This window comes from Podarcis liolepis (genome assembly GCF_965112155.1).
Source record: "Podarcis liolepis genome assembly, chromosome: 3".
Classification (NCBI taxonomy): Eukaryota; Metazoa; Chordata; class Lepidosauria; order Squamata; family Lacertidae; genus Podarcis; species Podarcis liolepis.
In genome coordinates this window covers 94,518,207-94,640,102 of record NC_139557.1, presented here as the reverse complement: position 1 = coordinate 94,640,102, position 121,896 = coordinate 94,518,207, and the positions used below count along the sequence as shown (strand labels likewise).

Sequence of the window (121,896 nt, the reverse complement as noted above, 5' to 3'; positions counted from 1 at the left end):
GGCCGTGGAAGACAGGAGTGCCTGGCGTGCTCTGGTCCATGGAGTCATGAAGAGTCGGACACGACTAAACAACAACAACAAAGGGTCTAGAGCAGGAACTGGGAAGCATTTTAAGCTTGAGGGCCACATTCCCTCCTGGGCAACTATTTGGGGGCCACATGGCAGTGGTGGGTGAGACAAGAGGCAATAGTGGGCAAAGTAACAAATGTTCTACACACACTCATGCACCCCTCTCTATCAATCTAGGCAAACAAGAAGCATCATCCCAGAGTTCAAGGGCACATTCCAGACTGGCAAAAAAACACTTGAGGTGTCAAGTAGGGCAGCTGAGGAGTGTGGCTGTGGAGTGTCAAGAGGGTCACATAGGCCCGAGATTCCTGAACTAAGGGCACCCTGTGGCTTAGAAGGACTTCGCCATAAATGGTTGAGAATTTTCCCCTAAAAGTTTTTTATTCAGTCCAATTTACATTTTCAGTTTTCCTCTAAAGTAACAAGAATTGTAAGCATACTCTGCTTTTACATAAAAGCTTACACACTAAAGTTGGTTCATAGGCAAGTTGTGGTCATTCATGGATGGTGACAGATTGACCACAATCGCCCATGCATAGGTGAGCTCAAGGTTGGATCACTGCATCGTGAGGACTACCTTTGGGCTTGGTTCAGAGGCTGCACCTGGTGTGTGGCTAACAATCTGCTACTCAGCCAAGTCCAAGGTGTTTGTACTAAAGTGTAAGTTAATTAGCTACTTGAGAAACCGCCTTGGCCCTTATATACCCTGTAGATCATTGCAGTTTGTGGGAGATTTTCTTCTGCAAATTCTGATGATCTCACAAGCCCGCTCCACAGTAACTCGGAAAAAGACTTTCATTGTCGCTGCCCTGTTCTGTGGAATAGCATTCCTGTCAAGATATGACAGGTACCCACTATCTGTGCTTTCCAGGGACTAAATTAAGATATTTTTCTTCTGATGGGCTTTCTTAGCTGAATAAATGGGTCTCTGCTACAAGTGTATATTCTGTAGTGTTTTGTTTTAAATGTATCATCTGTTTTTTGTGTGTGTGCTTGTAACTTTTCTTTGCTGCTTTTATTGCCTTGAGATGATTTTGTAGAAGGCGATTAGTAAATTGTGATTGTTAAGAATATAAAGATGGTAGCAAGTAAATATTTATTGCAACCATCAGGACACATGGCGTTTTGCAGAGTAGAAGACAGGCCTTTGCCCAGACAAAACTGCAGCCTGAAATTTGACCCAGGGAAAATGGAGAGGAGGGGTAAATGAAGAATATGTGATGGTTTCATTTTAACATGTGCTTAGGATGATTTGGGAAAGGGCCATCGCTCTATGGTACAGTATCTGCTCTGCATGCAGAGTGTCCCAATTTCAATCCCTGGAATCTCCAGGTAGGGTTGAGAAAAACCACTGCTTGAAACCTAGATAGGCACTGCCAGACATAGAACCATAGAGTTGGATGCCCCCCCCCCTGCTCCAGCATCACCTAGTCCAACCCGTTGGAATGCAGGAATCTCAGCTAAAGCATCCATGACAGATGGCCATCCAACCTCTGCTTCAAAAACCTCCAGAGAAAGAGAGACCTCAAGCTCCAGTCAATGTAATACTGAGGTTGATGAATCAATATTCTGATTCAGTATAAGGCAGTTTCCAGTGTTGTAATGAGCTGCAGATGCGAATGTGGGGATTCAACCAAAGGTGTCATGGAAAAGTGGGTTTTGACTATGGATGTGAAGGAAGAGGTGGCATCAAGCAGCTGTCTTGGGAGCCAGTTTCATGTGTTGGGCGGGTAGTTGTGGAGAGAGTGGATTTTGGGGGACATTAAAACATCTGAGAATGATGGAGCTTGGAGGAAAGAATGTAATAGGCAGGGATATATCTGGGTGTGGGTGGGAAGTGAAGTGGGGAGCAAAGCAAAGGCAGTCTTTGAAAGTAATAACAAATGACTGCTGGAGCTGGGAGTGAGCAGGAACCTATTGTAGGGAATTAAGGAAGGCTGCAGGGGGCAGGTAAGCCATGCCTCACATAATTGATCAGAAGTCACGTACACCATTTAAATGGCAATGCCCTTCAACTTGCAGAGAGACATCAAATATTTTACTGAGGGGGTCAAAAGGACCTTAGCTCCTAGGAGTTGGCTCCTATAAGGAAGGAAGAGCGTCATGTGGCCAGACTGAGGCTATTATTTTGGCAAAGTGCAGGATATACATGAGGTGACCAAGCTGAGACAAACAAGAGGAGAAGATTGGTCATCGCCCAGCTAGACCTGCAATCAAAAGAACTTAAGAGGCCAAAGATCATCAGACCAAAGATCCATATAGCTAAGCGTCTTCACATTGGCCAACCCAATGCCTTACAGGAAGCCTATAGTCTAAACCAGGCATGGCCAAACTTGGCCCTCCACCTGTTTTGGGACTACAACTCCCATCATCCCTAGCTAACAGGACCAGTGGTCAGGGATGATGGAAATTGTAGTCCCAAAACAGCTGGAGGGCCAAGTTTGGCCATGCCTGGTCTAAAGGGTCTATCTGATTCTGCCTCGGCTACATTCTTCCATGAGGTAGTACAGCTGTGAAGAGATTTATTGAGTGCTAGATGATCTATCTATGAATTTGATGCACAGGTTTGGTGATTTTCCTTTAGGGACTCTGCTGGCCAGTTGTGCCCTTTAATTATAATATATTTACAATGATAGATTCCCTTCCCAACCCCCAACCCCAAAAACCCATGTTGCTAAACCAAATTCAGCCTCAGAATTAATGTACTTTTTTCTCACATAAAGTATTAGAAACCAGTAGTGCAGAATAAAATGGGATTTGGGGGGTGGGGGAGAAAGATTAGATTCTTTATGACAGCTCCTGCTGGAGGAAAATGTATATAATTCCCAATATCTTAGTAATCAAAAGAACACTTCTAGTACAGCGCTCGGACAGTGAGGCATGGTAAAATTCTTAATTACTTGGGGAATTACTTTAGTAGCGACATCAAATGAAAACAAGATAAGCTTATTAATGAATTCCAACCAAAGAGCTACTGAACTAAAGATGAAATAGCATAAAATAGGAGGAGGAACTGATCATTTCATGTAACTGGTTTATGGATGTGTAGTGAAGTGTTTAGCGAAGATTAAGTACTGGAGGGTTTATATCATTAAACTAAAAAAAAAAATATGATCTCGCTTCTCTTGCAGAGGCAATATGCCTGCAAACCTAGACTCACTTTGGATTCAAAGTTTAGAATTCTGATCAATTTCTAGACCTGAATATGTTCAGAACCTACTTCTGGCTGTCCAGGTGAATGAGACAAGGTCGGGGGTAAAAATGGAGACAATGGGGGCCAGGCCATCACATGCATTATGTCAACTTGATTTCAAAGAATGCTTGTATAAGGCTTATGAATCATAAGAGCATAAGAAGAGCCTGCTGGATCAGGCCAATAGTCCATCTACAGCATCTCATAGTGGCCAAGAACATGCTTATGGGCAGCCTGAAAGCAGGACCTCACCACCACATCACTTGCCTCACTTGTGGTTCCTAGCAACCATATTCAGTCTGTCTACACTGACTGGCAGCAGTTATCCTGGATTTAAGGCGGGGGGGGGGGCGACGACGACACTCCAGCCCTACCTAGAGAGGTCACTGATTGAACCTGGGACCTGATCCTGTCCCACTGAGCTACAGCAAAACATTATATATACACACATTATACTATATATATATATATATATATATATATATATAGTTTTTTAACATATCATTTTCAACAGTAATTAAACATACTTTTACATCTTATTCAATTTTTTTGACTTCCATCAATCCTGTCTGAAAATTTTCCAATCTAATCTCTCAGTATGCATTTATTATCTTCCCTATTACATTTCAAACTCATAACCAATATCTCTATCTTTTTCTACTTTGTAACACTTCGTATATTTCTCCTTACAAAACTTCTTGTAGTCCTACTAGCGTAATTTGTTGATTACAGTTGCTCTTCAAGTAATTCATATACTTCTTCCAATCTTCTGTAAATCTCAAGTCCCGCAGGTTTTGAATCCTTCCTGTCATTTTGCCCAATTCTGCATTGTCCATTAATTTTGTCTGCCGTTCTTCTTTCGTCGGAATTTCTTCTTGTTTCCATTTCTGGGCTAACAATACTCTTGCTGCAGTTGTTGCATATAAAAACAATTTAACATCTTGCCTATTAATGTCCTGACCTATAATACCAAGCAAAAATGCTTATGGTTTTTTTAAACATCTTTTTCATCTCAAGGCCTCACACTTTATTGGGTCTGGAAGCGGAAGAGGGAAAGCAGAAGATGACAGGGAAAACTTTCCCAAATCAACTGTCCCATCAGCTTTATAAATTTCCGAAGAAGCCAATGGATCAAATACCCCGGGGAGGAACTTGCCCTTCTCCTGAGGCAGCACTTTTTCCTTTTGTTTTAAGAGTTCAGTCGCACACAACGCCATTGTTTTCCCTGCCTGAGCCTACCGATCACGGCTATTGTGCGTCGGTATGTGAAGTGCCTGGTGCAACAGGAAGCCCTGGAAATGGGTGTGTGTGTGTGTGTGTGTGTGTGTGTGTGTGTGTGTGTTGTCAACAGCGCCGTTTGGCACAGGATGTTGGACTTCTTGGATCAGCTGCCAGGCCTCGGGAAGCGGACTCTCCCCGCCCGCTGCCCTTTTGTGGGGACACAGGGAGGGCAGGCTGCGGCCTTGGCGCTGGCGCCGCCTATGCGAAAGTGTCCCTTGAGCGCCACCTGTTACTTCTCTCCCGCCGGCCCCGCGCGCGGATCTCCTGCTGCGCGCTCGGCTGAGGGAAGGGAGCAAAGGTGCCTCAGGCTCTTCGACTGCGCATTCTCCGCGGGGGCCACCTGCGGGCGCCATGACCGTCGGGGGGACCCGGAGAACCAACTACCCCCGGCGGGGGCCTGCGGAGGACGAAATCTCTATCCTGGAAAAGGACGAGGAAGAAGAGGAGGAGGAGGAGAGGAGGCAGACAGCCCCAAGCGGCCCCGCTGAGGAGGGGGAGTCCGGCTGCGCCTCCAAGAAAGTCGCCTTCGCCGTCCTCCCGGACAAGTACGAGCCTCTCGGCGGCGCGGGAGACGAGCAGCAGCCCAAAGCCGAGCGCAAGAGCAAGAAGCGCAGGAGGAAGCTCAAGAAATACGGCAAGGTAGGCGGCGAGGGCGGCGGGACGAGGGGCGGATCATCGCGCGCAGGTCCGTTATTCGGGGGTCGCTAGGCGAGGGTCTTGCCCAGCCTCAGCGCCCCGGCTATCGGATGGGATGAGGGAAGACTTCAGTCATATATAATAAAACAAATACAGTGGTACTTCGGGTTAAGTACTTAATTAGTTCCGGAGGTCTGTTCCTAACCTGAAACTGCTCTTAACCTGAAGCACCACTTTAGCTAATGGGGCCTCCTGCTGCTGCTGCCGCGCCGCCGTCGCACGATTTCTGTTCTCATCCTGAAGCAAAGTTCTTAACCCGAGGTACTATTTCTGGGTTAGCGGAGTCTGTAACCTGAAGCGTATGTAACCCGAGGTACCACTGTATTTAAAAAGAGCTGGGGGACTTCTGGACGCATCGGATTGTTGAACTGGCTTCACCACACTTCACTAGCACCTTGTTGTCAGAGCGGTAAAAAACTGGATCTCACCCAACCGCGACATAGGCACCTTGAGTTATGTTGTGGGAATGTGGGATACAGTGGTACCTCAGGTTACAGACGCTTCAGGTTACAGGCTCCGCTAACCCAGAAATAGTACCTCAGGTTAAGAACTTTGCTTCAGGATGAGAACAGGATGAGGAGGCGGTGCGGCAGCAGCAGGAGGCCCCATTAGCTAAAGTGGTGCTTCAGGTTAAGAACAGTTTCAGGTTAAGAACGGACCTCCGGAACGAATTAATTTCTTAACCCGAGGTACTGTACCTCTGTATTTGGTCTGAGTGGTGTGCAAGCAGAGCCGACCCATCCAGGAGGCTGGCTAAGTGAGGCAACCGCCTCAGGCACAGGAGCCAACTCCTAGGGGTGGAGGTCCCTTACCCCCTCAAAAAAATATTTGAGGGTGCCAGGGCCCCCTAAGTTGATGGACATTGCCATTCACATGGTGTGCATGTGCCATGTCATACGATCAATTATATGGGGCTGGACTTACCTGGGCTCCCCCAATATTTTATTCAAGTTGGTACCCCTGGCAGGATCCACAGGGTGGTGGCAGGATCCACAGGGGCAGCAGATCCTGATGCAGATCTCTATTCCTCCTTTGTTCCTGATGCAGATCTTCACTCACCCCTTCTTCCCGGGTGGGCTTGGGTGTGAAAGCCCTTGTTTTTAGGGGCTAACCAGGCTGGGATAGCAGGCTTGTGGGTTTTTGAATGTCTGATGTAGATTTTTTCAATTTTGTTGTTCTGTATGGGACAATGGCAATAAAGATTATCGTATCGTATCGTTTTCCTCAGGTCCCCAAATGTCTTGGGCTGGCCTTGTGCGCAAGGGTATATGCTTAACCTTTCTATTCAGATGACTCCTAGAGAACATGTAGAGGGTCTGGGATGGTGCTCAGTTCAGTTCTCTCAGCATTCGTAAGGTCTTCTGTACAATGATCCAAGACTGCCCTTTCTTACTTTCATAGCAACAGACCCAGTTGTTGACAACCTTGGGTGCATGTTCATTGCAAGTTTGAAGCCACCTGCTTTTGAAGGACTGTAGGATGTTGAAGTTGGACAGGATCTTGGAGGTCGTCTGGTTTGCTCAGTTCAGGGATTTAGACATAGCTGTCAACTTTCAGATTTGAAAATAAGTGATCAGCAGCCTCACCTGTCTCTGGGACAGTCTACAGGATATCTAACAATCTGGGATAGCAGCCGGAAATGGTGCTGGAATAAGGGAATTTCCCACAAAAAAAGGGAAGGTTGACAGCTATGGATTTGGGGAAGAATCATTCAAGAAACCACATGGTCAGAGTGGGGCTTTCCAGAGACAACAAGGGATCTGGGTCAGTTTTGCTGTCTATTGTTCTAATTAGGAAAGATAATCTTGTAGCAGCTGTGAAACACTGGTTTTATATGGTTTTATAAAAGGAAATAAAAGAATGGACTATGAAGAGACTTTTTGTGTTAAAATGAACACACAGAGAGGCCAGGTGTTTGTTTGTGGCTAAAAGATTTCCCAAACCCAGATTAAGTCATGCAAAATAACAGTCACTCTCTACGTTCGCTATCATAAAGTGAAGTGAAATTTCTTCCCTTGTCATGTTAAGGTTCCAGCACAACAGCCAGCCTGTGCAAATAAAAAAAATATTTTGACCTGAAGTCAAAAAGACAATAATGAAGGTGGTCAGAGGAGGGCATTTCATAAACTATGTACCTCAGTGGAAAAGACCATCTTTTCTATTATACTTCCATGGATGGAGGAGGGTCTCTGATGCTCACCTAAGAGCAAGGTCACGAGTGAGAGGGGGTTCTTAAGGTACTTTGTTGCTCTTCAGTAGTTACTGGATTCCAACTCTCATCAGCCCCAGCATGGCCAGTGGTCAGGGATGAAAGCAGTTGTAACCGAACCATATCAGCAGAGCCACAGGTTCCCTACCCATCTCTTAGGGCTTTGTAAGTTAAAACCAGCACTCCACAGTGGAGTTGGATGAGGACTAAGTTAAGAATCCCATAATGGTTAAAAGTATTGAAAGAGGCAAATCTTCATCCATATATAGATTTCATTGCGTTGTATACAAAAATACAAATATCCATTCAATATTAAACCAAATAATAAAAACTGAGGCAAAAAACAACAAAAACAAAAAACATATGAAGAAATAAACCAGAAACTTATTCAACTGGCAAAAACACTATGGTAGATTTTCAATGGCTTGGCAGATAAAATAACTGCTCTATTTTGCACACTTCCTTTCAGGATGAAAAAGAAAACCTGCAAAGTATACATGCTGTGGAAATTATTGAATCAAGTGCAACTCTATAAAATTGCCTTTGGCAAGTCACTGTGACGAGACTTTGTTACAAATCTGAATTGGGTGGTTGTAGGTACAAAAGAGATAACAAAAAACACAATGGTGTAGCAATTGTGTATCAATGAAAGATAGCCATAATTTCTCTTTGTTGGTGCTCCACTGAAAATCTGGCATGATGTATGACACAGTGGCATCCTGCATAAGAGCTGTTTTCAATGTTCTCTAAAAATGTGGATTTATTATTTTTTTATAAAAAATCATTTAGCTTATTTCATTTCAGGTTTTGATCATTGAAAGCTTAGCTCCTTACTTTTCAGATACCTGATTAATAAAGCTGAATTCTTGTCCTAATAATTAATAACAGTTAATTTTGTTATAATTAATGCAGCAGCTGGTCTTAGATAGTTGACAGCAACACTATTTAAAATGGTCATGGGGGGGATCTCTTTAAAGAAGAAAAGAGTCAAATAAATGCCTAAACCAAAATTCTTATGATAATAAAATTAATAGTAGTAATTTGATTCCTTACTTGCCCTTCATCAAATGGTCCCAGTGTGGGTTACAACAATATAAGAACACAATATTTAAATCCGTTAAAACAAATTACAATAAAAATAATAGGATGGATCCTATATATGCATGTGTGTATCAGGCGACAAAGTGGCAGGAGACAAGAATTTTCATTTTCCTTGTAACTGTGCTATCCTGAATGCAATCAGTTGTTTGAATTTGTACACTGAAAGTTTATCGTTTTAAATTCCATTTTGTTTTAGTTCTTTAGAAAATTTTATATCACTTCCTTCACTAAAAAGCAAACTCAAGTAGGGTCACATTCAGATAAAAACACAAAACTAGTCAATAAAACTATCTCAAGCCTGAATAGTAATATTTATTTATTTAATTATAAAATATGTACGCCTATTGTCAAAACCTCTAATTGGTTTACTTCTTTTTGGAGGAAAGGCGTGATTAGATAATTATGTTATAATTATCAATAAAAGCAGAAGTTAAAGACAAGCTGGCCTAAACAATCAAAGTATACATAAAACCAGTGGTTTGAAGTATACCTTTAAAAAAAGCCTATTAAAATGCATGACAACCTTACATATGTGGGTGGGATTGCCTAAGCAACAAATAATTCAGCAGGCAGTAAAAACAATACAATGAAGGCACCTGCCCAATATCAATAGGTAAGGAGTTTAAAAATGTAAGTACTGCTGAAAATTCAGTTCCCTATCAGTGCAGGATAAAAAGCGCTAGTTCCTCAAAGTGGTTGAATGGGCATATATGGGGTAAGGGGATCCCTCAAGTAAGCTCATTCTGTATCTGTACCAGGTGGCTCAATATCTCAAAACCCTTCTGATGAATTTGTTCACCTGGTGCCAATAGTTGAACCATGTTGATGCCAATCATGCCTCGAGGGAAGAACATGTCACATTCAAGGCGCCATCACCATGAAGGCCCTGTCTCAAGCTAAAGCACCTAAGGTTTTGCTTAGTGATAGAGTGACAAGAAGGACCTTCCTGACTAATCTTAAATGCCCAGGCAGGACAATGCCAAGGGAGGTGCTTCTTTAGATAACTGGGTCCTAACTCATTCAGGGAAGCATTCAAAACTTGATTTGGGCTTTGTAGCGTGTAGGCTGCCACTGCATACTCTTCAGAAGCGGCATTGCATGATTTCAAACAACTGAAGCATTTTGCACCAGCTGCTGGCTCCAAACCATCTTCAAAGCCACATTGAGTGCATTGCTGTAATCTAGCCTGGAGGTTACCAGAGCATGGATTACTTTGTTTAGGATAGTGCTGATAATCTTAACTGCCCTAGAGCACACCAGTCCTGGTTTGCTTGTTGTGACCACAGCTTCAGCTTTGCCACCTTCAAGTGAGTCTCCTGCTGCACATTCTCCTATGCTGCCCAGTATGGGTGATGGGTGAAATTTTCTCCTTGCTCCCCGACCATGTACATGGTGCCCCCCTCTCTCTCCCTCCCTCCCTCCCTCCCTCCCTCCCTCCCTCCCCTCTCTCTGTTGTCTGTCTGTCTGCCCCACCCCTTCACCACCCTCCTCAAAATCCAAGTCTTTCTACAAGGCTTAAAAATCTCTTAATCCATCTCCCTGTAGCAAAGTATTACGTGCGTAAACCTGCTTTTGCTCACACAAAAGCCCTAAACGGCCTCGGTCCAGTATACCTGAAGGAGCACCTCCACCCCCATCGTTCTGCCCAGACACTGAGGTCCAGCACCAAGGGCCTTCTGGCGGTTCCCTCACTGTGAGAAGCTAAGCTACAGGGAAGCAGGCAGAGGGCCTTCTCAGTAGTGGCGCCCGCCCTGTAGAACGCCCTCCCATCAGATGTCAAAGAGAAAAACAACTACCTGACATTTAGAAGACATCTGAAGGCAGCCCTGTTTAGGGAAGTTTTTAATGTGTGACATTTTAATGTATTTTTAATCTTTGTTGGAAGCTGCCCAGAGTGGCTGGGGAAACCCAGCCAAATGGGTGGGGTACAAATAATAAATTACTATTACTATTACTATTACTATTACTATTACTATTACTATTACATTTGCTTCTCTCTCTAAACCCCATTTTATCTCCCCTGTTGCCTATTTAGATTGCAAACGACTTGGTAAAAGGGATCTGACCCCCCCCCCCTTTATGGAACTTCATGTAGACAGATAGGTGAGGCATAATACATTCCTCTGTTTACAGTGCCCCGGTGTGAATGCTGTTGTTTCTGTAGGCAAAACAGCACACATTAAACAAGAGGGGGTATCAGTGACTCTGATGGCTGTGCTGTTACCTCCACTGGTGGAGGCAGCATACTTCTGAATGCTGGCAGCAGGGAAACAGCAGAAGATGGAGAGTGTTGTTGTGCCCAGGTGCTGCTTTCGGGCTTCCCGTGGGCATCTGGTTGTAAGAGCAGGATGCTGCACTAGGTGGGCGTGGGCCACTGGCCTGATCCAGAAGAGGCCTCTTACCCTCTTAGCAGGTTTGAGGAAGTTCATAACCAGGTTTGAGAATTAAGTCTCTATATATCCTTAGATAAAATGTGAAGGACACTCCTCCCTGCAAAGAACCTAGTGAGGACTGAGAGTGCTGCTCAGTGGCTACAGAATGCTGGTTGGTTGACTGTTGTCTGTTGGGAGGGGACAAGGGGAAATTGAGTGGTTGGAATCCTGAAAAAAAGAGTGCAGCATTTTGTTGCAGGCTCCACTTATAAGTACATAATAACAACTATACGTTCCTGCGATCTTCTTTGGATAATTCTTGTGGCAGAAGGCTGCTCTTGCAGCACAAACAGAACTGTCTTTGAAAAAACAAATAACAAGTTAAATCCAGTGAAGGAGCCTGTTGGATTTCACCTCCCCCCCTTTTCCCTTTCCCTTTTAAGAAGAAACCAGTCCTATCTGAGCTGAAGCCAGCATTCCTGTAGATCAAAAGAGAGACCTGCCATTTCAGTCTGTAAAATACTCTAAGCTTATCCACGTGACAGATGCTTTGCATCTCTTTGTGCGGCATTTCTTGGCTTGGCATCCTTACTTTGACAATGTTCCAATTAGCAAGAAGTGTGAGGCTCGTTTCCCACCCTCTGCAACAGAGACAAAGAGATAAAATAATAGACCTCTCTTCCGTTCTGTGTCCGACTGCATCAGCATTAACACTTTGCTGCTGGTTTGCTGCAATAGTTTTACCACTGAAAATACTACTCTTGCTGTTTATTAATTAATTAATTCATTATACGTATACCTGTCCTTTTAAGAACATAGGAAGCTGCCTTATACTGAATCAAACCATTGGTCCATCTTGCTCAGTCTACAATGACTATCAGGGGCTCTCCAGGGTTTCAGCACTACCTGGGGATTGAACCTGCGAACTTCTACATGCTCTGCCATTGGAATTACCAGTCTTTCCCCCATACCAACTCTTTTCTGCAAGGAGGTCAAACTGGCCAGTGTGGTGTAGTGGTTAGAATGTTGGACTAGGACCTGGGAAACCAGGGTTCAAATCCCCACTCAGCCAGGAAGCTCACTGGGTGACCTTTGGTCAGTCACTGTCTCCCAGCCTAATTTACCTCACAGGGTAAGGAGAGGTGGGGAGAGCCATGTATGTCACCTTGAACCCATTGGGATATAAATGACCCTTTCCCCTTTTATCCTTACAACAACCCTGTGAAGTAGGTTACTCTGGCCCAAATGACTGGTCCAAGGCCATTCAGTCAGGGACAATGGCCATAAGTTCCCTATCCCTGGATAAAATAGTAAGCATCAGGTTGTCTGTGGAAATTTCATATATTGTATGGGTCAACTGAAAGGATGATTAGCTCACATGTTGGTGCTGATAAGTCTTGTATATAAGATCCAACATACAGCAGTCATGTCACATTTAAAGCACATTTGAAACACATTATTTTCCTCAAAGAATTATGGGCATTGTAGTTTACCCCACAAAGAGTTACAATTCCAGTAACCTTAACAAAGTGCAGTGCCCAGAATTCTTTGAGGGGGCAAATGTGCTTTAAAGGTATAATGTGTGTACACAGGGAGTTTGATGGCCATGAGTTGTTGTCTGTGTCATTTGCTACAGGTTTCGGTGAGACTTTCACATCCCGCCTCTTAAATATTGCTTCATCGTGTATAGGAAATGAACACAAAGGTCATGCTGTATGTTTGTGTTGGAAAGTACCTTGAACTCTGCTGAAATCAGGGCTCCATTGTTTTGGCCAAGGTCCAAGCATTTTATGGCACAATCTCTGCCAGGCCCAATGAAACAAAAGAGGTAAAGTAATTTGGCCAAGGCTAGATAGAGGATGAGACAATGATGTCCTTTATGTGACCACCTCTGTTGGTGGCACTCCAGCTTCATCTTTCTCTTCCTTGAACAGGAATTTATTCTGATCTTGCACCAAGGACTTCACACAATTCTAAGCATTTGATAGGGAGTTGGCTGCACCAGTGCATTTTAAAGAGGTGTGATTGTGCGACTATTTGTAGGCCCTATCACAGAGATGGGGAACTCTGAACCTTCCAGATAATGTTGGATTACAACTCCCATCAGCCCAGTCAACATGGCCTGTGGTCAGGGATGATGGGATTTGTAGTCCAACAACTAGAGGGCCACAAGTTCAATCACTGCCCTGCCTTAAGCTTGCTGCTGCAGCAAGTTTTAGAATTAGTTTGGACCAAAGGGCCAAAATGTAGCCACTTCATAGAATTGAAGAGTTGGAAAGGACCCTGAGGGTCAACTATTTCAACCGCCTGCAATACAGGAATCTCAGCTAAAACATCCATGACAGATGGCCATCCAACCTCTTCTTAAAAACCTCCAAGGAAGGAGAGTCCACCACCTTCCAAGGGAGTCCATTCCACTGCCAAACAGCTCTTACCATCAGAAAGTTCTTCCCGATGTTTAGTTGGAATCTTATTGTTTATAACTTGAAGCCCTTGGTTTGGGTCCCACCCTCCAGAGAGAGAGAAAGCAAGCTTGCTCCATCTTGCATGTGACAGCCATTTAGATATTTGAAGATAGCTATTATATATATTTTTTTTATAAAATATTTATTGCAATTTTTAAACAACAAAGATAACATCAAACACATGACAAACAAAAAAGATCAAAGTAAGATTATAAGAAAAAGTAAGAATAAGAAAAGAGAATACAAATAAAGTAAAAATATTCATAAATCATATTTTCATAATCTTTGGACTTCCTCACATCACCCCTCCCTGCGTTCTCAATCAAATAGTTATATGCAGCAATTTGTTACCTTACTTCCAATCTTATTTTATAAATCTCAAATATTTAATTCCAACTTTAGAATGTTTTGGTCATAAATTAACCTACTAGGTTTGAACATAATGTTTCCTCAAGTTTCGCTATTTCCTCATACATCACCTATTCTCATATGTCTTACACTAAATTTACTGCTGCCGTGTTCCCCTCATTTGTGCATACTCCTAACATTCGTACAATTTGTAATGTTTTTGTAAATAGTCTTTACATTTTTTCCAATCCTCTTCCACCGTCTCTTCTCCCAGGTCTCGAATTCTGCCAGTCATTTCAGCCAGTTCCATGTAGTCTATCAGTTGCGTCTGCCATTCTTCCAAAGTGGGCAAATCCTGTGTCTTCCAGTGCTTTGCGATGAGTATTCTTGCTGCTGTTGTTGCGTACATAAAGAAAGTTCTATCCTTCTTTAACACCCCTTGGCCCACAATGCCCAGAAGGAAGGCCTCTGGTTTCTTAAGGAAGGTATACTTAAATACCTTTTTTAATTCATTATAAATCATTTCCCAGAAAGCCTTAACCCTTGGGCATGTCCACCAAAGGTGAAAGAATGTTCCTTCAGCTTCCTTACATTTCCAACATTTGTTATCAGGCGAGTGATATATTTTTGCCAGCTTGACTGGGGTCATGTACCACCTGTATATCATTTTCATAATGTTTTATTTCAAGGCATTACATGCCGTGAACCTCACTCCGGTGATCCATAACTTTTCCCAGTCAGCAAACATAATATTATGCCCAATGTCCTGTGCCCATTTTATCATAGCTGATTTGACAGTTTCATCCTGCGTATTCCATTTCAACAGCAAGTTATACATTTTTGAAAGTACCTTAGTCTTAGGTTCTAACAGTTCTGTTTCTAATTTCGATTTTTCCACTTGGAAACCTGTTTTTTTATCCAAATTAAAGACCTCCCTAATCTGAGCATAATGTAACCAATCTCGCACTTTATCCTTTAGTTTCTCAAGACTCTGCAGTCTCCAAGTATCACCTTCTTTTTCTATTATTTCCCAATATTTCGGCCAATTGGCCTCCATATTGAGTCTTGAAGATAGCTATTATATCTCCTCTCAGTCTCCTCGTATCCAGGCTAAACATATCCAACTCCAATTCCTCATAGGTGACCTTGATAATCTTGGTAGCCCTCCTCTGCACACGTTCCAGCTTGTCAATGTCCTTGTGGTGCCCAGAACTGGACACAGTTCCCCAGGAGTGGTATGCTCAAGGCAAAATGGAGCAGAACTATTACGTCCCTTGATGAGGACCCTATAGTTCTGTTTATGCAGCCTAGAATAGCATTAGCTTTTGATAATTAATGTGGTATCCTAGTGTTTTGAATGCATAGCGTAGATATGACCAAGTCTTTATTCAGACTCACTCAACAATCCACAACTTAAGTTTTTCCTGAGTATGAACTGATGAATGAGCCCATGGTGATAGATAGCTGGTGTTGTGTAATCTAGTACTTGAGGCAATCTCAGTCTAAAGGAAATAGCTTGAATTCCAGGGAGTCTCATACACTCCTCCAGCACCAAGTATTTGCTGCAAAAACAGCATAGCAGCCTCCTGCTTCCAGTGAGGTTTTGTTTCATTTGTCCCAGCATGAATCTGGGGGAGCTGCCTTTTGTTCTTTTTAATGTCTTTTCAACCCTCTATTCCTTAAGGCTTGTTATATTATAAAATTATTATGTTATAAAATAAAGGCAACAACCTTACCTATCTAAATAAAGGTTTTTTTTCAAAAAGGTGATAGTCATAGATTCACATAAAAAGAAAGTCTAAAGAGAGCAGTGCAACAACGATACCTAATAAAAAGTAGAACACAATTACAACAAATTACAAAAAAACAACCCGACAAAATTTAAGTGAACAGAAAGGTCACCAATATTCAAAAATATTGAATATTGCAAAGCTGATGACATTAGCTCCTAGCAAAACCAAACAAACCAAAGACCAGAAATTCCCCACTGATTTATTTTGGAAGCAGCTTCTGTAGGCAGTAACAGATGCCATGGTAGAGTGGTGGTACTCACCTGACCCCATGAGTTGTCAGGAGAAGGGGAGGAAGGTAGGGATGATAGCATAGTGCAAATGCACCAGTAGAGCCAATCTAGCACTCCTGCTGAAGGGTGGTGCAAGGCAGGTGGAAACAGTCATTCCCTGATGGCAAACATGGCCTCTCTCTCCCCTCACAGTTCTTCCTCTTCTCAGATTTTAATGGAGTTCTGAGGCGCTTGATGTGCCTTCCTAAAGGGGTGCAGGCAGTGTAAAGGAAGTGGTTTTGGTGAGAAGGAATTGGGGGTAGGTGGGGGGTTGCATTGTATATTTTCTGTTTGGGTTTACATTATTTGTAAGCTGTCTTGAGACCCCTTTGAGGTATAAGGCAGGAAAGGAATATCCATATGTGTGCATATATATGTACGTAGGTTGGTCAATGAAAGTGGTATCATATAGAGGAATTCCATGGAAAACAAAGCCTTGCATGATTGTGATAAATGCTGGCTCTCAAAAGTCACATTCAGATGAAATCAACATGGTATCCAGGACCAGCCCAAGACATTTTGGCACCTGAGGCAAATCACAAAATAATGCCCTGCTCCCCAGCAGAGTAGAATAGGTGAGTGGAGATCTGCATTGGAAACAAGGGGGAGGGGGATAAAAATCTATACCAGAACCTGCTGCTCCTGTGGATCCCTGCACTTGAGATGATCACCTCACCTTGTCTCACGTGTGAGCTGGCCTTTGTTACAAATGTATCCTGCTCCCTGCCCCAAGGAACTAAGGGGGCTGCACCTCATACCATTAACCAGTAACTCGGTGTGGTAGTGTAAGCTGAGAGATGGTGGCCAGCTCCACAGTGAGCTTCATGGCTAAGTAGGGATTCAAACCCCAGTCTCCCAGATCCAAGTACACCACTCTTTCTAGTACACTGCACTGGCTTTCCTATACCTTGTGACCAGAAAGCATTGTGAGAACAGAGCCTCACTCAAGTAATATTTTTTGAAGCTGAAAATAAATGTAAAAAAATCTGTGTGGTGTAATGGTTAGTGTTGGACCAGGACCTGGAAGACAGGGGTTCAAATTTCAACTCAGATATGAAGTTCACTGGGTGACCTTCGGCCAGTCACAATCTCTCAGCCTAACCTACCTTACAGGGTTGTTGTGAGATTAAAATGGAGAGGTGGGGAGACCCATGTATGCCACTTTGAGGAAACATGGGGTATATGTTGTCACTTTCTTGAGTATGTCCTGCTCTTCAGTAGTGTTCTCTGTTCTTTTCTTCTAGAATGTGGGCAAAGCACTGCAAAAAGGATGCCGTTATCTGGTACTTGGTCTGCAGGGATTAGCTAATGCCTACTCATCTCCTCTTGGAGTGGCTGTTTCAATAGCTACGGCGTTTCGTTAAGACTTGCAGCCTGCCACATTTGGGTTGAAGACAGAAGGAACGGTCGTTGAAGCACCTGGCCAAATTTCCCTTTCGCTGAAACTTCGTCTTCAGAAATGTCTCCCAACTCAGCACCAAGAAAGAAAAAATAGATCAGATTGAACATTCGGGATGGGTCATTTGCTGCTCTGGACTTGAGTAGTTCTCTGATAAGTGCTTTGATCAAAAGAATGAGTAAGGCCAAAAGAACAAAACGTTGATTAGCTGGGCTAGCTTTAGAAATATAGTAATTGTGTGTCAACCACCCACCAGCAGGATTGGCCCAAGACATTTGGCCGCCTGAGGCAAGGATGGCACCCCAACTCCCATTCCATGTGCAAAATCCTACTGGATTGTCAGCTGAATGAACACTGGTGGCAGGACAGTGTCCCCTGCGACACATGAGGCCTGAGAGGTATAGGGCAGACTATGCGACATGCACAACTCTGTCCTTCAACACCTCACCTCCATTCCTCACCCCTTGAGGCAGCCACCTTTGCCTAACAGTGGTGACTGGTCTCCACTGGGACTGCTGGCGTGTAAGGCAGGAGGCCAACAGTAGGTGGAGCCAGAGCCAATGACAGGCACAACCACGGTCAATGATAGGCAAAGTCAGTTAATTCTAATTTTGTCCCTAAACTCCTCCTTGCTGAGTTCTGCACAGGAAACACTGAAGCTAAGGAGGAGGAAGCTGAAAGCCAGTTACATCCTTTGGACCAATTATAATTGAAAAAAGGTAGGGAGATGGAGGTTGACTGAGGGTAAAATGAAGTTGGTGCGGTAGTGCCCCATTCAGCCCAATGGACCAGACTGTACTGCCGCCTATTAGTTGGGCTGGCCTTGACAAAGAAAAGGACAGCATGTAGGAGGAAATGGAGGTAGAGTGACAGGTAAGGGAGACACATGAAAGGAAAACAAAGAGAGGAAGTTTTCATAATTCTGGTCAGGCCTTAGTAAAGCTGCATGGTGGGCTGGTGTTCTACAAAGGCAGGAAAAGCTGCAACTGTGGAATGTCTACTATATCAGGGATTGGGAACTTCTGGATGTTGTTGGACTACAACTCTTATCATCCCTGACCACTGGCCATGCCGGCTGGGGTGGATGGGAATTGGAGTCCAACAGCATCTGCAGAGCCACAGGTTACCCATCCCTGGTCTACATGTTAGAGCACGCAGGAGCAAGAGCAGAAGCAGGCAAAGACCAGAAAAGATGGATGAAAAGGGGGAATTGGGAAGAGAAATTATTTGACAAAATAAGAGCTTGAGGACATTATTGCATTGGACCCATCACGTAGCCAAGCATCTTGCGATCAGTTCCAGATACCTTGGGAGTTCTGGTTCTTAGCTGGAGAATTGTGAGAGCCCTGTGGGTAGGGTTGCCAGGCCCTGGTAGTGCTTTTATCTCTCTTAAGGGAAGGGAACATTTCTGCAAGCCATGCCCGCTTTCACCAGCCTTGCCTCATGCCCACCATCACTGGCTGAAATGTGTTTTTGAGGGCAGATAATTAGTTTCATTTGCTTGGATAGAGGATAGAGGCAGGGGTGTGTGTATAAACTAGCCTGTGGTACAAAGGTAACATTTAAATTCATTGCTCTGCCTGCTTTTGCCTCTGGCCCTGCCTACCACTGTCATGCAGCCCCCAGAAGGCTGCCCAGAAGAGCTGAATAATCTTCCCCACCACTGTGCTAATTTCACACCATGCGTACTTTTATAAACCTCTATTAAAGGTGTGGGAAACCTTTGGCCCTTCAGATGTGGCAGAACTATGACTCCTATCAGCCTCAGCAAGCATGTCTCAATAGCTAAGAGTTTATGGGAGATGTAGATCAGCAGCATCAGGTTAGAACGTGAGACCATAAGATGATCCTGCGGGATCAGGCCATCCAGTTGTCACAGTGGCCAGCCAAGCTGCTTATGGGAAGCTCTCAAACAAGACCTGAGCCCAAGAGTACTCTCGTCTCCTGTGGTCTCCAGCACTGGTATTTGGAAGCATTACTGCCTCCAACTCTGGAGGTGGAGCACAGCTGCCATGGCTAGTATCCATCTATAGCCCTTTCATAGAATTAAGAATCTAATCCTCTTTCAAACCCATCTAAATTGGGACTATGCGAGCAAGTGCCATAGTTTATGTGTTTATTTTTAAAAATACATACTGAATTTTCCAACATTCAGCTTCATTGTATGTCCATGAATTCTAGCATTATAAAAGAGGTTCCCCACACCTGCTCTATTATGTCATTTCCCCACCACTACTCTGCGTTAGACTTTCATTCTTCTTCTGTATCACCTGCTTGACCTGTGACTGTAGGTCAGGGGTGAGGAATCTTCAGCCCACAGGCCGACTTAGACCTAGTTAGGCCTCCTCTCATGGCCCCAAGGCCATTTTGGCCCAGCCACACCCACCTGCCCTACCCTTGACTTCATATATGTCATCAGTTGTGGGGCAGATGAAGACCTGGCTCAGCTGAAAGGGGGTTTACAGGTACCACGGATGGGTGGTGCTTTTGAAGTCCTACTTGGGTCTTGTGAAGCACCTCACAAAATGATCCTGAAGACCCCTGCAGGCAAAAATGGGCCACCTGGTGCCATGATGTCAGGTGATTCGTAAGTGAGTGTCTCCCACCTGTCTGTCTGCAGAAGCTCCTAGGTTCACTCTCCAGCATCTCCAGGTGAGGCTGGGAAAGACTCCATGTCTGAAACTTTGGAGAGCTACTACTAGTCAGTGTAAATAAATAATACCAAGCTGGATGAGCAGTTGGTCCATTTCAGTATAAGGTGGCTCCTTATGATCTGATTGTCCTGGGACCATGTGGCTTCTGACAGCATTGCAAATGACAATTCTTGTTCTACTGGTGGTGCAGAGGGCCACCTTACATCCTCAATAGTCTAGGGCAGTTCATGTGGCACTCAAGGGCATTTTTGGCAGAGAAATCAGGGCAGGCATAGGAAGTAGCCCCAGCAATCTTGCTTTGCAGCTAGAATGCTACACCTAGGATTACAAAGCAGGTGGGAGTTGTGTAAAACATCTGTATGGCATGCAGAATTTTGCCCCATTTGTTGGGTACTAGATGTTGCCTTGGCAGTTCTCTGTTTATCCTGCTCCAGTCAAAGCAGCTGTAGACAATCAAGCAGCCTGTGTGTATAGGACAGAAGTATCTGTCATGGTGTTTAATAAAACTCATCTTCCTGGAATGCCCTAGGCACCAAGAGTAAGAGATCAGATGAATATCTCACTGGAAAAAGCATTAAGCTGGCTTGCTGGGTTTAACCTTACGGATGGAAATCTCTGAAAGCTGCCATTTAAAGAATTATCTTGTCCAGTGTTGACAGAAGAATCAAGCCTTTGCATTCCCGAAATGATATATTTCTACCTAGATAATAGTTAATTTTGATACGTTTTATATATACCTTCTGAGCTTTACAGAATTCATTCAAGAATACTTGCTTTTTTAAAAGAAATATGCTTTAAAGCTGGTTGTTATTTTGTTTTACTTAATATTAATGAACCTGCTAACAAGTAAGCTGGTGTACTAAGATAAATTAAATAGATTTAACCAGAGTGCAATTTGTGTGTAAACTGTTTTTGATTTTCCAAACATTCTCTACTATTAATCTTGTCTTGTGGACAAGACTGGACTTTACCTTCCAGGGGACCTTTACCTTTACCTTACCTACTATTCATTCAGGACTGGTGTGTGAATAGCCCATAAGGTAAGATCTCTGTAACAACTTCCTATAAAGTGGGTTGTCTTCTGTGAATCACAATTATTTGTTCATTAATTTAGAACATTTTCACCCAGTTCTCCAGCTGAAAAAGGGGACGGGGAGGAAGAGGAAAGCAAGCAAACTCAGATACCGATTCTAGAACTTACAAGCAAGATTCATACAATTATCAGCTTGAATGGAAACAGGTCTGAGGAAGCAAGGAGTCTCTTAGTAGAGCTGATGGAGAGACTTTGCTTCCCTCTCTGCTGTTGCTGGATGGCAGTCAAGAATGTAAATAGAGTGTGCTGGATGAGGCCAATGGACCATCTAGTCCAGCATCCTGTTCCCACAGTGGCCAGGTATAGGAAACCCTCAAGCATGGCCTGGGGGCAAGAGCATCCCCACCCACCCTCACCCCCTAGTATCAAGAAGCATTACTGCCTCCAGCTGTGACTTAATTAGTACAGTTCTGGACTAATTAGTATACGCAGTTCATGATTTATATAAAGCACCTAAAATCCTGGGTACTGGACAAAAGTGAGGAAGAAGGAGATTCTTTACACAGATAAGGTTGTATAGTTGCCTGATTTTTGCTCCAGAAAAATCTCGCCTTCCATCGTTTTTAAATAAAGCAGGGATAGGGAATCTGTGGCCCTCCAGGTGTTATTGGACTACAACTCAATCACCTTCTGTGAACTCCATGGGAATTGGAGTCCAGCGACTTATGGAGGGTCAGAATTAAAGACTGCATTTCCCCCCCCCCCCATGATGCTAAGGATATATTAGAAAACATGCTGTGTCTGTGTATGAATAGATGGTACACCCATGATCCAGAACATCTGTACCATTTAATATCATGGCTTAGTCCCAAAGAGAACAAGCAGCTTTTGCTTGATAAGGGTATCGAGAATCTTGTGTTGTAGATCCCTAGACCTCTTCACAGAACTGCATTTCCCAAAGTTAGCTATTAAGCCTATGGGTGTAGATACGCCAATGATATGGCACTGCTTATTTTATAGTTCTTGTGTTCTCTATCCCCTGCTGATTTCTGCAAGGTCCCAGGGCATTTCTATCAGAAGTCTTGGCACCTTCGTAGTCCATCTAAGTTCCCCCATTACTGTTTGTATGTGGGGCTCCAGCATTACATTATAGCCAGTGGGCAGCTGTCACACTGAAAGATGTTGATAGGAATAAATGGCAGGCTGTCAAAAATCTTAAAGGGAATCGATACAAGTAACACATTAAGGGGGGGGGACTGTTGACACTATAACTCTTTTTATTTATTTATTTATTTAAAGTTTGTAGATATAGTGGGAATAGTTTGGTTTCCTGGAGTTCTTCCCTGGTGAGAAAAAAACAAAACTATAATTGCAGTGAATACTTTCCTTGATGTGCCTGCTTTAAAATGTGCCTGCAAAAAAAAGGCATGATATAATGTGTAGTCATATCAGTCAGTACTAATCCTTTGCTAGTCAAAGTCCAAAGTCCGCTTTGAGAATGAGAAAGGTTTTAAGGATCACCATCCAGCTGCACTAAATTAAGAGCTTCAACACCAGTGTTTACACCAAAGAGAACACAGCATTTTTTTGTTATTATTTATAACTTATACTTTAATATACAAATTCCTTCATAATCTTTACCTGTTAGATCACATTTTGCAGAACACCAGTGCCTTGCAAGTTTCTCTTCATCATCAAATTGCATGCTATATAAAATCTATAGGCTCGGGTCCAAAGGCACAAGATGCAGCAACTTTGCTAAAGTTAATATTGATTTGGTCAGTGTCTGAATGGGAAAGAGAGAGACTGCCTGGGAATCCCATGCAAGCAATCCTTAATTCAGCGAAAGGAAGGTGGGACAGATGGTGGGTTAAGGCATTCAACTGCACTATTGTAAAGAAATTCTCTGTTTGTTTGCCCAATGTTTATTCTGTTTGCCTTACACAAAATGAAGACTCTTGTCCCATAGAAACTGCTAGCGGTTTATGCCACGCAGCCAGCCCACTATTTGGAAAGGCTTCCCTTAGTCATGCTGTGTTAGTCCAGTTTCTGCATGGGAGAATTGAGGAACCTAAAATGCACATTTAAAAATGGGAACTTAGAAAGCAATCTCTGAGCTATTTGGACTCATAATTCCACCTAACTGGAAACATATGTTACACATAAGAACCGTGTCCAGCTTGCATGCTTGGTCACAAAGGCACAGGCATTCCTATGAAAACTAGGATTCCTCCGTCGTAAGACTGTTCTTTAGTGCCCTCTACTGTGAAGAATTCAAATTCTCCTGAGAATAAGGAAAAGTTGTTTTTCAACAAGGCATTAAAAAGGAGATGCATTAGACACGCACTTTGGAGCTACCATTAGACGGAGTGAGGCAGCTGTATCAGGAGCTGGTTGGGATATTGTGAAAGGGTAGCAAACTGTTAGTGACTTTATTATTGTTGTACAGTCCTTTTGCCACCAGGGAGGAGAGGGGGGAGAGTGCTTATAGGCTGTTCTGCCTTTTGTGCCAAAATCTCCTCAGGTACTATGCATCTTTACTTGATGTGTTTGCCATTTGCTATTCTGGCTCAGGCAGCCAAATGTCTCAGACCAGCCCATATTTAATGGTCCTCTACATTAAAGGGACGCAGATGGCGCTGTGGGTAAAACCTCAGTGCCTAGGACTTGCTGATCGTATGGTTGGCGGTTCGAATCCCCGCGGCGGGGTGAGCTCCCGTCTCGGTCCCAGCTCCTGCCCACCTAGCAGTTCGAAAGCACCCCTAAGTGCAAGTAGATAAATAGGGACCGCTTTATAGCGGGAAGGTAAACGGTGTTTCCGTGTGCTGCGCTGGTGCTGGCTCGCCAGCTGCAGCTTCGTCATGCTGGCCACATGACCCGGAAGTGTCTTCGGACGGCGCCGGCTCACGGCCTCTGGAGCGAGATGAGCACGCAACCCCAGAGTCGGACACGACTGGCCTGTACGGGCAGGGGTACCTTTACCTTTACATTAAGTTTAATTTTTCGTTGGTGCATCTAACCCATTTTAGATCTCATGGCAACCAGGCGATGAACTTTTTTTGCAGTGGCACCCAACCTCTGAAATCTCTCTCTCTGTGTCACACACAGAGACGCACACACACACACGTGTGTGTAAGGCAGTTACCACCTGTGATGTTTCAGCATCTGTTAAAGGCTGCTTTGTTCATTTAAGCATTCTGCTGATTTTATTGCCAGCCTTGTTCTGATAATTTTTACTGAGGTTTATTGTACTTCTTTTATGTCTGCATTTTAATGTATTTGTTTTGTACTTTAGTAGTAGAAGAAGAAGAGTTTGGATTTGATATCCTGCTTTATCACTACCCTAAGGAGTCTCAAAGCGGCTACCAATCTCCTTTCCCTTCCTCCCCCACAACAAACACTCTGTGAGGTGAGTGAGGCTGAGAGACTTCAGAGAAGTGTGACTGGCACAAGGTCACCCAGCAGCTGCATGTGGAGATGCGGGAAAGCGAACCCGGTTCACCAGATTACAAGTCCACCGCTCTTAACCACTACACCACACTGGCGCTCAGTAAGTAATAAGGGTTGCAATCCTAAATATTACTTACTAGGGTAAACTTGCATAGAATTGCAAGTGTGTCTTGTTGGTTTGATATGTTTTGTACACTACCCTGAGGTAGTTTTGATAATGAAGGACAGCATAAGAGCTGCTGCTGCTGATTTTATACCTGATAGAAGGTAGCAGACAAACCATTATGTAAGCTCAAACATTAGTATCATTGCTCCACTGATCAGTGGGAAAGTACATTTGTGTCCACAGGAACTGGGCTAGAATGCTAGCAAAACCAAGAAATTGAAGTGACTAGTTTTTGCATGGGCACCATACATTTAAAGCAGGTGGCAATTCTATGCAAGTTTACCCTAGTAAGTAATATTCAGGATTGCAACCCTTATTACTTACTGAGCCACTTAGGCTATAACCTTTAACACATCTACTGTACTGGGATTAGACTCCATTAGACACAATGCAACATACTTCTGCATAAACAAGAATTGGATTACACTACTTGCGATGTAAAACCAAGGTACTTTAAAGCTTAGAGGGTGTAGCAGTGCCTTTTTAGGATTCCCAGGCTAAACATCAGGAGCACTACAAATTACCGGAGTTATGTAAAGAAATTACATCTTATTTTAAGGTTGTAGGCAGAAATACAGAGACAGAGATTAAGCACAGGTCACAAAAGAAAGAAAGCTGAACTAAACATTGGCTTCAAAACAGTAACTTCTATCACCATGTTCCAGGAATGTACATAGTCATTTATAATGTGACTCAGCAGATTGCTCTGTCATAATTCCAAGACGGCAGAGTGGGTGGAGTTTGGCAGGTAACCTGATATGCCGAAAGAGCAGGTGAGAGATGAAAGATTTGGATGGGTGATGGCCTGGGAAATACATTGCAGAAGCTCCTGCAGCCAATTGGAAACCGTGGAAGCCCTGTTGGACGTTCGACTTCCAAAAATAGTTCGCAAACCAGAACAGTCACTTCCGGGTTTGTGGCATTCGGGAGCCAAAACGTTTGAGAATTAAACTGTTCAAAAACCAAGGTACAACTGTACATTTGCACCAACTTGGAGTTCCATGACAGAAGAAAGGCAGGATATAAACATTTTTTAAAAAATGAACCAGGCTTCTCGTTTTAAAAAGAAAACGGAAGCCAGGGTGAGGCACATAATTGTAAACAAGTTCTAGACTTTATTTCTCAGGAATGTTCTGGGTCGGTTGTTTAGACTTCTAAAGTCTGAACAATGTAAACTCATATTCTGCAGCTGGAATGGGGAATCTGTGGCTTTTCAAACGTTGCTGGATTACAACGCCTATCATCCCTGACCATTGGCCATGCTGGCCGGGGCTGAAGGGGAAATGGAGTCTGACAACATTTGGAGGCAACAATCATCCCTGATGATTCAGGTGCAAAAGACACACATTTAACAGGAAAGAACTCGGAGCCCCATAATTTGCTTGGAGGATCAGAACTGAACTGAGTGCACAATCTTTCCACATAACTTTTTTTAAATTTCCGCAATGTATTTTTTATGGTGATGGGGGAGTTATTTTGTCATTGCCATTTCTGAACAAGTGGGAGTCAGGAATCTTTGCTGCTCTACTGCAACTCACACCAAAATTCACCAGGAGATCCTGATCTACCATCTTTGCAGGGTAGTACACAATGAAGTGATACCATCCCACACCTTGGGTTAGAACTTGACCCATGGCACAGTCACAAAGAGGTTGATCTTGATGTGAATAGGTTATCCTTCAGTGCAAACGCAGCCAGTAAAAGGTCTCCTGCTGCTTATTGGTCTCTCTGCAATTTTTGCACCACTAATTATGCATTCTTGAAAATAGGTGTACCTGGAAGGCGATTTCTTACTGAGAGAGACAACTGCAGATGAGACCCATTATCTTGCTGCTTTGCAAAATAGCTCTTTTCTTTCAGGCATTTATTATGAATGCCTCTATTTTTAAGCCTATCATTGGCTAGTTATTTGCTAGAATAATTCCGTCCTCTCCTTTAGATACATTGCGATCACTTAAAGTGCATGACTCACCAAGCTTTCCCCCTGGAGAATATAAATGGTAGAGTAGATGTTTTCATCAACCTCCCTTCTGTTTGAAAAAAAAATGTTTATGTTCATTGTTATTTTCTTTAATTTCTTGCCACAGGTCCCCAAACAAAACAGAACAAAAACCTTCTAAAAATATAGCTCCCTGTCAAAAGGACGGCTATTATTAACATGGAATTGTCACCAACCCAACCTTATCTTCTGCTGTGTTAACTGTTAAGGTTTTCACCATGAGCATTATTAAGTTGGACTCTTAAGAATTACATTTCTAAATCTGAGATTTAACTAGACTCTTTGCTTCAATAGATTTGTATCTCAGGCAAATAAAAGGAATGCACTCTAGCTGTGTACTACTCCTTTTTAAGATTTTATTTTTATTTTTTGAGATTTCATGAGGCACTTAGCCAAGGCAAACTGAAGGTCAACAGCAGATGAACCAAAAGGCTTGTTGTATACTGCAAGCAGAAGGTAGGAATTTACTATGCCCACACCAATAAATATGGCAATTAGGAATCTTTCTGTTCTGCTCTCCTGTGGTTTTGAGCTTGGCAGAATCACCTTTATGCTAACTGGATTCTGGCTGAGACCCAGAACCAAATATTCACAGTGGCCAACCAGATGCCTATGAGAAGCCCACAATCAGGACATGAGCACAACAGGACTCACCTGTTTATAATACCCAGCAACTGGTATTCAGAGACACCTACAGCCATCATTGATATAGTAGTCATTGATAACCTTATCTTCCATGAATCTTAGACAAGGATGCTGGACTAGTTGGGCCTTTGGCCTGGTCCAGGAGGGTTCTTAAATTCTTAGAAACATAAAAAAAATACTGCCCTGCCTTCTCCAGCAGGAGACTTCTCAAGCTAAAAAGTTAAGATGCTTCAAAAGTGATCAATATCCTGCTGGAGGAAACATCTGAGCAAACGTTAATTACAAAAAGCAAAACTTCCACCTAGAAATGTTTGATTTGATTTAATTGATGCCCTTAGAGTTAGGGATCTGACTGTATCCACAATTAACACTTGGATATTGCTGTGGTGGCGATTTTTGCATTTCAAAGGAATCCTATAATTGCTTAGGGCTTCACCATGTGCTACAAAATCAGTGGCTACACTGCATGCATCCATAGTGCACTACATGCTAGTCTGTGAGAGCGAAACATCTTCTTTAAAGCACTTGTTGTTATTCTTGTTTTGGTTTATCTCTTCCTGTTGCTGCTCTGTTCATGGTGAATATAGTATTGCAAGTGTCAACAGAGTTAGACCAGAACTTTTGAGGCTCTACAATTCAGTGCTTAACACCATAGCCAGACACTGGAAAGACTTGTCAGGTGTGAACATGGACCACTGGTACCAAATCGTATGGGAAACAACTTTACTGGAAAAGCTAACCAACAGACTGAAACTGACACGGGGACAAATAGGACACCTTCACCCCAGGATGACTCCCCTTTATCACATACACAGCTTAACAGTCAACAACAAGAACCCACTGACAGCATATGAATCAATCCATCCACCCCCTCACAAATGCAAACAAACCCCACTGCAACCAACTACAGATAACCAACCATGCCTTGCCCCTCACCAATCCCTCTCACTACCAAGGAAAGGTAATAAGCAAGTAGAAAGAGAACCTACCCAGTTGACGCTGACACCCCCCCCCCCCATGTACACTATATAAAAAGAATATGTTTCCCCATCCCTCCCTCTTCTTCCCCGACCCCATACTGAATACAAAACTGTCTCATATCAAATATAACTGATTTGCAGAAAAGACTCTACAACCTGAAAAGAGAGACAATGCATGTACTTTTGTTAACTAAAAAAATCAGTGCTTGAATTGGTTGGAAAACAGATTCCAGTTTAGCTGAGGTTTTTTTTTTTAAATTAATATTTATTTTCTGGGTTTCCATAAATTCAGGGTAGCTAATAAGTATTGAAAGCAGAAGTCTGCATACTCTCCCAAGCAGCCACAGCTGAAGCCCCTGGAGATTGTTTGCTGACTGGGGCTTCGATTTGGCATAGGATGGGGAAGAGCTGGCTTGGAAACAAGACAGCACATGTGAAAAGGAGCTCAGGATTGTAGTCAATCGCAAGCTGAATGTGAGTCAGTACAGTGATGCAGGTGTGGGGGAAAAGTGAATACAATTTGGGGCTGCATTCCTAGCCCAAATCATGAGAAGTTATAGTCCCGCTTTTATCTTGCACTGGTTTGACCTCTTCTGGAATACTTCAAACACTTCAAAGGATATAAACAATTATTACATAAAATAGGATACAGTGGTATCTCTGGTTACGAACTTAATTCGTTCCAGAGGTCCATTCTTAACCTGAAACTGTTCTTAACCTGAGGTACTTTAGCTAATGGGGCTTCCCACTGCCGCTGCCACGCGATTTCTGTTCTCATCCTGAGGTAAAGTTCTTAACTCGAGGTACTACTTCTGGGTTAGTGGAGTCTGTAACCCAAAGTGTTTACAAAGTGGTAACCCGAGGTACCACTGTATAGACAAATTGGAACAGGGTCAGAGGATGGAGACCAAAATGAGCAGCAGTATGGAAAAGCAGTCCTATGAGGGAAGGGTGAAGGAACAGCAGGGTATAATTAACATGCAGAAAAATACACTAAGGTGCTGGTGACCTTGATGAGAGATGATAGTACTTCACATTTCTGAAGGGCTGTCACACAGAGAGCCAACAACCTTTAGCTGTCAAGTTGTAATGTGATTCAGTATGCTACCTAAAGTTTGGCACCTCCTGTGTTCAGGATCCCCACCCCACATCCCACCAGGTCCTAGTGAATGCTAGAGCTAAAAATGCCCCCGTACCTTTAGCTACTCCATTAAGTGCTATGTTCTTTTAAAAAACTACTTGCAGTGATTGGTTGAACAATGGATTTCTGTTTATATGCCTGGCACTTCACATGCATGCTTGCACTGGCATCAATACTGCAAGAAATGTGTGTTACGAGGGTCTGCCTTTTGCTGGATTCATACTTGTCTACAGTGCAGAAGCAAGTCACAATTCCAGCAGTCACCATCTCCACAGTGAGAGAAGCAGAGTATACAGGCAGACGCACTGAAGGTGTCTTGCTGAAGGACCCATCAAAACCTGAAGCCAATACTGATCTTTCCCCCCATGATAGAATCTGCAGCCCCCTTAGCACCAGTCAGATAGGTGAGCCAGAAGAAGAGCAGGAGACGCTAGGGATTGAACCCGGAACCTTCTACATGCAAGGCAAAGGCTCTACTACTAAGCTATGGCCCTTCCCATCCTCACAACTCAAGGAAACAGGATGGAGTTTGCTAAATGCTTTTTATTTCAAAGCAGCAATAGTTTCCCCACGTTTCATCAGTCAGGAGAAAGGTGACCCAGACAAATCCTTGGCTCTAGCTGCCTTTTGCTTTCATGTTCGCTATCAAGTCATGCACCTTCTTATTCAGAGCCCCTCCATGGACTCCCTTTTTGCCCATGAGAAAGATGAGCGCTTTGGCACCCTTCCCAATACAGATGGATCTGCTGTCGCCACCTTTGGTTCTCGTGTCCATCACAGCATCTTTCTCTACTAACAAGTTGTCTCGGATTACGCTGCACTTCTTCCCTGCTATGGTGATCCCAGTCTGCAGGAATGCCTTTCTGTCCTGCCCAATAATTATTCCTACTTCCTGGGGAGAGATGGCGGCCAGCAGGCCTCCTGGCTTTGAAGCCCAGACAGATTTGTTGTCAGAATGTCCCACAATCGCTACATCTTCAATGTTTTTGTCCTTCAGGACTGTATTGATGTAGGCTTTCCAGTCTCCCATCCTGCTTTGGCTCCCACAATTTCTTCTTTGACAAGTGTTCTGCCTTTTCTTTGTCTCAGGACTGGGTTGTTTTCCAGCTAATGTTAAAATATTTTTAAAAGTACATATATAAATATATACATTCATCAATTTTAAAATATGTATACACTACTTTTTTACAAAAAACACCTGACTCCAACATTAGTTTACAGAAATATAAAAGATCAGGCAGAAAGTTAGAATGCATCGCCAGTGTTGAAACAATGATTCTTCAACAACAACTTCGTTGGACTGGTCATGTTGTGCGGATGCCCGATTATCGTCTTCCAAAGCAACTACTCTATTCCAAACTTAAAAATGGAAAGCGTAATGCTGGTGGCCAACAAAAGAGGTTTAAAGACTGCCTCAAGGCAAACCTAAAAAAATGTAGTATAAACATTGACAACTGGGAAACACTGGCCTGTGAGCACTCCAGTTGGAGAACAGCCTTTACCAAAGGTGTCATGGGCTTTGAAGACACTTGAACTCAGAATGCAAGGGAGAAACGTGCTAAGAGGAAGGCACGCTTGGCAAATCCACACCGTGATCAACTCCCACCTGGGAACCAATGTCCCCATTGTGGAAGGATGTGTGGGTCCAGAATTAGCCTCCACAGTCACTTATAGACTCATTGTTAAAACTGTGTTTACAGAAGACAATCTTACTCGGCTATGAGTGATCGCCAAAGGAAGAAGAAGAAGAAGAAGAAGAAGAAGAAGAAGAAGAAGAAGAAGAAGAAGAAGAAAGCAAACCATACTCCTTTGCCACTGGGTATGGTGTTGAATGGGGTGCAGTGTCACTCTATCCAGCTCTGCTAGGCTCCAGGCTGGTGCAGAAATTTGCCTTCTCTCCACCTTCCATGCCCTGGCTGGCAGGTGCAGCAGAGCTGCAGGTGCACTGCTTCATTAAGTCCTGCTGGGCAGCAGCTGGAGTTAGGGGTTATACTCCTAAACAGCTTTCCACAACGTGGTGTGCTCCAGATGTTGTTGCACTCCAACCGCCATCAGCCCCAGCCAGAGATGGTCAATGGCTAGGAGCAATGGAAGATGTTGTCGAACAAAAATCTGGAGGGCACCGGGTTGGGGGTCACCGCACTAAAACAAATGAATAATAAAAACAGCATACCAAAAACGATTGTAAAAATCCAAAAGAGTACTTAAAATGCTGAAGTGGTTAAATGGTTTTTGCCTCACACCTAAAAACTGGAACCAGGGAAGCTTCTTTAGAAAGGGCACTTTTATAATGGGATGCACAGCCAAAAATGTTTGCTCTCTGGTTGAGAACTGCCTCTCTGATGGAGGAGGTTTTAGGGAACAGCATCAGCAGATGACCTTAGAATGAAGGCAGGTTAATATGGGAGTAGGTACACCTTCAAGCATTTGAGTCCCAGGCTATTTAAGGCTTAAGGCTTGGGAAAAGGCTAGTGAAGCTTAAAAAATTGAGAAATGGGATCTGGACAAACTGTACTAGTAAAATTATAGCATCTGTATTCTGAACAGAAGCTCTTTTTGAAGGCAGCCCACATATGGCACATTGAAATAATTCACCTGGGAGTTTACTAAAGCATGGGCAACCTTTGCAAAACGCTCCAGCAGTGGTTACAGCTGCTGAATCAGTCTTGGCTGGTAAAACTCACTCCATGCCGCAGAGGGTGACATGGGTCTCTAAAGACAGAGCTTGATCCAGGGAAGACCCCACCTCGACCCCAAGCTGTGAACTTGCTCTTTCTGAAGCAGAGTGCAAGCCTTTCCAAATCTAGCTGAATACAATATCCCCAAACATGAGAACCATCCACCCTCAGTACCTCTGTAACATCAGCCTGTGGGGTACTGATGAAATGGTGCAAATTGAGATGAAAGCCTGGAAGGAATTGAGGTAAGGACTTGAAACCAAGCCCCTGGAGGTTTTAAGCCTGAGGTTCCAGCTCAAGATCCTGGGCTTGTTGGGAGTTCAGGATCAAGGCTCTGGATACCTCAAAGCTCAGATGTCAGGAAAGTTAATCAAATACCACCCTTGCTTAGCCAGCCAAAGGCAGTTTGAGCTCACAAACCAATTGTTTATGTGTTTATGCTTCAACCGTTGCTAAGGAATCCACTGTGATGTCAGAAGTATCTGTAACCACAGCTGGTCACCCATTGTGACCTCATACCAAACATAAAGTAGAATTATCCTCTATCATCCATTATGGGATTGGAAAGAAATAAAAATATGTTTCCTTTCCGCCCTTAAGTCTCCTTAATGAAGCTGATTTGCTGTAGATTCGGGACAGAGGAAGGGGAAGGATTTCACACCACATGCAATTCTACTTTCTGTGCTTCTGGATGGGGACTTTATGTTGCAAGTCAGATCAGATTTTCCTGTGTGTGCATTTGGCACCTTAGAAACTACTCACCCACTAAAAGAAGGCACTAACAAACTTCAACACCAGCAGTGACTGCAGAGATTTAAGAGGCTCTGTTGCCATATTGGTTCATCTGCTGAAGGGGCAAAAGCCAGGTAAAAGAAAAAGATAGGGCTGGCATTCTGATGATGGTGACATCCTGTGGATGCTGGAGGTGGGACTTGCAGACATGAGCAGTGCTGATGCCACACCTATCTGGAAGGGCCATTCAGAGAACTGGGGTGCCTGCATCAATATTTTGATTGGGAGCTAAGCATTCAGATGCACTGGGGAAGATCTGTTGCTCAGCCAAGCACTTTCTTTGCATGCAGAAGAACACTGGTTCAATCCACAGCAACTGCAAGTAGGATTGGTAAAGACTCCTGCCTGAAATCCTAGAGAGCAACTGCCAGTCAGAGTAGGCGACGCTAAGATGAACCAATGGTATGACTTGATATAAGGCAGTTTCCAATGTTCTTACCCAGCTGGCACAGTCGGAAGGCTACACTTATTGAATCTAGATGGTTCTTGGCCTGACCCACTGAAGCTGTTCTAATATTATTTGAAAAATGAACGAGGAGGTGGCATTTAATATACATGAATTGAACCAAACCTGGCTAAATCTCAGTGCTAAGACAAATTATGTTTTAAGGCCATTTCATCAATGTAAACTGCATTATGCATATTGAAAACTTGGCTAGCTGAGAAAAATAATTCAAATAGTTGATATTTTATTTAAACCTTGCTCCAGTTGCTCAATGCTGCTTGCAGCATTATGAAATCAATTTTCCTGATTTGTAAGTTAGGATCTAATCTAACTTTGTCTTCTAGAGTAGTCCAAATAAAGGCGCTGCCAAGCTGGATTTTCAACATTCTTGAGTGAGGGAGCCAAACTGCCTTTAAGGATTATGCACTATAAGCATAGCTTTCAACATGCTGCTCAAAGTTTGGCAATAGAGCTTAGTTTGTGAGTAGACACTATCACACACCAGCAAAATGGTTTGTAAGCTGTCACTGTAATTACTTTCCTTTAACGTAGTTCTGAAATCATACATTCTAATCTCATTTGCCTTATGCATATGTGGGACCCTTTAGGCAGTTATGTGCACACTTCATCCACTTCAAATGCTGAAGTGAATCAGGTGTGGGGAACCTTTGGCCCTCCAGATGTTGCTGGACTCCAGTAACCACTCCAGTAAGCATGATCAATGGGTAGAGTGGGAGACCAGGGTTCTTGTTCTACTTGGCCATGAAGCTCACTGAGTGACCTTGGGCCAATCTCTCTCTCTCAGCCTAGCCTACCTCACAGGTAGGATACAATAGTATTATGTACTGAGTTGAATAGGAACCAAAATGCAGCAGTCTGATTGGTCCTAGAACAATAAGATTCAGAATGCAGCAGTGTGATTGGTCCTAGAACAATGCAGCAATATGATTGGTCCGCCGGAGCCACCTAATCCAGCTCTAGGTGGAAGTGAATCCTCAACCTGATTGGCCTACAGGAGAATCCAGGAATTAGCCAATCACGTGAGGCCAATGTATATAAAGCAGATCTCTTGGGGGAACTTTCATTCCTCACTACTGTGACCTGAATAAAGAGCATGAAATGCATACTCAACTCCAAGTATATTTCAAATGGGGAGGGGAGGGGAAAAACTAGGTCTGCCACCTTGAGAGCTTTGGAGGAAGGGTGGGTATAAATAAATGAGCAGGCTCAAGTCAAGACCTTTTGGCACCTGAGGTGAACCACAAAATGGTGCTCCCCCTGCCAGGGAAGAAGGGGGAAGTGAAAATCTTCATCAGAAACAGGGAGGGCAATAAAAAGGTGGGCTGGGGAAGGGGCCTACTCTGAATCACTCTGGCGGAGAGCAGAACCCAGGAGACCCCAGAGGAGAGACCCCCCACTTTCTCCCTGGAGTGGAAGGAAGCCAGTAGTGCCTCCCAATTCGCTGAGAGGCTGTTGTGGAGAGGCTTTGAGGGGGAGCCGAGGAGGTGGCAGCTCCAGCCTCCAAGTTGCGCAACGCCATGGCAGCGGCAGCAGCAGCGGCTGGGGATACAGTGGTACCTTGGGTTAAGTCAGTGTTTCCTAACCACTGTTCCGCGGCACACTAGTGTGCCGCGAGATGTTGCCTGGTGTGCCGCGGGAAAAATTAAAAAATTCGAAAGATATTTTTTTTAAGTCAAATTTTCGATTGGGGTGCCGTCACTAGATGACCCCTGGGGTTCCCTCCCTCCCTCCCGCTCTGCGCCTCCCTCCTCCTCCTCCTCCGGGGAGGCCCTTCCTGGCTCTCGGCCAAGGCTTGGCGGCTGCCACTCACTCACTCGCTCGCCCACCCGTCCCTCCATCCCTGCACCCGGCCTCTCCCCCTCCGTCCCCAGCGCGGGGGCTGCCGGGATCTGTAGTCCCCTCGCCCTTGGGCTCCGCGCCCGCGCGGGGTGCGCGAACTACGTTTCCCAGCGTGGCCTGGCGGGCCGGGCGTTTTGTTTGAAGCGCTCTTCTCCCGGCCATGGAATGAGCGCGACGGCGGCGGCCGGGCGGGCAGGGGCTCTTCCGCGCAGACCCCGCGCAGCCTGCCTGCGCCCCCGCGGAGATCGGGCGGCAGGATGGAGCCCGGGGATCCCCGCGGAGGCTGCCCCCCAGGTAGGGCTGCGTCGGGGGGTTTTTATTTTTGCAATGCTGCATCCGCGCCGGAGGGGACGCATCGGACCGCGGGGAGACCCCTTGGTGGGCGTGCAAGGCAATGCATGCGTTGCATGGAGTGCAGTGCAATGCAATGGCAACGTGGCGCCCTGCATGCATGCATGCAACTTCCACCGGCGCTCCGGACTTGGCAGGTGAGGGGGGTCCCCAGTGGGCGACAGAGAGAGCCGGGAGGGCGAAGGGGAGCCGGGGGGGGGGAGCAGCGCTGCTCCCCGAGCCGAGCCCGGGGGGAAACTTCGGCGTCATTGCGCCGGGTGTTGGAAGCGGAGGCTGGCGGGGGCCCCTCACCTGCAAAACCTGGTCGCCTCTCATATATTTCGTGCATTGCATTCATTGCCCGCTTCCTCCTCCAAGGAGCTCCCGGGGGCGCGCGTGGTTCTCCCCGTGTTATCCTCGCAACAACAGCCCTGCGAGGTGGGTCAGGCGAGTGGCCCAAGGGAGCACCCAGGGATTGTCCTGGCCAGGTGGGGTGATTTGAACCCTGCTCTCTGCCCGGTCTTCGTCCTCATTTAGCCCCCACATGTGCATGACTGTGCATGACTGAGGTTTTCCCCCCTCGTCTTGGCTATGGTGTGAGTCTGTGCTGTTAATTAATGGGGTTCTGCCTTCGGAGAAGATGAGCCAGCCCTCAAGGAGGTGATTATGTAATTTGCTAGCAATTCATGTCCCTCCCGGCGTGACGCTGACGTCACGGGGCTGTAATGGTGGTGTGCCTCGAGATTTTTTTCATGAAACAAGTGTGCCTTTGCCCAAAAAAGGTTGGGAAACACTGGGTTAAGTACTTAATTCGTTCCGGAGGTCCGTTCTTAACCTGAAACTGTTCTTAACCTGAAGCACCACTTTAGCTAATGGGACCTCCTGCTGCTGCCGCGCCGCCGGAGCACGATTTCTGTTCTCATCCTGAAGCAAAGTTCTTAACCCGAGGTACTATTTCTGAGTTAGCGGAGTCTGTAACCTGAAGTGTATGTAACCTGAAGCGTATGTAACCCGAGGTACCACTGTACCTTATTTAGAGACCAAATATGCCGCCCGTGTGGATCCTGCCGCCTGAGGCAGTTGCCTCACCTTGCTTCGTGGGCTCTGGGCTGTTGTTCAGCCATAGCTGGAGGGTCAGAGATTCGCCACACCTGCACGAGACAGGCTTTCCCTTCGCCTTCAGATGTTGGTTGGCCATGGGCCTCCCTGCTCATTTTATAACAATACTGAAAAGTCACATCACCATCTCCTCCTGGGTCTGCAGCGACAGGAGTCCTAAGACCAACCATTTCCCCTCTGCATGGACGGCTAACGAGGGATCTCACGGCCTGATTTCTGGCCGAGATTCCCGCCCAAACGCCGCGGCCTCCAGTGGGGCTCCAGGGGCGGCGTCTCCTCTCCCTCCGCAGCAGCAGCGAAAGCGTCGAGGGAGCGGCCTGCTTCTCATATAAACTCGCGCTGCCCCTTCGCGGCGCTGCTTCTCTCTAGCGTTGCTGCTGCAGCCGCCACCGCCATGGCCGGCTCCGCTCTTCAGTCGCTGCCCAAGCCTCGTCCCGCCTGGCTTTTGGCCTCCGCCGGTCTGGCCGTCCTCCTTATGCTGGGGGCTGCCGCAGCCTGGCGCCGGCGGAGGCGCCTCGGTCCAGGGCGGCGGGAGCTCAAGGCGGTGGGAAGGGTCTCGGGCCTTTTCATCTACCCGGTCAAGTCCTGCCGCGGGGTGGCAGTGGAGCGGGCGGAGGTGACCGAGCTGGGCCTCCGCAACGGGGACCTGGGCGACAGGTGGGTGTGCAAGTCGGGAGGCGTCGCTTTTTCTTGCTTCTGTGGGTTCCCCACCCCTCACCTCACCCCCCAGCCTCCCTTCTAACTTGCTTTCCTCCCAAACTTTTGGAGAAGCGTGTGGACAGGTGTTTTAAGAACACGCGCGTCAAATTTTTATCGAATTTGATCCTTTGATCCCAGGATCGTGCGCCTGTTTACTCGGACTAAGTGCATTTTGGGGCTTGCTCCCAGGTAAGTGTGCAAAGGATCGAAGTGTGCATTTCGATGCAGCTAACCCCCTAGGCGAGCTTGTGTAAGATTGTAGCTGGTTGCCTAAATCCTTTGCACACTTTCATGGGCATAGCCAGGATTTATGTTGGGGGGGGGGAGATTTCATGTTAGTGGGGGCTGAACCTCAGTTAAGTATTTCTATTGATTTTCTTGATATGGGGGGGGGGGCAGCTGCCCCCACTTGGCTACGCCTATGCACACTTCCAGCCCTTGCACACTTCCACAAAAACCTTCTAGTACAGCAGGCTTGCGGGATCCGTTCCATTTACAGTGGTACCTAGGGTTAAGAACTTAATTCGTTCTGGAGGTCTGTTCCTAACCTGAAACTGTTCTTAACCTCAAGCACCACTTTAGCTAATGGGGCCTCTCGCTGCCACCGCACGATTTCTGTTCTCATCCTGAAGCAAAGTTCTTAACCCGAGGGAATATTTCTGGGTTAGCAGAGTCTGTAACCTGAAGCGTGTGTAACCCGAGGTACCACTGTATTTACTGGAACCCTGAGTGCCACAGTCAGAGCCAGTTGTGAAGAACATACTGTTAACAATTCCTGGATCAGGGATTTGTTTTTGAGTAGTAGAACTGCAATGAGTTTACAGTCCTTCCACACAGAAGTCCAGCCCTATTGTAAAGTTGGAAGGGACCCCGACAGTCATGTAGCCCAATGTAGGAATCTCAACCAAAGCATCCATGACAGATGGCCATCTAACCTCTGCTTTTAAAAACTTCCAAGGAAGGAGAGATCACAATCTCCTGAGGTAGTCCGTTCCACTGTCAAACAGCTCTTACTGTTCAGAAAGTTCTTCCTGATGTTTAGTTGGAATCTCCTTTCTTGTAACTTAGAAGGCGAAGCTGTTGGTTCGAGTCCTGCCCTCCAGAGCAGGAGAAAACAAGCTAGTTCTGTCTTCCACATGACAGCCCTTCATATAAATTGCTTGATTCGCAGTAAAATGAAACTGCTCCAAGTGAGATAAAGGTTACAGCTGCCCGTGCCTGTTCTGGAAATAGGTTCTTTTAAACAGCACTTTGCTGTGAAAAGAGAAGCACATACCATGGTCAAAACACCCTGAAAGTGCCAAGTTAAGCTTAATCTCCTTTCACTCTCCCACTCCCAACACACAGACTCTTGCCCCCATGAGCCTTTTGCATGGAAGAAAACAAGCGCAGTGGCAGAAGGTGGAATATAATGGTATTTTTACCCGGCTATGATGTGCAACTCAGACTGTGAGTAGGGACTTAACCCTTTGTTCTTTTCTTCAGAATGTAAGACCTTTTGAATCTTGACACCTTTCACCCTGGCTTTCCTCTTCTCCAGTTGTACAACTCAGTACAGTACTTGGTGCTGGCATCCTCTGTTTGTTCGTGTTTTGCTTTCTGTCAGGCTGTATCCTGTCCCTCTTTCTCCACTGTACTTACCATGCCTTTCTCCTTAGGGTTTTTGCTTGGCTTGCTTCTTTCCCTTTTAACCGAGCTTTGGCAAACAGAAAACATCAGAGGAAGCTCTTCAAGACATGGCATTAAACATTATCACCTGCTATTTGCAACGGATGAAAGGGCTGTTGTTAAAGGGGCAGCTACAAGGGCCATTTCAAAAACTGTCAAACGTATTCTTCCTCTTCTTTCAACTGCTTCACCTTTCAGTAGAACAAAAAAGTATTGTGGCACCATGAAGAAGAGGAGGAGGAGTTTGGATTTGATATCCCGCTTTATCACTACCCTAAGGAGTCTCAAAGCGGCTAACAATCTCCTTTCCCTTCCTCCCCCACAACAAACACTCTGTGAGGTGAGTGGGGCTGGGAGACTTCAGAGAAGTGTGACTGGCCCAAGGTCACCCAGCAGCTGCAGGTGGAGGAGCGGGGAAGCGAACCTGGTTCACCAGATTACGAGTCCACTGCACCACACTGACTCTAAAATGAAGACTGAAATGTATGTCTTAAGCTTTTGTGGCCTACTGTCCATTTCCATCAGATGTATAAAGCCTTATCAGCTTTCAACTTTGGTCTGTTTCTAACTCAGGTGTTGGCTTGTAATAAAAGAAGATGGACATACAGTGACCGCTCGGCAGGAGCCTCAGCTAGTATTGATTTCTGTCACCAGTGAAAATGGCTGTTTAACTCTGAGAGCTCCAGAAATGAAGGATCTTCGTATTCCCATCCAACTGTCGGTCAAAAACCCAGTGCAGAATTGCAGGTGCTTTAGACTTCCCTGTATGTCACCTCTTAGTTGTTGTACATAATTCTTAATATTCCCCTCCCCACCAAGCTACAGCAATAGAGTTGGCTTAAAAGGCAATCCTCCATTCTAAAAAATCTTGACAATAACCACAAGGGGACACCAGTGAATGACATTAATTTTTGTGTGCGTGATGCAATTGATTTTCAAGTTTTGAGCCTTACTGTCCATTCTGAAGAGTTACCACAAACTATGCTTCTGTATGTAGAGGTTTTCTATATTTGACCCTAAACTGCTTTAGGAAGAGTAGTTTTTGAACATGTGAAGTCCTTGGCTTTGTCTATGTTTTCTCTAATAGGGCAAAGGACAGGTATGGGTGGGGATTTCCATTTGAGAAAATGATTAGCTTCTCCCCTTCTCCAGCATTGTAGTATTAATTATTTTAATGACAGTTGTTAGGAAAGATAGTACTGATGCCTCCCACAAATCTTGCAGGCTGTTTGGCTTTGATGTCCAAGGCAGAGACTGTGGAGAAGAAGCAGCTCAGTGGATCACAACCTTCTTGAAATCAGAACCATACCGTTTAGTTCACTTTGAGCCGAACATGGTTCCTCGGAATTCAAAAGATCTTATGGAACCTTTCCGACCCACTGATAAGGTTAGGAAACAACTTTGTAGTGATCTTTGGAACGTGCCACACTCATAGTTTTGTAGTGTGAATTTGCTTTTCAAAGGTTATATTCTTTGTCTCATGTTTAAGCAACCAACCTACTGTTGGTTTAAGCTGAGTAGTAATGACCAATATAAATGGATTGCAGGCAAATAAGTTATATGTGCAGGTTGGTGCTGGAAGACCCCTAGTACAAGCTTAAAATAACTGGATTTTGGCTCCAATAGAATATTGTTTGAACAATGGCATTTGCTATAAGAAGTTTTTGTTGCTTTAGTTAGATGTTGCCTTTACATTAACAGATCCTTTACATCCTTTGCTTATCCTTTCTCACCGTTTTATCATGTCTAAACTTGTTTTCCAAAGACCGGCTTGACCAAACTAGTGACCTCTGCCTTTGAAAAGCAAGTGCTGGCAGCTGCTTGTGGTGTCAGGTGCTTGTGGTGTTTATTCTCCCAAGCTTTTTATGTATTGTAACTTATTGTGTATTTTATTGTTTCTGTAAATCTCCCTAGAAGCCTTGTTAAAGGGTGGTATATGATTTTTAAATAAATAAAATGTTGGTACTTGTATACAGCGCTGGGGGTTTTCTTGAAAAAAATCCAATTGCAAAATTTTCCTATGCAAATTGGAAAAATAGGCATAAGGTAATTTGCATCAGAAAGTTTCAGTTTCTATTGGGAAATTATCCAGTGCCCTAGAGCAGTGAAGGAGAACCTATCCCATGGGTCTAATGAGGCATGGTAGATCCCTCCCCATTTGGCCTATAGCAAGCATAGGCAAACTCGGCCCTCCATAAGTTTGCCTAGGCCTGGCCTACAGTATGGTTTGGTCCCAAACCACACCCACCTGATGTCATGACAGGTAAACCCACAGAGCCAAATTAAAAAGGGGAAATCAGGAGTGCACTTAGAGCATACTCCTGATTATTTCTATGAAGCTGAATTACATGATGGGCAGCTCTGTCAAAAGCTGCCTGTGCGATGTTTAGGAATTCTGGATCCAGTCCCTTGGCTCCAGTTTCCTACCCTTGCCCTACAGAGTGACCTAGTTGAGCATGTTTGTTTACTGGGCTAAAGACTTTGGAACTGCTACTGTTGCCTAATACTTCTGCAGTTGCCATCAAATAATTGCTGCTATAGAACTTATGAAACAGAGAACGTTCTCTGCCGCACCACTACTTGTATAGATATGTCTGCTTTGCGGCAGCCAACTCCAGTATTCTTGAGAGCCATTACATTTACTATCCACCATAAATAGTCTAAAAAAACCACCACCACACAACATGATTCTTTCACAAGGAGGAAAGGCTTTTTAATCATTTTCCAAGTAGCTACTGGCCCAGAGCATTACATACAAATCCAACAGACCCAATACTAAAACTGAAAAATCTTTGAGAACCATTTTCCCTATACCAGTGGTCAAATATTTTATCCACACCTTCTGCTGTAAGGGGCCTTTAATGGTCATTACCAATTCAGGCTGGCCTTTTAAGCAAACATTTAAATAATCGTTGAACTTTCTGATCCTTTTGTTTGTTTTCTTTTAAATCTGAGCTGTTAATAGTTTTATTCCGCCTCTGCTAGGAGGAAAGTTGTTGTTTTTTAATCACTGCATATGGGATGTTGTTTTTTCCTTTTTGTTCTGTAAGCAGCCCAGAGAATATCTGTTAATGGACAACCATGTACGTTTTAATCAATAAATAAAATGGCAATCAGCCACTGCCAGATTAAATGCTGTCTGTCTTACAACAATCTCTCTCTCTCTCTCTCTAGATTGCCTATCCTGACTGTAGCCCGGTTATGGTGCTTTCTGAAGCGTCTTTAGAAGAATTAAATACCCGATTGGATAAGAAAGTTACAATACGCAACTTCAGACCAAACATTCTGGTCACAGGTTGCAGTTCTCATGAGGAGGTAATACATGGAATATCCCCCTCACCAAACAATACCTTTCCATTTGTATATGTCAGAGAGATAAAGAATTCTATGACCTTCCGTGAACATCTGAAGCCCTGTATTGGGAAGCTTTTATTGTGTGATGTTCTCTTGTGTTTTTGTATATTGTATACGGTGGTATTTTTAAACTGTCACTTGGAGCAAAGTACTTTTGTATTTATAAGGCTGCAAGTTTCTATATGCAAGTATCTCTTTAGTGCAGCCTTGGGCTCCTTCGGGAGGAAGGGCAAGGTATAAATTTAATAAACAAATAAAAAATACGAAATAAAACACATTCTACATGCAAAGCTTCCAAATGACCTAATATTGTGAACACTATATTTCCACAGGATACCTGGGATGAGATAACTATTGGTGGTGCAGAAATGAAAGGTGCAATGGGCTGCCCCAGGTAAGCAATTTTGCATTGCATCTGAAGAAGCAAGGAAGTACTTGAGGTTGCTGTTACCTCATTCTGTTTCTTCATTACAGGTGTATACTTACTACTGTTGATCCAGACACTGGCATCATGGACAGAAAAGAGCCTCTTGAAACCTTGAAAAGGTAACAAAAATTTTCTGAGTTCCTCCTCCATCATCTGAGTAGGTAGACTAATGATTGTGTGCAGCTCTCAAAATGTGACCATGTCTTGAAATCCTGGTTCTGTGGGAATTCTCTCTGCATTTTAGTGAGGCAGTAAACTTGCAAAACTAGACTAAAAATAATACATTATTTGTTGAACTGACCATTCTGAATGCTTACTAATATGAAATCTGTCAACAAAACAACTTTTAAGAGTGCAATATGCTCTGCTTTTTCTCTTTAATGTTCCTAATGATCTAATGGTAATAGCTGAACCAACGAGTATTATTATATAATAGTAAACAACAAATTAATATTTAGAATGAAGCATGCCAGCTGCTTTTCTGGTCAACAAAGCATTCAGTAATGACAATAATATGTTGTTATTGTAGATGAGTATGATGGCATGCTTGTTTAGGATCAAGATGACTAGTACAAGCCTCTACTCAGAAGTAACCCTCATTTAGTCCAGTGGTACCCATTCCCAGATAAATGTGCAAAGAATTGCTGTGTGGTGGCGCAGCAATAAAACTACTAGCACATTTGGAAAGCTAAGCAGGGTCTGGCATGGTTTCAAAGGGAACAGGGTCTGGGTTTCCTGCCTTGCAGGGGGTTGGATTAGATGACCCTCCTGGTACCTCCCAGTTCTACATTTCTATGATTTGAGCTGAAACGCCCTAACACTTTGGCTCCAGCCTTATTTTTTAAAACTAGAAAACGTCTTGTGGCACCTTAAAGACTAACATTTACAGTATTAGGCACAGACTTTCATGGACTATAGGCTACTTCATCAGATGCAGATTGGACATGGACAGTAAACCTCAAAAACATATCCCATAAGAAATGTGTTAGTATTTAACGTGCCACAGGCCTCTTGGGTGTTTTTGCTGCAAAAGACTAACACTGCGTAATCCTCTGCAAACATTTTAAGCAGTAGCTCAGTTGGTTAGAGCATGGTGTTGATAACTCCAAGTTTACAGGTTTGATCCCTGTATGGGACAGCTGCATATACAAGCATTTCAAGGGGTTGGACTAGATGATCCTCAGGGTCCCTTCCACCTCTAGTTCTGTGATTCTAAATATTAAAGAGCCTCTTAATTAAGTGTGCTTCATTTGCAATAATGTTTTTCACAACAGCTCTGATTAATCAACAAATTTGGCCCTCTGATGTGTAAGTAAAACACTCAAAACGAAGTCCTGTTGACCTGAATGCAACCAGTTTCCGTGCAACTAGCATGCAATGGAATTCTGAGCAGGTTTACTCAAAAGTTAAGACCTATTGATTTCATCAGTGCTTGCTCTCTAGTAAGTACATTAATTTGACAGTGGTTTTCTCTCTGTGAGATGTCCTTTCCATCTATTCCCAAAAGTAATTGTTACTAATTTGCCAATCATGAAAGTAACAAAGTGAAACTTTTTATATGTTTGGAAATCCTGTATTTCTATCAGCTTCTTACAAAAATGTTTTCTTAGTCACTTAACTTGAAAACAAGCATATTTAGCTATTTTGTGGATGGCTTATTGTTCTCTAATCTTCTTTACAGTTACCGCCTGTGTGATACTTCTGAACAGCACATATACAGAACACACCCTCTCTTTGGATGGTATTTCGGAATTGATAAAACAGGAACAATTGAAGTTGGAGATATTGTGTACAAGGCAATCTGATGGTGTAAAATGCATCATAAAAGGAACTATTTTGTACGTTTTTTATGAAAACTGTGCCAAAAATAATTGTTTGGGGGCCTTTTTAAATGAATCTTTTCTACCTTATATTCAACAATAATAAATATGGTGTTTTAAGACAAACCATGGGTTTATTTTATTTATTTTTATTAATTTTCCAAATTATTAAAAATCATACCAAATTAAGTTAACATAATAAAATATCTTAAAATCAGGTTTCCCGCTTTTGTTCTGAACATACTATCACCATCATTTCTTCACATTGCCAAATCATTTCTTATGTAGAGTCGAGTTGACATCCTTCACTTGCCATTAAACATTCTTCAGCTACCCTCTTTTTTCACCTAACAGCACCTCCATTACATCTTATAAATAAGTAATCTGTTTCACGTATGCAGTCCTTCAAGCTGCTCTTCTGGTCGACATAGCATTCAGTAATGACAGTAATATGCTATTATTGTAGGTGAGTATGATGGCATGCTTGTTCAGGATCAAGATGACTAGTGCTTGATTTATGAGAGTATCACTTGATGCTCATGCGCTCATTTTGAAAAGATATCTATCTATCCATATTTTGCAAATTAAAAAGATACTTTTATACTATGGTATGTTCTTCTTCTTCTTGTTGTTCTTGTTTAGTCATTCAGTCGTGTCCGACTCTTCATAACCCCATGGACCAGAGCACGCCAGGCACTCCTGTCTTCCACTGCCTCCCGCAGTTTGGTCAAACTCATGCTGGTAGCTTTGAGAACAGTATCCAACCATCTCGTTTTCATTGCAACACAGCTTGCATTATCTTCTGTTGTGCGCAGTAGTGCTAAGCTTGTTTGGAACGATGCTCACTTATTCCAAAGTCCCCCCAAAAATTGGCGGAATTTCAAGTTCTCCAGAACTATTCGTTAGGCAAGACCATGCAAAAGTTGAGATAGAGGGTGACTGGACAAGGAATAATAAACAAAAATTAGGCCAGGTGGAGTGGAGATAGCAGGCTGAGTTTTCTTCTGGGTTGAAGAAAGAAAAGATAACTCTTGTTCCATTGGATTGAAAAGAATATTGCTGGACTTTGTTTTGTTTTTCATCTTGTTCAACCACCCCATAACTTGTATAAACCCTGATACAGGGTTGAAAAGTTTGCCACATTTTGATACTTTTGGGTTCATCCTACCCTGTGAATGTTGGAGGTTGTTTCCTAAGCACCACGACTCCCCTTGTTCTTTCATGTGCTTAGAAGAATTGCACCCATTGCAATTGTTGCAAGTGATCTGATATGGGAAACATTATTTGAATGTATAAAAAGTGTCCTCCTTGCATAAAATCATTGGACTGAAGTAGCAGAGATAAGTTATTTGAAAACATTGTCCAAAGTTTTTATAGTTGCTAGTAAACTGAACTAAATGTATACATGTGTATCTAATGTGGAGTCTTTATAGCTTTTTCACATGGTAAAAGTATCTATGTGCCTCCTTTTCCAACCGCCCTGCTGCCTCATATCCCGGTGCTATTTTTCAGCAAAATGTACAGTGAAGCTTGAAGAAACTGGAATTTAGGTTGCAATCCTATACACTTCTGAGATAAAGTCCCATTGAATTAAATCGTGAACTTATACCTCTAGACATGTATAGGATTCCACATCAAGACTGCAGTCTTGTGTATGCTCTCCTGAGAGTAAGTCTCATTTACCTAGTAGGACATACTTCTGAATAAGCATACTGTACAGCAGATAGTGCTGTTAACTAGAAACCACCATTCTGCGTATTCCTTTGTATGTGAAAATGACAGATTTCTGTCTTGGAGAAGAGTAGCAAAGGTTGATAGCTGTTAGAAGAGCAATAATTATTTCAGTATCTCACAAAAAAAATAAAAGGACCAAAAAAATAAAAGGACCAAAATAGTGCAGCTGCATACTTTTCTTTCTTTTTAAAAGGCCTTTTATGGTGGTGAGAAGCAACTTTGTTCTACAACCAGTTTTAGTTCTGTTAATAAATGTCTGTGTGTTTTAGGGAGTTTAAAAACAAGAGGAAGCTTCAAATGACCCTCATAGTCCCTTCCAACTCTACAATTATATGTTGTTGGGAATAATTAACTATAAAACACATTTAAAGGCCTGGGCTATGCCAGTAGGTTCCAAACACCCAAGTAATCGTTCTTTTATATTTTACCAGATAAGACTTCAATAAGCTTAACTTTTATCTCTGAACTTTGTCATGGTAGTTTTTTCCTACAAAAACAACAGACTCTTAACAGTATAATTCCCAGCAGATTGTCACTGAGAGAGGGAAATATTAAAGGAGTCGAGTTCTTAGTATAAATGGTTACTTTTTCCAAAGCAGAAGTATAATGTAGAGTGAAACACCACTCAAGCCCAATGTAATTAAATTTGTTTGTTTTTTAAATATACTTGTCTTAACTGCAGTTCACAAGGGAATTGTTCTGATCTAGCTGTGCAGTATCCCAATATATGTCATTGGACAGCTCATAGTTTATTCCTGCTTAAGCTGAATATACTTGTTCTAAAAACAAATCCTGATAGTCTTCTGCGCAATAAGTATCAAGAAGTTTTTAATGTTTGATGTTTTAGTATGTTCTGATATATGCTGTGAGCTGCCCAGAATAGCTGGGAAAATCCAGCACCAGATGGGGTATAAATAATAAAATTATTATTATTATTAAGATTCACCTTAAGGTCCCTGGGTGGGTTACAACATTGAAGCACAAGATTAAAAGGGTTAAAATTTCTTGCAATCACGAAAATAAGGTGGGTCTGAAAAAATAAAACACTTCAAATGTCAAAAGCCAAAGCAAAATGGTTCTTGAATTAGCATTGTAATATTTTGTTCTTTGAAGCACCTTCATGTGTTTTCCAGTCAATAAATTATTCCTCTACCTCAATATCTTGGAGCAAGGGGCTACAATGTATGCATGTATAGAGGTATTGCTCTAAAAAGGACTACTTCAGATGTGATTGTTTCCTTACATGTGAGTGTACATGACTACTGTACCTAAATTCTGTAGGCGGTTTGGAAATTTCAGCTCCCCATAGGACTCTTTCATTTGATGTAAATACACTATGTTGTTACAAAGTCTGCCAGTATGATTCCCCCCCCCCCAAACCAGGCAACATGCCCAGATTTAACCTGAAGTTAGTTCTGGAAAGGAACAATCAGTTTACATTTCATATATACAGACACAGTAATGATCCCCAAACTGGAAAATATGGCATATTAATCAGTTAATACCCAACTGGAAGAAATGGATGTCTCAAGTGGAAGATGCACTTTTGCACCTATATGGGAGCTGCCTTCAGTGCCTAAGGGGAACTGGGAAGGAGATGGACTATCTTTAGCCTCCCTCTCCTGTCATTTGTAGTGAAAGAATGTGTGGATTTGGGAAGGTGACAGAATTAGGGCATCTACGAAGTCCCATCCATCACTGTGGGTACCATGACGTATAATTTGGAATTCTGGCTGACCTGAAAGGAAAGTGGCAAAGTGTTCCAACACAAAGAGTAAAAACTCATTGATTTGTTTTTTTTAGGTCTCTGCCTAAAAACTTTTCCATGTTGAGCCCTGCAAGTGGAGTTTTTCTATTATTTCAGCTGTTTTCTTTGGGGAGGGGTTTGTCTGTTTCCTCCCTCCCCAAAATACAGCTCTCTGGGCTGCCAAGAAACCTAACGGTGAGAGTAAGCACACATGCACACGCTTGGGTTGCAATCCCGTAGGCACTTACCCAGGAGTAAGTCTCACTGAACTCAATGGGGCTTGCTTTGGAGTAGGTCTGCCCAAGAACGCAATACCAGCTGCCATAGCGTCTGGATAAAGGCGGGGGCGCCTGCAGCGACGGCGCCTGCCAAGCGAGAAGCTTGCCAAGGAACCGGGCCGAGGGAGGCATGGCCCGGCCTAGGCCCGCCTCGGGTTAAAGTTCCCCCGCCTGCGACACGGTTTCCCCCTCAGCAACCATGGCCGCGTCGCTAGGCCGGTTCTCGATGCCTGCGCTGCCGTCCTCCCGCCTGGCCTTGTTCTGCGCCTCGGTCGCCGTGGTGGGCCTGGGAGCCGCCGCGGCCTGGCGCTGGGGCCGGCGCCGCGCACGCCGAGAGCTGGTGCGGGTGGGCGCCGTGTCCAGCCTCGCCATCTACCCGGTCAAGTCCTGCCAGGGGCTGCCCCTCGAGAGCGCCGAGCTGACCAAGCTGGGCGTCCGCAGCGGAGACCTGCGCGACAGGCAAGGAGAGGGGGTGGAGGGCGCAAGAGCGGGAGGGAGGAAAATGGAGGGACGAGGCTCCGCTTCCTTTCGAGAGTTGAGGGGAAGGAATGTGGGGCCGGGGGCGGAGGAAGGGCCGCGTGTGTGGTTAGTCCGTCCTGCGGCGACTTGAAGACTAACGGGCTTCTAATGGCACTATAAAGCTCTCGCGGACCGGGGCGTCCGCTTCCTTCTCCCGCGCGCCTGTGCAGGCCGCTGCAATTCTTCACGCGTGGGACAAACTTGGCGCGCAGACAAATGAGGCCAGTTTAGCGCCTCCCTCCCTTATTGGTGTGAGAACCGTGTTGGTTTCGGGGTGTCTGAGCGTCGTTTTTTGGGGAAGGGGGCGGCCCTATTGCAGCCGCTACCCGCGCGCAACGAAGCTTCTTAGGACCCTTGCGCCTGCAGGCGAAGCCCGTTCTGCCTTGAGTGCTGCTGCTGTTGCTACACGTGTCCCAGAGCTTCAGGCAGGCGGTGTACGTGGGGAATTACAATCTGGAATTCTATGACGTTTGTAGTCTTATTTATTAAATTTCTATACCGCCCTTCATCCGAGGATCACCAGCTGTTTGCAATATAAAAACACAAAAATGCATAACATGGTAAGGTAAGTAAAGGACCCCTGGACGGCTGAGTCCAGTCAAAGGTGAGTATGGGGTGCAGCGCTCATCTCACTTGAGGCCAAGGGGGCTGCCATTTGTCCACAGCTTTCCGGGTCATGTGCCCAGCATGACTAAACTTCTACTGGTGCACTGAGGACCGTGAGGAGTTCCCGAGTGCATGGAAACACCATTTGCCTTCTTACCACATCGGTACCTATTTATCTACTTGCCCTGGTATGCTTTCGAACTGCTAGGTTGGCAGAAACTGGGACAGCAATGAGAGCTCACCAATCGACAAGCCCAAGAGGCTCAGTGGTTTAGACCACAGCACCACCCACATCCCTTGCATAACATAGTAACAGCGACAGCAGCACCACCCCCAGTTTAAAAGGCCTTGTTGTTGTTGTTGGCATCCATCTGCCAATGGAGTGTGCCTTTGGGGTTGAAGGAAAATTACACTGCCAGTGGGTGTAGAGACCGATAGGGGAGAGACATGTTTTGTTGCAGCTGGGTCAGATGAAGGCATCCAGTTGTGTTCTGCAACAAACCACTTCATTTATCAATAAGGATGCTTGCTTTGATAGTGTGTTAAAATATTGCTATAGGTTTATAGGTGCTAGCATATGGGGCATCAAAGCTAGACACATGTGCATTTAAGCCAGACCCAGTGTGTAATTAAACTGTGTGCTAGACTTAGCTAATCCCTCAATTAAGCTAAGTGTCAAAAGCCAATTAAGCCAGGACATGCCTCCTGTGTGAGGTGTTACTTTGGAGTAATGAATCATTAGCATTTCAAAGGATGAAAGGGTAAATCTCATTTGCAAATGGGTGGGTTTCCTCCCTCCCTCAGCTGAGAGTTTAGTTCATAAATACAAGGCCAGTGTTTTAGGTAGGTGGCAGTTTAGAATGGCAGTAAGGAGCTAAGCAATGGAGTGGCAATGGGCTGGAGCGAGAGTCAAAAAGCAGGATGCTGATGTCTGTTTTGGATCCAGTGCTGTGTCTATGGGGGAAGCCAGAACCTCTTGGAATGTAATGCTGGAGATCCCTCCATGGTAAATTCCCCTTATAAACCTGTATAATTAAACCATATATCATAAAGACACCACAGTCTCTGTTGTGCCTCGTGATCTAAATGGAATCAAAGAATGCAGATAAGCACTCCTTGTAGTCCTGGAATCTTACACAGCTTGGAGATTGGGGTGGCAGGTAACAATAATTTTCTCATGGCCTGTCAGCAATTTAGGTATAACATTTAAAGGATTAACAATTCTCTCTATGTTTAATCATAGATTTTGGCTGGTGATTAAGGAAGATGGTCATATGGTCACAGCTCGGCAGGAGCCTCGCCTGGTTCTGGTCTCTGTAAATTGTGAAAATGGTCTCTTAATCCTGAATGCTCCAGAAATGAAGGAACTGACCATCCCTATCACTGCTCCTAAGAACAATCCAGTGAAGACTTGCAGGTGATGAATGAATAGGTTTTAGTCTCTCTCTTTTTTTAATCGGGCTGAAAACGTTACTTCCACATATTGTTTTCTCTTTGCCTTCTTGGCCTTTGTTGTTAGGTGTCACATGTCCCTAACTGTTCATGATGGTACTGAACAAGAGTCCAGTATCAAAGACAAAATAATCTGTGCTAGGACCTCTCTCTTAAAACCTGATTCATGATATTCAGATGGTTATATCAAACATATTGTTTTAATTATGCAGACCTGATCACCGTGAGTTCCGCTGTTTTGAGATTTTTCTAGATAATGTTTTATGGATACTCCAGTTTGCAGGAGGTTGGAATAGATTACCCTTGGGGGGTCCCTTCCAACACTATGAGTCTATGATTCAAATAAATAAAGAAGTAATAAGGCCCACAGGCTAATGTGCCCCTGCTTGATTCATTTGTGTTGCCTACCTGAATTCCATTTCCCCCTTCTGTGCTTTCCCACTTCAAGGTGGGAATACAGTGGTACCTTGGGTAACACATGCTTCAGGTTATAGACTCTGCTAACCCAGAAATAGTACCTCGGGTTAAGAACTTTGCTTCAGGATGAGAACAGAAATCGTGCTCTGGCGGCACAGCAGCAGCAGGAGGCCCCATTAGCTAAAGTGGTACCTCATGTTAAGAACAGTTTCAGGTTAAGAATGGACCTCCAGAACGAATTGCGTTCTTAACCTGAGGTACCACTGTATCTTAAGGCTCACCCAAGTTCATCAAAAGTAGAAGTTTGAATAGAACAATGCTTGTTTACTATTTCTGCATTGCTCGTCCTCTTTGAAAGCACATGATGCAGCTGGCACCAACTTTCCCATTCAGCTAGCTAGTAATGTGTGCTTCATCCTGGAGAATAAAAGTCTTTAGTGCTACTACCGCTCATCTCAGCAGGAAAAGTAGAGATGGGGGTGTAGATAAAAAGAGGGAGCTAATAGTGATGAGGCCTCGTGATGTTGAGAGAAAAGAAGTGTATGTTAAAAGAGTGGAGCACAGGAGGGAGGGCCAATAGAGAGAGGGATTTGTTTTTCTGTAACAAATTTAAATATTCAGACACACCCGAAGTGGTGTGAAGAGAAAATGCACAAAGGTCTGCAACGAGAAAAATAAAGTGAACAGCAAAGGGGTTAAAAATAAAACTGGAATAAAAACACAACAACATGGTTCTCTTGAATTAGTAAAGTGGACCTGAGGAAGATTTGAGTTGTACTCCCTTACAAGAATGTCTTCTTTTCAACTGAGGATAAAACCAACGTCCTTACAATGGTATTACCTTGTGTAGCACCTGTCTCCATTTTGCAATTTCCAACAGGGTGTTTGGGCTTGATATTCAAGGACGGGACTGTGGTGATGAAGTTGCTCATTGGTTCACCACTTTCTTGAAGTCAGAATCATATCGGCTGGTACATTATGAGACCGACATGGCGCCAAGAAAATGTGAAAAGATTCACAAACCTTTTCAACCTAATGATGAGGTTAGATAAATAAATATTGTTTTATTGTGAGCATTAATCATTTGCCATCCTGCTTAAAAAAATAAATCCTTGCCATATTTTTACATCTGAATTGATAGCTGATTTTAAAAATGTAAGTCAGGACTAGCCTGGGACTAGTCATCATTCAGCCCGGACACTGAGGTCCAGCTCTGAGTGCCTTCTGGTGGTTCCCTTCCAGCGAGAAGTGAGGTTACAGGGAACCAGGCAGAGGGCCTTTTCAGCAGTGGCGCCTGCCCTGTGGAACGCCCTCCCGTCAGATGTCAAGGAAGACATCTGACTCTTAGAAGACATCTGTTTGATTTATTGTACTTTTAATATTCTGTTGGGAGCTGCTCAGAGTGACTGGGAAAACCCAGCCAGATGGGCAGTGTATAAAATAATAATAATAATAATAATAATAATAATAATAATAATAATAATAATAATACATAAATAATAATTTACTTGGAGCCCTTGGCCTTTCTGAAAGAGGATGAGCCAGTGTGGTGTAATGGCTAGACTAGGACCTAGGTTTAAATATCTGCTCCGTCATGGACAGTGCTATTTTTGTAGGGGGGAGGGGAGGTGCCTAAACTCACCACGAACACCTCCCTTGTTCTCTTATAATGGCAATGGCACCCATCTGAGAACTGCTGGAACTGAGTTCAGGCTGGGGGAAAAGCCCTAGTCATGGAGTCATTCACTCTCAGCCAAACCTCACAGGGCTGTTGTGAGGATAAAATGGAGGATGAGGGGAACTGTGTATTCTACCTTGAGCTCCATGGAGGAAAGGTGGGGTGTAAATGCAATAAATAAACCAGTTAAAGTCTGAGAGACTGTTTTATCGATAGATAAGACTTCATGGGCTATTCATTGCATGGGATGCCACAAATTTTGTAACGTCTTCCTTGCATTCTAAGTACCGAAAGAGGGAAGAGATTAAGAGGTGGGATTTTCCAGAGCTAATAATAAATGGCAAGGCAGCTTTTTGCTATTGCTGCTGAGGAATCTGTGGAATGTGCTCATGATGAATGCTTGAGAGGGATGCCAGCAAGATGCTTATTAACCTGCTATTGTAGTGACATTGGTAATATTTATGTATCTTTGCAACACAGGTTCCCTATAGTGACTGTGCCCCCCTCTTAATCATCTCAGACGCTTCAATGGAAGATTTAAATTCCAGAATGGAGAAGAAAATCAACATGCGGCATTTTAGACCAAACATTACTGTTTCAGGCTGTGGAGCTTATGAGGAGGTAGAGAAAATGTTGTTTGTTTCCCTTTGGTTTCTAAAACAATTCATCCAAAATGTGTGCATGTTTAAAAAGAAACATTTTATGCGAGCATTTGGAAAAGCACCTGAGCTATAGTGTAGCAACTGTAGTATACAGTATGTCTCTTAGAATATAGACAGTTACAAGGATTTTATGTTGGCAGCATTTACAACATGTGTAACTGAGGAGAAAGCAATCATTTCCATTTCCAGACTATTTACAAGATGCACTGTTTTACATGTAAACAGTAAGATAGGCTTTTCATTGAACCAATTTGTATTAATGAGCACCTAACCTAAATGTTTCACTTGGAGTGACATTATCTCTGGTTTCATTTAAAAATAAGCAATCCAGATAGAGGACACAGGGCACAGGGATAGAATTTTAACCCATTCCTTCCTTACCATGATCCTGAAAAAATATATATACAGCAGTAGAACTGGCGTCGTTTTTTAATTTAAAGTAATAGGCATTGTGCAGGTATATTTCCAAGCCCTAAAAGTGATGAGCTTCAATGTTTCTTCTGCGTGACATTTCCTTTTGGAAAAGGATCTCCTTCTTAGGGGCTTGCATGCACATTCCACTTTATTCACTGGTTACTGTACTGGTTAATCTTTGCATAGCTAGCAGAAATATTAGCAGACAATTCAGCAGTCAGTACCCTACTCCAGTGTTTCCCAACCTTTTTTGGGCAAAGGCACACTTGTTTCATGAAAAAAATCTCGAGGCACACCACCATTACAGCCCCGTGACGTCAGCGTGCAGCGTCACGCCGGAAGGGACATGAATTGCTAGCAAATTACATAATCAACTCCTTGAGGGCTGGCTCATCTTCTCCGAAGGCAGAACCCCATTAATTAACAGCACAGACTCACACCATAGCCAAGACGAGGGGGGAAAACCTCAGTCATGCACATGTGGGGGCTAAATGAGGACGAAGACTGGGCAGAGAGCAGGGTTCAAATCACCCCACCTGGCCAGGACAATCCCTGGGTGCTCCCTTGGGCCACTCGCCTGACCCACCTCGCAGGGCTGTTGCGAGGATAACACGGGGAGAACCACGCGCGCCCCCGGGAGCTCCTTGGAGGAGAAAGCGGGCGATGAATGCAATGCACGAAATATATGAGAGGCGACCAGGTTTTGCAGGTGAGGGGCCCCCGCCAGCCTCCGCTTCCAACACCCGGCGCAACGACGCCGAAGTTTCCCCCCGGGCTCGGCTCGGGGAGCAGCGCTGCTCCCCCCCGGCTCCCCTTCGCCCTCCCGGCTCTCTCTGCCGCCCACTGGGGACCCCCCTCACCTGCCAAGTCCGGAGTGCTGGTGGAAGTTGCATGCATGTATGCAGGGCGCCGCGTTGCCATTGCATTGCACTGCACTGCATGCAACGCCTGCACGCATGCATTGCCTTGCACGCCCGCCAAGGGGTCTTCCCGCGGTCCGATGCGTCCCCTCCGGCGCGGATGCAGCATTGCAAAAATAACCCCCCCCCGACGCAGCCCTACCTGGGGGGCAGCCTCCGCCTCCGCGGGGATCCCCGGGCTCCATCCTGCCGCCCGATCTCCGCGGGGGCGCAGGCAGGCTGCGCGGGGTCTGCGCGGAAGAGCCCCTGCCCGCCCGGCCGCCGCCGCTGCGCTCATTCCATGGCCGGGAGAAGAGCGCTTCAAACAAAACGCCCGGCCCGCCAGGCCACGCTGGGAAACGTAGTTTGTGCACCCCGCGCGGGCGCGGAGCCCAAGGGCGAGGGGAGTACGGATCCCGGCAGCCCCCGCGCCGGGGACGGAGGGGGAGAGGCCGGGTGCAGGGATGAAGGGACGGGTGGGCGAGCGAGTGAGTGAGTGGCAGCCGCCAAGCCTTGGCCGAGAGCCAGGAAGGGCCTCCCCGGAGGAGGAGGAGGAGGGAGGCGCAGAGCGGGAGGGAGGGAGGGAATCCCAGGGGTCATCTAGTGACGGCGCCCCAATCGAAAATTTGACTTAAAAAAAAAAAATTCGAATTTTTAAATTTTTCCCGCGGCACACCAGGCAACATCTCGCGGCACACTAGTGTGCCGCGGAACAGTGGTTGGGAAACACTGCCCTACTCAGATTCACTTCTAGTGTTGTGTGGTGCTGCATGGCAGCTACCCTAAGGGAAACTAGTATTCCCTCCATATAAACTTTCTAAGCATTCCTAGCAGAGCTAAGAGCTGGAATGCATATCGGTTTGTTATGGGTTTGCCTCTAAAAATAACACCTCCCATTTCCGTACACACACAACCTGCTGTTGAGATTTTATGTTCTCATTTTCTTTATGAGAAAATGCTTTGCATTTGGTTCCATATTGCAACCTTCTCAGCCAAGGTTATCTCACTTGGCCTTGAAATTTCCAAAAGTATTTTTCTCTCTGCTGCCGCCGCCTTATTTCTGAAATGTTGCAGGTCAGGATGAATCAGGATTTTCCAGTGTGATATGGTAGAACATGCCAAATCTAGGCAAAAGGCACAGTGTCAAATCTCCCCCACATTGTGAATGTTTGCACAATACTGCTATTATAATGATGATAGTCTCTGGAAGGCATTGTAACAATGAGGGTGTGTGTACAAAACAGAAACCTTGCTTATTTGATCATTAACCTGGTTGATTGGTTGGTTCGAAAGACAATGGCTTTCTCTAGGGACAGATTAATATCCCTTCAGCATTTTGGGGCACCAGCAGCTGAGCACACGGAAGGTAGAAAGGCAAGTCCTGGAAAGTTTGGGCTAGAGTCACAATGGGCCCAAAGCGGAAGCTAATAAGCAGTTTCACATTAAGGCAGTATAAGAGATCAACAGGGGTGCAAAGGTGAGATGGAAGCAAGGGTTTAAAATGAGGAACCCACTTAAATGAGGACAGCAAGAAAAAGTGTTGGGAAGCGCCAGATAGGAGGGCAGGGGTGTGGATTCTTCACCCTCAGGTGTCTCGCCACAAAGGTGAACCAGTGCAGAGATAAGGAGGCTCCTACTTTGAGGCTGATCCTGTAAGAGGGGCCTAGATGACCCTCGGGTTTCCTTCTATGATTCTACTGAATTATGATACAGCTCTTTTGGAGGCTGCAGCATGGTTAGTTAGTTTATAGTGGCAATATTGCCATCTTGTGGTGAAGTGTGGGAGAAGCAGCTTTGGCAGCATGCCTGAATTTGGCATCACGCCTGACCTAAATTTCGAGCTCTTAACTGGGAGTAAAAGAATGGTGCCTCTCTCCTTCAGATCCTTAAACAGCTCATTCTAACCAATGTGAACTCCTACTCCTTTACCTCACTTCTTCAGATCCTCCTCCTCCTAGTCCCTCTTCCTAGTCAATCCACACCAACTCTGCAACTGGCAAGAGTGTCCACCCTGTGCCTAAACATTAAACCCAAAATGACATTCAGCCTTCCCTCAGAAGCAGCTGCACTGATTGTCAAAATCCCACGACTGGCTTTCCTCCCACAAGAATGGGAACTTTTACGTAACTAGGCCATAGTGAGGATGAGATTGTGCATGTGCGCACACATTTGTGAAGGTGACTAGCTATTTGGGGAGCCATTAGAGATTGAGGGGAAGAATGGCTCCAGCTTCCCCTTCATTCTTTCCCCTCCCCACAATTCAGTTCTTCTCTTTCATCTGTCCTCCATAACCCTTTTCTTTCTTTCTTGTGTGTTCCAGAGTCTTCTCTCATGCTCTCTGCATCTACATGCCTGCTCCCTCCCCTCATTTTCCCTCCTGAAGCATCTACCCAGCTGCTCACATGTACACCATGTGTCCCTCTTTCTTTCCCTCTTTATTTACTTGATATAATGTAGGGACAATGAAGAAGTGATGATGCAGGGTAGTAGTCAACTAAGATATAGGTAAAGGTATAGGGATCCCTGACCATTAGGTCCAGTCGTGACCGACTCTGGGGTTGCAGTGCTCATCTCGCTTTACTGGTCGAGGGAGCCAGTGTACAGCTTCCGGTTCATGTGGCCAGCATGACTAAGCCGCTTCTGGCAAACCAGAGCAGTGCACGGAAACGCTGTTTACCTTCCCACTGGAGTGGTACCTATTTATCTACTTGCAGTTTGACATGCTTTTGAACTGCTAGGTTGGCAGGAGCAGGGACTGAGCAACAGGAGCTCACCCCGTTGTGGGGATTTGAACCGCCGACCTTCTGATCGGCAAGCCCTAGGCTCTGTGGTTTAGACCACATAGTTGGGATTAAAATCCATTGTTATTAATGGACCTCACATGGCCATATTCGGCAATATCAGCAGGTCTACTTTGATTTAAACTTAGCTGAATACTACCCATGATTGTCTTCACATAGGGGTCATGTAAAAAGCATGCAAGTCTCCAGATGTTGCTGAACTACACCACCCATCATCCTGTTACCATAAAGCACCAATGCTGCAGCAAGCAAAGGCTCCAGCAGCTCAGTCAGCTGCTTGTGGCTGGAAAGCCAGACAGGATGTTTGTGACTGTTGCCATGGAAACAAAGGGGCAGTTCATTCTGTACTGAGCACCGGATGTTAGCTCAGTGTGTGTGTCATATGACCCGTACTGGAAGTACATGGGTGGAGTTTCTTCTTGCTGTTGTCGAGTGCAGACATGTTTCTCTGTACTGATATGAGAGACAGAAATAAAGGATGTAAATAGTTTTCTGTCTGCTTCTTTCCCCTCTTGGGGGACACCAAAGGGGGAGAGATGGTGAACGGTGTGTTCCTCTCACACATCTGAGATGAATCGCCGGGACCTCGCCTGCTTATCAGCAGAGTGGAGACGCGGGGAGGTCGACAGGAATTCTGCCGGTGCCTACGCTGTGGCACATTCCTCTGACCCAGGCAGAATTCCAACAGTGGCAGCCTTCGGATGGTTGCTGTTTTCTTCAATCCATCGGACATCTGGATGAGAGGCTGGTGAAAGGTCCTCCTCTGCTCCATGGAAGCCTGATTTGAGAGGCTGATTCTCTGCAGCCAGAAGCTGACCAGAAGAAGCTGACAGCCAAGCCGATGCTCAAGGTATGAGACTTTTAAGGGCTTAGAAGAGTGAATGCAGAATGATTCATTCTCTGCTTCACGGAGAGCGTGTGTGGGAAAGCAGCTCCAACTTAGAAGAGGCCTGCATACCAGGCATTTTTGTGGTTTCCTGTTCAGGAAAGGAATGTGCTGTTGCCTAGCAACGTCCTTCAGAAGGCTGTGCCTCAGAAAGGAGAAATGGAAAGTTACTCGAGAGGGCTGGACAGTCAGATAATGCTTCAGAGAGGCGAAAACAAAGTTTTGTTATGACTAGGTCCTCACGAACTGCTGGAAGGGACTTTCCAACGCAGCCAGTGTCAGAGTTGCCAGGTGTCCAGAGTGTAAACAAGCCAGCTATTGGGTTTTAGAGGCTTGTGTTTTAGAGTCAAAGCAAGGACTCAAAATGGATGCTAAGAAGGGGGGAGGTTTGCCTTCTCCACCCCTCCTGACCAATGACAATTATTCATCTTGGTCTATAAAGATGAAGGCCCTGCTGCAGAATCAGAGACTGTTTGGGGTGATTGAGAATCCCATCCCAGCAGCACCAACGCGTGCTTGGGAGTCACAGAATGTGAAGGCTAGGACTGCTATAATTCTGTGCGTGTCAGACTCGCAGCTTGTGCATATACAGCATTTGGAATTTGCGCAAGAGGTTTGAAACGCGCTGCGTACAACGCATCAGAGAGATGCTGGTTCTTCAGCGTTGCTGTATTTTGAGAAGTTGACCAATCTGAGATTAGCGCCTGATGGAGATGTTCAAGCGCACCTGACAGAGATGAAGTATCTGCGTCAACAGATGGTGGAACGCAATTTCCGTCTACAGGAGGAAGTGTTTTGCTTCATGATGATAAACAGCCTTAGCCGCACCTACAAGGTTGTTGCCAGTCAGCTTGGTTCGCTACCTGCTCAGCAGCTAACCGCGGAAAGAGTCTGTGCTGTGGTCCTGAACGAACACGACAGACTTGCTGCACTGGAAGTGAAAGACAGGGGGAGGCAAGAACAGAGTTCGAGTCTTCCCACTGCTGATAGTGCTACTGGTGATGCTGTAGCATTGAGTGCCGTCCGATGCTATAATTGTGGACAGACTGGGCATCTACAGCGAAACTGTAAGAAGCCGCGACAGTCAAAAGGAGCCAAGAACAGCTCTACGAAGCCTGAGGCGTCAAGCAAAAGCCGTACCAACTGCCAGGTGAAACCTGCAAAGGCTATGATGGCGAAAGGAACCACGCCAGATGTTGGGAACGCATTCATAATCGATACCGGCGCCACGAAACATCTCTGCCCACACAGAGGACTGTTTTCAACGTTGAAGAAGCAAAGCTTCACTGTGAAACAAGCCAACGGTCAAGAACTGGAAGCTACCGGAATTGGAACTGTGTATCTTGAGAGTCTGAACTTGACTATAAGCGATGTTTACCTGGTTCCAGAACTGAAGTTTAGTCTGCTGAGTGCTTCGCAGATTGCAAAAAAGGGACTAAAACTGTACTATGATGCTAAAAGATGCAAGATCTACAAAGATGGAGAACTGTTTCTAACTGCCAAAGAGAAAGATGGACTGTATTTGTTGACTTTTGATCAAAGTGATTACATGAAATGTAATACTTTTGATTCTAACGAATTTTCTCTTGCAGGTCTGACCAACAAAGTGAGCACCAAGAAGGTGGCTAAAAAGGTCGACAGAGCTTTTCAGCGGGTGTATGCTGAAGTGATTGGTCCCCTAGAACCATCTAGAGGCGGTGCAAAATATTACCTTTTGTGTGTTGATTGTTACACTAATTATTCTTGGGTTTACTTGATGAAGAAACCGCAGGAAACTTTAGAAAAGTTTCAAGAGTTTTGTGACAAGGTTAAAAGTATGCATGATGCTAACATTGATTGTCTTTTCACAGATGACAAGCCAGTTTTTCTTTTACAGGATTTCCAGAGGTTCCTGGATGAGAAAGGGATAAGACACAAACTTGCTACTTCCGAAGAAGCATGGAAGAAATGTGTCTGTGTTAGGGTGAACAAAGAATTGCAAAAGGGGATGCATGCGCAATTGCTGAGTTCACATTTGCCACATGATTATTGGGCTGAATCTTTAGCGTCCTATCTTCATGTGTGGTTGAGGAAAGTCTCAACAGAGTTGGGATGTTCTCCTTTTGAGAAGCTGTTTAATAGAAAACCTTCTGTTGCCTATTTTAAGGTTTTCGGGTCTCATGTGAGAACAGAAACTCCAAGTGGGGTAAAGAATGCCAGAGGCATCTTTGTGGGTTATGAAAAAGGTCTCTACAGAGTAATTTTGTCTGAATCTGGTCAGGTGATTCTCACAAAATTTCTAGAGAGTGCTCCTGAACAGGAGAGAGTGATTGTTCACACTTTTTCTACAGATGATTCTGATGATGATGATGATGAGTTTGATCTTATTGAGTTCAGTGGTACTGATGATGATGACAGCGATAGCTCAGACAGCTCAGTTGTCACAGTCATTGAGAGGAAATCTCAAATAATGACTAGACCCTCAGAAAAGGAGGATGAACCACTGATTAAGCTTACTACTGGTTCTCCAGAGAGTTCAGAGGCTGAACCAGAAAGCAGAGAAGAGCAGCAGCTCTTACGTAGGTCTGAGAGAGCAACGAAGGGTGTACCACCCAAGAGGTATTCAAAGGAGTTTGCTAACCTTGCATATGTTGCTGTTGTAAACGATCAAGGACAGATTAAAGCAGTGTCTGAGTCAGAGACAAAGGCACAACAGAGAGTTGTTAACCAAGGTAATGCTAAGTCACACAACCAGAGAGGTACATTGGTAAAACCAGTGGCGGGTAGTTCCAAGGGTGGAACTGAAACAACAGGGGAATGTTATAAGTATAACAACTGTTTGTTTTCTTCTCTGGATGACGCTTTGCTCGCAGCACGCATTGATACTTTAGGGGGAGTATGTTACCATAAAGCACCAATGCTGCAGCAAGCAAAGGCTCCAGCAGCTCAGTCAGCTGCTTGTGGCTGGAAAGCCAGACAGGATGTTTGTGACTGTTGCCATGGAAACAAAGGGGCAGTTCATTCTGTACTGAGCACCGGATGTTAGCTCAGTGTGTGTGTCATATGACCCGTACTGGAAGTACATGGGTGGAGTTTCTTCTTGCTGTTGTCGAGTGCAGACATGTTTCTCTGTACTGATATGAGAGACAGAAATAAAGGATGTAAATAGTTTTCTGTCTGCTTCTTTCCCCTCTTGGGGGACACCAAAGGGGGAGAGATGGTGAACGGTGTGTTCCTCTCACACATCTGAGATGAATCGCCGGGACCTCGCCTGCTTATCAGCAGAGTGGAGACGCGGGGAGGTCGACAGGAATTCTGCCGGTGCCTACGCTGTGGCACATTCCTCTGACCCAGGCAGAATTCCAACAGTACTGAAATGTGTCTGTACTGAAATGTGTCTGTGTTAGGGTGAATAAAGAATTGCAAAAAGGGATGCATGCGCAATTGCGCATGACCATTGGCCATGCTGGCTGGAACTGATGGGAGTTGGAGCCCAACCCACCTGGAGAGCCACAGGTTCCCTGTCCCTGTGCTATTGCAAGTTTTTGTCAGCATGTGGTGACTTTCAAGTTTTTTCATATCAGGTTGCTTCCACAAAACCACTTTATCACATGAAAACTGGGTTGGAAAGGCCCCTTTTGATGCCTCTTCCACCAGTCATGGGAATTTGGTTTTGAAGAATGTAATAACTAGCCTTTCTGGCTCAGAAGAACAGTCCATGTAAGTAACTAGCCCATCTGCTAGGCTAAATAATTCCAGATGAGGCAAAAGAAAAGTACTAATATAATGCTTCTTTCAGTCTTGTGGTTTAGCAACATCTGACCCTTTCATTAGAAAAAAACAACAACTCCATTTTAGTTTTAAGCAGCTGCACATCAGCAAATAGGGGGTGAAATCTGTTGAACTTATAAGAAGTTTAGTATGAAAGTAAACACAAATTGTTGCTTGATTTTCCCTTAGGATACCTGGGGCAAAGTTATAATTGGTGATGTGGAACTGAGAGAGGTGATGGCATGTGGCAGGTAAGCTTGGGGTTGGCAAAGGGAATAATCAGCTGTTTGATCCTGTTTCCTACAAAATGTCGTTTGCCATTGCAGATGTCTTCTTACAACTGTTGACCCAGAAAACGGCATCATAGACAGAAAGGAGCCACTGGAAACACTAAAAAGGTAAAGTATGACAGCAATCATGAACAGTTACACGTCTGGCATAGTGTTGGGGTGCTCCTCATTTATTGCTGGCAGCAAAATGCTGGTCTGTATCTTCGCCAATTTAACCCAGGTTTACCTTTCTGGTGGGGTGGGTGGGATTGATTTGGGAAGGGAAAACACTGTTGCCAATGACCTGCTTGTGATATCTCAATAACCCATTTGGAAGTTAGGCCCCTATCTGGAAACACCATTGCTCAGTAGATGAGTGCCACTGCTAATCTGAAGCTAATCCTACGTCCTGTGTTCCTTGAGACTTACACCCAAGTACCTTGTGTAGGACTGATGTGTATGCCACTTTTTAAAATTTAAAAATATGGCCTGTATTTGGGTAGTATGCATTTATGTCCATCGACTTTACCTTCCTGCATTACTGCATATATTTCTAGGTCTTCATACATGATGTTCAGCACTGAAGGTAAACGAGTTCACTTGACTAGAGAGAACTCAGAGTAACTTCTAAGTTAAACATACAAAGGATTGCTCCCTGAGTCAAATATCTTTTTTAACTTTTCGGTTTTGGATCAGGGTATTAAGAGGCAGCCAGTGATCTAGACTACCATTTGAAAGTCAGCTTCAAACTGATGCTCAGAAAACAGGTATAGCTGTATCTAATGCAAGCAATTTGCGTACAACTCCCCTTTTGCATGATATGCTGAAGATCCCGTTTGGGGGATAAAAAGCAATGCAACAATCCTTGCCTATTGAGATCAATAAGGTGTCTTCACTGTACTCTTTTCGGCGCCAGCTAAAAGCATTCCTCTTTAGACAAGCCTACACAGAAGCTTAGAAAGTTGAGGCAACTTTAATCTGTTTTAGTATTTTAACTTTTGTTTAATTTAAAGTACGGTTGTAATTTTTCTTGATTTTACTGTTTTATCTTTTGCAAACTGCTTTGGATCCTCCCCCCCCAATTGAACAGTGTATAATTTTTATGAAATATGCAAACAAACAGGGGTTCAAATTTGGATCTGCTATGGGTCAGGGCTAAGCTGTGTGGAGACTGTTTTTGCTTGAAACCTCTCCATGCTTATCTCAAATGTCTAGTAGTGTAATTTGCCAAGTCTCTGCACGGAACAGGGGTGGTCCTCCAGATGTTACTGGACTCCCAACTCCCCTCATCCCTGACCATAGGCCATGTGTGCTGGTGCTGATGGGAGTTGGGATCCAACAGCATCTGGAAAGGTTCTCCACCCCTGATACAGAATGTCTAAGACAGCACTGGTAAACTCTACATTCAGTTGAAGCTGATGGGAAACTTGATGCAAACCTGAGGCTCCATGTGGCAAGCCATGCTAGATGCAACAAACAGGGAGAGGTAGCCTTTCACTTACATAACCTAACATGTAAAGTAGCCTGAGTGTTGCCCACTGAAACACCACAGAGTACTGTTGCTATTACTTCTCCTAATATTGATGTAAACATTTATTTAGCATCAGTAATGCTGCTTAGTTCTGTGACTGCCTCTCCTGGTATGTCCCACAGAGGACCTTACGGTCTTCAAACAAAAACATCTTGGAGGTCCCGGGCCATAGAGAGGTTAGGTTGGCCTCAACCAGAGCCAGAGCTTTTTCGGCTGTGGCTCCAATCTGGTGGAACGCTCTGTCACAAGAGACTAGGGCCCTGTAGGACTTTCCGTAGGGCCTTCAAGACAGAGCTGTTCCACCAGGCCTTTGGCCAAGGCACAGCCTGACCCCCTCCTTTGGTAATTCTACCCAGAACTCTAGCCCAATGGTTGCCATAAATTTGATGTGAACTGATTTTATAATGAATTGATTTTAGAATGCTGTATTATTTTACTGTTGTTAGCCGCTCTGAGCCCAGCTTCGGCTGGGGAGGGTGGGATATAAATAAAATTTATTATTATTATTATTATTATTATTATTATTATTATTATTAAATATAGTACCCTTAGAAGAGCAGAATATGAAGGGCATTTTCTTAGTTAATTGTAGTACAGTTGTGCAACACTAATTAAATTATGCTGCAACAATTATTAATTCATTCACTCATTGCATTACATTTCTATACTGCTCCCCAGTAATTTCGTGTGAGCTTGTTGATTAATTAATTAACAGTGCAACTCAAACAAGAAGTAAGTTTTAATTGAATTCAGCAAGACTTACTCCCACATAAGTGGAGTTAGGATTGCAGTCCTAAGCATTATTTGATTAACCATTTCAGGCCAGGTCTGAAAATTAAGGGGAAACTTGGATTTTTTAAAAGTCAGTTTTGGTTCCGGCAGATTACCATAATAGGAAATGTAAAAGAGTACATTAAAAACAACAGTTACCGTCTTGCAATGAACGTTAATTGAAAGTTATCTCATGCTTCCCTCAATATCTCAAAAAAGGCACCACTATTGATATTTTGGTAATATACAAATGTATTTAATTGTATTGTTTAATTAATCATCTTCCTCTAAAACTATTAATCAGCCAATAAGTCTTGCTTGGCTGACTGCTCTAATGATAACACAGAGGATCTCACAGGTTTCTGTCCCATAATCTGGTCTATCATATAACATTATCCGTCTAAATTTGCTGTAATAAAGCTTGAAGGTCTTATGCAGCACAGCCAGCGTCCAGGATTTTGCTAAGCCTTTAAGCCATTATAAATACAACTAAGTGTAAACTTTCAAGGGGGGCACCATAAATTTGGGCGAGAGAAGGTCTTCCGCAATCATCCCAAGAGCTCATCTGGCAAATGCAAAGTGCCTTCCTTGTCTGCGTGGGGAGAGTTTAGCATGACAGGACACTAAATCTCAGCCAAGTAAATGGTGAAAAGAAAATAATTCTCCTACCACTCTATCTCCACAATGTCCAAACAGCAAAAGTGATTCCTACCCCTCCATGCCCCCCATCAGTTACTTGACAAGCCCACAGCAGCCAGGGAAATAAATTTCAAAGGTACCCAAGAGGTTTTAAAAGCCATTTTAACTCTTTCAGCTCCCTTCACAATTCACTTTTGTAAGACACCTTAGGAAAGCGAATGAGACGCTATTCTCAAAAGATGGAAGACTCTGCACGTCATTTAAAGTACCACTGTTACAGCTACAGACTTGGAACGTCGCCATGCGAAATACTTTTTCTTGAGTGTTGTTGCCAGGAGTAAAGCTGCTGTGTAAAAAGCAGGTGCCCTGACAACTGAGCTATGGGCCCTCCTTAGAAGAAGTGCAGGATAAAAATAAATAAATGTAAAACTGGACCCTATGAGCCCCCTCGAAAGTTTTAAAATGTGGGGCAGCTGTGTGAAGAAACAGTCACATTGTGTGGGTAAATTTAAAGGTGACAGTGTTTTTCTCACAATGTCCCCTCACAATGTAACCCCTTTCTTCACATGCTAACAGTCCTTTGCCATAATTTCACTAATAAAGGTCCTATTTTTTTCTTTGCAGCTACCGCATGTGTGATCCCGCGGACAAGCATCTCTACAAATCTGCCCCCTTGTTTGGGAGCTTTTTCACAGTATCTAAACTTGGAACCATTAAAGTTGGAGACCCTGTCTATAAGATAATCGAATGTTAGGAAGGGGTCAGAGGACTCTTTGCCTTAAAGTGCTTATCTGTTCAGCAGTTGCAATGTTGTTATCATAGGGCACAAACCAGCCAAATTTCAGCATTTAAAAATTCCTACTGATATCAGTGAAAGAAATTTAAGCACCTATGTGTCTTGTTCATTCATGTGCCAAGTGTTTAGTTTTGGCTAATTTGTGCCCATACTTCCTGCCGGTTATAATTTTACTTGGCTTCTTAGAGAAAAAGACCTGCATTGTAATTTGTAACTCAGATTCGTATAATGTTACCAGATAATTGTTTATTACAACATTTTGAACTGAACTCTCGAAAGATGCCGAAACTTTATGGGGGTGGAAACAGGAGTCCTGTGGTATACTGTGAAGACTAACAGATATTTCTTTGTAGGCAAGATCACTTTGTTATACCCATGGTATTATCCTTAGTGTCTCTCTCTTGTTTTTTGGTCACTGTTTTGGAAAGGCAGCATTTAAAATAGATAAATAGATAAATAAATAAATATCTGTTAATTGATTATATCTGCACATGGCATCATAATGAACTATGTTAAATGTGTCCAGGCCTAATGTTTTAGACATGCCACAGCTCATAATTCTTACTGCAGGGAAGGCCATAGTCCTTGGAGGGCAATCTGAGTTAATCTGTGATAAATGGTAGACTGATGGATCAATGATGTGTTTGATAAGACTGTGTTTGTTCATGGGAACAGATGGCACCCACCTGCAAGTTCATTTGATTTGAATGAATAGTCACAATTAGAGAGACTGCAGTTAAAAAACATGTGATCCTTGTGTTGTATATACATTTGAAGACACTTTGTAAAAGGCATTCTTGCAGTGCAATCATAAACATGTTTATTCAGAAGTTGAATTCATTGGGGCTTGCTCCCTAGTAAGTGTGCTTGTGATTGCATTTACTTGGGAGTAAGTTTTGTTGAACTGGGAGGTACTTCTGGGTAGACATGTGTAGGATTATACTGTTAGTGTCGCCTGTGAAAAGACTTAACTTTGAGAGTCCTTCCTGAAAACCTGAACAGTAGATTCAGCTGATACTTAAAAAGATGTACTGCTAACTTTATCAGCAGCCCAGTGCTGCTCCCCCCAGCACAGAGAGACATTTTTAAAAATTAAGGCCAGATCTAAATAAAATGTCACACAGTGCTTAAACTATTAGATGGACACTCAGATAAATCTGTAAGGAGTTTGGGGGTGGGGAAGGTGTGAATAGAAATGGCAAAATGCTCGTGTGCCAATTCCAATATTAATTTTAGTGATCTAAGTTAAAGCGGAAGGCAAGTGTAGTGAAATACCAGATAAAGTGAACCCCTAGAGTCCATTTTGGGGGCCTAATCTGGCCCAAAAGCTCAACAAGTTCAGTCCTAAAAAACAACTTTGTTCGGCCCTCACGCATGTTCACTTCATCAAATCTGGCCCTCTTTGAAAAAAGTTTGGGCACCCCTGCCCTAGAACAAAAAAAGAATGAAGTAAATATGCTCATTCTTACTTCCACCCTGGGGTTTGGACTTTGCAGGTGGGATGTCTATGCATGGCATTGCATTAGCCTCAGTTATTAGTCCTTGCATAAGTAGACTGAGGCGACAATTCCAATCTTCTTTAACCTGGGAGCAAACCCCATCAAATCCAACGCAAGTTACTTATGAGCATAAACAGTTAGGGTTACACTGTGAGGTTGCAATCCTACACACTTAACTTGGGAGTAAGTCCCTTGAAGGTCAAATGGTGCTTACTTCTGAGTAGATATACATAGGACTGCACTGTTTGGCTGCAATTCCAAAGCACTTATTTAGGTATAAGTCCCACTGAATGCAGTGGTTAAGAAGGAATCACTGCAGCCCAGTGATGGTAGCATTCCTCCAAGTTTTGCATGGACACCATATATTAATTTATATGCCCAAGGTATTTAGATCAGGCATAGGCAAACTTGGCCCTCCAGATGTTTTGGGACTGCAACTCCCATCATCCCTGACCACTGGTCCTGTTAGCTAGGGATGATGGGAGTTATAGCCCCAAAACATCTGGAGGGCCGAGTTTGCCCATGCCTGATTTAGATCTTTGTAAGACAAAAATGCTCCATATTCTGAAGTGCCCCCATTGCAAAATGGAAACCCTATTAAGTCTCATCGATTGTATTTCTTCCTGGTGGCCCCCTCCTTTTGTTCCTTAACTATAGATGTGACACCCAAGAAATGATGGCACATGAGGCAAGAGAAACAGATCAAAAAGGGGCCACCATTTTAGCTTCTTGCTTGTTGGTCTGTGTTCAGAAGAGTGGGCTGGCTTTAGCAGCCTCGCTAGCCTTTGAGCGCATGCTCTGTGGGCTCCCTGTGACAGCTGCCGGGATCTTCTTTCTTTCCTGGAGCTCTGGTTAGCGTCAGTTAGGAAAGCTTTTGGTAAACAACTGACTAATTGATCGCTCAGCTTTCACATAGCTACCGCCGTGCTGCGCCCACATCTGTGTACCGTTCCTGTCACCCTCATGCCATAACATTGGAGAAATGATGGCTGTTTCTTGGAGATTCTTCTGTAGGCCTCGTTGCCAAGACCAAAGCTGTAATGGTTTGTTATTATGACCTTTTGTTATTCCATTAGGGCTCAATTGCTCGGAGAAGAAGGGGAAAAAGACATGTGCATACTTTAGGAAAGTTTTCACTCTTTCCATTGACCTGACATCACAGTTTATACTAGAAAATGTATTAATGACAAAGTAGTGTTTTCATGTCAGGAGGACCAACTTTAACAGCTATAATCTGCCCTTAGTCATCATAAATATAAATGTATTGGTAAAACAGATCTTGTTAATGCAGCCAAGATAAATGCTAGGCTATATTTCAAACCAATTGAAGCGCACAGAAAGAGAGGCTGTGTGTGTGTGTGTGTGTGTGTGTGAGAGAGAGAGAGAGAGAGAGAGAGAGAGAGAGAGAGAATGTGTGAGTCAGCTGAAAAACACACTATTGTCAAATGGCTGTTAACATGATTCCGCCTTTGCTTGTTTTTCTTTTTGTAGAGCAGTAATTATCTACTTGAGGCCTTTGGATTTCTGGAAGGAGAACACAAATCTTTAAGCTAAGGAAAGGACCACTTATAGGCAGTGATGTGGTGCTAGATTTAGAAGTGTAGCTCCCATAGCCATGTCCCCACTAAGGTTATACCTCAGCAATATCTGACCAAAGCTTCAGACTTGATGGAATAGTGGCTGTTGATACTCCTGCAAGATGCTTCCATGGGGGGTGAAATATTATTAAGTCCTTTAGCAAAAACTCCACATTAGACTGTTTCCCCTCAGTTAAGGGTGGGGAACCTTTTTCAGTTTGGTGGCCACATTCTAGCTCAGTTGGTTAAGGTGTGGTGCTGATAACAGCAAGGTTGCAGGTTTGATCCCCATATGGGACAGCTGAATATTCCTGCCTTGCAGGGGGTTGGACTAGGGCCCCTTCAAGCTCTTCAAGTCTATGATAATTTCCCATGGACAACCTTCCAGGGGTCACATAGCCCTGGTTGGTGTTGCAAAAGTGGGTGTGGCTAGACACAAGCCACTCTCCTTCAAGGCAAGCAAGAGGTATTAGCATAGTTCAAGGACGCATTCCATCCAGGTAGAGGCAGGTGCAAGTGCAGAGCCAATGAGGGTGCGTCATCTGAGGTGGATGGTCTGGGCAGAGTCTTCTGGGTCAGATAGGGCTGGTGTGCCACATTCGGACCCTGTGCCTGATGTTCTCCACACCTAAGGAGTGTCTCTCCCTTCCTCTGCTCAGTTTAGAGGGTCTCTACCTGTAGTGTTGCCTCAATTTGCCTGCTGAAAGTGAGTAGAGTGATTCCACCCCTGTCTAGAACATGAGGTCATTCAATGTCGCTGAATGGTATACAATTCAGGGCAGACAAGATAAAAGTATTTCAGAGAGTGCATAGTTAAGCAGTAGAATTCAATTCTCCAAACTGTGGTCAGGGCCGTCAACTTAGATGGCTTTAAAAGGAGATTAGGCAAATTCATTGAGAATAAAGCTATCACTGGCTATTAGACATGATTGGTATATATTGCTTTTAGGGTCAGAGGCAGTCTGCATCTGCTGGGAATCACAGGTGGAGAGAGGGCTGTTGTAGTCATGTCCGACTTGTGGTCCTCCTATGAACATCTGATTGGCCACTATGGTGGAAAAAGATGCTAGATTAGATATACCTTTGGTCTCATTCCGCTGGACTCTTCTTATTTCTTTAAGTAGGTGCAACTTGAGTGTATATATCTGATGTCTGGAACACAATTTTTCTTCCTGAAGCTAAATAGTCCTTAATATAAATTTACAACCCTACAACAAAAAGCAAGTTGAAAGCCTAAAGAGTTACCTCTCCACTTTGCATAACAGAAAATCAACTACTTTTTAAAAAATGTAAATACATAAAAACACTTACAAAAAAGTATACTTCAGATGCATAAAATTAAGTGCTCCTATATACTGAATGGGGTGCGGGTGGCGCTGTGGGTTAAACCACAGAGCCTAGAACTTGCCAATCAGAAGGTTGGCGGTTCGAATCCCCGCAATGGGGTGAGCTCCCATTGCTCGGTCCCTGCTCCTGCCAACCTAGCAGTTCAAAAATACGTCAAAGTGCAAGTAGATAAATAGGTAAATGATAAATGGTCACTTTCAGTAGCAGGTAAGCCAAAATGCATCCAAAACCAAAAGTCCTATTGGGATGCATTTCGGTTTGCCTGCTGATGAAACTGTGTGTGTGATGATTGATAATATTGTCATTTATCTGTTTTAGACCTCTAAGTAGTAGCAGTTGCCAGGACATTGTCCTGTCCACCTCTGTATAGTTCCATCCTTACTTCAGACATTGGGTAGATTGCAATGTTAAGCTGGTGATATTGTGAGGTTTAGCTGGTGAGTTACTGCGATGTTGAAAACCAGATATCACCTAGCTTTTACACACATTGTGATTCGCAGTATATTGCCAGCTTAAGTATTATGAAACAATTATCGTGATGCAAATTTCAAACCAGTGTTGGATGATACATTGATATATCGCCCAGCCCTAGTGTCCACTTCCCAGAGAGGTGAATGATTTCAGGGGTGACGGTGGGTGAAGCTTCTCTGATTTTGGCTTCCTTTGGGAGGAAAGGTCATTGAGAACTTACAACACTTTTTACAACATATTTGCTTTATTTACAAATACACAAGCTGAGCATAGGAGGAGACAGCTAGCATAGCACTCCTAAAACCATCAAATTCATTGCCACACCTAAGATCTTCAAAGAGGGACATCTGCAGCCCCAGATGTCATTTCTTTAGCAGTTCCCAGATCTGCTCGCATTCTGTGTCTTTCGGTCATTTCTCTGTTGCAAAACATCCCATTTTTCTTATGTTCCTTTTCAACACACATACGATACTTGAACAATGAGTTTCCACAGACAGATATTCCTTGAACATCCTGGGTCATTACCATGCATTTTGCCCGTCAAAAGTTATGGGCAACATGGCTGGCAATGCTTATTCCTGGTCAACATTTATAGCACTTTGTTATACAGCAGACCTGCAGTTTCAGTGGACCTCCCATTGTGGGAGATAGATGGGAAAGTGTGGGTGGCATTCAATGCTAGAACTATTCTGGGCAGACCCATGGAAGTTAAGAGATGTGGCTAACTTATGCCCATTAATTTTAGTAGGGTTACTCTGAGCAGGACAGGGTTGAATGCTAGACTACATCTTTTATGCACTGATGCTTCATCACATAGCAGGAGAGCAAAGACCATGGCCCTGTTCAACCCTCTCAAATGCTTTATCAATATGAGGAGTACACATGTGGTTTTTGTAGGGCAATTCTTCGTCATTACCCTTCCATATCAAATGTATTCTATCCAGGCCAGCACCAGCAGCCACCAGGAATGTGCAGTTCTGGTTCAAATACCTCCCTCTGTGCATAGTAAAATATAAAGTGGGTGACTGGCTCAAGGTTATTGTATAATTGCCAAAGCCACCCTTCATATGGTGTCAGTTTCAAGCAGTCTTCATATGGTTAAAGAAAGCGTGTAGATGAGCCCTAAGCAAGCCTTCAGGTCTCTCTGAGATCAGCTCATTTCTGTTTCTGGGGATGGGGGAAGCACAGTGTAATGTGATGGAGCACATAAGGGGAAAAATTACACATGTGCCCTTTGTTCAATGGGAATGACAAAGGACATATTTAGAGGCTCAGCTTTTAGACCTTAATCCCTTTGGAAAACAATATGCCTCTCAGGAATCCTGGAAGTAGAATAATGGTACTCTGTGTTGTTTAACTGCTCAATTATTTAACTACAGTTACTTAAGTCTCTGGAGGGAAGGATGTAATAAATCTTTAAGTATTTGTTCTGGTTTATGGCTGAAGGGAAACTGTATAGCTCTAAATCAGACGGTGTAAACATTTACCGGTACAATGGCATATTTTTCCTACATGGGGGCATCTTGGCATAACATTTGGGAAGACGGGCTTCCAGGTTCTTAAACTTTGCATCCATTTCTCACATGACACTTGGAAGGTAATAGGTGTGCATGGATGTCATCTTCAGATTCCTGAACTTTTCGTGGAGCCAGGATAATAGCTACGTCTGCTTCCAAGAGAAGATGCGTAGAGTCAGCCAAACCTCTGGGGCTGCATCTGGAAGCCTGAATTCAGAAGATACGTGCAAGCTGAAATCCATGAAAAATTAAAGCATTGGGTAGAGAACCTTAGATCCAAGGGCCATACATGATCCTCCAAGTCTCTCTATCTGGCATTTGGAGTTCTGGCCAGACCAGCCCCCCCCCAGCCACCCCCCCTCCTCTAGTGATTTTACCTGGCCTTAATGTGTCTTTAGTTTTGCCCCCATTATCACCTCAGTTGAGTTCTACAAGGACAACACTGAGACTGAGCAGGAGGAAGCCGACAGGCAGCAGTGCTATCTCTGAATGGGAGGTAAGTAAGAGGACAGGGGTGTTGGGGGCTGATTGTTGAGGTCACATGGAAATTGGGCAGACAGTGTCCCATTTGCTTTAATGGACCTGCCTCCACCGGTTGCAGGCAACCTTAGGGGTACAGGTCGCCCACCTGTGCATTAAGGTATCACTGTGTATTCTGGCTCTTCTCACAACACACCACTTGTCATGACAAGCATATTATTTGCATACAACAACAACAATAATAATAATTTATTTATACCCCACCCATCTGGCTGAGTCTCCCCAGCCACTCTGGGCGGCTTCCAATCAAGTGTTAAAAACAATACAGCATCAAATATTAAAAACTTCCCTAAGCAGGGTTACCTTCAGATGTCTTTTAAAGAGAAGATAGCTGCTTATTTCCATCACATCTGAAGGGAGGGTGTTCCACAGGGCAGGTGCCACTACCGAGAAGGCCCTCTGTCTGGTTCCCTGTAACCTCACTTCTCGCAATGAGGGAACCGCCAGAAGGCCCTCAGCGCTGAATCTCAGTGTCTGGTCTGAATGATGGGGGTGGAGACGCTCCTTCAGGTATACAGGACTGAGGCCATTTAGGGCTTTAAAGATCAGCACCAACACTTTGAATTGTGCTTGGAAACGTACTGGGAGCCATTGCAGATCTCTCTTTATGATTTCAACAGAATTGTCACAGGCTCTCCTTTTCACTGAGCTCCAAGAAAGTTAGCAGGGACAAAGAGAGGAGAGTTTAGGGTTGCCTTTTGCGGAAAGGTGACAGTCTGTAAAAGTCAACAAGCTGGAGAGAGGTTCAGAGCTATGTTTTGGAGCTTGTTTGATTTCTGTTTGAATCCTAGGCTGCGGCTATGGGAGAAACAATACCCCCTTGGAGTTTTGATGCTGTCAGCCCCCTCCACTGTAGGCTCAGTTTGTATGTATGTGTAAATAAACCACATATCATAAAGGCACCACGACCTTCATTGTGCCTCATTTCCTGGGCTTCTGGAATCTTGCACCACTCAAACTGATGCAACAAACAAGGAATAGATTTATATTAGAGAGCAAATGTGTTTTGACCCCTGAGGGTTCTTCCTCAGAAGTCAAGGAATCTGTTAACACTGTGGTCTCTGTAGTTGATAAAGTGAGCTGACCAAATACATATACATAAGGTTCCTGTGCATACCTGGTGTTGTGGTGAATGTGAAGATATATGAGCTGCTATGAAAAGGTGGCACATTTCTGCTGGTGCCCAATCCTATGTGTTTTAAGGCATCCTCCAGATCTCTGATTATGAATGTCAACTGCACACATAGATTTCACAGGATGTGTGTCCCTAATTCAAGTTACAGTGTTTTCCTCTTATTGAAATGTAGAGGGCAGTCAAGCTCAGCAGAACTGTTCAAAGTAAAGCAAAGAAATGTCATCGGAGGTTTTGCAAAAAAAATAAATACAACTGCACATTTCAAACAATGCTTTCTTGGGAGACAAGTTTATAGCAGGTCAGGCCCATCTTCTCACACCAGAGGCTGTTGAAGGGGTTCACCAGGCATGTAAAGATTTCCCCCCCTCTTTCTCACAAATTCACAGCCCTGGGGTGCTGCTGCATCACCTAGGCTGGCGCCTGGACCTCCAGGTATTGAGGGTTGCTAGGATCCCTTTTCACAAACTCCACCTCGGGAAAGACTTCAGCCCATCTGCTGAATATTGTCCTGTTTCACACTTCTTAATACAAAATTATTCTCTTCGGGAATACAGCTCTTTCTCTGCGGTCCGCTGCATAGATATGGACTTGATGAAGAACAATAGCAATCTGCCATGGGAATGAAGGAGACAGCATGATTCTATACCTATTACTCGATTATGCCCCATTGGGTTGCATCCAGTGAAGACATTATGCAAATGAAATGAGTTATTTCCATGGACAGTAGTGTAGTGATTACTTCAGAAGGTAAATGGCTTTTCTGTGCGCTCTGGCACTCGTCACGGTGTCCCGTTGTGCCAGAAATCGTTTAGTCATGCTGAATACATGACCCGGAAAGCTGTCTGCAGACCAACGCTGGCTCCCTCAGCCTGAAGTGAGATGAGCACTGCACCCCATAGTCAAGTTTGACTGGACTTAACCGTCCAGGGGCCCTTTACCTTTACCTTTTTACCGATGAATTCAGTAGTGCAGGGTGCCCTCACAATAGCCACAGAAACATTCTTTCCCAACCACAGCACCTCATAGCCATGTCCCTTCTAAGATTATACAACCTCCTAAAGTTATGCAATAACCATCTAATTATACAATAATCATAATTAAATATGCTGTTTAATGATAAATGAAGATCAGCTAGATCTTCTATTTTCTGTGCACGTATATGGCTATATGATTTGGAGTGCTCCAATATCTTCTTAAGTGGCGTGACTTAAGTTGTGCTTTCCTTGAAGTTCCATTGCATGTAACAGAACTTGCACACCTTTCTCTTGAAACAGAATCACCTTGTGGTTTCAGTATTCCTAAATGCTTAGCTTTAAAGCAAGCCGAACAACAACTCCTCGCGGTTTTTCCTGCATGCCTTCTTCTCCAGAGTGACCCTAGGAGCCAATCCTCAGTGGCTGACAATCCTCCTTTCACTCTGATTGGCTCCAGTCAGCACAAAAGGTAAGGAGATTTGTTCTCAGTGGCTCAAAAAAACCTCCCCTTTCATGCTGATTGGGCAGCTTTAGGACACTGGGGGTAGCAAGACCTGCTGCAGAAAGAGCAACAGGTCTTTAACATATATACACACATCCCAGTGACCCTAGATAAATACACCTCTGCTCATGCAATGGAACTTTCCCTCCTTCTCCCTGGGCCTGCACCCCTGTTTCTGCTATGGAGATTCAGGGGACCCCTCAGAACAGATTTGGGGAGGAGGTGCACGGGAGGAGGAGGGGGAGTTCCTTCACAGGAGCAGAATCCGCCAAGTTCCATGACCCTTACTCCCAGCTCCATGTGTAAAGGGGATTCACTGCAGCTCAGAGAGCCAGCGTGATGTTGTTGTTAAGAGCGGTGGACTCATAATCTGGTGAACCGGGTTCGCTTCCCCGCTCCTCCACATGCAGCTGCTGGGTGACCTTGGGCCAGTCACACTTCTCTGAAGTCTTTCAGCCCACTCACCTCACAGAGTGTTTGTTGGGGGGGAGGAAGGGAAAGGAGATTGATAGCCACTTTGAGACTCCTTAAGGGGAGTGATAAAGTGGGATATCAAATCCAAACTCCTCCTCCTCCTTCTCAGTGGTAGAGGACGGACTCTGCCTGCAAAGGGTCCTGGTTCAATCCCTGGTATCTCTAGGCAGGGCTGGGGAAGATGGGTGCTCAGTCCAGCCTTACCACTAGGCAGAGAGAAGCAGCTGCCTGAGGCCAGCGCATTTAATTTGGCAGGTCTGGCCTGAGAGAGCCAGAGATGACAAAATGGCGTAGGGACTTCTTGCTTCAGGATTCCGAAGGCCTGAACCCTTTATTCAGATAGAATGTTCTGCAGGGAACTTTCCTTACAGGGATGCAGCTTATAAAACTGGATGTTGCGAAAGCTTTTGACAGCTTGGACAGCTATAACTGCTCCCCAGGCGGCTTTATAATCTGATTTAGAAATTGCTCCCAGCTGTTGCAAATGTATTAATCGGTGTGATAATTTTGTTTTGTTGCCTGTTCTAATCGTGGGAGATCCCAGTTTGTGAACATCTGGACTGAAGAAATAACCAGGGCAACAAAATTAAAAGGTGGGGGGGGGAGGAGGAGGAGAATGCATTATGGCTGACACGTCAGGGGCACAGCTCTCTGCAAGCCAACAGGCACTGAGCTACAAGGCATGCAACAGCCTCTTCCTTTCCAGTCGGGCTGCAGGAGGCCTGCAGTATGCAGGGTGTAACCCATTTCTATTGGAACCCATTTGGCATTATGATCAGATATTAACATTCTACACCTGTGATCCCTGCTGGCCCTGATTCTTGCCTGGCTGGAGGTAAGGGATCCTTAATCCTGCCTGTGGTATCAGATGACACAGTGATGCAATTCTTAATAAAAGACACACGAGAACTGCAACAAAATGTTGCAGAATGTGGATTGCTCCTGTTCTGCGATCCAGCCAGCCAGCCATGACTTACCGTATTTTTCACTCTATAACACGCACCAGACCATAACACACACATAATTTTTAGAGGAGGAAAATCCGTAGGCATGCCACCTGTAGGCATTCCCTCCATAACACGCACAGACATTTCCCCTTACTTTTTAGGAGGAAAAAAGTGAGTGTTATGGTGCAAAAAATACGGTATTTAATGATACTCCATTTTCCCTCCCTGTCTGGTTTTCTGTTTCCCTCTCTACATCAGCATTCTATGGCCACTGATCATTCAGTTGTTTTTGAGGTCCCCACCCGCCAGTTTCTATCAGAGCAACAAATTCTAGCTCCCATGCATTGGCCTTGTACAGTGGTGCCTCGCAAGACGAAATTAATTCGTTCCGCAAGTCTCTTCATCTTGCGGTTTTTTCGTCTTGCGATGCACTGTTTCCCATAGGAATGCATTGAAAATCAATTAATGCGTTCCTAGGGAAACCGCCTTCAGACCAGGTCCGGGGACAGTCTGTCCCCGGACCTCTTCTGAAGGCTGGGGGGGGGGACAAGGGCTTTTCTTCCCACCCCCAGCATTTTAAAAAACCCTGGGACAGCGGAGGACTTCTCTGCTGTCCGGGGCGATCTTAAAATGCTGGCGGGCGGCATTTTAAAATCGCCCCGGACAGCGGAGGACTTCTCCGCTGTCCGGGGCGATTTAAAAGCCCCTGGGAAGGCAGGCAGGGGGGACAAAGACTTTCGCCCCCCGCCCGCCTTCAGAAGGTGTCCCCGCCCCCCCTCCCCACTTCGGAACAGCATTCCGAAGTGGGGCGGCTGGGGCAGGTGTCCCCGCCCCCCCTCCCCACTTCGGAACAGCTTTCCGAAGTGGGGCGGCTGGGGCAGCTGTCCCCGCCCCCCCTCCCCACTTCGGAACAGCTTTCCGAAGTGGGGCGGCTGGGGCAGCTGTCCCCGCCCCCCTTCGGAACAGCATTTTAAAACCTCCCCGGGACGCGGGGAGATTTTAAAATGCTGGGGGTCGGCAGTGCTTCGCTCCCGACCCCCAGCATTTTAAAACCTCCCCGGGACGTCTTTTGCAGCAAGGGGCTGCAGGGAGATCGCTATCTCCCCCCAGCCCCTTGCTTCAGAAGAGGTCCGGGGGAAGCGGGAAGCGAAGCGCTTCGCTTCCCCGCTTCCCCCGACGTCTTTTGCAGCAAGGGGCTGCAGGGAGATCGCTATCTCCCCCCAGCCCCTTGCTTCAGAAGAGGTTTGGGGGAAGCGGGGAAGCGAAGCGCTTCGCTTCCCCGCTTCCCCCGACGTCTTTTGCAGCAAGGGGCTGCAGGGAGATCGCTATCTCCCCCCAGCCCCTTGCTTCAGAAGAGGTCCGGGGGAAGCGGGAAGCGAAGCGCTTCGCTTCCCCGCTTCCCCCGACGTCTTTTGCAGCAAGGGGCTGCAGGGAGATCGCTATCTCCCCCCAGCCCCTTGCTTCAGAAGAGAAGACCCGCTGTCCCTGGGGCAAGCTTCGTTTTGCGAAGCAAGCCCATAGGGAAATTCGTCTTGCGAGGCAACTCGAAAACGAAAAAACCTTTCGTTTTGCGAGTTTTTCGTCTCGCGAGGCGTTCGTCTTGCGGGGTACCACTGTACTAAATTTGCTTTTTCAGCTCTTTTAAGGGTATCATCAAGGCTATGAGTCTTTTGAAATCCTATGCAATGCAGAAAACCCCCCACAGAATTTTGACATGGGCTGCAGATGTCAACCTTCTGTGAATTTCAGCTTACACTAAAATGTTGGTGCTGTTGTTGTTCTTAGACTTACGGCTCCAAAAATATAGTCAATGAACAGTTAGGTTTGCATAACAAAGGTTGGGGATTACATGAAAAATTGTAGGTACCGCCAGCCTAGTTTAGTGATTAATGAGCTAGCTATACATTATGTGCTAATGCATGTTAACAGTGCCTTTTAAAAAAGGCAAAGAAAAGCCAAGCCACTTTGAGAGGGGGATTTTAGACCAGGGAAGTAGAAGGAGCAAGTGGTATATAATCTGCTGTTTGAGCCAAATTCACCCCCTTGATTTCACCATGGAATTCAAAACATGTGTTTGCAATTATTCAGACAGAACATATTGGACTCTTCAAATCTTTTCTCCTGGGGCTGTCCTGAGCAAATTCACATTTTTTAAAGTTATAAATATGCCTGTAAACATTCTTAAAAGAAATTGCCACAAATGCCACCTGAGACACGTTCACAAAGAGACTGAACATCCATATATCTGGGGGAATCCACCAATACAACCTATATGCCAGTGCTCAAGATGATCAGCTGCATATGCCCATTTACTTTGAAGTAAGGCCCATTTTATTCAGTGTGCCTTAAAGGTAAAGGGTAAAGGGACCCCTGACCATTAGGTTCAGGCATAGAAGACTCTGGGGTTGCAGCGCTCATCTCGCTTGCTTTAGTGGCCGAGGTAGCTGGCATACAGCTTCCGGGTCATGTGGCCAGCATGACTAAGCCGCTTCTGGTGAACCAGAGCAGCACACAGAAACACCGTTTACTTTCCCGCCGGAGAGGTACCTATTTATCTACTTGCACTTTGACGTGCTTTCGAACTGATAGGTTGGCAGGAGCAGGGACCGAGCGGTGGAAGCTCACTCCGTTGCGGGGATTCAAACCGCTGACCTTCCAATCGGCAAGTCCTAGGCTCTGTGGTTTAACCCACAGCGCCACCCGCGTCCCTCAGTGCCCCTTATTCCCAAGTATATAGGAAGACCCTTGAGATGTTGCTTTACATCAAGTCAAGCTATTTGTCTATCCCACTATCACCTATTCCAGTAGGCTTTTAACTTTTTCAGACTCTCCTTTTTGTCCAACATGAATTTGGGGATCCATTTTTTTGGGCCACATATTTTTGGCCGCATGGTGGTCATGCTGCTCTTGCAACCCACCTTGGATCAAGCTGCCACCTGGTTGTGAGTCCTGACCCACCAGCTGAAGGGTCCACTTGAGGTGGCAGCAGCTCTCCAGGGAGTCAGATAAAGGTTCTTCCTATATCCTGCTGCACACTCCTTTTAACCAAAGATGTCAGGGACTGCATGGTGGGGTGGCAACTTCTGCAGGCATAGCATGTGCCTTACTAGGAAGGGCATTATGCATTAGCAGTTTAAAACACAGCCAGATTGGTTCCCTTCCAATGTGTTTCAAGCCATGTTTTCCATTGTTCTGTGCACCATTACCTGGGTTATGGGGAGTGGGTGGGGGGCGCGCTGTGGTCTAAACCACTGAGCCTCTTGGGTTTGCTGATCAGAAGATCAGTGGTTTGAATACCCACAATGGGGTGAGCTCCCATTGCTTTGTCCCTGCCTCTGCCAAGCTAGCAGTTCAAAAGCACACCAGTGCAAGTAGATCAACAGGTACCACTGCGGCAGGAAGGTAAATGGCGTTTCTGTGTGCTCTGGTTTCCAACACGGTGTCCCGTTATGCCAGAAGCGGTTTAGTCATGCTGGCCACATGACCTGGAAAGTATGTCTGTGGACAAACACCAGCTCCCTCGGCCTGAAAAGTGAGAGGAGTGCCGCAACCCCATAGTTGCCTTTGACTAGACTTAACTATCCAGGGGTCCTTTACCTTTTTTTTTACCTTACCTGGGTTGTTTCCCTGCACCTGCAATTTCCCCAAACTCCTAGTCAACGAAGGCACCATCTGTGCATGTTCAATGGATGGCTTCCATTTTCAAAGGGGATGGAAGCTGACTTGAGGGAAAACATATCAAATGTGAGTATTTATCAGGAAATGAAAAAGTACGTATGAATTGTGGCTAAAGGTCACACCTGCCCCTTAGATATGTAGCACATGATGTCTCCCAAAGAATCCTGGGAGCTGTAGTTTGTTAAGGGTGCTGGGAATCATGGCTCTGAGAGGGGTAAACAACAGTCCCCAGAATTCTTTGCGAGGGTAATGTGGTGTGGATGTGTGGATGTGACGGTCATGTGAACTTGGTTTCTGACACCGATGGTGGGAGAGCACTGGGCCTGGAGTAAATGGTCATGTGCACACAGCCTAAGCGATTCCCTTCACCAAGTATGCACAGGATCACAGCCCAAGTCCCATCTGAAGGTTCAAAAAGTTATAGCTAGGGGATACATACATGAACACAAATACTTGTGGTAAGACAAAAAATGGGCCTTTTCTGTGGTGGCTCCCCATTTGTAGAATGCTCTCCCCAGGGATGCTTGCCTGGTGCCTTCATTATATATCTTTAGGTGCCAGGTGAAAATGTTCCTCTTCAACCAGGTCTTTGGTTGATTAACATTCTATGGTGGTTTTTTCTTCTTCCAAAAAATGTGTTTGTGGGAGGGGAGCTATTGGTTTGTTTTTATTCTTGTTTTTCTTTCATTATGTATTCTTGTGTTTTGATTTTGTATTTTTGTGTTGTGCATTGCCCTCTGATCTTCTGATGAAGGGCAGTATACAAATTTAATAAATTATAAAATTATAAAAATATACCACTATCCTTCATGGGGGGTTTGAATAGCACTATTTACATGAAGGTAGGTGAGCAAAGCTATGGCCTTCGAATGCACTGACTTTTTGCCACCACCAGCATTAAAAACAAGCACCAACTTCGGTTTTACCGTACGGCTTTGAAGTCATTACAAAAATATAAATCTCTTTGGATATATTCATGAAAGTTCATGGGACCCTCAAATAAAGCCCCCCCCCCACTTACCAGCTCTATAAAACATATTGCTTTTTTCCTCCTCCTTCAAACTGGTATTTTTATATTAGCTCCCTCTAAGAAGAGACCAGCTCTTGTACCGTAAAATGACTCCAGATGGAGACCTTAGTGTAGTCCATTGACTCCACGCGCAATGTAAACACAAAAGGGAGGCTTATGCTTCTAGTTCTCATCTTTGTGCAGGAAATAAGACGCATGCCGCTGGCTTAAGGAACTGTAGATTTATTCCACTAGAAATGTCTGTTTTACTATGTGCTTTTCCATCGGCCTCCAGAAGGGCCTCAGAAACGAGTTTGGTGAATGGACCTTGTATACTGGTAGATACAAGTTGATAGACAGTCTGTGGAAAGTAGCCCCAAAGGACTCTGGGCTACAGTGAGATTCCATGGCCTACCACATCTGGCGGGTCAACGTTTCACTGGCTTTGAAAATCTCTGCTGTTCTCTTCCAGCTGCCTGCACCACATCCCTGCCAGAAAGGGAAGTTATTCCCCCATCCCACCTAGCAGATGGGGAACATTTGAAGAGCAAAGAGGGGCTAACTGACTCGGCCAGTGCTGGGGTGAAATATTCTGAACACATCCATGATGATAATAAGGATCATCTGCAGAAAAATCTTGCACATAGTTGCGTACCCTCCAACATTTCTCTGTTGAAAGTAGGGACGTCCTGTTCCATAATTATAATAATAATCTTACTGACTGGGTTGCTCCAGCCATTCTGGGCAGCTTCCAACATATATAAAAACATATAATATATAATAACACATTAAACATTTTTAAAAAAACCTTCCCTATACCGGACTGCCTTCAGATGGCTCGGGCGTCGGATAACTCCATATTCTCCAACATTTCTCTGATGAAAATATGTAAGGGACATTCTGGGATCAAATCAGAAACTGGGATGGCTTCTGTAAATCTGGAAAATAGGATCTGCTGCTGCCCGCCACCCCCATCTCCAAGCAGCGAGAGATTCCAGAGCTCCCGGCGCTTATGCAGGGTTCAGTTTCCTTGGAATGAAGGTCAGCAGAGACCTGAGCCTGAGATGGAGGGGCTCACAGCATTAACACCCCAAAATATCTTGCTCTTCCATTCATCACAACTTTGGATCTGGCCCAGGTTGTTATTCTTCTACCTACTAGCCAGGTGGGATGCGGGTGGTGCTGTGGTCTAAACCACAGAGCCTAGGGCTTGCCAATCAGAAGGTTGGCAGTTCAAATCCCCGTGATGGGGTGAGCTCCCGTTGCTCGGTCCCAGCTCCTGCCAACCTAGCAGTTCGAAAGCACGTCAAAGTGCAAGTAGATAAATAGGTACCTCTCCGGTGGGAAGGTAAACGGCGTTTCTGTGCGCTGCTCTGGTTCGCCAGAAGCGGCTTAGTCATGCTGGCCAGATGACCCAGAAGCTGTACGCCGGCTCCCTCAGCCAATAAAGTGAGATGAGCGCCGCAACCCCAGAGTCAGCCATGACTGGACCTAATGGTCAGGGGTCCCTTTACCTTTTACTAGCCAGGTGGAGGGACAGCCCTATGGCACAGAGCAACTTATTGGCTTATGCTAACCATGGTGCTTGACTCGTCTGCCCCAGCCACTGCCTAAACAAGGGACTTGCTTTCATACCTTCCATCTATCCCCACAGATACAGGAACCCAATAACTGGAAGGGGCTTAGGACAACAGACAGATTGCCCCCCCCCTCCAAAACTCACAACAATATGTTTTCCTAGGATTCACACCTTGTGGGTGGAGATGGATTTCTTTCTTTCTTTCTTTCTGTGGGAGTGGAAGGTGATGTCTCCTGGCCCCAGAAGATCTTGGGGATTGAGGCAGAGCATAAGGAATCAGACGGCCATTAAGCTATTATGTTGCTCTCTTTCCTCACCAGGACAATTATTTTTAAAGCCCCAATAACTGCACGTTCTCTGGATTTATTGCTGTGTTTTCCTCAGTCATTTCCCCCTCAAACACTAACATCCCATAAGAGGTTTTTCTGACTCAATACCTTTGAGAATTGGAGGACATTTGCTCCCATCAACCTTAAAAATTGGATGATTTATGACAGTCAATCTCCTCCCTGCCCCCAATTTCTAATTTTATCCTCATCATCCTTATTATTTAAGCAGCACAGCATATTGAGACACCAGAGGATGGAGGGGGGGGGCATGTTTTGGCTGGCTGACCATTCCTAACCAGTTATGGTGATCGCTGATATGGGAAAAAGTCTTTATTCCAGTTCCTCATTCTGTGTATCTCTTCTATTTTTACTTCCACCTTTTGCCTCAAACATCGATATGATATTAATGCCAATGGGAATGGAGGAGGCTGCTGTAAAATGAAATGTAGTCCACTTCTCAAACCTATCCCTGTTGGTTGCTGTTTTTAAAGAAAGCTTGTTTGGTCACTGATACAGGGCCGTTCCAGAGTGGCCTTTGGGGGGGGGTGTTGTATTTTGCAACATGTCATTGATCATAGAATCAGAAGGGACCCTGAGGATCATTTAATGCAACCCCCTTGCAATGTAGGAATGTGCAGCTGCCTCTTATGTGGATCGAACCTGCAACCTTTCTGTTATCAGCACCGTGCTCTTAACCAACTGAGCTATTACACTTTAAGCAACAAGAATGCATTAATGGTGGATTTATCACGATCCAGCCACACATCATTCTGTTTCACTAGTTGTTCCGTGGTGCTTCCCCAAGGTCCCTGCATCACTACGATCCGGAGGAGCATCTTGTCCTATGGTGCTATTGAAGGGGCACAACAACAACAAAAAGAGTTACGGGATTCCAGAAGAATGGTTGGGTACGTGCACTGATTGGAAATGAAGCAGCGTGACCACCCTGAAACTTCTGCAGGTGTAAACAGTATTGACAGCCTGATATCTGCTGCAGCTCCAGTTCTGTGGAACAGCTTCCTGCTGAGATACAACAGGCTCTTGCTATCTCTACTTTCCAGGAGCATTTTGAGGACATTTTTGCTCCAGCAAGTTTTCCCAGCTGGGCAAATGGTTCTTTAGCGCAGGTGACCAGTTCTTAGGGTTTCAGTTTTTTAAAAAAAGTATTTGTAGTGTTTTTCTTTTTAGTTATCTTATAAATTGCCTTGAGAGGGCGGGTTAGAAGGCAATTAATAAATCAGTGGTGATTAATAATAATAATAATAATAATAGCATCATGAGCACAAATCATCATGACAGCACAATAAATAGGGCCTCTGGAGGGGCCTACAATGTCTCCTTCAGCCAAACTCTCCAAAATGCATAGCATGGAGAGGAAAAGAGTGGTTCTCGTTCTCTCTCTCCCCTCCCAATCACCGCACTGGCATATCTTTAGATACCTTAAACGTTGGAAAAGCCACAAGATCAGGAACTTTCTCTTCCAAAGTCAATCCCGCTTTCATTAAGAATTGTTATAAGATGACATTTACAGAACAGAACCAGGCTATATCGAACAAAGATAGATCTTTGGGGAGTTGTCAAGGCTGAGAACGAGCTCATTCCCACCATCTCTGCGCTCCAAATAATTTTCAGAAACTAGCGTCTAGGGAGCCCACTGAGGTACATGCTGAGAGTAGGCTGGGTGGAGGGAAGAGAGAGAAGGGAAATGAAATGGGGTTAATGGGGAATGTTTAGAGGGCTGATACTGAACCCACTGCATTCCTTCCATGGATGTTAATAACCCCTGCAGCAGACCAAGAGCAAGATCTGAATATGCACTTGCATTATAGACCCTTATTTGTATCCAATGATCCCGACTCTCTAACTTGACTATTTGGATCTGTCCTCTCAAGGGACTGGTGCATCCTCACTACAGTGGTTGGGTTCGCAACAGGAACCAAGACATGGCAAGTTTCTCCTGTCCCATGGCATTCCCTGACCTTGGGAAGTCTTGGGAAAGGGCAACAGAGCTGGTGTCCACATGAGTTGGGGCGAAGCAGCTGCCTCAGGCGGCAAAAACAGAAGAGGCGGCGCCCCTGCAGACTCCTTGCCCACCCCACCACCGCTGCAGAAGCAACCCAGGTAAGGGAGGCTTTGACAGCGGCAGAGAAGCAGAGTGTTTTGCTGACTAGCATTGCTGCTGGTTTCACCCCCTCTAAGGTCTAGAGAAAGACCCATGACAAAGCTTCCCACTTACTGAGTCAGTGGCAGCCAGAGGTGTTCCATTACCCAGTGTTGCTGCTGGTCGGGAAGGGAGCTTTGTGAAATGGCAATGGCAATGGGTGTTTCGCCTCAGGAGCTGCAACATCTTGGTCCACCCTGGAAGTGCAACCCCATTCAGATTCTGCGATTCCACCCTGCCATTTTGAAATCATGTCTTTGCAACCACCTGGCTCTGGCCAAAGAAACCACATAACACCGGTCCTGAGAGATCTGCATTGGCTCCCAGTACGTTTCTGAGCACAGTTCAAAGTGTTGGTGCTGACCTTTAAAGCCCTAAACGGCCTCGGCCCAGTGTACCTGAAGGAGCATCTCCACCCCCATCGTTCAGCCCGGACACTGAGATCCAGCGCTGAGGGCCTTCTGGCAGTTCCCTCATTGCGAGAAGTGAGGTTACAGTGAACCAGACAGAGGGCCTTCTCTGTAGTGGCACCCACCCTGGGGAACACCCTCCCTTCAGATGTGAAGGAAATAAGCAGCAAACCTACTTTTAAAAGACATCTGAAGGCAGCCCTGTTTAGGGAAGTTTTTAATATTTAATGCTGTATTGTTTTTAACATTCAATTGGGAGCTGCCCAGAGTGGCTGGGGAAACTCAGCTAGATGGGCGGGGTATAAATAATAATATATTATTATTATTATTATTATTATTATTATTATTATTATTATTATTATTAGGAGGCCAACCATGGAAATCCCTGTGCACCAAAAGGGTGGAGCAGGTCAGATCATAGATAAACCTCCAGAGAAGGCTGCTCTGTTAGGGCTACTGGGGCACTGTCCTACTAACCTCAGTATGCCCTCAGCCATTCTTCCTTCCCACCATCTTACCTGCCTTATTTACAACCAGATTAAGGGATGGCCCTGGCTGTCAGCCTCCTCCTCCTCCTCCTTAGTCTCCGTGTTGCCCTTGTAGAACCTGGCAGGGACGAGGATGGGGACAAAGCTAGACTGAACAGACACTGCCTGTCATTGGCTCTGGCTCCCCCTGCTGTTGGTCTCCTTGCCTTTCACCCTACCAGCCACAAGGGGCATCAGCCACAGCTGCAAGGCTCCATTGAGTCCAGTGTCCTCTTTCCAACAGTGGCCAGGCCAGGCAAATGTCTTGGAAAGCCTACAGCTCATCCCTTAGGCTGCAATCCAATGCCCACTTTCCTGGGATTTACTCCTGGGACTCACTTCTGGGAAGAAGCATCTAGGGTTGCACTTTTCTCATCTTACCTTGACCCAGACTTACCAAGTGGCCATGAAAGGTGATTAGGAGACCAATTAATTAATTAATTCCGTTATTTGTTTTCCCTTCAAACTCATGATTCTGTGATTCCGTGTGGCAAGATGCACCATTGCAGCCTCTCAGTAGAAGGCTAGATATCGTACAGCACAGTACTGCTGAGTGCTGCCCCCATGTGGCGAGTCATATCACTACAGCATCTCAGTGGAGAACCTTCCGGACTGGTTTTCTCCAAGCTGGCTGCTGGCTCTTTCTGGTCAGGCTTCCTGTCTCACTGAATGTTGCTTGAGCAACAAGGTCTTCCTGAGCTCTAGTGTGTCTTGCATTTTTGGTCTTGCTCTTCGTTCCAGAGTCCTTTTGGTCCTGACTCCCAGTTCCAGTCACCGTTCTGACTCCACATCATTCATTGCCCCGTTTTCAGCCCTGGGTCCCCTGACACACTGTTGTTGAAAGTGAACACCAGTTTAATTCCTGATAAGGAAGACACCTGGAGGAAGAACCCATCTCCGTGGTCAGGAGCACCTTTCAGCAGTGTTGGCTGGTATGACAGCTGTGGCCATTCCTGTACCAGGAAAGCTTTACCACAGTAGTCCATGTACTGGTAATGGCAAGACAGTGATGCACACTGTGTAGTTGTTATGTATTCAGTGGTCTGTGTTTGCCTGAGCTTGAGTCTGGACTAAGGATTCTGAGCCCCTGTGTTTTGATTCGATATATGATATCCAATCACAGAACATTTCAGTATTTGGGCCTCTGCCATTGGCCCTTAAACTCTGAGTCATGATTCGCAGCTTGGAAGTTTAGGCAGACAATCATGTTGGGAGAGGGAGTGGCCCAGGCCTTCAGAAATGTATATAAGCAGTTGTTTTGCTCCTGTTGTCCAGTTCTGCTAGTTCAATAAAGGTTCTTGCTGTTATCACTGTGTCTTGCCCAGTGAGAACCCACCTACACTTCAGTGGTGCTTTCCCTTGGGCTTGGTCCAGAAATTGCAGAATTCTGCACTAATAGGAGTGAGACCCTGTCAGCGTGTTACAGCCCTGCTTGGAGATCTTCTCTGGCTGCCGATTTGTCATCCAGGCCAAATTCAAGATGCCACTATGAGTATGTAAATCCCCTTTATCTTAGCCCATTTGTGCCCACCCAGCCACTCGGTGTGTGGAAACTGGCACTTCAACCAGTGTCACATAAGTTTCATTCTGCACTTGCAAGGAATCAGTCCTTCAGCATGAAAGCACCTGCTCTTTGGAACTGCCCGTTGATATTAGGCAGATACTTTCATTGTATTGTTTTTTTATCTCTGCTAAGAGGTTTAGGCAAGCCTACCCAGAATCCGCACTACAGGTTGAACTCTTGTTGCTCTTTCTCAGCTTCTGCCAACCTAGCAGTTCAACAGCATACCAGTGCAAGTAGATAAATAGGTACCGTTGAGGTGGGAAGGTAAACGGCATTTCCCTGCGCTCTGGTTTCCATCACGGTGTCCCATTACGCCAGAAGCAGTTTAGTCATGCTGGCCACATGACCTGGAAAGCTGTCTGTGGACAAACACCGGCTCCCTCGGCCTGAAAAGCGAGATGAGCGCCGCACCCCATAGTCACCTTTGATTGGACTTAGTCATTCAGGGGTCCTTTACCTTTATCTTTTACCCAGATACATAATTGTATCGGGTATATTTGTTTCTATAACTACTGGCTTTAATTGATATTCCAATAAATTTTATGTCTACTTATTTTTAAAGTTTGGGTTTCTATGTAAAAAGCTTAGAAAGGTTCATCAGTTCAGCAGTATATAATTAATTAATTAATTAATTAATTAATTAGGACATGGAGGCTTATATGAGTGGAGGTACTCTGTGAGTAACCTTGGCCCACCTCAGTAGACATCCCTGCTCCATGACATCTGCAAAGCACTTTTGAGGAAAACAGCAACGAGAAGCTCATGTTCTTGAGTCTGAGTTATGAAGGAGAGGTTTTTTCCCCATCCCTGCCAAAGACAATAATTCCCCCCCCCCTTCTTTCAAAATAAACATCGCCCTGGAATGTGCTGCAGCAAATGGCTGAGGTTGTATTATATTTCATGCAGCTTTCTAAACAATTTTCAACCCTTGCTGGCTCTCTGTCAAACAGAAGGCGACCAACAATAGCACAAGCCCATTAAAGCTGAGAAGGTTCCTTCCTGAGGTGAACATGGCCAGAAATAGTCATCTTGGCTCGCTTTTCCATTTGGCACTGGGGACTAATAATGCGTGTCCCACTAATGGAAATTATCTAATTTCATCCGAGCGCAGCTCCAGAGAGATCTGGGCTGACGCACAAACAATCAATACAGCCACATTCTTCTTGAGGAGTGGAACAATGGAAGGCTGGTGGAACCGTGTGGAACAACGTCACCCCAAAGAACAAACAGAAGGTGTAAAAATAGGCATCTAAAGCAGCCGGGTTGTTCTTCATTCACAGGGAAGAACAGTTTGTTGACTTCTCCCCTTGGCACACTTGGTTAGATGTGCAAGGGAAGGCCGACGAGAACCAAGAGAATAAATAAAAGCCACTACTTTTCCATCTGCGTCTGAATGTCCTAAGAAACCCAGAGCGTACATTACACATGCCTTCTGAACACCAACCATGCAATTCCCACTAGCAGCGCAAAATCATTTTTCACTGAGCTGCTCATATACTAAGACTGGAAAAAGCTAGCTTTTTGTATGGTTTTAAAGAGTGGATTTGTAAAAATCCAAGTGTTTTAAACACATAAAAAATCAAGTGGTCCTCCCTCCTATGCCAATCATGTCCACACATTTCAAGCCTAGTTTCAGAAGAATCTTTATTATTTGTTGTGTGTTTTTTTCAAAGCTCAGCAATATTTTCTCAAAAGCTCTGTAAACCTACATAGACCTTCTCTGAAAATTGTCATCAAATGTCTACTTGATCAAAGAAGGGATTGGTTGGGCTTGATGACACCTGGTGCTTTTTTTCAAGGGGTCCTTAAGAGTATGCAGTACTAGCACCTCTCTCTTTTTGGTTAAACAGTGTGACACTTATTGTAACATCTTTATGGTGAGTGCTGGCACCTATTTTTCTAAAGAAAAAGCAGTGGTGTCGCCTAAAAGTTCCTAGTCCACTGAACATGAGAAATAAAGATGGTCTCCTTCCTAAGGGTAAGGTAAAGGTAAAGGTAAAGGGACCCCTGACCATTAGGTCCAGTCGTGACCAACTCTGGGGTTGCGGCGCTCATCTCGTTTTATTGGCCGAGGGAGCCGGCGTACAGCTTCCGGGTCATGTGGCCAGCATGACTAAGTTGCTTCTGGCGAACCAGAGCAGCGCACGGAAGCGCCATTTACCTTCCCGCCAGAGTGGTACCTATTTATCTACTTGCACTTTGACGTGCTTTCAAACTGCTAGGTTGGCAGGAGCAGGGACTGAGCAACAGGAGCTCACCCCGTTGCGGGGATTCGAACTGCCGATCTTCTGATTGGCAAGTCCTAGGCTCTGTGGTTTAACCCACAGCGCGTATCTCCCATCATACCTGAGTATTGGCCATGCTGACTGAGGAGGATGGGAGTTTTGGTCAAACAATGCCACAGGCTCTCCACCTCTGCCACAGAAGAAGGGAAATGAGGGGAGGCCTGGGACATGAAGCAGCAGCCACCGGGAAAGGAATTAGATGTAGAAGAGAGATGACTGCAGCCAAAGAAAAAAAGAAGAGAAGCAATCAATGAAAGTAGGAAAATATACCTCTTTTGCAAGTATGAGAATAAGATCGCATCATGAAATGACAGCCAATCAGCTAGTTATTTATTGCATGCATATCCTTCTCCTCTTCCATTATGGAGATTAAGGCAGCATACATGGGATTCCCAAGCAGTCTCCCATCCAGACACTGACCAGATCCAGACCTGCTTAGCTTCAGCAGAACAGCTGCATGACATGCCCCAAGACCACATCCTTAAGACTTAGATTGAGGATAAACCTGCATGACTACAGGAATGTCAGTAATGGAGGTGAGGGGTTAACTGTGGCTCTGGGGTAGTCAAATGAGGTCTTCAGAAAGAGTCTGGAGCAACCGATCAGGGCTGAATCAAAAGAGGCTGGAGAGGAGGAAGCAGGAATAACAGTCATAGAAACACAGAATGGTAAGGGACCATGAAGGTCATGTAGTCCAACTCCCCCCACAATGCAGGAATCTTTCACCCATGACCCTGAGATTAAGTCTCACACTCTACCAACTGAGCTATCCTGCCTGGTGAACCCTCTAGGGCAGGCTTCCTCAACCTCGGCCCTCCAGATGTTTTGAGACTACAATTCCCATCATCCCTGACCACTGGTCTTCCTAGCTAGGCATCATGGGAGTTGTAGGCCGAGGGTGAGGAAGCCTGCTCCAGGGCTTAATCACAGATGGTGTGCAGCTTGTCTTTCTATTCTTTTTGCACCGCACTGTTCGAATCATGAATATTTCCACAGGCAAGGTACCAGACCAATGGACTGTGCAGCCATTCCCCAAGCCCCGCTTCCAAGGCGTGGGATCCCAGGAATTTGCTGCAGCGGCATTTTGTGTGCTGCCTGTGGAAGCGCAGAGGTTGAGAGAGCGTCAGGCCAGCGGTCTGCAGTTTTACAAGCTGGAGACCAACACACCACACCGTGGCAGCTCCAATCAACGTGAGCGCTAAGGGGGAGTCTCTTCGTCCTCCTTCCTAGCTGCCTTTGAGCAGGGGGGGAGCTCAAGTGTTTCAAAGCCCACAGGAGCTTGAAGAGAGGAAACAGCACAAGAGCTGAGGCGGTAAACAGTTGCTTGAGGACTTGATCTACCCTTCAGTAGATTCAAGCTCAAAGGCAACCCTAAGGGGCTTGTATATGAGCTACACAATCATACATGTTTATTAATTTAAGCTGTAAGAGTCCCAGTGGAGGCAGGAAGACTGGCTGTGTTTTGACTGTGATGAGGCAAAAGGGGAGGCAATAGGACATTTTAAAGGGCCGCCGTTATGTTGGGCTTGGATGAGTTTCTTCTATGTACTGGGGGTGGGGGTGGAAGAGGCTGCCAGGGCAATGGCCCCGGGCACATCTTTTAATGCACTGTGCATTTGGCTCCTCATACCATCCTGCCAACCTGTGCCACTTTGCAAGGCTGGGATCTGTTCTGAATGATTTGCCAGGTGAACCTGCCTTGTGCCAGCTATCTAATTTAATATTGCCACTCTACCTCCACCGGCAGTGGATTTCCAGGGTTGCAGACAGCAGTCCTTCCCAGATCTACCTGCAGATACCAGAGCTTTAACTTGGGTTCTTTTCCAGGCAAGACATGTGTTGTACTACTGAGCTTCTCTAATGCTGCAATCCTATGCACATCAACATGGCATGAAGCTCCATATGAGACTCACTTCTGACTAGATATGTGTAGGGTTGCACTACAAGTTAGTTTATCTTATGATGCAGATCTGTATGGTTTTTAATCTGTGTTACACTCTTGGACAATGGAGGCAGTGAGAGATTTTACTTTCTTGGGCCCACTGCAGATGGCGACAGCAGTCACGAAATTAAAAGACGCCTGCTTCTTGGGAGAAAAGCAATGACAAACCTAGATAGCATCTTAAAAAGCAGAGACATCACCTTACCAACAAAGGCCCGTACAGTCAAAGCTATGGTTTTCCCAGTAGTGATGTATGGAAATGAGAGCTGGACCATAAAGAAGGCTGACTGCCGAAGAATTGATGCTTTTGAATTATGGTGCTGGAGGAGACTCTTGGGAGTCCATGGACTGCAAGAAGATCAAACCTCTCCATTCTGAAGGAAATCAGCCCTGAGTGCTCACTGGAAGGACAGATCGTGAAGCTGAGGCTCCAATACTTTGGCCACCTCATGAGAAGAGAAGACTCCCTGGAAAAGACCCTGATGCTGGGAAAGGAGAAGGGGACAACAGAGGACGAGATGGTTGGACAGTGTTCTCGAAGCTACCAGCATGAGTTTGACCAAACTGCGGGAGGCAGTGGAAGACAGGAGTGCTTGGCGTGCTCTGGTCCATGGGGTCACGAAGAGTCGGACATGACTAAATGACTAAACAACAACAACAACACTCTTGGATTGTCTGTTTTAGGAGGCAGGTGAGCTATGCTGTCTAGAAACTGCAAATGATGACCTGGCTTCTTCTATTTTTGTTTTTATTTTTTGTAATGGGTTATCAAATAGCACAGTGCAGCCACCACCTGGCTCCATCTATTGTTCTTTTCCTTGAACATATGCCATCATTCACTGGCAACCTGACAGCATCTCAGGTCCTTCCGAAGTCTAATAAACCTGAATTATAGTAAAGCAAATCTGAACTTTTGACCTTTTGTGCATTGCTTAGCCATTAAGGAAATGTCCATTCTTGTTTCTGTTGCATAGGAAAACCGTCTGCATCCAAACTCTGAGAGGCTCTTACATTATCCCTCCCCTCCGCCGGCACAACGGGATAGAACAGAGCAGTCTTAGAATTGCACCCTGTACTATTGCCAGTTGACCAGCAGGCGGCGCCAGAACATTCATTTTCCAGCGTGACCTTTCTCTTTGGGGACAGGTGTGCATATTAACCGGGAAATTGCAATTCTTTCCCTCAAAGTATTCTGGGCAGCGGGCACTGTAGTTTACCTCTCACAGAGTTACAATTCCCAGCAGCCCCCTTTTTTTAAAAAAAAATATGATTATATTTCAAAAATATTAAGGAGGTACAAGTCCATAAGATGATGTAGTAATATATCTCTAAGCTTGTAGAGTTGTTTTAGTTCCCAGCAACCCTTAATAAATAAACTACAGCGCCCAGATTTCTTTGAGGTGGAAAATGTGTTTCAAATGTGCTTTAAAGGAACAGTGTGCCTGCAGCTCTTACCACTAACAATTGTCTTCCTGTGCAGTTAAACTAGATAGAGCTCTCTGTTAAAGTCAAGGACCTGGAACAATTTCACCAGAAGGAAAAGCTCAAATTGGGTAATAATAATAATAATAATAATAATAATAATAATAATAATAATAATAATAATTTATACCCCGCCCATCTGGCTGGGCTTCCCCAGCCACTCTGGGCGGCTTCCAACAAAATATTAAAATACAGTAATGCACCAAACATTAAAAGCTTCCCTAAAGAGGGCTGCCTTCAGATGTCTTCTAACAGTCTGGTAGTTGTTGTTCTCTTTGACATCTGGTGGGAGGGCAGAGGGCGTTCCACAGGGCGAGTGCCGCTACAATAATAATATAATATAATATAATATAATATAATATAATATAATATAATATAATATAATATAATATAATATAATAATAATATAATAATAATAATAATAATAATAATAATAATAATAATAATAATAATAAGGCTTCTTTTCAGCCAGAACTCTCTAGTGGGCACCATTGCTGTTCTGGCATTTCTTTTTCTAGAAAAATAGCACTGGTGGATACCCACGTACGACCAAGGTTCAAGTCCCCGCTCAGCCGTGAAGCTCACTGAGTGACCTTGGACACTGTAATACTCAGGTTGACCTGCCTCACAGGGTTGTTGTTGTGGAGATTAACTGAGGAGGAGTGGGGAGAATCATGTAAGCCACCTTGAGCTCCTTGGGGCTATAAATGTGATAAATAATAATGTGAACAGAGACAGGGTTCCCTGGCTTCCTGCTTCTATAATACTAGAATTCAGGATTACCCAAACGAATCAATCCAATGGAATGTGATTTGCAGAGAGCAGCCCTGCAGCCAGTGGGAAGCCAGTTTTAGCCCAGGGCTGGGTTTGAGGGCAGCGGCTGCCCAACAGGGCAGGCGTCTCTCTCATCTTGCAGTAGGTGAAGTAATGTACAGTGGTACCTCTGGCTACGTACTTAATTCATTCCGGAGGTCTGTTCTTAACCTGAAACTGTTCTTAACCTGAAGCACCGCTTTAGCTAATGGGGCCTCCCACTGCCGCCACCGCCCGATTTCTGTTCTCATCCTGAGGTAAAGTTCTTAAACCGAGGTACTATTTCTGGGTTAGCGGAGTCTGTAACCTGAAGCGTATGTAACCTGAAGGGTATGTAACCTGGGGTACCATTGTATATTGCTAGCTCAAGAGCCCTCACCGAGACCTGAAGCCCAGAGTCTAAAATTACCTGCCTGCACTGCCGTTTTCAGCAAACCACCGTTTCCAGTGAAGGTAAGAGCTGTTCAAAAGCGGAAGGATAGAGTAAGTGGGCTCTCTCTCCTCCTGGAAGCAGAAGGTGACCATCTGGCAGCCCAATCGGTAGTACATTTACGTAGCAGTTACATTCCAAGGCACTGGGCATTTAACTGAAGTTGCATATATTGGGAACACCATTGAAAAAGCCTGCAAAAACCTCCTTGCTCAGACTCCAACTCTCCACTGGCTTCAAAGGTCAGTGCAAAGGGAATGGGATTGCTAGATGCTGTTTTGCACCATTTTTGTTGTTTTTGCTGTCTTGGGGTGTGTCTGCCGTTTTTGCCCCTTTAAGTGCCACTTCCAGGTTTGAATAATGTGTGTGTGCACAGCTGTGTACATATTGGACGTGCATGAAATGGTTGTTGCCTGTATTGCAGATCCTGAAATAAGCAGGAAACTGGCTCTCATAAACACCAGCCAGCAAGAATGATGGGAGCTGTTGTTGCAGAGGCACCAATCCCCATCTGATCCAAATCAATGCCAGTGTTGTCCAGACCATTTTCTGATGGATGCGACAGGCCTTCTCATATGGCCTCATTGTTTCCATTTCCCTCACCTTGTTACACCAAGAGTGGCTAACTTGTGGTTCTCCAGATGTTGTTGGGACTCTCCCATCAGACCCGGCCAGCCAATAGACAGGGATGATGGGAGCTGAAGTCTAACAACATCTGGAGAGCCACAAGTTAGATGCTCCTGGGCACTTGACTACACAGACCTCATGATGACACATTCAATGGATCTTAGTAACATAGTAACATGCCTTATTCTCAGTCAGGACTCTGGACACCTAACTCGGTATTGTCTACCCTGAATAGTAGAAGCTCTCCAGGGTTTCAGACTGAAGACATTCCCAGGGATGCTCTGCCCTTGAGCCATGACACTTCTTACAGTCCTATTGTGTTAAATTGGGCTCAGCTGGCTCAAATCCAAGTATTTCCACCTAGTTTGCCATGCCCATGTCATTATTCCTAATTAGCTGATAGGGTTATCAGTGCAAAACAACAAAATCTTAATTCAAATTAACTGGGGTGAAATGCAGTTTTGGAAAATGGCCATTTTGAGATTATTTGAATTTTTGAACTCTGTTGAACTTATCTCCGAGTAAGCAGATTTAGAAATTGCTTTCAAATCATTTCACAAACAAAAGACTTATGTAGCCCTCTCTAATGCAGTGGGAAGTAAATCCCACTGAATCCTATGCAAGTTAAAGGTAAAGGGACCCCTGACCATTAGAGGTCCAGTCGTGGCCGACTCTGGGGTTGCGGCGCTCATCTTGCTTTACTGGCCGAGGGAGCCAGCGTACAGCTTCTGGGTCATGTGGCCAGCATGAGTAAGCCGCTTCTGGCGAACCCGAGCAGTGCATGGAAATGCTGTTTACCTTCCTGCCAGAGCAGTATCTATTTATCTACTTGCACTTTGATGTGCTTTCGAACTGCTAGGTTGGCAGGAGCAGGGACTGAGCAACGGGAGCTCACCCCGTCGCGGGGATTCAAACCGCCCACCTTCTGATCGGCAAGCCCTAGGCTCTGTGGTTTAATCCACAGTGCCACCCGCGTCCCTCCTATGCAAGTTAAGGGTGCGTAAAATTGAGGGTTTGTGGGTGCTCTGTGGTTAGACAGGGTAGGAAATAATGAGAAATTATTTGGTGGGATGAAGCTGTTGCAGGGTAGAGTGCCAGAGTAAGATGGAGGCAGCTTGGGTTCAAATCCTTACTTACTAGCCTCTTTCCACCTACCTTGCAGGGTTGTTGTGAGAACAAGAATGGCTACATGGCTAAACTCTGTTTCCATGGTCAGAGACAGTAATGCTTCTGATAATAATAATAATAATAATAATAATAATAATAATAATAATAATAATAATAATTTATTTATACTCTGCCCATCTGGCTGGGTTTCCCCAGTCACTCTGGGCGGCTTCCAACAGAATATTAAAATACAATAGTCTATTAAACATTAAAAGCTTCCCAAAACAGGGCTGCCTTCAGATGTCTTTTAAAAGCCTGGTAGTTGTTGTTCTCTTTGACATCTGGTGGGAGGGCGTTCCACAGGGCAGGTGCCACTACTGAGAAGGCCCTCTGCCTGGTTCCCTGTAACTTGGCTTCTCGCAGTGAGGAAACCACCAGAAGGCCCTCGGCGCTGGACCTCAGTGTCCAGGCAAAACGATGGGGGTGGAGACGCTCCTTCAGGTATATGAGTTTCTGGAAAGCATTGGGGCAGGAGGGAGGAGAAGGCTCTTGTGTTTGGTCCTCTGTGGTTTTCCCACAAGCATCACTGACACAGTCAGCCATTGCCCTGATCTAGCAGACAAGAGAGAGAGAGAGAGAGAGAGAGAGAGAGAGAGAGAGAGAAGCCATGCCCTTTAATAAAAGAAACCTAGGAAGCTGCCTTATACTGAGTCAGATCATTGGTTCATCTAGCTCCATATTGTCTACACTGACTGGCAGCAGCTCTCTTGGGTTTGAAGCAGGGGTGTCTGCCTGCCAGCCATCCTTGCAGATGCCAGGAATTGAACCTGGGATCTTCTGCCTGCAAGACAGATGCTCTGTCACTGAGCTCCCAGCCCCTATTTCGACAATACTTGGTCTTCATGGCCCAGAAGGCAAAGTGAGCTCTAGGAAACTAATACAGTGGTACCTCGGGTTACATATGCTTCAGGTTACATACGCTTCAGGTTACAGACTCCACTAACCCAGAAATAGTACCTTGGGTTAAGAACTTTGCTTCAGGATGAGAACAGAAATCATGCTCTGGTGGCGCGGGAGCAGCAGGAGGCCCCATTAGCTAAAGTGATGCTTCAGGTTAAGAACAGTTTCAGGTTAAGAACGAACCTCCGGAACGAATTAAGTACTTAACGCGAGGCAGTGGTACCTTGGTACTCACACACCTTGGTTCCCAAATGCTGAAAACCTGAAGTAAGTGTTCCAGTTTTTGAACGTTTTTCGGAAGTCGAACGTCCGATGCGCTTGTCGACTATTGTTTCCGGGGCACCTGCACCAATCAGAAGCTGCGCCTTGGTTTTTGAACATTTTGGAAGTCAAACAGACTTCCGGAATGGATTAAGTTTGGCGCTTTTGTTTTTGCTATTTATTTTGCATTTTTATTTTTGAGGCTTTTTTGGTTAATTTGTTTTTGCAACTGTGTGGAACCCCGTTCAGCGACTGAATGATTGGTTGATTGGCTGATTGTCAATCAATGAATGATTGTGTGACTGTGGAAATGGTCAAAAGCCCCCCATCCAAAGAATGACTATCATCAGTGCAGGTAAGAAAAAAAATTAATTTTAATTTTTATCATCTACAATACTGTCTTATTTATTTTATAGTACAGTACATTGATTACTGTTTTCATTTTATGGATCGATGGTCTCGTTAGATAGTAAAATTCATTTTAAATTGCTGTTTTAGGTATTGTTTTTAAAAGTCTGGAACTGATTAATCCGTTTTGCATTCCTTTCTATGGGGAAAGCACACCTTGGTTTTGGAATGCTTTGGTTTTGGAAAGGACTTCCGGTACGGATTAAGTTTGAGAACCGAGGTACCAGTGTATAGCAAAACGATCCCGGGTCAATGCCTGCTTCCAAACCATTAGAAACCCAAATTGCAGGATAAGGCTGCAGAGGTCCTTTCACTGAGCAGCGGCGAAAGAGGACAGCAAGGGGAAGGAAGGCCGAGGCGACCGCAAGAGCATCACCAGGGGCTGACTGGGTAGGTTTCTGGAGGGTTTTGCAACGGAGATAAAAGCGCCAGAGGGTAATTGCAAGAGTGTTTATTCTGGCCCCGTGGCCCAGCGTGGGCTGCCTGCAGCCACTTCAAAGAGGTGTTTTAAGCAGCAGTCAAAGCTCAGCAACCAAAAAGAACATCACACTCCCTAATGCAACCATCCCGCTGCACGACACTGAAAACAGGAAGTGCCCAGTATGATCGCATATATTTAACTTACGTTGCAGATTTTCAGCATCCGGCAAGAATGGCCGTGTGTCGCTTTGGCACCCAGGTCCTTTGCAGGCAAAGTGGCTTCGGAGGGTCCCCAACCGACTCCCTCCCCTGGGCTTCCGTACATTTCAGAGCCGCCAGGCAAACAGACGTCCATCGGGCTTTCCTAAGCAATGGAGGAAATTTAATCTGGTGCGCCTGGAAACACAGGAGCCCTTTTCGAAATGAAAGCTGGCAGCCGCTCACGTCTTGAACCTGTGCTCGAGGTACACCCTAATGATTGCAGGGGTTGCCCCAACCATTCTGGGCGACTTCCAGCAAAATACAGAAACACAATAAAACACCAAACATAAAAAGCTTCCTTATACAGGGCTGCCTTGCTATAGGATCCGGTTTTAAGCATGCTTTGGATTTCCTTATTGTGGGGCGGACGTGTGGCCTTGAGTCAAACCGCTTGGACTTTAAGTGATATGTGGACTGAGCCATTATTTAGACCGACGCGCAGCGCGATCCTAACCCTGTCTACTCATCAGAAGTAAGTCCTGCTAAATTCGGTGGGGCCCACTTCTAAGCAAGTGGGTTTTGAATGGCAGCCTTCATCGCCTTGACACTTTTAGGGTTGTGTTAGCACTTGAGGACGCCGGGAGCGCGATTAATTCAGGGATAGGGAGCCCCTGGCTCGGTAGATATTGCTGGACTCCAACTCCCATCAGCCCCAGTGAACTTGGCCAGCGGTCACGGATGATGGGAGCTGGAGTTCAGCACCATCTTCAGAGTCCAGAATCCTCACCCCTGAATTAGAGGAGGCAGGAAGGTGACCTCTCTCCGCGTCTTTTCACTCCGCTCCAGTTCCCGCGGGGACGAAAATGCCATTAAAATCAGTGTGGCGCCCCTTTCTCCCAAGGAGGAACACCTGAGATTAAGGTGTTTAATCGCCTTAAAAGAGTCAATGCGTGTTTTTTAAAGCCCCGCCAAGGACTGCGGTACCGATTTAGTCTCCGGTTAGACTCCTTTTTACTTACAGATAGGTAGCCGTGTTGGTCTGCCATAGTCAAAATAAAAAAAATTCCTTCCAGTAGCACCTTAAAGACCAACTAAGTTAGTTCTTGGTATGAGCTTTCGTGCGCATGCGAAATTTGGTATCTGAAGAAGTGTGCATGCACACGAAAGCTCATACCAAGAACTAACTTAGTTGGTCTTCAAGGTGCTACTGGAATGAATTTTTTTTCCTTTTTACTTAGATCGTTTTATATCGGTTCATACGCGCACGCGCGTGTGTACGCGTGTATGTCTACGTGTACTTACACCTACAGAGAGACTCCAGCTCAGAGGAAAGAAAGAGAGTCATGGGATGCCTTTGGGATGGGGGTCATCTATAAAAGGCAGCCGCAGGAAACGGCTAAACTGAAGGGGTAGGAGAGGAAGCGCAGGGGGGCTTTAAGGAAAGCCAGAGAAAGCGGGGAGGGCGACGTGTTAGAGCAACGCCAGGCCGCCTTCAGTTGGGGCAACAGCAACCAGCCAGACCAAAAATCAGCCACTTTGCCGTGGCGTGGCTGCCGCAACAAGCCGCAGGCTCTGCGCTGGGGCGAAACGCTCGTTTCTTTTGCAGGGGGGGGGGGGGATCTGGTGGGCATTTGCCCTCTCATCTTCACCAGCCTTTCTTTCCGACCATATTGGCTGCTGCTCATAGTTGCATTTCCTTCAGCATTGGGTGCGCTGCGAAGGCCCACATTTGTTTGGAAACGCTGCACGAATTTTTGCAGGTTTTTTTTTAGTTTACACAGGTGCAAGTCGACCGCCGACGACTAAAGGACTTCTTTTTCTCTTTATGAAGATTAGACTGTAACCCAAGCCCGGTCACACGTGCATGTGACCTTGCACGTGTGAATTATTATTAGTAGTAGCATTAGTATTAATTAAATTTGTATGCCGCCCTATACCCATAGGTCTCAGGGCGATTCACAACATAAAATCACAGCCATTACTTTCTCCTAGTCCAAATTTAAACACTTGCTTCCGTGTAGACCTCTGTAGGCTTGCGCTCTTAGTAAGGCTGCAATCCTATTCATGGCTGCCTGCCTGTTTTCCCTCTCTCAAAACTATAAAGCTCAGCACCCTTAACTAAACTACAGCTCCTGTGATATTTTTTTTCCCCATATGAGGAGGGAATGTGCTTTAAATGCACCGCGTGCACGCAGCCCATAACTTGGAAGGTAAGAACAGCCTGCAGGATCAGGCCCATCTAGCCCAGCATCTTGCTCTCACGGTGGCCAACCGGGTGCCCACGGAAAGACCAAAAGGAGGACACGAGCGCACCAGCAACCTCCCCACTTGTGATTCCCAGCAACGGGCATTCAGAGGCATATACGGTCAATCCCCTTTCAAGGCCATCCAAGTTGTGGCCCTTGCTACTTCTTGTGGCAGGGCGTTCCATAGGTTAACCACGCGCTGTGTGACTTGGGGGGGGGAAGTATTTTCTGAACAGGGAGGTCTGCAGAGCCGAGATTGTGGCCGCAAGGCAGCTCAGGAGGACGGAGTCGTTCCCTGGCTGCAACCCCCTGCTTCTTCTACTCCAGGAGAAAGAAGAGTTGGTAAGCAGGAAGCGGAGTGGCTTTGCAGAGCCCAGGTCATCTCCTGTTTTTGATGGGCTCCAAGGCGGCCTAAATGAGCGGATGCGCCTGCGAGATTGGGGGCCCAAAATAGAAGCGCCTTCAGTATTTTAGGATCCAGCAGAAATCCTTATTTCTTCCGGAGGGGGAGAGAGAGAGAGAAGAAAAGGAGAGGGGGGAGCGAAGGAGAAAAACACACACACTCCATAATGAGCCGGAGCGCTTCCCTTCTCGATATTTGTGCAACTTTATCTCGACCGGCAAGTTGCGGGGGTGACGCAAATCCGCCCCTGTGTATTACAACCACGAAAATAAATGCGAGGAAACCAATTCCCTTCTAGCAATGAAAACATAAATATACAGCTGCGACTTTCCCCTTTAATCTTCCCATCCGGGGGACTTCGCGAAAAGTCCCCGATGAACTCGGAGGGGAACTTAGCCCAGCCAGGCAGATGGGATGGAGAGCAGGAGGAGGCCTGGAGAGAGATTCGCAGGGGAGGGAAATAAATCCTGACTAACCCCCCACAGAGCGATTGCCACCCTTCTTTCTGCCATTGGTAAATCCAGGTCAAGACTGTTTTCACTGACTGGCAGCGGCTTCCCGGGGCTCCAAACGGGGGTCTCTCTCACTCTCTCAACTCTACCTGGAAATGCCATGTGAGCCATCGCTGCCCCCTCCCCAATTTATTTACCCGCTAGGAAAATTTATGTTCCAGTCCCGGTGACAGGCTGGATGCCCAAACCTGCAAGCCGCGGGCTTTATTTGTCCATTTAATTGCTCAAAGCAAAGTCTCCTTGGAAGAAAATTCCCAGGTATAAAGAGACTTTTCCTCGCTGGAGGTATTTATGCATAGGCTAGAAGGCCATCCGTCAGGGATGCTGGTGTAGCTGCGTCCTGTACTGTAGATTCTGCGTAAATGGTCACTTCTGTCTATGTAATTAGATAGCCCCGCCCTCTTCTCAAATCTCACAGCAACCCTGTGAGGTGGGCTAGACTGAAAGATGGCTGGCAATGTCCCACTGTCACACAATCCGATTAAGGTCCATTTGCTCCAGCTTTCAGCTTCTAACAGCGGGCAGCCAAGAAGGATCACAAGCAGACCCCGCAGGCGATGACCAGTCGCTGTTATCTGTCTTCAGCATCTGGTATGTACAGGCAAACTTTATCTGCCCATGGAAGCTCTGTGGCTAGTAATAGTGGACGGACACATTGGCAGGCTAGTAGTAGTAGTAGTAGTAGTAGTAGTAGTAGTAGTAGTAGTAAAGCTAAGGGTGCTTTCATCGACCACCTAACGTAGAGGTAAGCAGGGAATCCTTGGGCAGTGAGTTCCGCAAGTCAAGTCGTGAAGAAGCACTTCCTTTCCTAACAGGGCAACAATATTCCGGGTGAAAGCTGCTGCTCTTTTTCTCTGGGGAGAAGCGATTTCTGGGTGGTTGTGGGTCTTTCGGTGCTCTTTCGAAAATAACAATAACAGACGGCTCCCACCCCGTGAAGAATTCCCCCACCAGGGCCGCAGCTTTCCCTTCCCGCTCCATCCAAGGCGCGAGGAGGCGCAGCCCGAGGTCAGCCTTTTCATTGTAGCATATTTGGGAGAGTATTTCCTACAAGTTATTTTTAGATATCCTTAGGCATTTAAAAGTTGATCGAGCGGTTTCCCTTCTCCCCTCCCCCGCATCTTTCCGTTCCTTTATCCAAAATGTGCCCTGCCTCGCCCCCCCCCCCAAGATTATCCAATACACACAAAATAGATTTGGGGTCGTCGGCAGATCGGCTCCCTTTTTAGCACGGCGGCGACTACAAAAGGGCGAAGGGAAAGGTTTCGTTGTGAAGGCCAGAGGCCCAGCTCCACCTCTGTGAGACTAGAACGTGGCACCCATATAATGTATTTCATATTATTTCGCACATAGCCGCGGTGATTTTCCGAGGGAGCTTAAATTTGTCTGTTGTTTTTTACTCCTTCCAAACTAAACAATAGTATCTATCCATGAGACACTGATGCGTGTAACTAACGAGCCAGTTCGCCATCCCTGACCTTAAATCGATCTCGACTCAATTGCAACTTAGAACCGTAGGTCCCTGTCCAAACATGTTTACTTGAAAGTAAACCTTCCCTGATGTTCCTGTTCCTTAACTGAACCGATTTAGAAAGGAGGCTCCAGGCTGCGCTCTTAATACAACCATATCCAGGGAAGCGGAGTCCCGTTGAAACGAAAGCGAATGACTATCATTTTGCTTTTTAAGAGAGTTTTTTTTAAAAAAAAAACATTTCTGCTAGAACAGGAATAGAGAGCCTGCGACCCTCCAGATATTGTTGGACTACGAGTCCTATCCTCCCTGACCGCTGGCCTTGAATGAGGCTGATGGGAGTTGGAGTCCATAAAGATCTGGAGTGACTCCGATTCCCAATTCCTGGTCCAGAATGGGAATTCTGGGGGTGCGGGCAATCCTCCAGAATTTGTCCAACCTCTGCCTTTTTCATCCTCTTCACCGGATTGAGAAAAGGGCTGTTTTTGCTATTCGAAATCCACCCACCCAGCACTTAATTGGGCTTTTGTAATGTTTTCGTTTTCAGTAAATCAATAAATGGGACTTTCATCCCCCTCACTCAGTGGCAATTCTTCCACTAGCTGTCATGGAAAAGGGTTGCAGCCACGCAAGCATCCAGGTGAAACCGAAGTCCCTGGGCCATGATCCAAAGAAATAAATCGCTTTTGATTTCAGGGGGAAAGTCCTTTAGCCACATACGCGGTTGAAACCAGCGGAATCCCAACTTTGAAACGGACGGCTTCCCTTAATTTTTAGAGGCGGGGATCGTTACACTGAAGCAATTCCAATTATCTTCGGTGGCATTTACTCTCAAGTAAAGATACTCAGGGTTAGGAGCTCCTTCATACCAAAACACTAATTCTTGGGAAGCAAACCACTGGGATTTACGTTTAGAATTCCCCGAAAACCCGCCTCCTTTATTGTAACAGGGATTTGGATAGGGGTGCTATTTATTAAAATAAATCCTCAATGTTTGTGTAGGAACTTTGCAAGGTGAAGTTTTGCAACTCCTCTCTGTGTGAATAATGTGGTCCCCCTGAAAGAATTGGTTTTCTCTTTCACTCATGGCCTTACATTATTGATATTTGGGCTGTGATCCTAACTACGCTAGCTTGATAACTGGAGGAGTTCCGTCGAAATTGAGCAACCATCCCTAGGTTCCAGTCGCTAAATAGGTCTGGTGATCAAGTCGCCGATCATATCCATGATCCCCAAGAAGTGTTGATTCTTCTCCTTTGGATGCAGGCACCCTCCCGTATTCTTCAGAGGACTGCCTGCTGTGTCAGTTTCAGCCTAATAATATTCATCTTATATTAATAGAAAACCACAATTGCAATTGATCAGAAGTTAGAAGCTGCAGTGATTAAATACTAGGCGTCCAAGAACGCAAAACATTTTTCTCTTCTAGATGCTGAGAGGCCGCACCTCCCTCCCGAAGCACAATCGTGTGCACTCATCGTGCACAAATCTGTACATTAATCCGCGCATAATTTTGATTCTTGCAGCAAAGGAAAAACAGCTCCCAAAGAGCTAAATGGCACTTGCTCCCTGAGACTGCACGCGGTAGCAAGCGGTTGTTATCCCCCTCCCCGAAAGATGTATGGACACGTCGGTTTTATCCGGCAGGGGAAGGGTACCTCGAAAGGTTTGAATCAGCTAAACTTCGCCCTGTTCAGAAGGATGGAAAGATGTTAAACCTAAAGAGACCTCAGCTTCATCCAGGTGCCGGGCGGATACTAAGGGAAATTAACAGGCTGCAGAAAAAGGTGACAAGTCGGAGAAAAACGGAGCGGCTTTTGGCACAACCGACTCTGCAGTTTTGCCAGGTGAAATGTTAAAATCTAAGCATGAGATTCATGAAATACTTTTAACGCTGCGATATGCCTTCCCGGCACTTGATATTCAAAATAGCACGCCGAAAGATGCGCGTATTCTCTCGCAGCCATGTCCAGAGAAACACTCTTTCACTCCTGCGTTAGTTAACAGCCCTTTGAATCGAGGGTTGTGAGACTTCCATTCAACAACTCTCTCTCTCTCTCTCTCTGTGTCCCCTCTCTCTGTGTATCTGCGTGTGCGCACGCGCGCGCGTGTTTTCAAAAGAGCTGCACACAGCCCAGCCAGCCATGGCTAAGGCCATTCAAGCCCCCTTGACGTCAGTGGGAAAATGACGCGCAGGTAGCACACCCTCTCCCGTAGAAATCAGTGCCTCATTCCATGCAAAACTTGTGTGACTGGTTTTTTTTTTTGTTTGTTTTTGAGTCTCTGCCTGCTCAGTGAAAACTCTTGCCATTTCCTCAACATTCAACCATTTAAAAATAAATTGACTGCCCGAATGCAAATGTCTTTAAATAACCTCCACTTTATCCTCAGCGCATTACAAGAAGCCCTTCTGAAGTTAATGGCACTACTTCTGCGTCGACTATGGCTGTCAGTATACAGAAAAGATAGATTAAATGCTTACGTTATCAAGTAAATGTCAGCTCCTGTCTCTGTTTAAGCCGTATGCACAATTTACAGTGCAATCCTAGGCACGTCTACTCGGAAATAAGTCCCATTGTGCTCACTGAGATTCACTGCCAGGAAAGTGTAAATAGGATCGCAGCCTTATGAAGTGTATGGATGCCTATTGGTTTTGTGGAAAGACAGACATAACTGATGATAGATTTTAAAACGTAATTTTAAAATAACAAGCAACCTTTTAATAGGATTCTCATTCACTTGAGCGAAGCGCTCTCTTCTAGTATTTCTGTTTAAGCCCAGACTTTTTTTTGTCTAAATGGGATTATTTCGTCTTAACTAGTTGCTGGATCTGCAGGAAGCATACTGTATACCTTTGACTTTGGCGTTTATTTATTTTTAAATAGGATACCAGACATTTAAAGTTCATCACTTTGAGGATCCACTGACTTAAACGGGAGAGTTAAGCACTGAAAATTAAGCACCATTTAAACATTCCCATTGAACTCAGTGGAATAGAATTTTGGATGATCTGGTAGAATATTGCGAATTCGACTGACGTGGTTGTCCTAGGCATCCTATCGGAAATAATCTCTACTGAACCCCATGGGACTCACGTCTGACTAAACATACATAGGATGCACATTTACATTTTTATTACATACAAATCAAAGGTCAACTATCTGGGCTGATATTTTTTGTTTGTAGCGCATTCTGAAGCAAAGGTTCGTATTGTTTGCGCTACCGCTCTCTCTTTTGGCGAGGGCTCTCTCTCTCTCTTTCTCTAAATAAAATATTAAAGTGCTTTACTGCACATTATACGAACCTGCCTTTTCCGGGCCAGACCATTAGTCCACCTAGCTCAGTACTGTATTGGTCTTATCGACGCTTAACAGCGACTCTCCAACCGTGTTTGCAGGAACTTTACATTTTTTTCTACGCTACCTGGAGATACCGGGGATTGAATCCGCGATTCTGCATGCAAAGCAAGAGCCACTAGACGGGGCCTTTCTGCCCTGCCCAAACAATTCAGAAGCTCATTTTGTTTTCAGGAAGCAGAAAGACATCTCTATGAAGGTTTAATCTTTCTTCCCAATCCGCAAAATTTTAGACTGAATTAGAGAAGGAGACGCCCTTTCCATTAAATTATAGAGATCGAAAATCTGTGGCAGCGCCTGATACTGCTGGACTCTGACTCCCAGCAGCCCCCACTCCAAAAGTCCAGGATGGTGAGAATCGTGGTCCAGCTACCCCCCCCCCCCCGCTAACGAGGCCTCCTCGCTCCCTCTTCCTCTTTGAAAGCGGCGTTGGGAGGAATGCGAATTGACTCCGGATTGTTCACCGCCTCCAGGAAACGGGAAGAAAGGCAGGGCAGCCCTGCGTCGGACCTCTTTGCGCCTCGTCCTTTGACAGGGTGCAGCAAAGAAGGGCCATTACAGGCTGTTGAGCCAGAATCTTCCCCCTTCTCCTTGGCGCAGGCAGAAGCAGCGGGCATCCCTGGCTCTGCCTCCTCCTTGGCGCGCAGGAGGCGTGGCTCGTCGCCGCCCCGCCCCTTCGACCTCCCTCGGCTACACCTCCGCTCCTCCGATTGGTCGCCGGCCGCCCAATCCGCTGTGCCAGGAGAAGTATTTGCTCTTTTGACGCCGCGTTCGAAGGAGGGAAAACAGAAAAGAAAAAAAAACCTGGGTTCGGGGGGAGGCGCTGCTTGGCGGAGCGAGGTGGGCGGGCGGCTCCTTTTCCTTGTCTCCGCGTTCCCCTCCTCCTCCTCGAGAGGGGAGTTTCTCCCCCGCGCCTAGTTGTTGTTATTTGGTTTGACGCGCCTGTCTTTCCCCGCCGGCTCGCCTCGCACAGCGCAGCCTGTCCCCGCTCGGCTCCCCCAGCGATGCGCGCAGGCCGAGAGGCACTCAGTGGGCGCTGACGATCTTCCTTCGACGGCCGCTGAACTTTTCCTCCAGCGGCAGCAGCAACAGCAGCCGGGCGTGGAGGGCACTCCCTGGGCCCCGGCAGGATGTACACGGCCGGCCTGGCGCCCTTTTACGCCTCCAACTTCAGCCTGTGGTCGGCGGCTTACTGCGCCCCGTCGGGGCCCGGCTGCTTCCCGCTGGATCCGTCGGGGCTCAAGAAACCTTCCTTCTGCATCGCGGACATTCTGCACGCCGCCGCCGCCGCCAGCGCCGCCGGGGAGGCGTCGTCGGTGGACGGGCTGCCCGGAGCGCCCGCGCTGGCCGCGCACCTGGGGGCCGTGCATGCCCACTCGCAGTTCCACGCTGCGGCCTCCCCGCTCCGGCCCACGCCCCTGGTGGCCCCCGACGGGGCCGTCGCCTTCCCCGCCCGCCTGTCGCCTCTCTCCGCTGCTTTCCACCACCCTCACCCGCAGCAGCAGCAGCAGCAGCACCGCTCTCCCGGAGGAGGCAGGGGCCCCAGCCACCAGACTCATCCCGGCTCGGCGCCCGCGCCCTCCAGCAAAGACTTGAAGTTTGGGATTGACCGCATTTTATCCGCCGAGTTTGACCCGAAACTCAAGGAAAGCAACACGCTGAGAGGTAGAGAGAAAGCCGAGGGTTTATTTTGATTTATTTTTTAAACCCCCACCCTCTTCCCCATCCCCACCCCATTGGTGAATTTAAGGAGTCCTGCTTTTGAAGCAGGAAAGAGGGTTTGTGCGGATTGACAGGGAACCCTCATTCATTCCAGTGGACGCTGAGCGCAATTTCGCCGTCGATCGTGCTCATAGCTGTATCGATCTCGCGCGTGTGTCTGTATCTGTATATAAAAATGCATGACTCTATGGATAATTAAATAGGGAGGCAGTGAGACAGATAGGCAAGCCCCTCCGATTTCGGAGTTTGATTCCTGGAATTATATGTATGGAAATATTAAATGATAGCCATGTCCATAATTTAAAAGATTCGTGCCTTAGAAGAATGACAGCCCGGCATAGCTGTCAACTTTTCCCTTTTCTTGCGAGGAATCCTATTCGGAATAAGGGAATTTCCCTTTAAAAAGGGGGGAAAGTTGACAGCTATGCAGCCTGGTTCAGCTCCTGGCATTTCAGGGCCCCTGGAGAAGGGCTGTGGTGGGTACCCTAGCCAGGAAGGCGAGCGTTATTTCGTCCCTGCCCTTCATGTGGGTCCCCCCCCCGGGGGGCTGGGTTGCCCTTTGGTCTGATCCGCTTGGGCGCTTCTAATGTTCTCAGGAGAAAGGGTATTCTGGCGGCCTTCACCAGTTCGTGGATAGGTAGGTGCAACCCCGAGTATTTGCGCTGGGTGAAACGTAAGTTTCATCGCGTAATCGACGTGCTCTTCGGGTGGGGAAGGAACCCAGCGCCTTCATATTTGTGCTGCTTGTTGCTCAACGGAGCGCACAGTTGAGCAATCGGCTTGCCTAAAAGTTTCAGAAAGCAGCAGCAACAACAAACAGAGGCCGCCAGCCTCCCCATTCCGGCACGTATTTACTTGGAAGTAAGTTTCTTAGATTTCGACATTGCAGTGAAAGCATGCTTAAGCTCACTTTCTTTGGAAACCAGGGCGACTAAATCATCGACGTATTTCTTTTGTCCCATCCCCAAACAACCTCAATCTTGATTGATCTTTGGGGTAGTGGGGTCTGGGCGAGAGAGAAAATGACCTTGGGGGCATATCCACCCCAAAGACTGCCAACTCTAGCATGGAGGCCTGGTGCACTGGCTGAAAATAATATCCCATGTCAGTCAGGGCTAAATATTCCCATTGATGCGAACAAGTAGGAACTGTACCCAAGGTGGTTTCACTTCTCCATTTGGTAAATGGGTCGTCAACGCTTGGATTCCGAGGGTGACTCACAGACAGACCTCTTCCCTTCCAGTGGGATTTTTGAGAGGCCCCCCCCAAGTCATTATTGTTGTTGTTATTGTTATTGTTATTATTCTCTCTCGGAATCGTGCCAGATCCACTCCATAGCTGAGGCAGATCGCTTGGATCAAAACTCAGTGGGCCCCAAATCCTCCTCTACCCGCTTGGCTAAAAAATAAAAATCCCTTGACCCCAACAGAACTTCTCTGCCAAGTCAATGCGTTCGCCATTCCCTTCGGACATAAATCCAAGAGTGTCGGGTTAAAAGTGTGCCGGATCACGAGCGGGAGCTCAATCCAGACGCGTTAGTGAAACTAATAATTACAGAGAGTGAACGCAGCTTTTTAACAGGGGCGCTGAAAGAAAGGCGTGTGTTTTCACGGTAAAGCGCCTCTATACCCCAATAATGTTGGTTTGAAGATTCTGCTCTGATCCGCCAATCCCCTTTGCTTCTTCGTTGCTCTTTCTCCCAACACCTTCTGCCCTGGACTTGCGAAATAGGAGGATCGCTCAAACCACCCCGAGCCAAAGAGCTTAATTGGGGGAAGTTAATTTTCCCATTTATTGCCATCAAACCTGCCCTGGTAACACAGGGTTAGTTCTCTGGGTTACTTCTCGACTTCAGTCTGGAGTACCCCCGCAAGAAAAAAGTTAGGGATTGCAATCCATCCTAAGCAAAACCACAACAACCCGCCACCCGCATCCTGAACCTAAGAAGGTTTACCCGGGAGGATAGTCCCATTGCTTTCAACCGGACGGGGGGTGGGGAGGGCTCGCTTCCAAGTCAAAAATAAAATTAAATATCTGTAACACCGTGGTTGGGTGTGAGTGGAAGAGGCAGCTTCAAGGCTCCGAGCCTCCGCACACATTTACTCGGGAGTAAAACCATTGAACGGAACGGTGGTCCTTCTGGGTGTAATTAGCAGCCTTGCCACCGTCCAACAACGTCGTGCAAAAACCCACCGTTCTTCCCGTCTGCCTAGACAAGGGTAAGCCGCGCTCCCAGCAAGGTAGGACTTTGGGGAGGGGGTTGGAAGTGGAGCCCCCCTCTCAGCAAATGAGCAGGAGGCTCCCCAAGAACAGCAGGATTGGCTCCCCGTATTTCCAAGTGAGGGAAGCAAAAGGCACGACCGGGCGAGGGATCCCAAAGAAGGGCCTCTCCATAAGACCTAATTCTGCCCAGAGTCTAAACTGCCTTAACCTGGCTGCGAGGGGCTTCAGGGAACGTGCGCCTTTTCTCTCTCCTTGCCTTCTTCTGTAACCGAGCTCTCCTTGTTCCTGTGCCCGCAGATTTGACTTCCTTATTAACCACCAGCCGCCCATCTGGGGTTCATCTCCCCGCCTTACAGCCTCCGGCCGGCCAGTTCTTCGCGTCTCTAGAGCCCATTAACGAGACCTCCGCGGTCCTGGGGCCTTTAAACACAACCCCAAGGAATTCCGTTCAGCACCAGTTTCAAGACACTTTTCCAGGTACAGACGCACCCTTCTTTTAAACCCGCACCCAGCGCGCACGGGGCGACCCCCTTCTGCCCCAAGCCATCCTTTCGCTCTGCTCTCTGGCGATCGCATTCCCAGGAACGCGCGCGGTTTACTTGGGAGTAAGGGCCGTGGGAGTCAATGGGACTTACGGCCAAGCAGAAGGCTCGATTAGGCGCCAGATCCTAACAACCGCGCCGTCCAAGCGCGCGTTCTTTAGGATCGCGGTAAAGGCGCCACTGCGAGTTTTCGGTGGTGATGGTGGCGGCGGGCTGTGAGTGCCCAGCTTCTAACCGTGTGTGTAGGAACGGTGTGGTAAGAGAGAGAGCCTTGAGGATTGAGAGGGGGTGCTTGCGAGAATTTGCCCCCCCCCCCGCCTTGCCTAAAAACAATCCTAAAAGGCTATTCATACTTGGAAGAAAAGTTCCCATGGGATCCACGGGCAGCTTACACTGCAAAGAGAAGTAGGTGCTGTTTGGAAAGTCATGAGTTTACAGGTAGCTCACCTTCAGGAAGAATCGGGGAATGGGAGGGGGTATATGGGGGCATGAGCTTCAATAGACCTGATCTCCAACACTAACGGTGCCTAAAAGTAAAATAAAGGTGGAACTCATGTGTGGGGTGAACTCATAAAGTGGGGTGGGAGGGTGGGATGAGTGCTTTGAAATAAATCGAGAGTACCCGTTAAGTGTTATTTTGCATATTGTTAGGATTTTCCCTAAGAGACCCATGGGTCTTTTATTAGTGCCCGAATCCTGAAGGTGTTGGGCTACCAGTGCGCCCCACTGAACGCGCTTCGCCCTTTGCTTCTTCGGCGCCTCGGCCTCTCATTCAACCTCTCTCTCTCCTTTCCTCTATTCCTCCCTCCCTCCCTCCTTCCTTGGTGCCTTCCTTCCACCCTGCAGGGCCCTATGCGGTGCTCACCAAAGACACGCTGCCTCAGACCTACAAGCGGAAGCGCTCGTGGTCCCGAGCGGTTTTCTCCAATCTCCAAAGGAAAGGCTTGGAGAAGCGCTTCGAAATCCAGAAGTACGTCACCAAGCCGGACAGAAAGCAGCTGGCAGCCATGCTGGGACTCACGGACGCGCAGGTAAGCGCTTGCGCGGGGCGCGGATCCCTGGTTCGACGCGCCAGGGAAACAGAAAACGGGCATAAGGTTAGGATCGGGTTAACTTAACAATCAGTGAAATGTAGTATCAGTAAAAGTCTGGATGAGAGGACATTTCCCCTTTATTTCAAGAGGGCAGGCCTTTAATCATCATCATCATCATCTTTATGATGTTTTACAAATTCCAGAGAAGTAGGGGTGACACACACACACGAGTCTTACGCCACTTTAAAAACTGTTAGATTGTGGTATAAGCTTTCTTGAACTAGAGAACTCACGTAGTGAAATAAACGGGAACCTCGTCCCCTAAGGCTGCAATCCAGGTCATGTTTAGGATTTCCCTGCGAAGCGTGCGCTCGATCCTGTGCGTATTTACTCCAAGAGAAGTTCCTCTGAATCGCTAAGCCTTACATCTTTCTTTGCCGAGTTTGTTTGCGTTTGCTTCCGCGTAAACCAAAGCGGAGGTTTCTCCCCCTCCCACCATTGCAATCTTGAGAGCTAGCCCCCTTTGCGTCCAGCCGCACTGTTGGTGGGGAAATCAGCAAAGGATCGGGCTGCGCGTTTGGGACGGCGGGGATTAGACAACCGTGGGCAGGCGGAGAGAAGAGAGCCATTGAGATACTTGCGCTCCCCACCCCCCTCGCCTCGGGCTTAATTTGTAAAGTATTGCAGCGTTAATATGAGGTATCTTCACATTGCTTGGTGCTTAGTAATGCAGTAAATACAAGTCGATTTGCTGAAGCGAGCAAAGGGACCAGAAGTTCACTCGAAGATTTATGTCAGTTACACCCGGAGTGTTTGTTTTGGCTGAGAGTGGGAAAAGCCAGCGAGGAAGGACGAAATTGGCTGCGAAGGGAGATGAGGATTGGGGGCTTCGACTGTGAAGTGCAGCCCTGGTAGGAAACGCGACTAAAGAAGCGGAGAGGCCGTGTGATATTTCGGCCTTGTGAAGTGCTGCTTTGGAGGCAAGCTGCTGACCGTTAGACAAGGTCGAGGTGTTTCTGGTGGGGGTAAAAAAACACGAAAGCTGCTCGTGGGTGCAAAATCTTGCAAGCCAAGCACCTTTCTCCTCGAGAGACCAGCCTCTCCCCCCCCCCCGGAATGAGCTGTAGAACAGTCCAGCAGGACTCATAGATATCCTCAAGGGATTTTTCAAAGTACTTTTCCAGCCCCTTATTTCATTGTAATGGAAAATATTCTATAGGAGGAATTATATCCCTTGCACACAGAGAATATTTCCCCTTGGCAATAGAACCTGAGTGGTGTAATAACATCTAAGGCTATATGTTTGTGGTGTGTGTTTTTCAGAGTCTAGGGAAATAATATTGGAATATATTTCTTCCTGAATACACACAGAATGTTAAGGTGTGCTGAGGAACGTTTATTTATTCATTCATTTCTTTTACATCCCGGCTTTTTCCTCTAAGGAGTTGAAGGTGGATTGCATAGTAATAATAATAATAAATAATAAATTTTTATTTATACCCTGCCCTCCCTGGCCAGGGTTGGGCTCAGGGCGGCCAACACCAAACATGAATTACAATAAAACGTAACAGGAAAAAGCCCCACAAACAAACAAACAAACAAACAAGCAGTTAATTAAAATACAGCTTAAAATGCAGCCTCATTTTAGTAGTAGCCCATAAATCAAGACCATAAAGGGAGGAAACATCAGATATTCACCCGAGCCAGCTATCCATGCTGGTCCTACATGGGCCAGCAAAAAAGCCAAGGGAAAATTTGTATACCAAATCCCATATAAGGGGTCAGAGTAAGTCTAAGCCAAAGGCCAGGCGGAACAGATGTCAAATCCCGCAGGGCCCTAGTCTCTTGTGACAGAGCATTCCACCACGTCAGGACCAGTGCTGAAAAGGCCATGGCCCTAGTTGAAACCAATCTAACTTCCTTGAAGCTTCGGACCTCCAATGTGTTGTTATTTATGGACCATAAGGTCCTCCGCAGTGTATACCAGGAGAGGTGGTCCTGTGGGTACAAGGGCCCATAGTTCTTATTTAATCCTCACAACAACCTTGCGGGACAGGTTAGGCTGAGAGCAAGCGACAGGCCCAAGGTCACCCAGTGAGTTTAAGGGCTGAGTGGAGATTTGAAACCTGGACACACTAACCATTGTACCACATGTACTATTTTCATTCATGTTAACATAATTATATGCTGTACCCTGCCTTTAAAAAGGATCAGGTTACCAGTGTATAAACTGGTCCCAATCCAATTAAAGTTAATTTTCAGAAGCAACCAATCAATACTTGTGAGTAAAGATATACAGGATTATGCTTCAGGGTGCACCAAAAGTAAAGGGATAAATCAGGTTACAACCCCAGTTACCTGAAAGTAAGCCCCATTGAATTCAATAGGCTTTACTTCTGAGTAGACATGATTAGAATTAAGCTCATGACTATATTTTGTGGGATGAGGGGGCATATAGGTATAATAAAGAATACACTATGGCTGCAGTGCTGTGCATGTCCTACCGAACATCAGAGTTTTGGCTTTCTATACAGTGGGGCCCAATCCAATGCCGGATTAGACTTCACCATGTTGAAAACTGCATAATTGTGACCACTGAACTTGAGAAAGGTAGTCACCTATAGCTGCTAAATCTGTATCTACCAAATAAATACATTAATTAAATATAAATAAATCAATATTATGTAACCTCTTGCACCTAAGAGAACAAGCACAAATAAAGGAGACATCTAGGACATGATCCAACCAAAATCATGCACACTCCAGCCCCACTGATTTCAGTGGGAGAGTTCATATATGATTACCAGTGTGATCATATGCACATTGGCTCAGAAGCCCCATTCACTCCAATGGGACTCACTCCCAGGAAAGTGTGTACTGTATGGGATTGCAGCATAAATTTCTCCTGGTTGAAAGCAGTGGGGTTTGATAGAGCTTGTCTTGGTCTCTGCCCTTGGTTTTTATAAGGACAATCCTACTGTCAGTTGGGAAAGACACACATACATGAAGAAGTGCAGCCCCAAATCGTCGGTGTTAACATATTTCTGTTCAAGTAGCATTTGCCCATGGAATATTAGAGATCAGCCACAAAGCCAGCAACATTGATTTCAAAGTGCAGCTGGTCTGCTGTTGCCTTGCCACCCAATCTAGTCTGGCAGCAGTGAATCTGGGACTCCAGTAGAAAATTGGCAATAATTTATGCTAACCCTTATGCGAGCTTGCAAAGCTGAGCACTGTACTGTAGAGCCTGCTAAACAACTAAATATCAGTAATGAAAATACTTTTAGCTAAAGAAGAGAGAGAGGGGCATGGGATTGGAGGGAGCGGGGAATAAGGGACTGTGCTGTTCTATTGTGACAATGTGGAAGGCCTAATAAGCTATACAGTAGACACATTGATTTCAAAAGATCACTTCCTCAATGATATTTGCCTGGATAATGCAGAGATAGCAACTGCCATCCACATAATATACATTGAGTTGTTCATTCAACATTTAGATCTATTCCAAGTACATCCATTGAAATCAGCTCTCTTAGGCCCATTAATCCCAGTGAGTTTGCACTGAGTATATCTGAGTTGGATGGAAGCTCCTTCGTTCCAGCAGACTGGCTTTCTTTTCCCTTTCCTTTTTAATTGAAGTGTTTCCATTCAATATACTCAACCCCAAGAGAGAACTACAAAGGACTCCGATGGCAGAGAAGAAAAACCTCAATGGGGATTTTGTGGCTAGTTGCCAGGAAAACACCTCTTCTAGATTAATACAGGAATCCTAGACATATTATCATTTGAGTGCAGGTCCCATCGATTTCAACAGAATACCCAAGTGGGCTTAGGGAGGAGATTACTAAGTAAAGAGTAAACATCTTTGGACTGCAATTGTATGTGTACAGTATTGCCTAGCAGTTCCACTGAAATCTTTAGGGCTTACTTCTGAGTAAACAGTAGGATTGGCCCTGCTACCCACCCACTATGGAAAAACAATTCTAGGTTTTGCTATAGCCTCTCTATGCTGTATTTTAAACAATATGTTCAATTTTCATGAGAGCCTATGATGAAAAATCAAGATGACAACTGCATTTATGGTCGTTTGTTTCCTTTATTTCATTTTTTTTTTTACATAACTGTTTTAATTTAAGGTAATTATTTTAAAAGATCTAAATAAGAGAGGCCAGAGTAATAAGAAGTCTTTGCCTTTTGAACATACTTCCTATCTTCTCTAATTCATTTTTGTTCGAAAATTGGAAACGAGTGGTTTTCTTATTAAATTCAGATCTGCTCATTTCTGCTTAAGCTTGGGCTTGTGGGCTGCTCTTTCCCAGATCTACTCAGCACAATGGGATCAAGTGCCCATGATTCCTGTGATGGCAAAAATTATTGGAGTAGGGAACAGAGGGGGTACTATAATACAGCTAAGTTGTGGACGGAGAAAATATTTTCTCTACGCTCATAAAACCTTCTAATAAAAAAATAAAGGAAAACTCACACAATATTTCACACGTGTTCCGAATTGAACCCTGAAATTTATTTATTTTCCTATGCCCATGAAGACTAGAATGTTTTACTCTTTTAAAACATGAATTCCTTATTTTTATATCTCTGGGCCAGGGGTACAAGAATATGGGCTGGAGGTTAGTGGTGCCCTGGACCTTGGGAGAGGGAGAATTGCAGTCTAGCCTCAGGTCCCCCATCTGATGCTCTGTGTGTCTCTGCTCTGTGGTTCACTTGCAGGTGAAAGTCTGGTTCCAGAACAGGCGCATGAAGTGGAGGCACTCCAAGGAGGCGCAGGCGCAGAAGGACAAAGAGAAGGAGCCAGAAGAGAAGCCAGCAGGGGGCGCTGCACCGACAGTCGAGGGAGAGGTGGAGCGCAGCCCTAGCCGCTCAGAAGGCGAGAGCGAAAGCAGCGAGGCCGAATCCCTGGATCTGGAGCCCGGCAGCGATGCGGAACGGACTGAGGCGGGGGCCGACACCGAGCAGGCCCTGCAACGGCACAGCCCCGAGCTGCAACACCCGGCCGGATCGGAGACTGCAGTTCACCCTGAGCCGCCTTTGGCTCCCACAGGCCTGGACCAAGGCAGAGAACCTCTAAGGCGCCTGGAGCCTTCTTTTTGCCTACGGGACTCCCCATGACTGCCTCTCAGAGAACCAGCTATCTGTTTGGGAAGCTGCCAAAAGCCGAGTGATCGCCCCACTTGGGAAATAGTAGCACCCCCTAACTGCAGGTGGGTGTGGGGTACAATAACCCCTAGGAAATATTTTTTTATGAGGTAAACTACCTCTGAACTGCCAGATTTGGGGTACTAACCTCTGCTGCCGGTGGGAAGATCAGAGGTTTCTCGAACTATGTAGGGCATCAGCCCACAGCAGTGAGTGGGCTGTGGGGAGAGGGCAGTCCTGCTCAGCCTCAGGATCTACCGTATTTTTCGCTCTATAGGACGCACCAGACCACAAGACACACCTAGGTTTTGGAGGAGGAAAACAAGAAAAAAAATATTCTTAATCTCAGGAGCCAGAACAGCAAGAGGGATCGCTGCACAGTGAAAGCAGCAATCCCTCTTGCTGTTCTGGCTTCTGGGATAGCTGCGCAGCCTGCATTCGCTCCATAAGACGAACACACATTTCCCCTTACTTTTTAGGAAGGAAAAAGTGAGTCTTATAGAGCAAAAAATATGGTAATAGGAAGGAAACTCACAGAAGTAGCTCAGGGGAGACCTTTCCCATCTTTGCTGGCAGAGGAGCCTTCCCAGGTCCAGGAAATCACAGAGACCATGTCTTCTTCTTTGTCCTTCTCTAACTCCCTCACCTGCCTCCCCTCATTCACAATGTGAAGTATTTCACCAACCCCAACCCCTTGCCAAAATGTGTTGCTTTGTGTAATCTGGCCAAGAAATACTGCACTGAAAAAACAACAACAGAAAAGTAGACTGTAAATAAATTGTTTGTTTAATTTGTGATGTCTGGTTTTGTTACTAGATAGAACAGCCTAGTTGGGTTGATCCACAACTGGGACACAATTAAGACCTTTAGAGGCTCCACATTATCTTCTGTACCATGAAAATAAATAAAAACAGTATTAAAAAAGAGAGGTTTTGGTACCCTGATATATATCTAATTCAAAATATAAACAAAAATAAACCATAAAATAAAATTTTATTTTCCAAAATGAAACAAAACCTGCAGCAAGATGGAAAATAACGTTTATTTTTATATTCTTCCACTTTATTTATATTTGAAAAAAATTCTACTTTTTTCTAATTGCAAAGTCTTTGATCAGATCCTCAGATCAGAACTAATTTTACGTAATGCATCTGCTTCTATACTTAGTAGAGCTAAGGCATCCATCCTGCCCTATTGGCATAGTTCTGTTGTGATTTTTAATATACTTCAACTGAGAAAATGAACGCTCAGCTGTGCGATTTGTGACTATTAAAGTTAAAAATCCAGCAGTGGAAAAATTCTGTGGTGCCCCCTTCCCATAATGCCCTAAGCACGTGCTTATTTTGCTTAATGGTTAATCCAGCCCTGCTGGGACACTTACAGTGAGACAACTCCTTGACTGAAGCCTTTTTTCTCTCGCTCTCCAAGGTGGAAAACCTGTGGCCTGCCAAATGTTGTTGGTCTCCAATTGCCATCAGTATCAGCCATCATGGCCTGGCCGATAGCCAGGTATGATGAGAATGGTAGTCCAGCAACATTTAAAGGGGCACATGGGCATAGCCAGTAATTTTGCTGGGGGTGGGGCAGTCAAAGTTGTTGGGCATTTTTTTTAAGGAAATCGGCCCGTAAAGATGACATCACGTGGGGCAGGTTTCTGCTAAAGGGGGGCAGAACCTCAGATAATTAAGTAATTTCAATGCTTTTTAATAATATTTGTCGATCTTGGCTACGCCCATGGAGAGCGACATATTCCCTGCCCTAGATTCAACCCCCCCCCCAATTGTCACTCACCGTATCAGCAGCAGGAACAGACATTCCACTTATGATGACTGCTTAAAAAAATAATTTTAAATATCAAAGAGAAATTTGTTGATTAAATCAGCTTCAGTTCTTGAGCTGAGGAAGCCGCAGTTAGTATGCTTTCGCTTTGTTCCTTTATGCTTCTAAACATTTAGTGGACCTTAGATTATATTACGCTACAGAGAGTAGGGTCCTTTTCTTTTAATAGGTTAAATAAAACCAATAGTTTTGTCATAAGAAATTGCATTTAAATATAACTGATCACTTAGGGGCTGTCACCTTTCTCATTTTTTTTATTTCTAGTAGATGTGGCTTTACTATAGTTGAAAACTGCCATCATCATAATAAATGTTTTAATAATAAAACCAAAAGAAATATTTAAAATAAAAGAATTGGTGCCACACAGGCAATCCTAAGAACAGTTTCTAAGCAACTGGATCTCATGCTTCTGGAGTTAGAAGCTAGTCTGCAGCCCTTTCTGCACTTACCTGGGAGTAAGCATCATTGAATTCAATAGGTCTTACTTCTGAGTAGGCATGCTTGGCTTGCACTTTGTCCGACTGTGTTTCACGGTGCTTCCTTCCATGTAGGTGTGTATAGGATTGGAACCTTAGTCTGCACACTTACCTAGGAATAAGCCCTATGGAACACAGAGTAATTTCTGAATGCACTAGAATGAATCCCAAGTCTTGTTGAACTCTGTGGAAAGAATATTTGAGTCAATGTGTCTATTTTACGTTGGAGATAAAAGGATTCAGCATCTAAATGATGCAGCATCCCTTAGATAGTAACGCTCTTAGATTACAGTACAACCAAATTTGTAGGGGATAAATCTTAAAAATAGGTGGAGCTCCCCACCTGAATTATTACCTGAATCACAAACTGGAAATTAAATTAAGACTGAAAGCTAGCTTTCTCCCTCTCTCTCGTCCCCTTCTCCCGACAATGCACTCTATGAATGCATCTGTTCAGTGGCGTAGCGTGGGTTGTCAGCACCCGGGGCAAGGAAAGTAATTTGCGCCCCTAACCCGTGGATTTGCGCCCCCTAACCCTAACCCCCAGATGTTGCGCCCGGTGCGGCTGGCCCCCCCTGCACCCCCCACGCTACGCCACTGGTCGGTATTATTCGCACGAGCTCCGGAGATTTCCCCGGGTTAGGCAAAAGAACCTGCTAATTATCTGGCTCAGATTAAAGGTTCAGAAATTCCGAGCCAAACTTACTCATTCTTGAGAGCAGATCCACTGAAATAGATGAAGTTTTAGTTAGCCGTGAAAAACGAGTCCCTTTGATTCCAGTGGGTCTCCTCTAAAGGATGACTCAAGTCTGGATCCAGTCCAAAGGGTTCACGCGCCTGGACTTCCATGTTGGGTCCCTAGATGTTGCAGGACTACAACTCTCATCATCTGTGTCCATTGGCTAAACTGTCTGGGCATGATGGGAGTTGTAGTCCAAAATCATCGGAGGACCCAAGGAGGTTGAGGAATACCATCCGAAGAAGTTCACAGAAGGCGTCATCGGTTCCCACCAGTTGGCCTAGTCTACTTCCTCCGTGGTTGAGGAAAGCAACGAGAGTCTGTCTTCCCATAGACTTCTTCCTTCCCCAGGCAATGAGCCTAATAATCGCAGCTAAACGGAGCCTCCACATAATTTCTATAATTCGATCCGAGCCACCCGATCTGTTTGCTGGCTAGATGAGGTCTTGTTCTTCCACCTGTAAGCGGGCCACCCTTCTCTGGCCCAGCATAAATATGGCCCTCCATTATAAAAGCACTAAGGAAAGTCCAATCTAAGTTCATCTAGAGTTGCGGATTGAACTAGAAACCCAAGCAGGCTCTCCAAAGCGTCCGACAGGTGCCTGTAAACTGGCGTCGTTATCTTCTGAGCGCTGGCTGGAGAGTTGGCCTGGCTGAACTCAGTTGGACTTACTTCGGAGTTGGTAAGGTAGATAGTTC

General features: G+C 45.4%; 5 protein-coding genes across 7 annotated transcripts; 4 read left to right on the top strand and 1 right to left on the bottom strand.

Annotated features, from left to right (window-relative positions):
• Positions 1-4,617: 4,617 nt before the first annotated feature.
• On the top strand, positions 4,618-20,743 carry LOC310703680 (required for drug-induced death protein 1). Of its 2 annotated transcripts, none has more exons than XM_083496180.1 (2): positions 4,618-5,182; positions 17,041-20,743. In XM_083496180.1, the coding sequence occupies exons 1-2, from the start codon at positions 4,895-4,897 to the stop codon at positions 17,158-17,160; spliced, it is 408 nt and encodes a 135-aa protein (XP_083352306.1). In that variant the 5' UTR covers positions 4,618-4,894; the 3' UTR covers positions 17,161-20,743. The 2 variants fall into 2 exon arrangements, with proteins under 2 accessions (XP_083352306.1, XP_083352307.1); XM_083496181.1 differs by lacking the exon at positions 17,041-20,743 and adding an exon at positions 7,918-8,215 and having other exon boundaries at positions 4,643-5,182.
• A 9,043-nt stretch (positions 20,744-29,786) lies between these two features.
• Positions 29,787-32,367, bottom strand: PFN3 (profilin 3). The gene is made up of 2 exons (XM_083496179.1): positions 32,116-32,367; positions 29,787-30,370 (listed from the first exon to the last, which is right to left on the bottom strand). The coding sequence occupies exon 2, from the start codon at positions 30,291-30,293 to the stop codon at positions 29,880-29,882; it is 414 nt and encodes a 137-aa protein (XP_083352305.1). The 5' UTR covers positions 30,294-30,370; positions 32,116-32,367; the 3' UTR covers positions 29,787-29,879.
• Positions 32,368-36,780: 4,413 nt separating this feature from the next.
• Positions 36,781-44,581, top strand: LOC310703667 (mitochondrial amidoxime reducing component 2-like). The gene is made up of 7 exons (XM_083496161.1): positions 36,781-37,144; positions 39,428-39,601; positions 40,079-40,241; positions 42,029-42,169; positions 42,541-42,602; positions 42,683-42,754; positions 44,317-44,581. Exons 1-7 carry the CDS (start codon positions 36,882-36,884, stop codon positions 44,438-44,440), a joined length of 999 nt encoding a protein of 332 aa, XP_083352287.1. The 5' UTR covers positions 36,781-36,881; the 3' UTR covers positions 44,441-44,581.
• A 3,486-nt stretch (positions 44,582-48,067) lies between these two features.
• On the top strand, positions 48,068-66,779 carry LOC310703666 (mitochondrial amidoxime reducing component 2-like). The gene is made up of 7 exons (XM_083496160.1): positions 48,068-48,673; positions 50,583-50,756; positions 52,089-52,251; positions 53,367-53,507; positions 62,488-62,549; positions 62,625-62,696; positions 66,133-66,779. Exons 1-7 carry the CDS (start codon positions 48,414-48,416, stop codon positions 66,260-66,262), a joined length of 1,002 nt encoding a protein of 333 aa, XP_083352286.1. The 5' UTR covers positions 48,068-48,413; the 3' UTR covers positions 66,263-66,779.
• Positions 66,780-108,253: 41,474 nt separating this feature from the next.
• HLX (H2.0 like homeobox) lies at positions 108,254-118,933 on the top strand. Of its 2 annotated transcripts, XM_083496136.1 has the most exons (5): positions 108,257-109,133; positions 111,711-111,890; positions 112,802-112,986; positions 117,718-118,402; positions 118,666-118,933. In XM_083496136.1, the coding sequence occupies exons 1-4, from the start codon at positions 108,599-108,601 to the stop codon at positions 118,114-118,116; spliced, it is 1,299 nt and encodes a 432-aa protein (XP_083352262.1). In that variant the 5' UTR covers positions 108,257-108,598; the 3' UTR covers positions 118,117-118,402; positions 118,666-118,933. The 2 variants fall into 2 exon arrangements, with proteins under 2 accessions (XP_083352263.1, XP_083352262.1); XM_083496137.1 differs by lacking the exon at positions 111,711-111,890 and having other exon boundaries at positions 108,254-109,133.
• Positions 118,934-121,896: the final 2,963 nt, after the last annotated feature.

Excerpts from the sequence above, each read along its gene's own strand:
- LOC310703680 (XM_083496180.1), top strand. The coding sequence starts at position 4,895 with ATGACCGTCGGGGGGACCCGGAGAACCAACTACCCCCGGCGGGGGCCT. Across the intron at positions 5,183-17,040 it reads AGCTCAAGAAATACGGCAAG|AATGTGGGCAAAGCACTGCA; the intron begins GTAGGCGGCGAG and ends CTTTTCTTCTAG.
- PFN3 (XM_083496179.1), bottom strand. The coding sequence starts at position 30,293 with ATGGGAGACTGGAAAGCCTACATCAATACAGTCCTGAAGGACAAAAAC.
- LOC310703667 (XM_083496161.1), top strand. The coding sequence starts at position 36,882 with ATGGCCGGCTCCGCTCTTCAGTCGCTGCCCAAGCCTCGTCCCGCCTGG. Across the intron at positions 37,145-39,427 it reads AACGGGGACCTGGGCGACAG|GTGTTGGCTTGTAATAAAAG; the intron begins GTGGGTGTGCAA and ends TTTCTAACTCAG. Across the intron at positions 39,602-40,078 it reads AACCCAGTGCAGAATTGCAG|GCTGTTTGGCTTTGATGTCC; the intron begins GTGCTTTAGACT and ends CAAATCTTGCAG.
- LOC310703666 (XM_083496160.1), top strand. The coding sequence starts at position 48,414 with ATGGCCGCGTCGCTAGGCCGGTTCTCGATGCCTGCGCTGCCGTCCTCC. Across the intron at positions 48,674-50,582 it reads AGCGGAGACCTGCGCGACAG|ATTTTGGCTGGTGATTAAGG; the intron begins GCAAGGAGAGGG and ends GTTTAATCATAG. Across the intron at positions 62,697-66,132 it reads CCACTGGAAACACTAAAAAG|CTACCGCATGTGTGATCCCG; the intron begins GTAAAGTATGAC and ends TTTTCTTTGCAG.
- HLX (XM_083496136.1), top strand. The coding sequence starts at position 108,599 with ATGTACACGGCCGGCCTGGCGCCCTTTTACGCCTCCAACTTCAGCCTG. Across the intron at positions 111,891-112,801 it reads GTTTCAAGACACTTTTCCAG|GGCCCTATGCGGTGCTCACC; the intron begins GTACAGACGCAC and ends TCCACCCTGCAG. Across the intron at positions 112,987-117,717 it reads TGGGACTCACGGACGCGCAG|GTGAAAGTCTGGTTCCAGAA; the intron begins GTAAGCGCTTGC and ends GTTCACTTGCAG.